This window comes from Pyrus communis, chromosome 7 (genome assembly GCF_041283825.1).
Source record: "Pyrus communis isolate YQ-2024b chromosome 7, ASM4128382v1, whole genome shotgun sequence".
NCBI lineage: Eukaryota > Viridiplantae > Streptophyta > Magnoliopsida > Rosales > Rosaceae > Pyrus > Pyrus communis.
In genome coordinates, this window is record NC_142571.1 from 24,368,977 (window position 1) to 24,511,710 (window position 142,734).

Sequence of the window (142,734 nt, forward strand, 5' to 3'; positions counted from 1 at the left end):
GAAACTATTATAATAACTTAAGAAAGAAGAGAGGGCATTTCGAACTGAAGACGCATAAGTAGAAACCTAACATCCTATTCTATACATCTTTTTACGTAATTCTTTTGGTTATTTTTCCATCAATTTTACTTCAACCTTTTGATGGATATGAAATATTGCATAATACTACTAGCAATAATACTTAAATCTCTTTTCACACTTCTGGCAAGACACTGTTTCTGTGTACATAGGCATACGCTTGTAGCATATATTTTATCTTAAAGATTTTACTTTGGACGAGCAATTGGTAAGACAAATTCCAAAACACTAATTGATAATAACAATTATGCAATTAAAAAAGTTTATACAGAAGGATACATTGGTTCTTTCTCTTAGAATAATCTACGTACGTAAAGATGCTCGAAAAAAAAAATTGAAAAAAATTGAAATTATATAGTAGTAGTATACATTTCCATGCAAAAATGAAAACTATGCACGGAACACATAGGAGAAACAAAGGCACATTTGATGGTGACACTTCCACCCATGACACCCCCACAATTACTTCCCTTTTCATTTTCAAATCCATGTAAAATATTATTTAATTGTGTAACTTATATTATATTATTAAAGTTCTACTAGTTAGGGCTTCCATCTCTTTCTCTCTCTGCATGGCCATTGGTCACTGATGTCTTTGGGTTAAGCAGCGTCAAAAAGAAGCTTAAAGACTAAGAAAAATGGTTCCTCACCTTCAAACCCTAAAATTAATAAAACAAAAAGCAAAAGAGAGTAGTGGGGGAATCGATGGGATGAGAGAAACAAAGAACAAAATAAATAAACACCCACCTCTTTATCTTTCCGTCTCCTTCTGATCTTTTCTCTCTTTCTCTCTGAAGCAGCAACTATCTCTTGTGGATGTGATTCTCCAACAAAATTACATCCTCTAAAAACCCACATCAAACTTTTACAAAGGAGAAAGCTAGCCATGGTTTTCTCATCCGTTCCCGTCTATCTGGATCCACCCAACTGGCAACAACAGGTAAGGGTTTAATTTCTGCAACCTTATATTTTGTTCTTTCCATAGCTAGCTTCTTCACCAAAAAAGTTGATTTTAAAGATAAAATATATTCCTACCCTTTTTCAATCTATGTCTCTTCTCTTGAATATACCAATTATTGATTTTATTTATTTGAATTTTTTTCCTTTTTGATTTCATAGCAAACAAATCATCATCAACAAGGAGGTGGAAGTGATCAGAATAATCCTCAGCTTCCATTGGTGCCTTCTTCAGAAGCTAGATGCACTTCTGTAGATGGCGGCGGTGGTTTGGGCTCGATTAAACCTGGATCGATGTGTGATCGAGCGCGGATGGCCAAGATGCCGCAGCCAGAGACAGCACTGAAATGCCCTCGATGTGAATCCACAAACACAAAGTTTTGCTACTTCAACAATTACAACCTTTCCCAGCCTCGCCACTTTTGCAAGACGTGCAGGCGCTACTGGACAAGAGGAGGAGCCTTGAGAAGCGTGCCGGTGGGAGGAGGCTGCCGGAGAAATAAAAGAAGCAAAGGAGGCAACAGCAGCAGGTCAAAATCACCAGGCGCAGCTGGTAATTCTAGCTCAAGTACGGTTAATTCTTCCAACAGCTGCAGCGCTAGTGATAATATCATAGGCCATTTGACACATCCACCACCACCACATCAATTGCCGTTTTTGCCCTCCTTACACCATCTTCCTGATTATGGTTCCGGGGACATGCTAGGGCTAAATAATTTTGGGATTAATCAACCTGGTGATGTTGAATTCCAACACCATCAGTACGGTTCGGACCGGTTCAGTGCAAGGCCAAATATTTTAGGCATGAATAATATGAGTAATACTGAGCATTGGAGATCATCACTACTTCAACAGCAATTTCCTAATTTCTTGGTTAATTTGGGACAACCAACTAGTACTACTCATGGGTTGTACCAATTTGACGGTGGAGATCATCAAAATGTTGGCCAGCTCCCGATATCTAAGCCGTTGGATCATTCTGCGGGTAACGGAGTTACTAGTACTCAGATGGCTAATGTGAAAATGGAACAGAATCAAGCACTGAATTTGTCAAGGAATTTTTTGGGAAGCCTTGGAAATGATCACCAATACTGGGGTAGTTGTACTACTGGTACTGGTGGGAATGCTTGGACTGATCTTTCTGGTTTCACAACTTCTTCTTCTACCAGCCATCTCTTGTGATATTTGATCATGGTCACTTGGTTTCATTGAATTACTACAGGTTCCTGAGAGAAATGATCAGGTACTCTCGAAGATATTGGAGTTTCAACCAATCGATCGATCAACCATAACTTTTCATGGGTTTTGAAGGTTCAAGTCCAAAAGTACGTGTGAGATGAAATGGGAAGGTGGAACAGTCTCATCATATTTTGTCAAAAAATCTTAATTAGATGAAATGGTAGGATTTTTAGTTTGAAATAGTTCGTTGTTTTTTATTGCTTTAGTTTTTTGGGAGGGTTTGTGTAGCTTAGCTATATATATATACATATATATATATACATATATATATATATATATATGGTTAATCATGTTTTATGGAGCCTTGGAGTAGTTTGTATCTGATATTTTGAAGGCCAAATTGTTATCATTCCTCGAATGAAAGCTATATATGTGTACCAAGTTTCCTTCACTAATTTTATGAAATTGTGTCCACTTAAGTTTTGTTGAATCTTTACTCCTACTCATTAATTAATTTCAGTGAAAGGGTGGACAATTATATCAGAAAATTACATATCAGCTCCCACACTCTCTGTATGCAACCAAGATTTAGTTCCAACGGTTGTCTTATAAATATGTCACATGTGTTAAAAAAAGTGCACTATCAATCTAATAGAAGATTGTCAAGTGATGAATTGGCGATGCGAAAAAATCTCTCATGTAAGTACACACACTTCCAATGGGAGAAGCAATATTATCATTTTGATTTTAGCCAATATTGCAAGCAGACTTCTTGAGTATGTAGTACGTATTATCTGAATTATTGGGTCGTTGTTGTTTGATATTTGAGGACATGAAAGAGTGTTCACCATATCTCCCCACTATCGACCTTGATCAGGTTTCTATTAATCATAGCGTTAACTGCAGATATTTCGACCACATACTTTTGGGGATCTTTAACTCTTGATAGTCATTGCCCTAAAGTTCATGGCCTAGTTTTCAATTTAGACCAAGATACACACACACATATATATATATATATATATATAATATAGAGAGAGAGAGAGAGAGAGGGGACAAAATAGGGTTTAGTGTGATCAGAAATCGACTTACGTTTGTAGTGTGCTATGACTAAAATGATTGTGCAATTATAAAAAATTGTCGAAAACGAGTCTTCTGTTGGATGTGATTACAAAGAAACTAAGAGAAACGCCAAAATCGCACTCAAAACCATGCAAAAGAGCAAGCAATGAGTCCTTGGAATTTTGTCGGAAAATACTAACGTAAAGAGGCTCTTGGACCATACTAGCTATCTACTCATATCAGTCAAAAGCTTAAGAAAGAACCAAAAGGAAGGAAAAATTCGAGAGCCTCTTTAACATGTATGGTTTTAGTTTTTAGTTCCTCCTTTGTAATTAAGCGAAAACAAGGCAAAAAAAAAAAAAAAAAAAAAAAAAAAAAAAAAAAAACTAGTGATTGCTATTTCTAAGAGAATGGAACCTGGGTTTGGATTTGCTTTTCCACTAACCAAGGTGTAGCAAATAAACCCGTCAACAAAGCAACTCCATGTCTCTGCCTTTCTCACTAGAGTGCAACGGTCAAGATTGTTAATTTGGTCGGTCGTAGACTGCGGTAGGACTGTGATGTTTGAATTTTAAATAATTACTCACGTAACTTAATTTTCAAGCTTTAGTTCTGAACTTTTATTGTTCTATTTTCATTCAATTGGTTACTTGTTGTCCATTAATTGATAATTATTAGGCTATGCACTCATTCTGGACATTATATATGAAATTGAGAGATTTGAACTCAAGATTTCGGGTGCAAGAAAGAAAACTCTTAAACAACTGATGAAACTTATTAGTTATTAGTTATTAATGGAAAGAGTATATTGTAACAACTAAAATGGAAAGTATTATCCTCATCGTTTATAATCGACGGGAGTAAGAAGGAAATGAGAGCAGAAGAAAAAGAAAGAAGGGAAAAAGACGGGTGCGTGGCTCGTAAATCCATGCTGTTACTAAGTAAAAATGTTGACGGCCACATCACATGTGACAGGCGTGAAGACGTTCTCTCTGTTTCCATGGCAGCCTTCCCTTTTGTGACGTCCTTGTCCTTTCTCTCTCTCTCTCTCAGTATGCTTTCTCAGTATGCTTTTTCATCAAATAAGTATTAGTGTTAATATGTTAGATCATCCTTTCAGTATTCTTTTTCATCAAATTTCTGTGTTATATTAGATTTTGATTTAATTTGGTTTGTTTGTAGGTATATTTTTTTTTGTAACATTTAATGTAACTACATGTATAAAACATACAAAAATGCTACTTTTACTACATTTTTCATGCCATATTTGTCCCACTCTTTAATACAGGTATGATCCATTTGTACTGGTGAGTTCTACGTTTATTAGAGAAGTGATACAAATGTGGTATGAAAATATCATAAAAGCTATATTTATAATACATAACACACCTATCAAAAGCTCTAAACTTCGTGACACATCTCTCAGCGGAGAAGATAGTATATTACTTTAGGTGTGTTATTATTATAGATGTGAAAAGAAGAAAGAAAGAATGAGGAAAAGAAGTGGTTTAAATCTAATTACCAACTAGCTTTTAAATAATGAAGGAAGTTTGAATCTCCCGTCATCTTTAATAAAAAGAAAAATAAAAATTTAATCTCAAACCTACACTTAGTGAAAATCCAGCTATTCAAATCATGTTTGATAAATAAGTCATTTAGTATAACGGTTCAATGATATTCCTCTTCACTTGTAAATAAGAGGTCTTAAGTTTGATTATTGCCAAAAGCAATTTTGAACCGCATTATTCTTAGCCCATTGTGAGGCTTAATCCACTCCCAACTCCTTAGTATAAATAGTATCGTTTATTAAAAAAAATAATGATGTTTGATAATAGACAAAAGAAAAAAAAAAGGATTTTATAGAAGACACGTAAATAACCTTGTTGATGAGGGAATCCTAAGAGAAGTTTGAGAGCACTTTCTTTTACCAATTATCACGAGTCAATAGGAAAACCATGAACCAATAAACTCTTATTTGAAGGATGACGCAGAGCATAATTATTGTATTAATAAAATTGGTGATTGATTGATTGATATATTATACTCCCTGCAATTTATCTTGATCATTACATCATCTATAGCATAAAAATTAATAAAGTCATATATGGAAGCTTGCGTTACCAAGCACTAAATTTCATTCAAAATTTTATTTTTGTTGTTGTTTATTGAATTTTATTGAGCGAGGGACAGAAAGAGAGTCACTTGGGGGAGGAATGTTTGACTAATATCAGGGAGAGTGGCCGAGGGTAACTCAGCCTTTATAAAAGTAAGAGATATGATGTGTGTTTTGGAGAGTCGAAAAAGAGAGAGAGAGAGAGAGAGAGAGTGTGTGTGTGTGTAGGGTAATACTGCTTGTTATGGATCAAGAGGTATGTGTCGAAATCTCTCTAAGCTTGTAACTCACTGCTAACTTACCTCAAATTTAGTTCTAGTACCATCCCGTCACAACCCACCCAACCCACGGGTCCCAAATTTCCAATTCAAGCCGTGAGATCCCCCTTCCCTTCTCCCTGCAAACCCACTTTCTCGCATGCAGCTCACCTACCGCCACACCAATAGCTCCTTGTTGCCCTCTCTCTGTTTTCAAAGCCCACGCTCACAACCTACAATGGCAGGTCCCAGATGCTAATTCAAAAAGGCAGAAAATGATTGGTTCAAACTGACGATTTTACCCTCCAAACTAATGGAACCATGGATGACTGTGTGAGATTTAACGGAGGATGGTAATTTAGCCATAAATAAAAGTTTATGGAGGTAGGCCTATAATTGGCTGAAATTAAAGTTCTTAGGAAAATTGGCAGTAGGTTATAAATTCAGGGGGATTTCAACAAATAGGCCTTGGATCAATCCCAGATTAGGGTCCTACTGTCCTACTTTTGATTTTTTAATTAATTGCATTTTTCAGTTTAATTAATCATAAATTTGATGATTTAGCCATTGCCCATTGGTTTGTAAGGGGAGCATATTTGTTCACTATCATAAACTATGATATATGCTTACCATACACCTAATCATCTACTACATATCATTTCACTTAACATTGGTTAATTTTTTATAAAATTAAAAAAGGAACATTTAATAAGTTAACTAGAATTAGATGAAATGACACTTGACAAATGATTAGGTGTATAATGAGCATACACCATAGTTATGATGATGAGCGAAAATGCTCCCGTTTCTAAGAGATCGACCACTTAAACTAGAAGAACCAGGAAACGTTGATCAATAATACTTCATTTCAATACAAGTTTTAATTTACTTACGTTGTTAATTATTTTGTTTTATGCAATTTACCTCCGTACTTGCCTTTCAATTTTTTATTTTAAACATTTACTTTTGGTTTTCAATTTTATTTACTGTTAAAACACCTTTATTTAATGCAATCACTTCTAAATTTATTTATTTTCTCGTAGCTAGAATAACTTAAGGGATAGTTTAGTTGTGGTCCCTCGTTCCTAATTCTTATAGACTCAAACCTTATGCATTTTAGGTTTTTAATTGAAGTCTCTCTCCTAGTCTCCTGCCACTTAAATGACATAATAATTAAAAAGATACAATAATACCAAGATTCAACAGTTTTTTTGCTTTCATTTACACTACCAATTCAATTATTCAAAATTGCTTATGGATTTTGATATAAAAAAATAAAAAATTGCTTTGGGGTGCATTCTAGATTATGAAAAAAAGGGATTTTATTTTATTTTTATAAAATATGAGTACATTTATATAAAAAATTTGGCTACATTTTACATATGAAAAATTGGTACACTATAAAAATGTGGGTACGTACATTTTACATACAAAAAATTGATAGATTTTCTACAAAAAAGAGGCACGTTTTATATAACAAAAAATGGGTGCATTTTATATAAAAGACAATGGGTACATTTTATAAAAAAACAATGGTACATTTAGATTTAAAAAATACATAGATTTTACATTAAAAATGAGTACATTTTAAATAAAAAAGGGTACTTACAAAAAAAAAAAAAAAGGATATAGTTTGCATAGAATAAAATGTACATTTGTAAAGAAAAATGGGTACATTATAAATAATTTATGGGTACAAATAAAAGGTTAAAAAAATTATAAGTACTAATAACATTTAAAAAAAAGAGACAAAAAGAAATTAATATACGTGTACAAATAAAATTTAAAAGAAAATTGGTACAATTTAAAAAAAGGGTTGCAAATTAAAAAAAGGGCACAAAAGTAAAAATATATGATAATGTTGTAGGCATAATTTACTGAACAATTATGGAGGCCCTATGGAGAGAGATGGTGTGGCATATAGAGAGAGAAGAGAGAGATGTGTAATTGTGGGTGTATTTTATTCCACCCCATTGTGCCTTTATTTATAGTAGTAGGGAAGGTTAATTCCTTACCCTTTAGGATTACAACATTTAATAGGTAATCAACTCCTAATAGGAATATAAGAGATATCCCTAGTTATACTAGGATTTACACAATCACATTCCTAATCTAATAGGACTGCAACACTCCCCCTTGAGTATGTAAATACTCAAGTAAATGGCGCATCAGGTCTTCAACGATGAAGTAAATACAGTTGATGAAGTCGTTGGCACAATGAGCAAATGCGAGTCTTATATCAACGGAAGAATGCATAAAAAATAAAACTCACAAAACCTTGCTATGGTAAAACCCAAGGTGGGAGAAAAACCTATAGACTAAGGAGAAAAGTGAGAAGTTGCATTAAGTCAAAACTATACATCTTTTGGACGCAAGTAGAAAAGCTCATAAGGGTATGATCAGCCCAGGATGGGTGCCTCGTTAAAACCTAGTTAGGTAGCAAAAACTCAGTGCAAAAATGCTCCTAATCATAGGGAAAAATAGTACATTAAGATCAAGTGAGTATACTTCTAGATACTCCCCTTGAGACAGAACTTACAAATGAGAATTACAAGCATTGCATATGATAGTTAGGCATACCAATTCCTCGGACAAGCTTCTGGAAGGTTGACTTCGGCAGTGACGTCGTGTAGAGGTCGGCAAGGTTGTCTGGGATCGGCTTGCATGACTTCAATCTCCTGATGCTTTGCTGATGTAGATGTAGACGTAATATGTCTTGGTATTGACTTCATTGATGTGTCATGGCTTGATCGGGTTGATACATGTGGCATAGTATTCATGGATCGTTGTTAGGACTTAACGATGGATGAAAATAGCAAGTATTTCGAATATGCGCAACAAGAACGCCTAACCATGTCTCACTTGTGGTGTAGTGAAGTGAGGTGAGTCTTGGAACTTTTCGACAATTTCGCAACTAAGGTCATATCGTGGACCTCCAAGATATTGCAATGTCCCTAATGGTAAAGACATAACCATTTGGGGATTTTGCCTTGTGCGGGTTTGATAAGTAACCTGCGTCAGCATAACAAACAAGGCAAACATCATTTTGAGGATTAAGGGGGTTGGATCCGCTCGAGATGCGTTGGGATTGCCCCTGTAGTACCTGCATGGTACGTCTTTAATATCAATTCAGTGGTTGCGTGTAGCCGCAATGCTGCATCTTTACCAAGATCAACAGCGAAGAAGATGTCATGTCTAAATATAATGAGCTAAGTACAACGAAGCACAAAGTTGAACTTAGATATGAAATTTCGGATTCCATAACCTCTTCAAGGGTCTCATTTGCATATAATGTATGGACGATCAAAGATATACTCAAAAGTGACATATTTAGGGTGTAGTTCGACTGGTAGACCAAAATACCGTCAGAACAATGCTTCAACTTCAGGTCAAGGCATAAATGAGTTTTCCTAAGATCCTTCATCTCAAATTCCATTTTTAGGTGCGAGGCAGTTTTCTGAAGCTCTTCCGGAGTCTTAGTGAGATTCGTGTCAACGACACAAACTGTAACTCTAGCAATTTGGAATAAGACTTCATAGTTTTACACGTAAGGGCATAATTCATATCCCTGATTGATCAAATAATCACGTAGACGGTTATACCACACCCGTCGGATTGTAAGTGAACGCCTCAAACAAGTTAAGAGGATGTTCCGTGGTTTTGTAACTATTTGAACCAGTCTATGTAATTCTTCGGGAACTTACATGTAAATCTCCGTATCTATATCCCCATGGAGAAAACACTAACCACATTTCATAATGCTGCTATTAATCACAGGACGTTTGAGAGAAACCTTATGCCGTAAGGCGTGCATCAGATCGTACTTATTTCATTCATCTCATAACGCTTCATTTCCCACTTGTGACATAATAAGGTTACCTTAGGCAGTGTAGGAACGACAGGTCCAAACACACTTTGGTAAGGAATTTGACCTGGATTGTAATTTTTGTTGTCCAATCAGTTCTACGTTGTCACTTAATCAACTGAACACGGTTCGATATCGTGGCTTTTCATTTATATCGGTAGCTACAATATAAGTGAAAACATCATCGATGATAATCTTATTTCAATTCCATTTAGCTCATCCAAACTAGTATACTGGACTAAGAACTTTAAGTCTCGGGAGAAATCTAGATTAATCTCATGAGATGGAAATGATTTGAGACAGCGATCAAGTTTAGATTCATTGTTGTACCACGTCTTCCTTTTCTAGGGAAGTGAATCCTACGAACTAAGTGATCTGTCGTGCTCCAGGCCAAGACAGATTGATTGGTTATCCGCCAATGTACCAGTTCGTCTAACAAGGGTGTCCAAACTATCTAACAGGGGTGGCACACCCTCCAAGGATGTTGACTCGACGTCCGTTAAGTACGTCTATCCTTGCAGGCATGTTTGCAGCTGGTATATGATCTTGTCACTTTAGCTAGATCAGAGGAATGTGTCTGGATCAACATTCTGAAATCTAGAATTCATCGCACTTACTTATCACGCTTGTGCGGTATGGGGATCGAGATGAGACATAGTGGGTAACGTCCACGTAAATTCATGCCGTTCTCCAGGAACATTGACGTTCTTATCTCCCCCTGACGGCGGGAAGACTATCTTATTAAAGTGACAACCCGCAAATGAGTGGTAAAGAGATCGCGTGCAAGGGCTCGAAGAGAGCTAATGTGAAAGAGAGTCATGATCGACAAAAGATACACATCTTTCTTTGAGGACCCATAGTGGTACGTTGCGGTGGCACAACTTGGCACATGGAATGCTCATCCAAATGCGTAAATACGAAAATCATCAGGTTGGTACCCAGTAACCAACTGTAACGTCATATAGGTTGGGTGGCAATGAGCCTCAAGGTGGACCAACATAACTGCGTACAAGGATTGCATAGCCCTAGGAAGAAATCGAAAACTTGGTACGTTTACCAAAATTTGGGCGATCATTTAAATTGCGCTTTATGATCATTAAATGAGGCTCTTTGGGGTGAACATGGGAATTCAATGTCCAATTATAAACCCAAAATACATGCAATACTTTATCGAAAACCGTTGATGTAAACTCTCCGACATTATCCAGTTTCCTGGACCTTAAGGGATAAGTAAGGTGGTGAACCCTTAATCGGCCATGAGGTTTAGCAGCAATGTGTGTGGACAAACATGTGACCAGTTTGTCGATTCATCAACCAAAACCATAAGTATTTATATGGTCCGCATTTTGGTTGGATTAGTCCACATATATTCCCTTGAATCCACTGTGAAAAGATGGTCGTTTCGTATCTTTGCGAGGGATAATTTAAAAATCAATTTCCCTAATGAGCATGCTTGGCAAAGTGTGCTTGTAGGCACAATATCCTTACTTCAGATAAGGAGATGCGTTGTAGCATCATTGTTCGACCTAAGTATCCCAAAAGGTCATGCTAAAGCAAGTAAACTGCTCAATCACCAGACTTCAGTGAAAAGATATTTCACTCTATTTTCTTCAGTGGTTTCATTTATGATCATTGTCATCTCGAATATCCTTAAAAACTCAACGACAGGGAGAATTTAAGGTCCTTTAAATGGTGATTTAGTACCATTCATACAACGAGGAGCGTGCATATGCTCTTAATCAGGTTGGATAGACCTGAAGTCATTGTTAGAGATGTGATTTAGGTGTAAAGCTAGTGTGCGTAGTACGCATTCATCCAGACAACTAACTTCCCCATATTCCTACCTAATCATGTGTTTAATTGAATTAGTCACATGTCTTAAGAAGCATGATTCAATTAACTCATATTCGATGACAACATTAATAAGATTATCCATAAGTAAAACATACACCAAATTTGAATCCAAAAACATAGAAAAATGTTCACAAGGTAAATGGTTTACTAAGGGGATTTGGCCAACAAGGCCATCCATGTCAAAATTTTGCTTTTCCAACGACGTTTGGTGGAGCAGAATTAGTCTCACATATTGACTACTAGAATGGTACTCCTTAACAACATTGGTAGGGGTACGAACAGGTGCATAACCAATGATCTATTCCATTAAGATGGAAGTAGATTATGCAGGGTTAAGGTTTAGGAATACTATCCCTTATTCTTGAAGTTTTAGGTCTTAGGTACCAAGGATCACACTTCGAGCATGATACCACACCTTAGCAGGCCCTAATTATATTTTTGTGGTAGTAATCAGATCCAAGAATTTGGTAAACTTCAGCTTTCTATATTATTGCTTCAGAAGCGAGTTAGAAACAAGGAAGGACGAGAAAAGTATTCTCTAGTCAAAATTCGATTGGATTTATAAACTTCAGAATTGTACTCATTCATAAACGTAATCATGGTATGCTTCATGCAATGTCTTTCATGATTAGACAGTCTGTAGGAGCGAGCCATAGAACCATGGAATCCTTGATTAAGAGGTATTTCCATTTGTAATGCTTCGGGCATAAGTCTTCGAATGAAGATCATGGCGGAGGCTTATTCAGCTCTTCCTTGCCATTGTTGGCGTCAATGGTTTCTCAGCTTCTTGATAGTCAAGTGGAGATTCACGTCTTGTATCCCACATAAAAATCAGGAAAATCGAACTTGTTACGATACGACAATCCACTGAATGGAAGGAATTAGATTGTGATTGGTGCTATGGGAAGGAATCATCCATAAGCATCAAAGTTAGAACATTCGAGTTCTAAGACATGATTTTCATGAAAAACGTCGGGTTTTCATGGGTGTATTGTTTTATGAAAACTTCAAAGGCACTAAATTTGAAACTATAAGTTCAATTTAGTTTATGAACGTTTAGTTCATAAAATAGAGGTTCCTGCAAGAAACACAGAACCCAATATACAACTAAGTGTAGTGGATTTGAGGTTCTTCGGGAACTCAAGTGTGAGAGCTTCTTTACTATGAAAGTATGTGACGGTTCAAAGTATAAAAATAAATTATTGAATCGTTAATGTCCAAAAGTGATATTCATGTCAATAATTTTGGATTCATTATTAGATTAATAGACTGTAGGTTACTTTTAATTAATTCAATAAATCGAGTCATATATGGTCGATTGTAGAAGCTAAATAATATTAGAATAATATTATCGGGTCGAAAATATAGCCCCAAAAAATATTTGGCCTCGGGTTGGGTGCCTTGAGTGAAAGGCAGAGCCCAAAAGGAGCCTCGGATGTGGGCTGCAAGCCACAGGTCAGGGGGTATAGGCCTATCCATTAAGGCTGGCGTTTTGGACCAAGGAGGTAGGCATGGGAGCAAGGTCTAGCAAATTTTCTGGCTTGATAATGCAGGGGAAGCCCAACCGAATGACTGGCATCAAATTGGGTCGTAAGGATGACCCAGCAAGCAGCACGGGTTTGCTGTTGGCAGTCCAGTGGCACGCGGGACAAGGGCCTAACAAGCATGATAACTTGCTGGCATGGGTCGATAGCATATAAAGGTCCAAAAAGGAAAGCTGCAGGCTTCCTTGATGAATGTGGGCTACGGGCTCGAGTTATCCCAACTAGGCCGAAGGCCTGGGGTGACCATCTGCTCGCAGTAAGGCTGTTGTTAAGGTCCATGTGAATGTAGCAAAGCCCAGAGGGCTGCTGCCCAGTTTATGCCGCAAGGGGTGGTGCCATACCAAATCCAAATTTCCAAAATTTTTCAACATAGGTAGGGTTTAAGAAACCCTAGAATTGCTTCTAATTTAATTTGATACTTTGACTCACATATTCCACATAACAATTTAATTGTGCGATGCATGAAACAAATATATAAACATCTACAATATATATATCGGAAGGAAAATATAAACATATGGGGTTCATGCATAATGAGGAATGTTTTCATGCTTCATGGTTGTTTCAAATATCTTACTTTATTTTAAGCGTACTTGATTGGCAGAAAACAACAAAAGTCTTTGAATTTGTAGAAGATCCTTCTCGGAAAGCCGAAATGGCATCTCCAATGCGTTGTATCACGTTCAACACAAAAAAAAAAATTTAAATTGAATCAATAGCATGTAGATCAATTCAATAAAATAATAAATTAATCATAAAAGGAATGATTAAAACGTAATACTCCCATGATTGAAGAATAAACTCTCTTTAGCGCATCGTCAAGAGCGTGCTGATAACGTGTTGTATGCATAATTTACTGAACAATTATGGAGGCCATATGGAGAGAGAGGGTGCGGCATATAGAGTGAGAAGAGAGAGATGTGTAATTATGGATGTGTTCTATTCCACCCCATTGTGCCTTTATTTATAGTAGTAGGGAATGTTAATTTCATACCATTTAGGATTACAACATTTAATAGGTAATCAACTCCTACTAGGAATATAAGAGATTTCCGTAGATATACTAGGATTTACACAATCACATTCCTAATCTAATAGGATTGCAACAGATAACAAGTTTAGCCATAAATATAAATATACCAAATGTAACATTTTTAATTCGAACACTAAATGAATATATTAAGAAATAAAATTTAATTTTCTTGACATGTAAATATTCTATTTTTGAAATAATTAATTACATTTATTAAAACCCAAAGGATCTTGATCAAAAATTGAAAAGGAATAAGGTTTAAATCAATAAAGTAGAAAAAATAGGTATGGGAACCTAATTGCTCCTTAATTTAATCTCATTTACGATTTCTTTTACTTTCACGTCTACTCATCTTCACATTGACCTATACATTCTATCACTTGGTTGTTCGCTCATAGTCTTGAATCCGAGGTCCCTTGCTCGGCCGCACATGGTTTGATTAATATTAAATTTAATGCGCAAACAGAATCACACTCACATGTTTTCTACGTCAACCAATCTAGGCCACATGGTGGCACGTCCATGCATTCAAACCAAATGACAAAAAAATCCTTCCAGGACGCTTGGTCCAGCCCAAAAGAGAGAAACATGGTGTAATTCATGGTTACAAACATGTGTGCAATCATAATGTCATTTATACAGTTACTAGGGCAATATAATTATGTTTCCCTCTTTTCAGCCGGGTCGGATTAAGAGAGGGATTTATTTTGTCCTTTTTCTTTGGAGCGTAGGCGTGCCACCCCAAAACGAAATATGTATTTGAAGTGCATCGTGAAGCTTCTAACAAAACGATTGAATGATCAAGCAAGGAACCTCTTCTTGGCCTAGATTTTTCACTCCCTTAGGATCAAGAGTGGTTAGAATGGATTTGTATATTTTTTGATTTTTGAATAAATGCAAAGAAATTTAAGGGTGGGAGGAATTAAAATGCGTTAATATAAAGAACGATAACGTAAAGAACAAGAATGTAAGTGTGTAAAGTAAATCGACGTGAAGTAAAGTGCAATCGAAATAAACAAACTCAGCTAAAATGAAATTCAAATAACAAGATAATTAAAAGTGCTTAAAACAATAAAGCTTAAAGCAAAAAACTTATATGAACTAAGAACTTGAAAAGTAAACGGCCCGCGGCTAGAAATAAAAACCTAGATAAAAAAATGGCTATTGTTTGTCATTTTAGGTCCTTTTTTTTAATCACTTTCGGATAAAAAATATTACACTACTAGAAATTTGGCTATAAGCCACTCTTTTCATTCGGTGGCTATTGTCAAGTGTTGCCACTCATATTGGTGGCAAACCTGTATGGCCACCAAGCACCCACTAAACTAGAGAGTGTGGCCTATGTAGAGGACTCTATTGTTACAATGGCTACCAATATTACATTGGTGGGTATGTGAATAGTACAACATTTTTATATTTTATAATTATTTCTAAATTTCAAAGCATGTCATTGTCTCTCTTATTAGTGGCTAGGTTTGAGACTAACATTGGTGGCTTTTATACTCATACACCCACCAATCCTATGTGTCTCTATTAGGATCAGTGGCTTTTAAAGTTAGGCACCAACACTGGTGTGAATCTATAGCATTCCAAATGTCCGGTAGGTTGGAATTGTATTACATGCATTTTAGTAATAGCTATGTACTCTATTAAAACTCAGCTTCTTAATATAGAATTGGCAAGAAATTTAAATTTTCAAAAGGATTCACATTGACAACCAACCACACTTTATATCCCCATACATTTATCAATAACAAGGTTTGTCTCTATTAAAGACACCATATTACATTCAAGTCTGTTGTCCAACACATCCAAGTACCCAAGGATGATGACATTACATTTTGTTTCACCTATGTACCTATGCACATCCACCAACAACAAACTGAACAAACAACTCCACCCACTTGGATCTATGCCTTCCCTATGGCATTTGTATATATACATGAAGCAAAATTCACAAAAACGTATCACAGTTAGCTTATCACTTACTTAAGCCAGTGACATTCACCATGCATGGACGATACCCAAGCTCATCATCTGTGCCATTATTCTGTACCACAACAAAACCCTCATCTTCAACTTCTCCACTTGCTTGGATCTCTGTACCATTCCCTTGTTCAATTCTATTGACACAAACTTGAGGCACATCAATGTGATTTGGTTCCACCATGCCTCTATCAGCAGCCCTCTTCAGCGCGAACATAATTTCAGCCCTCATTTCACGCTTCATATTCTCCACTTCCAATTCCACCTGTCTATTGTGTGCCACCATTGACTCGGCATATTCTTTCCTCAATTGTGCAACCACATTTGCTGCCTCAATCCTTTGCCTTTATTCTCTCTCACTTGCCTCCATCTTAAGTTTCTCAATTTCAAAGTTAGCAGTTTTTCTTTGCTCCTCATACGATGCTTTAATTGCTTCAACCTCTCTACAAATTCCCCTTTTCTCAGTTATAATACCTGGCACATCAGACCACACAACCCCTGTCCCAAACCCTCTTACACGGTTGTCTCTCTCAGGCCCCAATACATTAGCGTACACAATATGCCGAACCTCATCAGTTATGATCTCATTCCTATCCTCGTACAACTTCAGGTTTGTATTGAATTCATCCTGCAAGTTGTTTCCAAAATTAATTACCAATGTATTTGCACTGTATATACATTTGAAAGCCTTCTAAATCAAAGATATTCCAACCATGTTTCTCAAAAAAACTAGTACTATTAGTTATTGTTCTGTTATTCAGACTACAGTGCCTACCAATAAACTCATATGCATCAGAATCTTTCATTACTTCACTGTATTCACTAATGCAAGCTGCTGTTGCCTTATGCTCTTTGTTTCACTGACATTAAATAGCACATAATCTAATACACCTGATTGTTCACAATCCACAAACCTTTTATATATCTCACCTACAGATAAATTGTAGCAGCCGGTAATTGATGGCATACTTACAATTATTGCAGCTGATCGAGCATCCACTGGTTCCCCATTCTTCCGAGTATGTGTTAGCGTAAAGAATGTAATGCGGTCTGGTTTGCTTCCATTCGCTTGTTCCTGTTAACAGAAATTGTCAAACAACTAATTGACGAGTAATTTCATAACATTGTTTTCGACCGGCACCTTCATTCCATGTGCACTAACATGTAGTTAAGTTACCATAACACAGAACTCACGGCAGAGCCTTACATGTTCGTGTCTGAATTGCGCAAAAGACTTGGTTCCAGTCGTGTAATTTATTTGTAGCGCTTTCCTGTTCTTTCTACATGATGTAGCACGCTTCTACAGATGTCTCTCCATGCCATACCCACGAGCCTTCCAAGTATGAACGGTCCATACCTTCAACAATTAGATGTGCTTCAACTTCATTCTTACTCAACCAGAACCTATTCAAGCATTTAGCACATGGACATTTGATGTTGCCATCAAGAGAAGAAACTTGCAATGAGTTTGAGATAAATTTTGCTAGCCCTGTTCTGTAATCCTCTGTAAACGGATTCAAACTGGCCCAACTTTTGTCCATCATTACTGAATATAATCAATAGTTTGCAGAATTGGAACAATAAGGTGCCTAAAAATGAATGCACCCACCCTCTCTCTCTCTGTCTCTTTCCTTGTAATTGCGCACCCAAACCCTATGGAAAATCCAACAGTCAGAAAAGGAATTGAATGGGAAATCCAACAGTGAGATAAGGAATTCTAACCTATATTCATATTAGAGATAAGCACAAATGTAGGAAAAGATTTATAACATATTCGAAAAGTGTAGAGAAATGGGTACCTATGCATGTATAGCACATTTTATCAAAATGGTTGAAGAACCATTTTAATGAAAACAGAAAGGAATATGCAATTTTTAACACCCCAACCACCATTATCACTTTTACACCCTGTTGTGGTTTCATAAGCTTCTCATTTTCTTAGTATGAAGCTCTCTTTGTGGGCCAAAATTATAATAATAATAACAATACTAATTCAAACAGTAATGGAGATTACCAAGGAAATGAGTTTTAGGTTCTGAATGGTTTACTAATTCGCATCCATTTGGTGTGAAGACTTTCTTTGTTTCATGTTAGGTGACGCACAAAATCTCACAAATGGTGGTTCGACAACTGACCTTGCTCCTAACAAACTGCAAGAACAGAAATTAAATCATATGAAAATAGTAAAAAATTATTCTTTCATCGTAAGTCATAAGGCTCGAAATTTTCTATCAAACTAATTCAGAACCTCAAACAGAAAACAAAACTTCAACATTCACAGTAACAACCCTGAACAATGAACGAAACATTAAACTGAAATCAAATCATGTCATACCTTTTCAGGTGATGCCCCTATCAGGACATCAGATAATGTACCTCAAAATGGACTGAAAAGTGGCAATGAGAAGAAAACCAAGCAATAAATAGAAGCAAATACTTCATGATAAAAACTGGGTTCCAATGTACGACAAAAAATTGTAGTGCTTAGACAACTGGCTCAGGTGAGAGCACCAAAAGGGAGACCCCAACAGTCATTGATAAAGAGAATGTGTTTGTGCCAATAAAAGCCTCCTTGAAGTTAGAGAGAGATATGAAGTACTACTCTACCGCTCTTTGATTATAACTTCTAGATTTTATTAGATCATCTATGTCATCTATGGAGGAATAGACCATATGGGTTTGCTCACCCCCCGCAAGTGGTTAAAAAAAACAATGCAGGCTCAAGCTAAAGATGTCTGCATCTGCTAAACAAAGAAGTCAATGCCTACAAGCAGTTAGTAGGCAAACCTGGAATATGAAGACTCAGACTGTCAAACAGAACCATTACAGATGCTTACTTTGACCTTAAGCTGGTTCTTTACATATAAGATGGTAGTAATACCTTTTCATGGAACACGAACACACTGAAAAAAATATATCCAAAATTAGAGTGTGTTGTTTTTAGCAGGTGCTTCTAAAATTTTACAGTATGATTGTCGGACGGCCATGTGATATTATGTTTATATTTCATATAAATAATACATATCTAATTAATGTATATCAACTGTTATTCACTCATAATTTAGCTAATGAATATGCGTAACTATGTGACTGAAGAAAGACACAACTCTTTAGTAAAGCTGTGTCCAGCAACCCATGGGATTATGGAATGTTAATCCATCACTCTTGGAGAGCGGTGGAAAAGCTCTAATAAGGGAAAATCGCATAGTTATATCTATTGACGAGACAAAATGAATGCACGTAGGTAAACAGCAGGGAGTTGTCCAACAGAGGTAATGTCGCTTCCTCGTCCACTAATAATAACATCGTTTTGAAGGTGTAGACCACATAACGAAGCATGGAATGTAGCTTAACTATTAGTTCTCATGCAGTGGTAGTAGGTATCAGCTAAAAAGCATACCAAAACTTAAAAACAGACAAATTATCATATGCAAGTTCGTTCATAGCCATGTTTCAATAAGCCACTTTCTCTACCAAAGTCTTTTTTTGTGTTTATGATGTTTACAGAACATACACAGAAAATGCGATATCCGTATAGCATAAGCTTAACCAACAGTGGAACTTTACATTGACATTTCTACTTATATCCCTTTTCTTTTAGTTTGTACAAGCTGTAAGGATAGTAGTTTGTAAAAAAAACGTAGTTGCGATTGCCTAACTCGTCCTTTCGTTGAAACAGTAAACGAATTCATATATTTATATAACAAGAAATGAACACCTAGCTTATATCTCCAAGAACAATAATAAGCTTAAACCCTATATGGTTTGCAGTTTGATCCAACTTGAACAGATAGAAGAAGCACTTCAAACCCAACCTTTAAAAACTCCAAAGATTCGAAGACTTAATAAACAAATTGAAAAGTTAGATCTTAAAAATGCTGAAATTAAATATAAGAAACACAAAATTACCTGTTTTTACTCCCTAAAAGCAATTCAAGGTGATGCAGCCCCAAATTAATTGTAAGAAACCCAAGCGAACATAAATAATGAACCGAGCAGCTTAATCTGATGAGAAATTGAAAGGGCGATGTATGAGAAGCAGATAACCAGCATCGCAGGAGTGGAGCTTCCGCTGCCCACGCCCGTCGCCAACTAAACGAGGCTGCTCACAGTCTTGACAGCTACGCCTTGTCCGCATCGTGGGAGTGCAACTGGTTCACGGAACTACCCGACTTCATCATCGATGCAATAATGGCCGAGAGATGCGATTAGGGTCCAACGCTCTGTCCTTCTATGGGTTTTGGCCTCTCTATCTCCCTTTAGTAAGTCATCATAGGTTTTGAGAACCAATCAATATATATCCCTGCTTTGAAAACCAAAAAATTAACCAGCACCAGGTCCGAACAAAATAATAATGAAATAAAAAAGTAGAAGAAAAGTAAATTTAAGAAATAAAGTTAGCTAACTGACACCAATATTGGTGGCTGATTTTTAAGGCCACTGATATCAGTGGAATCCCACTGTTTAGCCACCAAAAAATAGTAAGAGTAGCAACTTTATATCCATGGCCACCAATTGCAAAGGGTGGGCAAAAAATGGTGTGTAATGAGCATATTTCTAGTAGTGTTAGTTCATCCTCTTGAAGTTGAAACTCTTTGAATGTGATTAACAATCAGTCAAACTAATTTGGGCAGGTTATATCACATATATTAGCTACTGAAGCTGTTGCAGGATTTGTTATGACCGCACAAATACATAACGAATTGGGAGATAAAGATTACTACGTAAACAAATATATCAAGAGGTCACACATGCAGCAGATAGACTTGTCTTCATTGCCTTCATCTGCACTTTCATATTATCCGTCCTCTCTTCTTATGCACTCCCCAAGAAGGTTTATTATAATTGGGAGGGATATGAGGATTGGTAATCTATATATATCTTCATTTTGTTGTACTATTCTATATATTAATGTGTAAGTTGCCACTTAATTTAATTCAAAAGACAAAGGTGGAAGAAAACCGACTAAACTGAAATTTTATTGGCACTTGATCTAAAAAGTTATCATGCACTTGTGTTATAAAGTGGAACTGATTTTCAACTAGTTCTATTTTTCTCCTCGTATACTCTTAAATCAAATGAGGATTTTTTTTGAAGAAAAATCAAATGAAAATTAAAAGGCAAAAATAAGTGGATATAAGTTCAGAATAGAAAAGAATAGTGAAAATCAGTACCCTTATAAAAACAAAAGGGAGAAATTAATTCCCACTCGGATGAATACAATATATTTTTCTTGGTGGGCTGATAACAGCTCCCACTTGAATTTCATCCTCCAGATCTCACAATTGAAGACAAGAGACCAATCAAGTTATACTAATGTTTGAATGCTGAAATTAAAATTACTTGCTTCATCGAGCAAGACCCCATATAATTGCTAGCCTTTCAAGAAGCAGATCAAATAGCAAGGTCTCAAGTTGCAGTTCCAAAAATGTTCCCTTTACTGATGTGCTTTGGTGGGGAAAAATGAAGCAACAATATTTCCTTTTTTGTTCTTTTCTAAAAAAGAAACAAAAAGGTGAAAGTCTTGGGTCCGTTAATATGGCCGATGAAGTTGCAGTTCCAAATTCTTTATACTATTTTTGGGAACAAATTAAACCTGTGCTTTCTCTAAAAACAGAAACGATGGCAATGCAGATACAGGGTCCTAATTAATCTCCCTTGTTTCTAAATATTAAAAAGGCTATATCATCTATGGCCAAGAAATCGGAACAAACTTTTGTTCCACAGGCTAGGACCCTGGACGCAGACACAGAGACCTTGATGGTGCTGAGGAAGCAAAGATGAGAACATTAATTCTATCCTCCAAAACTGCCCGGATTACAACTCTTGTATTGAGGGTCCTGACCGCCGTAATTGATTACATCTTTCGTGCTCCTGAGTAACAGTGGCGAACTATAGATGAGCCCCACAATTGAGAGAACTCAGCAAACTATAGCGATAGTGTTATAGGAATCATACTCAAAAAGTGTTTGATTCCAAAATGTAGGAATCAAACTCAACTATTGTGGAAGACCTTCATATGTAACCGTGTGGGTCAATATTTGCATCGGATTTGCATTTTTGTTTTATGGTTAATACACTGTTTTGATTATGATTCTGGGTAGTATTTTTTGTTGGATTATAAACCTGTTTATTGATTCTACATTACTAACTTAAGATAGACACCATTCTGAACTCTCTCTTCCCCCACTGCACAGCAATTGTTGTTCCCTGCCAACGTCACTCTCCCTATTACTCTCTCTGCAACAGTTTGTCTTCCTTTATTCTTCTCTGTCGTGTTTTCAAGATGAGAATGGCGGGAGAAGAAGGTCACGCAATTGGGATTGATCTGGGGACAACGTACTCGTGTGTCATAGTGTGGGAGCATAATCATGTAGAAATTATAGTGAATGATCAGGGCAACAGGACCACTCCATCTTATTTATATGCTGTTTGTGTAACATAGAGCTGGGTAGCATAATAACATTTTTCATTAAACCAAGTCAGTCAGTGTGTTGTTTTGGATATACGACCTATTGTATCTGCTTATTTTTTATTTTTTGAAAAATAGCTGTTTCTTTTAATTAGTAATTAATTTGCAGATGCAAAGCGGTTAATTGGTAGGAGATTCAGTGATACCACCGCACAAAGTAATATGAAACTCTGGCCCTTTAAAGTCACTGAAGGTCGTGGTGGCAAGCCCTTGATTGTGGTTACCCACGAGGGACAAGAAAAACAGTTTGCTGCCAAAGAAATCTCATCAATGGTTCTAACAAAGATGCGGGAGATTGCTGAGGCCTACCTCCACTCAACTGTGAAGATTGCGGTTATCACTGCCCCTGCTTACTACAATAATTCACAACGTCAGGCTACAAAAAATGCTGGCTTCATTTCTGGCCTAAAGGTGATGCGTCTCATCAACGAACCAACTGCTGCAGCAATTGCTTATTGATAGTGTTTTATAAAGTTGATGTTTTGTATGATCGTTTTGGAAGGATTTTAGGTTTTGAGAATGATCATGATTGCAAAGAAATTGAGAAGGGAATGTCGGCTATAATGTCTGCTATTGCAGCAGCTCATAGCACTCATAGGGTTTTAGGTGTGCACAGTCAGCCCTTATCTCCATTGGAGCTAGCTGACAAAAGCTTATCAACCCTGATGGTACAAAGCTAATCTTAGCCCTTCATTGGAGCTTTTAATCTAAGCCTTACACTTGTCAAAAACTATCACTAAAAACTAACTAGCCGTTACATGTTTAAAGAAACTAGCCGTTGGCTTTCTTAGTGTAGTTGCTGCATTCCTTCGCGATCAACCCAGAAATGGTTTAGCATCCAACACTCCCCTCTAAACTATTTCTGGTGTTGACTCCAAGCAAGCTTCTGAGGTACGTGAACCTTTCTTTTGGTAGTGCTTTTGTAAAGATATCTGCAATTTGGTCTTGAGTTCTGTAGTACAGTAATTTGATGACATTATCTTATAGTGCATCTCTGATAAAATGAAACTTCCTTTTGATGTGTGTAGTTTTCTGATGAAATACCGGATTCCTTGTCATTGTTATGGCTAATTATCACACATTAGCTTAGTTGGTTCAACCTGTAATTCCCCAAAATCTTTGAGAACAAATCTCAGCCAAATTGCTTGAGATGTTGCTTCTGCAACACTCACATACTCAACTTCGGCTGTTGATAGTGCAACACTTGTTGCTTGACTGAGGCCCACGAGAATACACCAAAGCCAAAGGTAAATACATACCCCGATGTGCTCCTCATGTCATCTTCATTGCCTCCCCAGTCACTATCACAGAAACCAACTAATATAGTTAACTGTCCTTTCTCATATTTGATCCCAAAATCAATTGTTCCTTACACATACCTGAGAACTTTTTTAGCAATTCTTAAATGTATTTTGGGAGAATTGTGCATGAATCTTGATAGTAGACTTGCAACATACTTGATGTCTCGTGTTGTTGCTGTGAGATATAGCAAGCTCCCAACAATTTTTCTGTAGAGACTTGCATCCACTGGTTCACTTCCATCTTCACTCTTGAGTTTTCCATTTGCAATGAAGATAGTGCTTATTGGGTTGCATGCCTTGAGACCAAACTTATCTAGCAGTGTCTGTGCATACTTCATCCAATGAATGAAAATGTAGTCTGATTTTTGGATCACCCTCATTCCAAGAAAGTGATGAAGTAACCCCAAGTCTGTCATCTCATATTTTCCCATCATTTCATTTCTAAATTCATCCACTATTCTCTTACTGTTTCCTGTAAAGATCACATCATCCACATAGATAGATACTATGAGTATATCAGACTTTTTTTCAACTTTGGTGTAGAATGTTGCTTCACTAAGGCTTTTCTTGAACCCACACTTAGTGAAATGTGAATCAATCTCACTATACCAGGCTCTTGGAGTCTGTTTGGAACCACAAAGTGTCTTCTTTAGTTGATACACCTTGCTCTTAGACCCTTTTACTTCAAAACCTTGTGGCTGGTCCACATAGACCTTTTCCTCTAACACACCGTTCAAGAAAGCAGACTTAACATTTAACTGTTGTAGTTACCAACCCTTCTGTGTAGCTAATGCAATTAGAGTTCTAATTGTATCCAGTCTTGCCATAGGTGCAAATGTCTCATTAAAGTCAATTCCAGGCTTTTGGCAGTAGGCTTTAGCCACCAATCTAGCCTTGTTCTTTTGCACAGATCTATCTAAGTTTAACTTGGTTTTATAGACCCATTTCACACCAATCACAGGTTTATCACTTGGCCTAGTAACTAGGGTTCAAGTTCCATTTTTCTCTATCATTGAGATTTCATCTTTCATTGCTATCTGCCATGCTTTGTCATTCTCAGCTTCTTCGAAGGTTTCTGGTTCAATGACATAGAAATTGCAAGTAAAATAGATTTCATCCAAGCTTCTCATCCTAATTTGTGTTAACCCTGAGCTTGAGTTTGAGCTTTGTTGCTCTCTCTGTTGGGATATTGAACCTACAATTGAGCTCTGTGAACTCTGAAAGGTTTGAAATGATGAGTTCTAAGAAAACTGCAAGTTTCCTTCTTCATATTCATGGTTTCCACCAACTCCATTTTGTACAGTTCTTTGCTCAGTGACACCAATTTGCAGTGATACTTTGTCTTGTTCCACTGCATTTGTTTCCCAATTCCACAATGTTTCTTCATAAAAAAATCACATCTCTTGAGAGATTGATCTTCTGAGTTATCAAGTTGTATAATCTATAGCCTTTTTCACTAGTTCCATATCCAACAAAGATGCACTTGTTGTTGGATTCTTGTAACTTATGTCTGAGTTGTGATGGCACAAGTACATAACACACAAAGCCAAAAACTCTCAAATGCTTGACTGCATGTTTTCTTCCACTTAACACTTCAAATGGAGTTTGTTTCTCTAAAGCCTTGGTGGGACATCTGTTCAAGAGATACATAGTAGCATTCACAGCTTCTCTCCAAAATGAATAAGGCATTTTCTTTTCATGTAACATGGACTTTGCCATCTCCATTATAGTTCTTTTCTTTCTCTCTACAATACCATTTTGTTGAGGAGTGTATGCCACTGTGAGTTGCCCTTCTAGACCCATTTCTTCACAGAAAGCATTGAATTCCACTAAGGTATACTCACCTCCCCTATTACTCCTTATTTTCTTGATTTGATGCCCACTTTGTAACTCCACCATTGCTTTAAACTTCTTGAAGATGTTAAAGACTTATGATTTGAATCTCATAAAATATACCCAACACATCCTTGAGTAGTCATAAATGAAAGTCAAAAAATACTAGTTCCTATTGATGGATGCATTTTTCATTGGACCAAACACATCAGTGTGAATTAGTTCTAGTGGTTTTGTAACTCTCCAGGCCTTCCCAATTTCAAAATTGTCCCTGTGTTGTTTCCCAAGTGCACAACCTTCACAAACTTCATTCATATCATCTAGTTGAGGCAAGCCTTGCACCATTTCATGTTTCTGCAGGTTTTTCAAACTTTGCACATTCAGGTGCCCAAACCTCTTGTGCCATAGTCTTCCTGAATCAATTGTGCTTGCTTCCTTACCACTTCTTCCAATCATTTCAGCAATAATGGAAAGGTTATGTTTTTCATCTCAACTTTCACAACTAGATTTGACAGAGTCATATCATCATATATCTCAACAACAGTATCTCCAAACAGAAAAAAGTAACCATGTTCCATCATCTGTCCAACACTGAGAAGGTTTTCATTTAGACCTGGTACCAACATGACTTCCTTAATGTGTCTTCTTCCCCTCTTGGTTTCTATGATGAGAGTGCCCTTGCCAATTGCTTCCATAATGTTGCCATTTCCCATCTTTACTTTTCCAATAAATGTAGTGTCAATGTCTGTCAACAGAGACTCATAGGCAGTCATGTGATTGCTGCACACACTGTCTATATACCAGACTTCATTGTCTTTTACAACACTGGCACTAAAAGCACAGAAGACATTTGTTTCCTCCTCCACTTGGTTTGCAATGTTCACTTGCTGAGTAGTATTTGATCTGCAATCCTTTTGCAAGTGACCAAATATGTTGCATTTGTGACATTTTGGTTTCCCCTTGAACCAACATTCACCAAAGTGTACCTTACCACAGTATTTGCATAATGGTTTGGACTTACCACCACCACTATTGTTTCCACTGTTGTATTTATGCTCCCTATTTGATTTTCCTTCCCACTTCTTGTTTTTTCCTTTCCAATCTTTCTTTGGTCTGTTTTGATGTTGATTAGAGTGACTAGAAGACCCTATTTAGTGACTGGAAAAAATTTTCAGTTACACCATCAGCATGTCTCTCGAGCCTTTGGTCAAAAGCTCTTAAAGAAGCCAACACATCTTGTACACTGAGGGTATCATTATCTATGGTTTCTTCTATCACACTCGCAATAGAGTCATAAGGCTTAGTTAAACTAATTAAGAGCTTTTGCACAATTCTTTCATTTGGCAGATCTCCAAAGTTTTCATTTGAGTCACAACATCAAACAGCCTAGAAAAATAGTCTTTAAGTGGTTCATCTTCTCTCATGCTTGTATATTCAAAATCACGTCTAAGAGACTGAAGTTTTACTTTCCTTACCTTCACATCTCCTCTGTATTCTTGTTGCAAAGCATCCCAAGCAACCTTGGCAGTTTCTTCATTTGCTATCCTGGGAAATATGAAGTCTGAGATAGCCCCTTGAATGATTCACAACGCTCTAGCATCATTCATCATATTCTCCCTCAGCGTAGCTATCTGTTTCTCTGTGATATCCTCTTCTAGAGCATCAATCTCCATCTCTGGTAGTTCATATCCATTTTGAACCATTTCCCAAAGATCATACGACTTGAAGATGGTTGTCATTCGAATCCTCCAGTGGTCGTAGTTTTCTCCATCAAAGATCAGAGCTTTGAGGTCACCACCCCCAAATCCTTTCATCTTCGACTCGTATTGACACTTAGGGTTTCAGCCTTTACCTGAGCAACCCCAAAAACAGATTCCACAAGCACCCAGATTTCAGTGATCAAGAACTAAGCTCTGAGGCCATGATAGTATTTTATAATGATGATGATTGCACAGAAATTGAGAAGGGAATGTTTTGTATGTTTGTTTTGGAAAGATTTTAGGTTTTGAGAATGATGATGATTGCACAGAAATTGAGAAGGGAATGTCGGCTATAATGTATGCTATTGCAGCAGCTCATAGCACTCATATTTATGACATCACTAGGTTTTTAGGTGTGCACAGTCAGCCCTTATCTCCATTGGAGCTAGCTGACAAAAGCTTACCAACCCTGATAGTATAGGCCCTTCATTGGAGCTTTTAAATCTAAGCATTACACTTGTAAAAAACTATCACTAAAAACTAACTAGCCGTTACATTTTTAAAGAAACTAGCCGTTGGCTTTCGTAGTGTAGTTGCTGCATTCCTTCTCAATCAACCCAGAAATGGTTTAGCATCCAGCACTTATGGCATTGACAAGAAGGACGGTTGGTACAGCAAGAGAAGTGTGATGATATTTGATTTGGGCGCTGGGACTTTAGATGTTTCGTTACTTACCATAGGGGATGATGAGCTTGAAGTGAAGGCCACTGCTGGAGACACTCGCCTTGGAGGTGAAGACATCAATAACAGAATGGTGAATTACCATGTTGAGGAGTTCAAGAGGAAACATGATATGGATGTTAGCGGAAACTCGAGAGCACTTAGGAGGTTAAGAAATGCTTGTGAGAAGGCAAAGAGGAGACGGTCATTTACTTCTACCACTGACATTGAAATTGATTGCTTAGATAACGGTACTGATTTCTCTACTACTATTACTCGTGCCAAGTTTGAAGAACTAAATAGGGATTTCTTCAACAAGTGTATGGAGCCTGTTGAGAAATGTTTGAAGGATGCTAGGCAGCGTCCATGATGTTGTTCTCGCTGGTGGCTCCTCTAGAATTCCAAAAATGCAGCAACTATTGTAGGAAATATTCAAGGGGAAGGAGCTGTGCAAGAGCATTATTCCAGATAAGGGTATAGCATATGGAGCAGCAGTTCAAGCTGCCGTCTTGAGTGGGAATGGGAATGGTAAGCTTAAAGACTTCACGCTCTTGGATGTTACCCCACTATCACTTGGAATTGAGAGTGAAAGACCCGGTACATCTGAATTATTCATGAATGTTGCAATTTCAAGAAACTCTATAGTTCCAGTCATGAAGAAAATTAAAGTAACTACCGCTTATGAGCAGTTTTCCCTGTATACAAGGGTGAAAGTAGCATAGCAAAAAACAATAACTTTTTGGGTAAGTTTACTCTCAATGAAATTCCTCCAGCTCCAAAACATATTCCTTCATTTGAAGTTTGTTTCAACATTTATGCCAATAGTGTGTGTAAATTGTGATCTGATGTGGCAGTTGCATTTCCAGCTCATATTGCTAGGATGTTTAGCTAAATTGGTTGTATGCTTATTTGTTTAAGTCTCATAGGTCTTAAGTAAGTAAGTAGACATGTATCTTCATCTTATAGGGTGTAAGATGGAAGGCTGGGATTATTGTAATTTGAATACTGTCAAAAGTGTGCAACGGTTAGAAGAGTGTGGATTTTCCATTCCTCTCTCAGATGAATGAAATGGTGAATGTGCGAAGAATATTCAGAGTCATATTATTTGTTCTCTCTCTCTCTCTCTCTCTCTACCATCATCTCTTCCATTTTCATACTGTAATTTCTTCTATTCTCTGAGGAAATCTGTGTAGTCATAGTTCACAGTTGCATAGCTAATTCGAACACTAACAAATAGTACCCTGACTGTCTCGGCCAAAGACAAGGCCACCGGCCAGAAGAAAGGGATTACAATTATGAGTGAGTTTTGAAGGAATTGAGAAGGTGAACTAAAGCCCTATATGGTCGGCTGGATCGGATTGGAGCATTAGTATTTGCTTAATAATTAATTAGAATTTAGTTGAATAATGGTGCGTTGGGTTTTTCTCTTTTGTTGAGTCTCTGCATTCCATTTTCAATACATTTGTTCATGCAAAGCTAGTTGAGCATTGGATTGAAGTTTTTTTTATTTTATGTTAAGTTGTTTCCAAAATTCAAAAGTTACATGTGTCTGCAATTGATAACAAAATGGTTTCAAGAATGGGGTGTGATATCCACACACACCTTTTTATTTCTCTCACATCGCTTATTAATTTCTAGTCTTTGATATTCTTCGATTCATTCGACCTGACAGCCGGAAGTTAAAAGAGTGAGAAATAAAAAAAGATATATAGATAGCACACTTCTTCAAGAATAAGGAAGAAAAAACAAATGGGCTCCCTTGTTCAAAAAGGCTCATTCTTTATGTCTCTTCAATCCAAAACCCAGACCATTACAGGGTGCAAAAACTGAGTTTGACAATTTTATAACCAAATTGGAGTTCGACTCCCATGGCGGGAGTACCCGATTTTGTGACTTATCATACCAGTCGCAACGCACAGAACCTAGCTACTCCATCTGAATAGCTCATTTCCACTTCCGAATCTTGGTATGTGTCACTAATAGAAAATAAACATATTAATTAATAATAAAAAACCACATCATATAATTTATTAAATGTGATCTAAAAAGTTAATATTTTAGCATTACCACAAGATAAAAATAAAAGACAGACAAATATTAAGTTTTAGGGTATTACCTTTGATGTTTGTAGAAGAGAAATGTTAAGGAGGGCTCTCTCAAATGTGAAACTCTCCATGAATTTTTTGCCACTTAATGTTTTTGCACAATGTTTTATAATGTTGACATAAAAATTAACGTTAAACTATGATGTAATAGAAAGTTCATATAGAATCTCACTTTGTAAGAGTTTTCCTTAGCATTTCTAGCTTGTAGAATTCATAAAGCTCTACGGCAGCCAGGTAGCTTGTAGAATTCATAAAGCTCTACGGCAGCCAGCCAGCCAGGTATATTTGTTGGTATTGAAAAAAAAATTTCTAACTCAATACCAAAATATGTGGGTGATAAGTTTACAAACTCTATCACACCTCTCACTTTCACTCTCAATAAAATTGGACTAACAAATGGAGAAGGGATAGGAAATAACAAGCTTCCACTAAAACACACTTTCTTGATATATGAAATAAAAGTCAGTTTACAAACTGATGAAAAAGACAGAAGCTTACAAGCTTATGAAGCTGAGAGAATACAATCAGAAAATGGGATTGGGATTTATTATCTAAAGCCTTACGAGAGGCTTCCTTAAATACTACACAACCTACACCTTTACACCATCAATTGACAGCACACAGACAGCAGCATATCTGCTGTCTTTAACACATGGGAACGTGAAAAATGAAGAGACCAAATGTATTCCAGGTTGTCTACATTCGGCTAGCACATGGCAGCACCATTCCAGGTTGTAATCACAACCTTTCAGCTAGCACATGGAGGAGACTTTGTTCTTTGTAGCTGGAAAGAAACAAACAGCTAGCAGCAACATTTTACAACCTGTTTTGATTTGAATTTCCAACACACCTCCTCAAATCAAAACGCCTTCATTCCTAGCATTTCACGCAGTAGCCGGAATGATTCAATTGGCAATGGCTTTGTGAAGATGTCTGCCACTTGTTCCTTGGTGTGACAGTAGACAAGTTCAATTGTCTTTTGCTTCACATGGTCCCTCAGAAAATGGAACCTGGTATCGATGTGCTTGCTCCTTCCATGTTGGACTGGATTCTTAGCAAGCTTGATGGCTGAAATGTTATCCACATGAATCAAGGTCGATTCTTCTTGTGAATGACACACTGATTTCAACAGATTCCTTAACCAAATTGCCTCACACACGGTTGAGGCTACAGCTACATACTCGGCTTCACATGATGACAAGGCAACGATTGGCTGCTTCTTTGAAGTCCACGAGAAAGCTGTTGAACCTAGAAAAAAGGCATAGCCAGTTGTGCTTTTCCCTTCATCTTGGTCAACTCCCCAATCACTATCCGAATAGCCATATAATTTTGTATCTTCACCAAAATTATAAAATAGACCAAAGTTTAGAGTACCTTTTATGTACCTTAGAATTCTCTTGACAGCAAGCCAATGAGACTCCCTTGGTGTTTCCATGTATCGACTTACAAGTCCAACACCATAAACTATGTCTGGTCTTGTGATTGTGAGGTACCTTAGGCTTCCAACGAGGCTTTTGTACACTGTTGAGTTTACAAACTCACCCTCTCCTCCTTTGGACAGCTTCAATCCAGTTGCGACTGGGGTATTGACAGTGTTGCACTTGTCCATATTGAACTTCTTCAATATGTCTCTCATGTACCTTTGTTGAGAGATGTAGATACCATCACTTTCTTGCTTCACTTTTATGCCAAGAAAGTATGACATTAATCCATTGTCAGTCATCTCGAACTCACTGAACATTGATTGCTTGAACTCATGGAACATTGCCTCATTGTTTCCTGTAAACAATAAATCATCTACATAGAGACAAATAATTAAGAACTCCCCTTTTTCACCATTCTTCATGTAAACTGAATGCTCGTATGGACATTTCTGAAATCCATTTTGGTGAAGGTAGTTGTCGATCCTTGAGTTCCAAGCTCGTGGTGCTTGCTTGAGGCCGTACAAAGCCTTCTTCAAACGATACACCTTATCTTCTTCTCCTTGTACTTGGAAGCCTTCCGGTTGTTCCACGTACACTTCTTCCTCAAGAACTCCATTAAGGAAGGCTGACTTGACATCTAGTTGATAAATTTTCCATTTATGATGAGCGGCAAGAGAGATTAGTAATCTTACCGTGTCAAGTCTTGCAACTGGAGCATAGACTTCATCATAGTCCACTCCATACTTCTGTTTGTAGCCCTTTGCTACAAGCCTTGATTTGTATCGATCCACACTCCCATCTGCAGTGCGTTTGATCTTGTAAACCCACTTGACACCAATAGCCTTCTGATTTGGTGGGAGTTTTGTCAGCTCCCAAGTGTCATTCTTCTCGATGGCATGGATCTCTTCTTCCATGGCTTTCTTCCAACAATTTTCTTCCACAGCTTCATTGAATGAGAGAGGCTCGTGGTCTGCATACAAGCAGAAAAAGTTGGTTTCTTCTTCTTCTTCTTGTCCATAAATCTCTGTGAGACTCCTTAACCTCACTGGAGTTGAGGAGCTGCTTTCCTCACTAAATGTAGGACCACTCCTTGCAATTCTGTGCACTGGAGTTGTTGTGATTGTTTGAGCAGGTTGTTGCTCAATCGGTGGTACAACTTCTGGTTCTTCAAAATCAATGGAGACGATCTTCTCTTTACTGACTTCTTTGTTGTTCCACTTCCATGTCTCTTCCTCACTGAAGATGACATCTCTACTAACCACTAGTTTGCCAGTTAGTGGGTTGTAGAGCTTGTATGCCTTGGACTCTTCACTATAGCCCACAAACACACACTTCTCACCTCTATCATCAAGTTTCCTCCTCTTAGCTTCTGGAACTTGAGCATATGCAACACACCCAAAAATTCTTAGGTGTGTAACATTCGGCTTGTATCCACTCCAAGCCTCTTGTGGTGTCATCCTCTTGACACTCTTTGTTGGACATCGATTCAACAAATAAATCGAACAAGCTACAGCTTCTGCCCATAACTCTTTTGGCAAATTCTTCTCCTTAAGCATGGACCTTGTCATGTCAAGGATGGTTCGATTCTTTCTTTCGGCTATCCCATTTTGCTGTGGGGTATAGGCAGCAGTAAGTTGATGCCTAATTCCTTGCTCCTTGCAGTATGCTTGGAAAGCATTGGAGGTGTACTCTCCACCTCTATCTGATCTCACAGCCACAAGCTTGTGGTTACTTTCAGCCTCTGTGAGTGCCTTGAACTCCTTGAAAATTTTTAGGGCTGCTGACTTCTCCTTGAGAAAATAGACCCAAGTCTTTCTACTGAAATCATCAATGAAGGTAATAAAATACCTATTACCTCCATAAGACATGGGATCCAATGGACCACATATATCTGTGTGCACCAACTGCAGTGGTGCCTTTGCTCTCCATATGTCACCAACAAGGAACGATAGTCGTGCTTGCTTGCCAAGCACACAACCTTCACATACTTGGCGTGTGGCTTCAATTTGGGGTAGACCACGAACCATTCCTCCACTTGACAGCAACTTTAGGCCATTGAAATGAAGATGGCCAAATCGAAGATGCCATTTCCATGACTCATCTTCCATTACACCGATGTTGCAGCTTCCAATCTTTGTGTTCAAATTCAACGGAAACATCCGGTTCTTTGACATTTGAACACATGCAATAAGCTTTCTCCTTGCATTCCTGAGAGTGAGAAGCATGTTCTCCATATGTATAATGTACCCTTTATGGAGCAGTTGACCAATGCTCAGAATGTTGCTCTTCATACCTGGTATGTAGTAGGTATCGGAGATGTATTCTTCTTTACCATCCTTCTGGATGATTTTGATCTTTCCTTTGCCTTCAACTGGCAACTTTGAGGAGTCACCAAGACTCACAGATCCATAAGGCCTATCTTTGAGTTCGGCAAAAAACTCCTTCTTTCCACACATGTGATTGCTTGCACCAGAGTCCAAATACCAAATATCTTGTTGGCTACTGGAATCATGGTGTGCTAGCAAGACTGTAAGTTCTTCATCAGTATTTCCACTTGATTCTGCCATGTTGACATGCTCACCTTTTTTATGTGAACATTCATTGGCATAATGTCCATATTGCTTGCAATTGTGACATTGGATATGCGCCTTTCCTCGAGTAGATCTCCACTCTTGAGACTGACCTCGATTTTGTGCATAGCCTCGACCTCTTCCTCGAGCTCGTCCTCGGCTACGGTTAGATGAACTCCCACGACGTGAGTTCCACTGCCCACGACCTCCATTTGGTTTGTCAATATTCAACTTTGACTCCAAAGCTTGCTCTAGCGTTGTGGGGTTTGCATTCTTCTGAATGCGTTGCTCGTGAACTAGGAGGGATCCTAGTAACTCCTCTGCGCTCATCACCTCCAAATCCTTGGATTCCTCAATGGCAGTCACCACATGCTCAAACTTAGATGTGAGTGACCGGAGTATCTTCTCCACAACTCGTACTTCATCGAGTCTCTCGCCATTTCTCCTCATCTGATTTACTATCACAATGAGCCTTGAGTGATAGTCGGAGATGCTCTCTCCTTCATTCATGTGAGCAGTTTCAAAATCTGCTCGAAGTGACTGTAATCTCACTTTCTTGACCCGATCTACTCCTTTGTAGATTGTACTGAGTGTGTCCCATACTTGCTTGCTCGTTGTTGCTTCTGCAACCTTTTCGAACGTTGAATCTTCTAATCCTTGATATAGAAGATACAACGCCTTTTGGTCCTTCTTTCGTAAGTCCCTGAGAGTGCTACTTTGTTCTGCAGTATATGCAGCTTCTTGCGTGGCAGTGGGTACAACATACCCACCACTGACAACTTCCCACAACTCTTGTGATCCAAACAAAGCTTTGAATTGGATACACCATCTTTCATAATTTTCTTTCTTCAATACGGGAACTTGGAGTTGCACTAGATTTGACGCCATAGCCGCTGCACTTGCCAGAAAGGTATTCTGGCTCTGATACCAATTGTTGGTATTGAAAAAAAATTTTCTAACTCAATACCAAAATATGTGGGTGATAAGTTTACAAACTCTATCACACCTCTCACTTTCACTCTCAATAAAATTGGACTAACAAATGGAGAAGGGATAGGAAATAACAAGCTTCCACTAAAACACACTTTCTTGATATATGAAATAAAAGTCAGTTTACAAACTGATGAAAAAGACAGAAGCTTACAAGCTTATGAAGCTGAGAGAATACAATCAGAAAATGGGATTGGGATTTATTATCTAAAGCCTTACGAGAGGCTTCCTTAAATACTACACAACCTACACCTTTACACCATCAATTGACAGCACACAGACAGCAGCATATCTGCTGTCTTTAACACATGGGAACGTGAAAAATGAAGAGACCAAATGTATTCCAGGTTGTCTACATTCGGCTAGCACATGGCAGCACCATTCCAGGTTGTAATCACAACCTTTCAGCTAGCACATGGAGGAGACTTTGTTCTTTGTAGCTGGAAAGAAACAAACAGCTAGCAGCAACATTTTACAACCTGTTTTGATTTGAATTTCCAACAATATTAACATTTCAAATGTGTGCGTTGTCATTAATGAATCTTAGGCATAGAAAAAAAACCTAACATAAATTCTGGAGACTCATTGCATTCCAAGGTGGTTTTAAAAAGTGATCATTGCATCCCCCAGCACTGCCCCTGGTTATAACGCCGACCTAACTAGTTATCTCTGTGACCATTCGTCTTCCTCTTCTTCTTCGAGTTTTTGGGCTGACAATGGCAGGAGAAGGCGGCCACGTAATTGGTATTGATCTCGGCACAACGTACTCGTGTGTGGCTGTTTGGCAGCACGATCATGTTGAAATCATAGTGAATGACCAGGGCAATAGAACCACTCCATTTCATGTTGCTTTCAATGATACTGAGACATTAGTAGGTGATGCAGCATTTAACCAGGTCATTCGAAACCCTGTCAATTCCATCTTTGGTAAGTTTAACTTTGCCTTATGCACATCAAGACAATATTTTTCCTTTTCCTCATGTTTATAATCAAATGCATATCTCCTGTAATTCGGTGGATGTTGTAATTGTTCAGTTTATATCCTGTTTCTTTTTTCCCACTACTTCCGTCGTCCGATCGCTATATATACTTACACACACACATTGTGTTCATTTATTCTAATTAATGGGATGGTTGTAATATGAATAATTGTAATGATGAAAAAGCCAGTGAAGTTTTAGTATATGCCATCACGAGTTTTCTTGTTTTATTCAGAAATTTGCAGTTTCTCTTCAAAGTTTCTTTGCTTTATTGTGTTTCTAATTGTGGCACCAATTTCAGATGCAAAGCGGTTAATTGGTAGGAGGTTCAGCGACCCTTCTGTTCAAAATGATTTGAAGCTCTGGCCCTTCAAGGTCACTGAAGGCGCTGATGATAAGCCAATCATTGTAGTTACTTATAAGGGAGAAGAGAAGCAGTTTTCTGCTGAAGAAATATCATCCATGGTTGTGGCAAAGATGCGAGAGACAGCTGAGGCCTTCCTTGGCTCAATAGTTAAGAGTGCAGTGATCACAGTCCCTGCTTACTTCAGTGACTCGCAGCGCCAATCTACCAAAAATGCAGCTATCACTGCTGGCCTACGGGTGATGCATATCATCAACGAACCAACTGCTGCAGCTATTGGTTATGGCATCGACAAGAAGGCCGGTTGGTACAGCAAGAGAAATGTGATGATGTTTGACTTTTGGTGGCGGTACTTTAGATGCGTCACTAGTTACCATTAGTTGTGGTGTGTTTGATGTGAAAGCTACTGCTGGAGATACTCACCTTGGAGGCGAAGACATAGATAACAAACTGGTGAATTATTGTGTTGAGCAATTCAAGAGGAAGAATAATTTAGACGTGACTGGAAACTCCAAAGCTCTTAGGAGGTTAAAAAATAGTTGTGAGAAGGCGAAGAGGAGACTTTCCTTTGCGTCTTCGATTGACATTGAAATTGACTGTTTGCATGAGGGTATTGATTTTTATACAACTATTACTCGCGCCAAATTTGAAGAACTCAATAGAGATTATTTTATCAAGTGTATGGAGCCGGTGAACAAGTGTTTGGAGGATGCTAAAATGGACGTTAGCAGCGTCCACGATGTTGTTCTTGTTGGTGGCTCTTCAAGAATTCCTAAGGTGCAAGAACTCTTACAAAATGTCTTCAAGGGCAAGGAATTGTGCAAAGGCATTAACCCGGATGAGGCTGTAGCTTACGGTGCTGCTGTTCAGGCTGCAGTTTTAAGTGGGAAGGGAAATGAGAAGCTTCAAGACCTCACTTTGTTGGATGTCACACCTCTATCACTCGGGGTGGAGACTGGGCGCGAACGCGACATGACTGTTGTGATTCCAAGAAACACTAAAATGCCCGTCAAGAAGAATTAGACTGTTACTACTCGCCATGACAACCAAGCAGTTGTTAGATTCGCCGTTTATGAGGGTGAGAATACAACGACTGTGAATAACTACTTTCTGGGTGATTTTAGGCTCAAAGATATTCCTTCAGCTCCAAGGGGTGTTCCTAAATTCAATATCATCTTTGATATTGATTCCAATGGGATTTTGAATGTATCTGCTGAAGACATGTTGACTGGGCAGACGAAGGGGATTACTCTCACCAATGACACAGCCTGTGAGGGAATTGAGAAGATAATGTAACATAGATCACGCCATGCTAAAGACTGAAACGGTAATTTTCTTTTACTTATGCCGGTCCTACTTTGTAATTCTTGTTGATAATTTGGTTATAATGTTTCAACTATTATGTTAGTTTTGAATTCGTGTTTCCACATGTTTCTCTTTGTTTAGAGAAATGAGTGCATGATGACATTTTTGGAGTGTCAAGAAAGAGCCGGTTGGTGATTTGAGATGTGAGTCAAAATCTTGTATATATTTCTATCTTGAACTAGGCACAAATTAGTCCTTTGTTGCTATGTGCCAGCAGGGTCATTCTGAACTTGTCGAGGAATTGTCAGAGTCATGTATGGAAATTGAATCAATGAGGGTTCTTCATCGTAATCTTTTCGTTTTAGTGCATTCAACTAATCATGTCATCAAATTCCAAAGACATGCTAGTTTTGGATGAAATGTGTAAAAGTAATGTCAGTATGTAAGTAGTTTTATATTTCATACAAACGATAGTGGGAGAAGGATGAATAGAACCTAGAACCTTAGGTGCAAGGATAAATGCTCTCAGTTGCTTGACCAACAATTAATCATTTTATAGTTCCGTTGATGCTACAATATTCATAATTTGAGACGATAAGCTTAATTTGTGTTGAGTTGTATTTAAGAGTAGAAATATTTTCTATTTGCTTTCTTGGTTGAGTAATGTCAAGAAGACCAATTTTTTAGACCAAATTTTCAAATTATATGATGTGTCACAAATAGAAAATAAGCACGTTAATAAACAAGTATCCAATCCTCAACTACTACATCATATAATTTATAAAATATAATTTTAATAGTTGATATCCTTAACATTATCATTCACTATTTGGTCCGTTGACATTACACAGTACCAAAAAAAATATCTAGAGACTGCATTTCCAATGAAAATTTATATCCAACTGCAAAAATTGTGTGAATGAATGCAAACACATTAATTCCTGGGAACAATAAATCTTCAAACTCCTGATACCATTTAGACTGTTTCCTCTTCCCCCACTTCTCTGATCAAGAACAAAAAAATGTGTTCTTTAACCTTTACAATCACTCAAGCAAGAAATTTTGATGAGCTTATAAGATCACTTGCTTACAACATAAAACCTTTGTGAGCTTATAACTAAACCGCTTCCACACAATTTTAGAAATTTACGTATGTAACAAAATTGGTGTTTGATGAGGCCGAGGATGAGGTGAATGAGAGGAAGGTTAAGAAGGCGAAAAATGGAAGTGGCGGTGATGCAAGGAGCTGGTCGTTGGAGGAGTTGATGAGGAAGGAGGAGAATAAGAAGGAAAGGATTAATAAGAAGGATTATTGGTTACGTGAGGGGATCGTTGTTAAAGTCATGACTCATGAGTAAAGCCTTGGCTGAGAAGGGTTACTATAAGCAAAAAAGGGTTGTGAGGAAAGTGATTGATAGGTTTGTTGGGGAGATTGAATGCTCGAAAGCAAGCATGTTTTGAGAGTTGACCAGGCAGAGCTTGAGACTGTGATTCCGACTGTTGGGTGCCTTGTGAAGATAGTCAATGGGGCTTACATAGGATCAAATGCAAAGTTGCTGGCAGTCGACAAAGATAACTTTTGCGCTAAGGTGCAGATAGAGAAGGGCGTGTACGATGGTAGAGTGCTTAAAGCTGTCCAGTATGAAGATATTTGTAAACTTGGCTAGTGAATTTGATAGAATACTTGGTTTTGTGAAGATTGAACCATATTGTCTATGATGATCATCTGCATTTTAGATTGTTGGAAAATATTAGTATTTAGGTTTAGTATACTGTTTGGTTTTTTTAGCTTAGCTCGTTAGAATAAGGGGTTTTTTTTTTGTTTTTTTTTGTGCCTATTATGTTAGTTTTTATATATATGATACTTTTCAACTCCATAGAATAATTATAGAATAACAAGTTCATCATAATGTAATCTCTTTATGTTATATAGTCGTTTCGGCTAATATGTAGTGTTTCTTTGTCTTTTAATGATATTTTTAGTTTTGTAATTTGTTTGTTCGTGTTATGCGTCTAATTTTCAAATTGATATTAGAGCAGGTTTGATCCCGCTATTTGATCATGAAAATTGTCCGTCGTTCATTGTAGTCCAAAAAAAAAAAGGAAAAAATAATTGTTGTTCAGTGTTATTTGTTTGTTCTTGTCCCGTACTCCAGCGTTTTCCCTGCACCCATGCAACCTGTTTGACGAACCTGCACCTGACCCGCATCCTGCACCGTTTCCTCATCTGGATCCATTTCTACCGTTGTGACCACCTACCTGCAGTTGAACCCACCGCATTGCACCTGCCCTGTCCCTCACGATATGACTTGATGAATCACCACAGACCCACCGCCATCCCTCTGAATCGGAACTCGTTGAAACCACCACTGCTTCTTGTTGGATAAAGACGAGATGACCCGTTTGAATCTGCACGACCTATTTGAAACCACAGCTGCACCCTCTTATCTTACTCGCCCCCATTTGACAACCCAACGCCTGCAATTTGGAACCGCAACTGCGATCTAGAGAAGACCACTGCGATCTGGAGAAGACCACAGGTAAAAGCCAAGGAAAAAGGAAGAAGAAAAAAACGAAGAAGGACGCAGAGAAAATGAAAAGTAATTGTACAAATACGTGGTAGTAGTATTTTTGTAAAATGAAGGAGAGAAAAATGAAAAAAAAAAAAAAAAAAAATTGGCCTTTTGTTTTATAGCTCACACGGTCAGGGCCCTCAGGGGAAACACAATTGGTTAAGCATTTTTGAGGCCCACACGGGTTGGTGGCCTATTTGGAAGTTTCCTGAAAATATCATTTGAGTGGTCAATGTTACTTGAGTGTTTAGATTGACCACTCAAGTGACGTTAACCTAATAATAGATTGGAATTGTTTATTGTTTGTTGATGTGCAGTTGAGATATAGGAATCTTGTCTGTTTCGTGATAGGGTCCATACTCCCATCTGTCTTCTGGAAACAGAATATGTCTTCCTAAATCTATTTGTCACCCGCCATTTGAGTCTATATCTATCTACCATATGTCTGAACTTGCCTGCTTGTTCGCTTGTAGCGGAGCCTGCCTATTTGTCTATCTATTCACGCAACAGAGCCTGAATGTATGTCTCACTAATGGAGTCTGCATCCACATTTACTTGTTGACAAACTTATGTTGTTTACCATCATGAGTTTGATGAGGAGTGTTGGAAAGTATTAGTATTTAGGTTTATGTTAATGTTTGCTTTTTTGGGCCTAACATGTTATAATTAGGGTTTCGTTTCCTTGTCTATAAGAGTTAGGTTAGTTTTCTATATATAATAATACTTTGTAACACTACAGAATAACAAGTATGTTACAATGTAGTGTCTTTGTGTTATATAACCATCTTGGTGAATTTGTAGTGTTTCTTTGTTTTCAATAATAATTCATGTTTTGTAATCCATTTGCTCATTCGCCTGTGTTACACGTACTTTGATTTTCAACTCAGATATGCTACCCTGTTTTATGGTATTGCTTCTCTCTCGTTGTATGTTTCCTGTTCATGTTGAGTACTAGGAAGCATTCCTTGAGAGTTTGGAGATCGTTTTTGCAATTTTAATCACTAACAGTTCTGGTTTATATAAGTTTGTCAATTTTAATCACTAACAGTTCTGGTTTATATAAGTTTGTCTACACACATAATAGCTTGATTGCGACAATCCTCTTGTCAATTGTCTATTCTTACTGCTTATATACATAACTAGTGTAATTACTCGTCGATATTATACGGAAATTTACACTGCATATAGCATTCGCATATGAAATTTTTTTACAGTACCTAGAAGAGACGAAGAAAAGTAGGAATTTCAATGCGATGTCTGTGATGATGTGCCTACTTTATAGTGACCAATCCATCGGACCAGACATTACTCCTTCTAAGCACACTGTTACATTACTCCTAATATAGACAAGCTGTGGATTGTCAAAGTACCAGTGTCAATGTCAATCCCCCGCTTGTCTATCCACAAACCCTAAGGAGTTCTTGTCTAGTATGCGGCACCCGTATAGGGCTGCAAAATTCGAAGAAGTGAGACCAGTGTGGGGTTGGGTGAGACTAAATACAGGCGATCTCATTCTTTTGTGAGGAGGATCAGATTGATGACGTCGTCCGTCAGTCGTACGTAATAGAGTGCATTTATGCTCACCCGGAATTATTTCATACCTAAATAACCATATAACAAATTATCATGAATTGAGTACTTTACTCAATAACTAAACAAATATACTTAACAATATGATATTATTCTGATTCATGATTTCTTTCATTTTAAGTAAGTAAACATGTTTAGATATTGATCATAAACAATAAAACAACACGGGTCAAAATTGGATAGGTTATTAAAAACATGGCCCACCATATAAAAACATGGGCCCATCATGGAAAATCCCTTCCAAACTTTTTCACATAGACTAGTCACTAGTGTACATATTTAGTAGGAGTTTGGGGTTTAGTGTTGTTCATCAGCCTTGGTAGTTTAGCTATCATAATTTCCTACCCCAACTACACGCCATTAATATTATACCATCCATCCGTTATCCCCCAAGCTAACTCTAACTCCCATACTCAAACAACATTTCACGTCGGTATTAAAGAGAAAGAGCCCATTTCCGGGTCTCACTCTCATTTCTCTTTCTTTCTTCCGAGTTCTGATTGATTCCCAACTCTCTGAAATTCGAATGGAAATTGCGTGAATTTGCTGAAAGAATTAAAAGGGTTTGCTGCTTGATCGATTTGCTCAAGTGGGTCGCTCTCACTTGCTCTCGACGATGAAGGTGACCGTAGTTTCGCGGAGTGGCCGAGAAGTTGTCAAGGGCGGCCTTGAGCTCCGTGATTCTGTATGCTTCTCTTTTTCCCGGAATTTTTCTTCTTTTTGATCTTATTTGTGATTCATCAAAATATCTGTTGCATTTCTGAGAAAACAAAGCAAATTATTTTCGAATAAGAAATTACTTGATTGCACTAGATGGGAAATTTTGAATTTGGGTTCTGTTCAGTTTAGTTAAAGATTCAAGTTTTGGATGAGAATTTTGAATTTGGGTTAGGTTCAGTTTAGTTAATTGTTAGCTTTTCTGAGTTTGTTGGTGTCACTGTTTGTGTTGCAGGCCACAGTAGCTGATCTGCAGGATGCAATCCATAAGCGAAGTAAGTGCTCTGATATACTTCTTTTTCTCTTGAACTTGTATAGCTGAATAAGTACAGTCTGTTGAGAATTGATAGTGTTTTTTCTGGTTGATTATCGTCTTTTAACGAAAACGATAAAATTGTTTGAGGGCTATATCTATAGCTTACAAATTGTGATTTGAAGGCTAGTTGCTCTGCATCATATTTGCTTAAGTTTAGGAATAGGGTTTTGCATATGCATCTTTAACTAGTTTTATTATTTTTTGTAGACGCAATCATGTAGTATTGTCTTTTCATGAGATAAATAAGTATTCCTCTTCTTATGAAAATATTACATTATCACGTAAAACAAACTATACGGTAACATCCTTTAATCTATTTGAGTTATAATGTATAGATGCTAATGTAAGAATTTAAAGTATGAAAGCTTGTGGAAAACTGAATTGAGGATCAATGAAAAGCTTGTGGAAAACTGAATTGTGGACCAATAAGATAGCTGCTTCACCTCAATATCCACACTTTAAATGCCTAAAAGAGAATGTACTAAACAAGAGTTATTTGTTTTGCAGTTATTTGAATATGTAGACTATCTGATATACGTCAAGATTAATATCATTGGAATTTGAAAGAAAATGAAGAATAAATTATGAAACTTTGGTGTGCAGTTCACTTTCTTTGTTTTAGAAATAGAACTATTTAAACCCGTAGGATCTTTTAGATTCGTTAGCAAGATCAGAACTTTGGTACCTGGCCTTAATTATTTGTTGTTTACATGTGTATTTTTCTTTGGTTATAGGCGGTTGGTTTATGTCATTGCTGATGCTTGGTCATCCTTAATCCTTATGTTCCTTGACCCATTACAAACTTCAAAAAGAAATTTGTGTTTCTATAGGTGGCTCTATTTATTGTAAGATTATTGTTTTTTAAGTGATTTCATGTCTTATGTCAACAGCCAAAAAGTTCTATCCTGCAAGACAGCGGCTTACTCTCCCCGTCCAACCAGGATCAAAGGAGAGGCCGGTTGTCCTTAGCTACAAGAAGAGTCTCCAAGATTACATCAGCGGAAACTCAGACAACCTAACTGTGGTGTTCAAGGACCTAGGTCCACAAGTGTCATACAGAACACTCTTCTTCTTTGAGTATTTGGGCCCCTTGATCCTTTACCCCATCTTTTACTACTTCCCTGTTTATGATTATTTGGGCTTCAAAGGAGACCGTGTCATCCATCCTGTCCAGACATATGCCCTATTCTACTGGTGCTTCCACTACTTCAAACGTATTATGGAAACATTTTTTGTACATCGCTTCAGCCATGCAACCTCGCCACTCTCTAATGTATTCCGGAATTGTGCTTACTATTAGAGCTTTGGTGCTTTCATAGCTTACTACCTGAATCACCCGCTTTACACCCCTGTTAGTGACCTCCAAATGAAGATTGGGTTTGGTATTGGGATAATATGTCAAATCTCAAACTTCTATTGCCATATCCTTTTGAGGAACCTGCGAAGCCCTGATGGGAATGGAGGATATCAGATCCCACGTGGTTTTCTGTTCAATATTGTGACATGTGCAAATTACACTACAGAGATCTATCAGTGGTTGGGCTTCAATATAGCAACACAGACAGTTGCTGGCTATATCTTTCTCATAGTTGCTGCTTCTATCATGACCAATTGGGCCCTTGCCAAGCACCGCCGTCTTAAGAAGGTAATCATATAAACTTTTGTGCTCTACAAATCAAAGTCTTTATTCTTACATGCATCCTTATTCTCTAATAAGGTTCTTGACGAAATATTTGTATCTCAGTGTGCGGATAATTGAGTTCTTAACTAAGGACTTCGTCTGAAGTCCTTGTTAGAGAACAACTCTATATATAGTTACATTACATACTTCTATGTGATAGTTTCATGTTTAGATTGTGTATCACTGCACGGATGGGTTAGTTTGCGTGCACGATTAATAAATGCTTCAGAAGCTGAACTTCGATGGGATGTGATATCAAGATTATCGGTTCTTATTATGTTAAATGAGTGCTTTACTTCGATTGGTTCAAAATTAGCTTTCGTGACAAACATACAATTGCCTGCCGCTTTTGTTCTATTTCTATTTTATAGGAATGTGGAAAAACCATATCCGATGGATGAGCATATTTAACATTTATAGGTTTTATTCATGGTGTCGGAATGTTGTGATACAAGTTTGTATCGAATATGAGTGCATTTAACACGATTTGTGCCATTGCAGATATTTGATGGGAAAGACGGAAGACCCAAGTACCCACGCCGATGGGTGATCCTACCTCCATTCCTGTAGAAGCCAATGACTCCTGGATTGCACCCACGCCGGATTGGTGATGGAACTTGAAGAAGTTAAAATCAGAGTCAATTTCAGACGATCTTAGCATTTCATTTGAAACGAAGGATTTGCTTGTCGATCTATGAAACATAGGTCATCTTGTTCTTCCCGTTTGAACTGTTTTGTAATTTGAACTTCTAGACCATCTATGACATTTCTCTATTTTTTTTTTTCTTAAATTCTTATTATATTAATCGTAATCAATAATTTCAGAAACAACTTGCACGAAAGCTCAAATCTTTTTCTCTGTAGATTATAGTAGCTTAGAATCTTGCTTCGGTCCACACTATAAGAACACATTTAAGAAGAACATGGCCTAGCTGGTGACAGTGAGGATTTGTATTCTGCCAACAACATTTGTGTGACTTTTAAGTGGATCGTCCTTGACATCTAAAATGTTGTTCATAGCCTTACCTTTTTACTCAATAATGTTTTTTATTGTTGCCCAACGTTACAGCTTTCTGAAATATTGTTCAAGTTGGCAAGCAAACCACATCGGTATGAAAAGCGTGAAGAGCATGAATGCAAGGAGAGTGATGATGAGTTACTTGTGCGCATTCCAAATCTATTCATTTGCCAGTATGGCATCACCAATGACGAATAGATTCCTTATTGCACATTCAATAGGATCATTTGCTTATACCACGTTGATGGTTAAACGTTTTCAATTTACATGTGTTAATCATATTGAGTTTAAGCTTATACGTAAATGAATACTGAAATGACTTTGAATTGAAAAGACGATATTCATGAAACTACGTAGCTAATTTCACAGAAGTAGACTCATTTGCTCATATACTATGTGTTTATAGTTAAACGTTTCGATGTGAGGCTTATAAGTAAAATGAAAGTCTAAGCTAACGAGTCAAACATTTAAGGCAAATCACTAAGCTGTTGTCACGTCGTCATAAACAGAGTCGAATTAACTGTAATGCGAGATAAAGAAACTGAGAAAGGGACCCACTTTCCCTACTGAAATCAGACAACTACTTTTTTCATTTTTTTTTCATTATTTTAAAGAAAAGGGTAGAGGTTAATGGAGTAGTGGAATAATGAAAATAGGTATAATAGGGGCAGAAGGGTCAAACCAGATGAGAAAAATGACTGGAACAACGGAAGGCGAGGGAGCCCAACACAACCCATTGGACGCGGTCTGAAGTCTTCTGCATTTCCACCAAAATCCAACGGCCCAAATTTGAAGTCGGCCTCCTCCTCGTCCTTCGCCACTCTCAAACGCCACTCTGTCCGTCCCTAACACGTTGTCTCCTCTCTCTCTCTCTCTCTCTCTCTCTCTCTCTCTCTCGCCTTCGATCTCCCTCGTCGCATTCCCAGAAAAAGGTCAATTTTCTCACCCCCTCTCGGTTTACTTCTCTGATTCATGGTGCTTTAGATAATGGTTTTTGGGTTCCTCTTTTTTTTTTTTTTTTGGTTGCATCTTGCATGTGTGTAATTTCTTTATGATTACATTGCTGCATTGTTTGTTGTGGTAGTTTTTGAATACTGGTTTTGAATGTTGTGGGGTTTGATCGCGTTTCAGACTGAAAAACTGTTCTTTTTCTTCAATTGTTCGTATGCTGAAATGGTGACTTGGGATTTGCCCATTTGCCTTTATTGCTGAAAAAAAATGGGTGTTAACATTTGATGGGTTGTGTATGCTTTGAATCATGTTTGGATATATGATGTAATATTCTTGCCACCATGTCATTACAACAACATTGCTTCATTTCATAACTGGTATTGCAGAAAACGTAAATGACTGAAGATTCTGGAAACATGAACACAGAATTAAAAATCAGGAACGCCCACAAAAAGAGATAACTTAGCAATGTTGTTGTTGTCCCTTTGTTTCGCATTTTTGAATAACTTTTAGTCCATATAGATTTTTTGTCAGTATTGTTGATTACAAGTTCAATGGGTGATTCTAGACCCCGTGAAGTCCGGTCTCTTGCCTCTTGTTTTGTTGTTGCATTGAGATTTATTGGTACATGTTTCACCTTCGGCCATTTGATCCTGTTCAGTATCTTGGATCATTTCATTATTGTTTTGGATGTGATTGGTTTTTTACTAGTCTTGGATGCTTGTTGATTGCCTCGGGCTTCTTACATCTTGCAAACATTCTTTCAAGAACCATATTATTTTCGGTTTATGTTTTTCTGGTCTACTTTTATGCTACATCGTGGGTGTGTGTTTGTGTTCCACTTGTAACCTTGACTCCCTGAATTCCTTTCCATTGCTTTCAAGCAGTCTTTCATTTGGATTGGATGGAACTCTTTGTTAAGTTTTCTATATTTAGCTGCAAGAGAACTTTTGGTAAAGCACTTGGGAAAATTTTGGTGTTGTGATGTGTTGTCTGTTTCTTTTCTTTTCATATGAGGAAATTGTTTCTTGGCCTTAAACATAGAGGGAGCTGATGTAATTGATTCTTGTGTGCCTAGCAGGTAGAAGAAGATGGCAGAAGCTGAGGACATTCAGCCACTCGTGTGTGATAATGGAACGGGAATGGTCAAGGTATTAAAATATGCTTACTTCTGTTTGACTAGAATTTAAATTTGATGTGCAGATGGTTTGGATGATTGTGCCTTTTTTTTTTTCTTTCTTTTCTGGACATTGTATTTTAACGCTTGTTTTTAATGTTACTGTTTAGGCTGGATTTGCTGGAGATGATGCTCCACGAGCTGTGTTCCCTAGCATTGTAGGCCGCCCTCGTCACACTGGTGTCATGGTTGGCATGGGCCAGAAAGATGCTTATGTTGGTGATGAGGCTCAGTCCAAGCGTGGTATTTTAACTTTGAAATACCCTATTGAGCATGGTATTGTGAGCAACTGGGATGACATGGAGAAGATTTGGCATCACACCTTCTATAATGAGCTTCGTGTTGCCCCGGAAGAGCACCCAGTTCTTCTAACTGAGGCACCTCTGAATCCTAAGGCCAATCGTGAGAAGATGACCCAAATAATGTTTGAGACCTTTAACACTCCTGCTATGTATGTAGCCATTCAAGCTGTTCTGTCCCTGTATGCAAGTGGTCGTACAACCGGTAAGTATATAGATTGGTCTTCCCTGCAGAAAGGGTGTTAATTTGAAATTGTCTCCAATAACCGAACAATGGCATGCTTGATTGTTTGTCTTTACATGTTGACCTGGGTTTAAAATATGTTATCTAAATCATCTTCTTCTCGTCTCTACTTACGTGTGTGTTTTGGCTTTGCTGTGAAGGTATTGTACTTGACTCTGGTGATGGTGTCAGCCATACAGTCCCCATTTACGAGGGGTATGCCCTCCCCCATGCCATCCTTCGTCTTGACCTTGCTGGTCGTGACCTCACTGATCACTTGATGAAAATTCTTACGGAGCGTGGATATTCCTTCACTACCACTGCTGAGCGTGAAATTGTTAGAGACATGAAGGAAAAACTCTCTTACATTGCCCTTGACTATGAGCAGGAGATGGAGACTTCCAAAACCAGCTCTGCAGTTGAGAAGAGTTACGAATTGCCAGATGGGCAGGTCATTACCATTGGTGCAGAGCGGTTCCGATGCCCAGAAGTCCTTTTCCAACCATCAATGATTGGAATGGAAGCAGCAGGCATTCACGAAACCACTTATAACTCCATCATGAAGTGCGATGTCGATATCAGGAAAGACCTGTACGGAAACATTGTACTCTCTGGTGGTTCAACCATGTTTCCAGGCATTGCTGATAGAATGAGCAGGGAAATTACTGCCCTTGCCCCAAGCAGTATGAAGATCAAGGTGGTGGCACCACCCGAGAGGAAATACAGTGTCTGGATCGGAGGCTCAATCTTGGCTTCCCTTAGTACCTTCCAGCAGGTTTGTATTCATTTCTACATTTCTGCGTTTCTGCATCCTGTTCCAAGTTGATCTTGGATGATTACTAATTCGAGCTTTCCGTTTATTTTCTTGATTGCAGATGTGGATTGCAAAAGCAGAGTACGATGAGTCTGGGCCATCTATTGTTCATAGGAAATGCTTTTAAACTTTACGACAATAGAATCATGGAGAGAATTATGTCTAACTTTGTTATCCTTCTATGCTGTTCCACTTATCACTGCTATAACTTTGAGAATCTTAGGAGTCAGATTTGAAATGGGTCATTTCTTTCGCTTTTATTCCAGGTTTTGAGATGTCGTGATCATCATTTTGCTGCGGTTTCTCCATCGCTTGTTTCGTTACGAACTCTTGTTTGAGCCGAAGAATTTACTTTTCATGACCTTGATGATCGTTGTAGTGAGAATTACGCCTCTCATACGTTTCAGAAGACAAGTGATTCAAGCTTTAATGTACGAAAGAACGTTGCAGGCTCGCTAAATAAGGACAACCACCGTATAAAATGGATATAAAACAAATACAGGGACAAAATAATCTCCAATGGATCGGAAAGTGAGTTTCTAAACTATAGGGACTCACCGGATACATAGTGTATGTCCTCACATATAGGGACTGTATAGGGACAACTTTGAGTGGAAAACATGACCCACATTCTTGATTGAAGCCTTTAAAAATTTTAATGCTTTTAATTAATTAAAAATAATTAACATAAACAAAAAAAATTTGCACCTTGAGTGGAAACGGGACCCATAATCTTGTTTGAAGATCTTAATGATTTTAATTTTAATGTTTTTAATTAATTAAAAAAAAAAGTTTTTGGGTATATTATCAATTTCCCCCCTGAACTTGTGACCATTGGCCAATTTCCCCCCTGAACTTTAATTTTAGCCAATTTCCCCCCTCAACTCTCATAATTAGTCAATTCCCCCCCTGAACTTTAATTTGGCCAATTCCCCCCCTCAACTCTCAAAATTAGTCAATTTGCACCATACTGTTAATTTTTTTTTTTTTAAATTTTCCATCTATTCTTTTCTTAATTTTCAATCTTTCTAATAGCTTCCAACAAAGTACTAAAATTAACATAAACTCACCCGCATAATATAGGGTAAAATGTACAAAAACATAATACAGTTAGTATGTGACATGGGTTGATTATAAGAAAAAGTTATGAATCGGGTTTAAAGCATGTAGAAGAAGAAATAATAATCCTAAACTCATGGATCAAACCTATTTCAATAAAATGGGTTATTCTTAATAAGGAGTCGAAAATTATGAATAGACTAGCCATTTTTTTACTAAAGCTCGATTCTCCGCAATTTACTTGAACTTAGCTTTCACTTTTATAAAGAAAATTGTATTCACATACAAAAATTTACACATCAATCCTTTTTGTTATCAATTTTGTATAGTCAAAAATCAAATAAAATTACTCCATACTGATTTATTATGACTAATAATACTATCTATGATAAATTGTAAAATTCTAAATTTTAATCTATTTGTAATAGGATAAAGATATAGGAACATGATTAACATACATCTTATTTAGTTTCTTACACACACTTGTTTAATTATGATCAAATTAAAAATTTAACAGTAGGGTGCAAATTGACTAATTATAAGAGTTGAGGGGGGAAATTGGCTAAATTAAAGTTGAGGGGGGAAATTGACTAATCATGAGAGTTCAGGGGGGAAATTGGCCAAAATTAAAGTTGAGGGGGGAAATTGGCTAATGGTCACAAGTTCAGGGGGGAAATTGATAATATACCCAACAAAAAATGTGCACGTAATCAAATTATCACATAAAATCATAAAAACTTCAAATTTAGGGACTTTACTATAAGAACTCTACCATTGGAGGCAATATTCTTTTTGAGACACAAGGATTCCCCTTAAGTCCTTAAATGAGTACTTAAAAATGGTGGTGAGAGTCTTTAAATAGGGACTTCCATTGAAAATGCTCTTAGATTCCTAGCTCTAGTCCTCTCTTCCTTGAAAAACACCTCACCTTCGACAAGTTTTAGTACTCTTTTCGATACTTCCTCAGGCTCGACCCCCAGTTAAACCTAGGTTAATGCTAGAGATTTGAAAATTAAATTTGCAAACTAAATGATATGCCACCAAGCACGAGCTCATGAAACGATGAATGCGAGTAATAATGAAGGATTAATACAGTAAACATGATAAATAATTTCATTTCTAATACCAAGACATCTTAGAATAAAACTTCACAACTGCTAGTTAAATTGAGAACCGTATCAATTTAGACCATTCACCCGTCTCTTTGAAATTGGACAAATCTCTTATGTAGAATGTCCACAATCCTGCAATAATCATCAATTTCGAAGGCAGCCCTTGATATTACTCCAACCGTACTGTGTCTGGTGGCCATGGATTCTCATTTGTGGCTTCTGTCATTCTATAAACTCCATCCGCATGAACTCTCATTAAAAATTCAAGTCTTAAGATCCCACATAAGGAAGGAAGACTATGAACAAAGAAGAGACTTACAGTTCTGCAGGCGTTACATCAGTCAGCGCCAAACGAGCGGTTTTTATCTTCTCCTTCAAGAAGGAAGAGGCTTACTTCTTCAGTTCATAGAACAAAGCATGCATGTCGATCGTAAGACACCAGAGAGTCACAGTGCTTGACCCTGGGTCAAGCCGGCTTGAAGGTGCTCAATCTCCCCACTTTGGAACCTTGAGCTTCCTCGGGCTATTAAACCTCCAAAACAATAGCCTTAGACACACCATCCCTCGAGAAATTGGTCGCTTGTTCCGCCTGCAACAACTACGCATTTACAACTCCTTCCGTGGTGATATGATGAATGGAACATCACCATATAAGTAAAAGTATATATTCGAGTTAATTGCACCAATTTAGAAGGATTATATATTGATAACGATAATTTTGGAGGAGTGCTGCCGGAATCAAACAGCAATCTCTCAACAAAGCTCAGGCGAATGACATTTGAAAGGAATCGGATACGCGGAAGCATTCCTCGTAAGGATCAGAAATCTCATCGACTCGGATGCGTTGGGCTTTGAGGCAAACCTATTGACAGGCACTAGAGCAAGTTCAATAGGTAAACTATATAAGCTGCAACACCTGCTTTGTTTGGATGACATTTAAATTTGATGTTCTTGTTGAATTTTGTATTTTTCTTCTTCGAAAGGTTTACGCCTCACCTTACGGGTACATGAAATGCCTCTACACAAGCTTTCGTGTTTTAACTGGACAATTCTAACCAGATGCAGGCTACTTGTATCGTAGCAAAGTAAGACATTCCTCCTTACCTGTAAATCACAACCTTTCAAAAAGCGATCGCTTGTAAATTATGACCGTTTGAGCCACCGGTAGACTCCAGTTAAGCAGAAATGGCTAAGCCAAATTATGTTTCAGAAAGTTTTGCAGTCATGACCGAATAGTCGTACAAGTACTATACTGTTAACATAATCCAATCGTTCTTAAACGTACAAGTTTATAACTTTCAAGCTCATTGAAAAAGGGACACTATTGTGAAGTCGAATACGTAAAATGTATGATTAGAAGAAACTGGAGTTGCCCCCCAAATGATTTTACTTGCTAAAATCGTGGTGGTTAGATCACGACTTTGCCCAAAGAGGCCTTGAAATAAAAACCTTCTATAAATCTCTTCAAAGGCTTTGGAGGGAAAAGAACCAGGTGCCTTGTAGTTGTCTAATGAGTATTTGCTTTCCGCTGGCGTTTGATAAGTACAATACTCAGCTACGAATTTTCCACATGCCGGTTCTATATCCAACAGACATGAGCACAAGCTCCCAAAGCATATTTGGGATGCTCAACGGGTTCACCTTCGATCCAGGAATTTCAGACCAGCTTACAGATATCTCAAGCATTGGGATTTTGAACCATTTGCACAGGTAAACCACCTCAACATCAAAGCACCATCTGCAGAAAATCCGCAACCGATCAGTAAAAAAAATCTCTAATATCATAGAAGCACAGAAAATCAGAATATAGTAATCCTACAAGCCACTTTGACAACATTAAACACATCAAAACATTGAACTGTTGCACCTATCAGGTTTCAAAATTGCGCACCACTACAAAATATGTGGCATTCTGCATGCATTTCATACTAAATTTTACCAAATCCTCGAGAAGGTATTCATCAATTCAATCACCCACAATCCTCGAGAAGGTATACGTGATACCCTATGAATGCATTTATTATTCTCACACTGAATGCTTCACCATCTTCTAAGCTCAGTTTTCCTCTTTTTTCCCCTTCCCTTTAAAAAAATAAATAAAGAAACTCTATCAAACGGCCACCTGGAAAACTTAAAGTTTTGAAAAAATGTCTACTCACAGCCAGCCTTCAACTTCCAAACCTCTAAGCAGCATAAGCTACACGACACTCAATGAAAAATAACATGGACCAGTAAAATAATGCTTGTAATTTAATTGGGAAGCAACAGAAGTGAGCATAAACTATGGCACTTTTCCATATTTAGTGCAGTTCCCTATTCAAACAAATTGCCATATATACAATCTAATGCGGATTTACCTGTTCAAACGGATGTTAGTGAAAAGCTTCCTAGCAGCAGCCCTAGTGAACATCTTAAAACCACACTGTCATGCATGAAGAATACCATGTCAGCATTGACAGCTACATGCCTTATTTAAAACCTAGTAGGCTATATATGAAAAAAAGCAAAAAATAGTAACCATGTGCGCTGTTCTCAAACCGGAAGAAGAAATAATACAAGAAAGCACAAAATGTATGTAAAAACAGGAGAAAAAGTCATACCTGTGTATCCCGAATCCCGGGACCAGCAGCCAAAAGTACCACAAGATGAAAACCTTTCATCAAAAAATTGCGGTACCACTTCCTCTGAAACATTAACCAACTGGATCAGTTAAAATATTTAAAAAATTAAGCATGACGAGAATTGAAATATACAGATAGCTGCAAGCAGAATAGGCAAGACTCAACTGTAGCCAGGGCTTTCCCCTCAAGATGAGCACGAGAACCAAATGCAGCAATGGGGATATCAGATATTCTAAAACTTGAATTACCAGCAGAAGAGTCCCTAAACTTATCCTGTTCGGCAACTGCATGAATCTGGAATGAAACAAAATATCGTCACACTTAAGAGTCCCCAAGGTGGTATGTAAGAGCTTTGTTAGAATTTCATCAAGACTTGGAAGCAAATGTCGGATGGAAAAATTTATCTAGGATGGTTTCGTACAAACCTGTTTTTCAAGTTTTTCTACGTCATTAACCTTGGTTGCTCCATCAGCATCCAGCATTAGAAGTAGCTCACCACGTGAATGTAGCATTCCCTGTTTTACAATGCTTTCACATACGTAAAAAGCTTCAATCAATTATCGTCACGCGTAAGGGGAAAAAGATGGGCCCTTTAATAACATCCGACATAATTACAAGGGCATGGTTCAGATTAGACTCACTTTTCTAATAGCTTCTCCCTTTCCATGATTTCTACCGAGAAGGATAATCCTCACATTATCCACACCGTATTTCTTTACAAATTCAAATGCTACTCTTTTTGTCCCATCAACACTTCCATCATCAACAATCACCACCTGTCCACAAGAATATATCTCAAGCAAAGCAAAGGAGCTGAATAAAGAACCAGGCATGTAATGTAACTGTGTTGTGAAGTTTTTACTAATCAGTAACTATTACTACTAAATTTTAGTAATACTGCAGTAGTTCACCAATAAAGTTTCGAATATCTAGGTACTAGATGGGGGTAAAATTATGAGTTCATCATATCACTACGCCATCAATTAGGGTGCTAAGGAAACAGCTGTCAAAACGGATTCAAATGAACCAAGAGAGTACCTCATAAGTAAAAGACTTATCCTTAGCAGCACGTTGTTGAAGATAACTACAGAGTAAGGTTTAAACGTCATTACAATATAATATGATCACTCTATCAAACACCCATCAATATGATCATCAAATGGGAATGGTGCAGGGAAACAAAGAAAACCGAATCGTGATAGATTTATGAAGTGGAAGTGAAATGCAATTAGCTAAACTTCAACTTACTTCATGGTTTCGTCAAGTGCTCCGGGAAGCCTAAGCTCCTCATTGAATGCAGGGACAATCAAAGATAAATACTTCTCTGCCGGATCAAAAATCGAAGGGCAAGGAACCTAACACAGACACGCCTCTAGAAGATTCAGTAACACATCAAAAGACCATTTTACAATTGAAATCGAAAGGGTTGACTTGCATAACCTTGGGAACAAAACCCAAATCCAAAAGTTTGCATCAACATCCACAAACCCTAATTGAAGCAAAAAACATGAATTTTCAACCATGAACCAATTGAATTACCGCAATCTAAATGTACCTGTTTCAACGAATTGGGGTCCTCGAAGATCGCGGGAGCATCAACATGCCTAACAAAATATAAATTAAATACATCATATTTAAGTCAAAGAAGTAATCTTTTTGCAAGGATTAAGAGGGAGGGAATTAAAAGGGGGATTGCAGAACGTACGCGTTGTTGTTTTTTCTGCGATAAGCTTCGAAGAAGACGGCAGAAATGAAGGCTGTGGCGACGACGAGAATGAGGGCGAGGAGGAGCTCCACCATCGCCCATACAATTACAAACTCCATTGTTGTTGTTGGTTTGAATTTTGCAGGTCCAAAAGTGGGCGAACGTGGCGGCTCTGCTCCTTCGTTCCGAGTTTAAAAATGAAGTCAGTCCTGCACCAGCAGCCTCTCGGACAATTTGATGTTTGACCAAAAAAACTTGCAATGAAAACCAATATAGAAAAAATGGGCTTAGCTTTAACAAGCCCGTCTAGCTCAGTTGGTAGAGCGCAAGGCTCTTAACCTTGTGGTCGTGGGTTCGAGCCCCACGGTGGGCGTTTCCCGTTTTTTATGTTTCATTTTCCTTGACGTTCTTATTAAAAGTGAGCGACACATTTTTTGGTTTTTAAAAAAGTAAGAGTACGTTTAGTCTAATTGTGTTCGACGAGTTCACTTATTCTTTTTGTTTTTTGGCGGTCAGATTAAACTGATCTAACTCGCATGTGTTTTTACAAGTACTTTTAACTTCTTGTGTTTTTGTGACCTCTATATCTTGGTCAACTAACTTTTATTTTATCTGGGTGGTCTAAATGTCGCATTTTGACTGTAACCTACTCATTGCTCTGGCTCTTTAACTGATTCCTGAGTCTTGACTATAGAAGCCTGTGGACTATCTTTACAAACCAGTTAAGGACTTCTTCGGCCTTTGTATATGAGCTGCTTTCTTCCGTTCCAACTGAAATTAGCATACAAACAGGTAATTACCATATCTTCTGGGGTTTTCTCCGCATTTCTGTGTTTGTATAGCTACTGTAACTTGTACACGACACAAACAAAACAATTCAGGCTACTAGGTGTATCAACACGAAAAGTCCACACGTTTGTCAAGTTTAGATGTTAAAACCACAAACAATGCACCGGCAATCATTTTACCAACCTTTTATAACTTGGTATTCTCTTTTCTTTTCCATACCAGCGATATGGGGATGGTGGTATTGAAGATATGACATCAACATTCATGCAACAAAGATGTTGTTATCACGGTAAAACGTATTTTGATATGAGAAAGTTAAAATATATGACCGTGATTTACAATTCGGTCCAATGATATCTCTAAAATATATAAATAAGTGTTTTTGTTTTCAATTGAAGATATGTTTACATTCTTAACTAAGCTACAAGTCTCTTCGCGTAAGAACTTTTATGTAGATGAAGTATTGCATGTGACACCATATGATATCTTATGCCCTAATTATGAGTCCAACATAGAGGTGGTGTAGAACACTTATTACCCCCACGCATATGTGATACATGTACATGTGGCCGTATACATAAAGCAGCTCAATGCAGTAAAGTTGGCAAGAATGGAGGGGACAGAGATGTCCACGATTCCTTCGAAAATAAAGGTAGTTGAGAAGATGGGCCTTCTCTCGAGGAATGCTCATGATTAAAGCCACAAGAATAGAAATTAATTAATTTTAGGGAAAAAAAAAGGAGCACATAGGTGGAGAAATTGGCCCTTCAACCTTCAAACCCTACCCCATTTTTCTTGCTTTTTCCATCGTGCCAAACAGACCTTTTACGAACCATCCTCATCACTCATCAGATCATTAACATCACATTCACATCCATGATCATTCATACACCATACATTGGAACTTATTAATAACTAAATTATTGATTTTTATTTATTTAGAGGAACATTTTAAGTTTTAACCTCTCAAGAAATTTTTGCCGTAAATATAATAAGATAAAAACAGAACGTTGTTTTAAACCAATGGGCAGGATGTGTGGCTTTGTAGCTTCGATGTTTAGTTCACGGAGGTTAAAATCTGGGGACAATTTACTAAATAGCTGTGTCAAGTTTCAGAATCAGAAATATTTATATAATTCAGGTACTAATTATCATGCAAACTCTTCAACTAATCCTCCACAATTTGAGTAAAACTTACCTGCAATCTCTCGTCACATTCTCACTATACGGGATCACAGATGCAAGGATATAAAATCGTTGCATGCAAAGTTTTCTCATGTAATTTGAGCTAAAATATGAAATTATAGGACTTGAACTACAAAGATGGACTTGAATTTTTAAATTTTAATATCAATAAAAAAACAGTCGCAAAATCTGTCACTTACCTCTGCTGAATTCAGAATTCTGCAGCAGCATGTGCCGTATACAGTGAACACCGATATATGAACATATAGGGAAGCTCAATTCACTATAAATAACAGAATTCTTTATTCATACTAAAATACACAATTTGCTTCCAACAAAATTAACGATTTAATATCCTCAACAAATAAACCAATTCCCCCCTCATAATAACAAAACCCAAGAAAAAAGGTCAACAACCCAATTAAGCAAATTAACACCCTAATAGAAGATAATAATGTTCATGAAAAAAGAAGTTAAAAATATGGAAATTTTCCTAGTGAGCCATGGCCACAGGATGAGCATTTGCATAGCTAATGGTTCTCTGGTTAGGCATGGCAAGCATAGCAGTGTGATCCAAGAAATCTTGAAGCGCCACCACAGACTGCAAAATTGTTCTGAGATCATCAGCACTTGAGAAACCCAAGTTTCCAACTTGCCTGACTGCATACACATAAAAAGTAATGCACCCTTTTCTGAATTTAAACCTAGCCATCTCACAGCCACTCAGCCCTCTGATGAGCCGCTTGTTCACTTTCCCAAGTGGGATTTCCGGCGGCCAAAGGCGGTCCACGGCGGCCTTCATGGCCTCGGTTTCGAAAACGAACAGAACCACCTTGGACTTCTTGGTGCCAAGGCCTAATGTGAGGGTATGCCAAGCTTGGTGCGCCAAGATAGTGAAGTTTGTGGGGAGAAAAGCTGTGGTGGAAGGAAAAGGAAGCTTATCGTTTCTGGGTTTGCTGGGTGGGAATGAGAGGAGTTGGAAAAGCTCCAATGGCCTTGCTCGACGGATTGTGAAGGATTTGACGACGAACTGGCCTCCAAAGCGTAGGCCTTTGACTTCAGAGCTTGGCTTGAAGGAAAATTCTGACGCTGTTTTTGTTGTTTGGTCATTTGGATGTTGGTGTTTTTGCTTCTTGTTTTTGTTGTTGATCTTCTTCTCTTTCTCTCCCATGATTTGTTTGTAGAGGAGGAATATCTTGGGGTTTTGGTGGGTGCTGCTTGGTGGGTTTTGCTTGGTGGGTTTTTGTTAATGTATGATAAATATAGCTTCGGATGGTATATTGTATTGGAGTTTTAGTGTTTCTTTTTAGTTTTACTAATCCAATATTATATAAATGTGATTAGTTTATTTTATTCAATCAACGGAAAAGAATAATAAATGGGTGATGATGCTGCCACTGCATCTTTAGATTGAGACTCAAGATTTTCTCATGCAACTAAGTTTACTTTTAGAAATATTATTATTTAATAAATGTTTGTCATGTATTCAAAAAGTGCATCGTTCATTCAATACATAGTAAGTTTGTGAAATGAGGGAATCTTCCCTTCATTAGGGGATCGATTCTTAGGTGATACAGGATAACCAAACTCTGTTTATCACCAGTCGTATATAATTACATGTCTACTCTTATTACTTAAACTTCATATTTTCTCCTATTTGTATCTTTGATTCTTTACATGGAGACCCCTTCTAGAGGGGAGGTTCATGGATGATGCGGAATAACCATTAGTCAGAAAAAATCTATCATATCACCGATTGGATATAATTATGTGTATATTTTTCACATTACTAAATTACATAAAATTGTCATATGGTAATTAGGACATTTTTCTCTAATAATGTACATGATGAGAGAAATGAACATTAAGATATAAAAATTGGTGATATATACGACACATTTTCTCCGAAGAAAACTTATCCATTGCTTTCTATATATGTTTGATGATGCCACAAGACATTGTACATGTATTATGTAAACGTAAGATGTATAATTTATGTACACATTCTTTACAGTGTTATGTTCATGTAAAGTTGGAATAGGTTATAGGTCAGGTTGGTCCTTGAATTATATAGGGTTTGGCTCACCAAAATAGATGGCATGGATTTTGGCAAGACACCAAACTGATCTACTTAAGATTCAGCTGACTTCTCTCTGATGAACCAAAAGGCAGTTATTCTTTTTCTCATTTTACTACAATTCAGAAACATAACATGTGCAACTAAATAGAAGATTTTGGGTTTGTAAATGATGATTTACCTTCCTATGTTTGACAAGTGAGAAGAATAGGACCACATTTTAAAGACCCCTCCAATCATAATTGCACCCATTTGCTCAAATTCATTTATCGTCAATCCCTAATTTCAACTGCAATGCAATATGAGATTCACATACATGAATTAACATTTCTTTTTTAATAGGATGTTCGGTTTTTTAATTAAGAACAAATTATTGATGTTGTGTTGATAAGACGTCAATAGTGAATATATCAGTGTGTTATCGATACAAAAATTCATTCTTTAACAAAAAAAGACGATCGCCGTACATATAATTTCTATACATATGAGTTAACAAATACGACAATTTGCTTAAAAACTTCTGTTAGTATGAGAGGAAAGATTTATATTCAATGAAGAATATTTAACATTATGTAGTAGAGAGATAAGGTATGGTTGCCTCATATGTGATTCATACGATGACAACCCAAAAGTCTTCCCATTATATTAAAGTGGTTTCCTTCCAAAGTCACCGTTGCCTTCAATCAATTCATGGGAAAGATATGCTAGACTAGAGCTTGTGAGAGGACCAACTAAAACAATCAACTCTTACAAGATATTCCGACAGGCAATAAGGGCCTAGCAAAATTTATTTTGATAGCTTTGTCATTTTGAAGCACTACAAAGAGTACAACACGTGTATAAAATATTTATTAAAATGAAACTCAGAAGTTAAATGGGAGTCCATCTGTCAATGGTGCATCCACCTTTTTCAAACAGAGGAAAAGATAAAGAGATATCTATAAGAATGAACGTCGAGGTAGTGATTTCCACTCTGGTTTTTCTTTTTCACTTCTTCTTAAGGCTAAACTATGGAATGGGATGATAGTGATATGATTTGGTAAGTGAATATTGAGATTTCACGGATTGAAGATGATTCTTCAATGCATGTAACCGAAGTGTAGATATACACGATTCGCCTTATTTGTCACTCTACTAATATAAGTTCAATGATAGAGCACTTACTCACAACATGAGAAAAACTCAACTCTTGTCGTTTCTCGGAGTGACATATAAAGGAACATTATAACCGGAAAAAAAAATGTACAAGGAATATAACAAAAATAGAAATACTACGTCCAAATATGCACATAAGTACATGATACTTCCTACCGTGATCAAATTACTTTGCATAGATCGAAACCTAACGATTTGATATATGCAGTATTTATATTCTCTTTTTCCAAATTAATGTATGTGAAGAAACATTACATTTTTTTTTTTTTTTTTGAGTAAAGAAACATTACATGCTATATACATAAGATTGTGTACTGGATATCCTCATAATTTTGTTTTATTCATTGAGTTGTTAAATTGATTGCAAGAGTACCAACTATGAATATATATCATGTGGAAGATAAATGATGAGAGGCATGCAGTTTACAATCCTAACAAAGTCATCTCAGATTAATTGAGATCGACTTACCAAAGAAGCATTTTATGTCTATACTTGCTTAAAACACAAGAAACCAACATATAATAATAACAATCAATCCAGAAAACAACTGGCCACTTACATAGAAACTATTCCTGATGATGCCAAGTACAATACAGCATGAAAATGAGTCTGCAACTGTTAATCCAGTTTAGGATTAGATTTCCATCCTTCGATGGCACTCTTCGACGTTGACAACATGGAGAAGAAGCTTGAAAGCAATGATTCATTCAAGGGAAATTAGTGAATGAATTTGTATGATCCATATAAATACATTATACAGAGACAGAACTGTAGGCTGCAGGTTGGATGTTGTTATCACGGGGCCCTTGGTTTGTAAGCAATATATTATGCTTTCACGCACCATTTACTTCATTTATCGTATGATGATTCAAACTTGAGATCTTTTTCGGACATCCTGCTTCATATCATTCACAAGTAAGTGATATTTTTTTTAGTGTCCTTTGGTCTAAATGTTGTCAAAGCCCAAAGATAACTCTTGTACCAATAGTCTTGGGCGGGCAAGACCTGCTTAATTCTCAAGAAAGCAATTTGAGAACTGTTGGCACAGCCCAAAATGTGTAGTGTTGCTTTTAAGATTTTTTTTTTTTTTTTTCCTTTTCTTTTAGCGATGTTGCTTTTAAGTTTAAGTTGTTACTTTTTTTAGGCAGATTTGTAAGAAGTAATTCTTGATTGCTTTATGTTCATTCTTTTCCAATCATAAGTACGGAAAGAAAGACCAAAACTTGAGTGTAGAGATGAAACATTCTATTTAGCCAATTTGACTACGTTAGGGTTTGAAATTTGAAACAAATTCAAATAATTTCCGATTTTTTCACTCTTTTTTTTGGTCCAAAAATTTTGTTTCCGACAATTACAATAAGAAAGATCTCAAATTAATGGAGCCTCTCAAATTGTTTTGTAATATAAAATTAAAGAGTAAATTATGTTTTATCATCTTAACTTAGAGTCGCATAACAAATTAATAATTTATCTATAAACATTACAATATCATACATCAATTTACAAATTCGTTGTAATATCGATCTTCGCTAAATTTCTATCAATTTGATTGTTAAATAATGATGTAGGACATGAAGGCCCCCCTCTCGCTCTATTTGATTGAGAAATTAATTAAGTATTAATAAATTAAGATTATTTCATCTGAACAAAAATAAAATTAATTAAAAATAAACTCTTTCCCTCTTCTCTCTCTCTCTCTCCCCGCTTCTCTTCTCCCCATATCACACCAGTAAAAATAGAAGCAGTGTCAGTGACTAATTTGGTTGGTAGGGGTGGGAGCCCGCTGTTTTTAAATTAAGTTGTATATTATTTTATCAATATTTAATTACGCTGTTTTTAAATTAAGTTGTATGTTATTTTATTAATATTTAATTAATTTTTCAATCCAACTAGTCGAGGGAGTAGGCTTTGCGTATGTCACATCAGCAGTTAACAGTCAATTCAAAGCATTGATTAATGATGGAATAGATATTGCAACGAATCCTTAAGTTGATATATGATATTGTAATGTTAAGAAGATGAGGTATAAATTTGTAATGTGACTCAAAATCAAGATGGTAAAGTATAATTAACTAAAAATTAAATCATATACTAATTAATTTCCAAAGGCATCATAGTCACCAACATTCCCAAAAATTAAAAATTAAAAAATTTGAAAAAAAAAAATTATGGTCAACACCATTTCTTCCGTTCCTCAAATCATCTCCTCAAGCTCAAGCGTTGTATTTACGGCTTTTTACCTCCCGCTGCGGGTGTTGCCGGCGTTGCTGGTGTTGTTGATTTTGCTGGTCCAGCAGGCTTTCCCTTTTTCCCGCGTTTAGGTGCAGCTGGTGTAGTTGGTCCAGCTGGTGTAGAAGGTCGTGTTGGAATTTGCATTGTTGGTCCAGGAGTTGCACCACCCTAAATCATACAACAATTTAGTATACATAAGACAATATCATTCTAGCAATAACAATAATACAATATGCGAGTTAGGTCAGTGTGTTAAGACAATATATTTGTCATATTGCACTCAAAAGTTCGAAATTCTTTTTTGTAATTGAGTGTAAATTGAAATATCGATTAAAATACATCTTAAATTGATACGATGAGAATTCTATTTGGTTAATTTTTACCCTAACAAAGAACATGAAGTGACTACTAAAATTATACGCTTGCATCAAATGCCAATTCACTTTCTAACATTTTTGTGTGATTACTTGGATATCCACAAATATTGTTCAACAAATAATGTTTAGTACCGATGCGTTTTATTTGTTTCTTATTTTGACTCATCATGAAACATAATTATTTGAGAAATGTTAAGGAGAATTTCTCAAAAATGAGACTCTACATTTACTCTTTACCATCTCATGTTTTTTGCACGATATTTTATAATGTTAACAAGAAGTTAAACTATGGAGTAATGCTAGGGAGACTAAATTTTATAAACTAAATGACATGGAAGTTGGTGATTGGATTATTACTTAATCGTTGCTAAACGTGCTCATTTTCTATTGGTGATACCTCATTTGGTTTACTAATTTAGTCTACAAATTAAGTCTCTCTAACATTACTCTAAACTATGAGGTGTTAAAAAGTCTCACAATTAAGAGAGTCCCCGTAATATTCCTCTAATTATTTATATTAAATTAGAAATTGGAGTGTTAATAACAATTCTATTTTCCTAAAAAATAAAAATCAAAACCAAAAACCGATGTCATCGGTTCACTTTAGACATTTATTTTTTTGTTAATTATATTATTTTCCACATTTTTTAGTCGGATGTAGAAATGTCCCATGCAACATTATTTAATTTAAAACAATAAACAAAGGAAATTATTATTAGCACTCCAAACATTTTATAATTAGAAAGAAAAATACAATTATTAGAAGTGCCAAATAAAATTTTTAAAGTGCTAATAATAATTCCCTAAACAAAACACCGAATCTAGAAAATTTGCTTAATCTAAGGTACAGGTGACGGATCAAAAAAGGTATAAATTAAAAATTAAATATTTAATCAAGAACCAACCTGTTGATTGCGCACAACCCCAGCATTGTAAACCGGAGTCATGTCTGGTTTGAACAGCCCAAAGTTCTTCTCCGCGGCTGGACCAGGTTTCTGGTTTTCATTAAACAGAGCAAAGATGTAAGTTTCGAACTTCCGGTTTGGCATCAAGGGCGTACCCCTCCCTGACTCAATATGCTTGATCAAGTGACCATTGTAGTCCACAGCGTTCTGAACCGAGCAGACTGGGAACTCGCAAGCCGAAGGCCAACCGGTCTCGGCCGCGATCAAGTTCACATCACCAAACCCAATTGCCTTGGCAGCTGAGTAAACCGCGTCCATCAACCCATCGAACATGTTAGTGTAAAACTTGCCAGTGAATTTATCGTGCGCACCATTGTTGGGTCTAAAGAGAGCGTAGCTCTCCTTTTCGGGTGACCACCCGAAATATGGGTACGGGTTAACCATGAAAGGCGACTTGGTCTGGCGACAGAATCGGAGCATTTGGGTCAGGATTGGAATCACCTCCGGTCTAAACCGGCCCATGCTGGGCGGGTCGGAAGACAACATGATTCCGAGCGAGTGAGGGGTCGAGACCTTGACGTCTTTGATCCCCTCGCGGACCAAAGCGTTGTGTAAGGTCTTCATGGCAGGGACGAGATTCGACTTGAGAGCATCGTCCCCCCAGTGAAGCACCTCGTTGCCCATGGCAATGTATTTGATTTTGCTTGCCGGGTAAAACGGCTTGACATGATCAACGACCCAACGGCGAGCGGTGCGCAGCTTTATGAGTTTCGGGATGTCTCCGTTAGGGATGGTAATCGTCAAGGAGATGTTGGTGTTGGCGAAGGCCTTGATGATGTCAGGGTTGGTGTCAAAGATTTTGACAGCGTCGATGTTGGTTTGGGTTTTGATGAAGTCGGCGACTTTGGCTGGTGGCGGGAGGTTGTCGCCGAGAGTACCGTAGTTTACACCGATGGAGTAGGCTGTGGCGGCGAGCTGGACGAGGAGGAGAAGGGAGAGGAGGAACTTGGTGGTAGCCATGGTTTTTTTTCCCTTTTTGTGGTGGTGTTTTGGGAGATGGTGGATCCTCTCCTTTTCCTTTGGAGGATTGGGGAGTTGGTGGTCAAAGTATTTATAGTGGGGAAAGAGGAAATAAATGGAGGAGGAATTAAGAAGATAAGTGATCGTGACATGTAGTTGGTCAAATATCAATTTTATTTGTGATTTCTATTTACTGCTAAATTCTGTTGGATTTTCTTGATGTATGCTAGTTATTAGGAGGAATTTGATCTTTTTATTACACATCAAAACCTAAAAATAACTACCCTAAAACGAATTATCTATTTGGTCTTGTATCACATACAAATAATTTATCAGATAGTTAAAATGAATGTATATTTAAGTTTTTTAGCTCTCATCTGTTAGTATCACGTAAAGACGTCATAAACTTGTCTTATGATAATTTTGCTTGACTTTGTTGCTTGATTACCCTGAACCCTAATACAGCTAGGCTACCTGTAATTTGTTTACAAAATTGTTCGGGGGCTCATAACATTTTAAAAGGCTTAAGGTAGAATGAAGTTCAGTGCAGAGAGAAGCATCTCTAGCAGATGAGAAATTGAAATGATGCATGCCAACTCATCTTTGGCACTTGGCTAGGGACAAAACGAGCCGTCGTTGTAGGACTGAAAACATCTTTGAGTCATAATAAAATAAGAGGACGGCCCGGTCTTATGTTAAGGGGCGTTGGAAGAGCGTTAGGGGATATAGGTAGTGGGGAATGGATTGATGGATACATAACGGAGATTGGTATGGGGATGAATGTGTTTGTTGCTACCTCTTCAGTTGATATGTATACCAAGTGCGGAAATACGGAGAAAACTCATCGCGTCTTTGATGTGATGCCCGAGAAGGATATAGTTTCTTGGAGCAGCATGATTCAGGGATATGCATCAAAAGGGCTTCCTAAAGAAGCCATAGACCTCTTCTTTCAAATGCAGGAGGAGAATTTGAAACCCAATTGCTATGCCATGGTCGGCGTACTTTCTACTTGTGCAAGATTATGAGCGCTCAAATTAAGGGACTGGGCTAGCAATTTGATGGATAAAGATGAATTTTTCACTAACCCAGTTCTTGGTACAGCTCTAATTGACATGTATGCGAAATGTGGGAATATGGTCCTTGCTTGGGCAGTCTTTAAGGGTAGCGTTCTCCGGCAGCACGGTCATGAGTCGGTGAATTTCTTCCTCGAACTGGAGGGACTCGACCTTGAGTCCTGGTAAAGGGGATACTAATGGTGGAGATCAAAGACGGGGAGAAGAATATTTTATATATATATTATCATTGTCTATGTGTGCGTCACGTCACCAGTTAATGGCTGACTTAACAGCAACCTTAAATGATGTATGAAACTGTTCTAAAATTTTGACTTTAGGTACCACTCTGGAATGAAAAAAACTTGATGTACTAAATGTTGAAAATCAAGAAACTTGAGTGTAGTAAACTGAGATTAATCCTAATGTTAATATGATATATATTTAAAATTCCTTTTATTTATTTATTTTTTGTGTTTTTCAACTAATAGATTTTTGTTAAATTAGATGTTAGCTTAGCTAACGATGGGGTTTGAACTCATGACATCTTGCAAAAGCTCAACATTTTTTCACCACTATGGTAAGGGGCTACTTGCAAAATTGCTTTTATTAGCCCCATAAAATTTCATTGTGCACTCTTTATAAATGTGATTTTTTTTTCTGAATATAAAAGTTTAAAGTGCAAAATGAAATGTTTAGATTGTCAATAATAACACCCTAAAAACGATTTCTTTTTCAAATTTTGTTGTCTAATAATGCTATATATTTAAATGAAACTTTAAAATTAGAGTTTTTGAAGCATTTTTTCTTGTTTGATCATTTAAGATTGAACTGCTTTTTTATTATTTAGTAAAGGTTATATTTATAGCTCTTTTTACTTATTATTTAATAAGATTTGTATACATAGATTAGTGAGTCCTAAAGTTTGTTTTTTATTTAAATTATTGTTTTCTAGCATCAATACATTGTCCTAATTTTTTTGGAAAACTATCTTAAGAAGGGGCTCATTTATAAATTTCGCACAGGGTTCTGAAATCCCATAGAGGACCCTACTTAAGTTGTGCCAATTGGAGAAAAACTAATATATCGTGACCCAAGTTCGCTTGGCAAAGACGGAATGCGACATGATTATGTATTGACACAAATCACAAACTGGTATATGTTAATGATACTGTTACATAGTGTTGTGAGTTTTCTTTTTGAATATTTACTTTATAGTTGACGTAGGTGGTGGCTATATACGGGTACACTTTTATCAACACTAAGTTTAAACTTGAAAAACAAGATAATTCTATACGAATACACTCTAAGGGTGCGTTTGTTTCACAGAACTGTGTAAGATTGGACTAGCTTCAGGGACTAAACTGGACTGACTTAGTGAAACGTTTGATGCAGTGTTAGACTAAGAAGCAGGACTATAATATTATATTATTTAATCTATATTTATTAATATTTTATTTTTAATTTAATATATCAATTAATATTTTGTATTACTTTATCTTTTTCCCTATTTTTTTAGAACCATCTTCCTCTCCGATCTCTTCATTCATCTTTTTCTCCGCCACTCCCTCCCCATTCCCCTTTTCTTCCATTTTTGTCCCTCCTTTTCTTTGTACCAATCTCATTCCCCTCAATTTTTTCTCCGGTTTTACTTCTGTACCAGTGTCCCATTTCCCCTCCCTCCCTTTGTATTTATTTTGCTATTTTTTTCATATTCAGTACCTGTATTTTCTGGACAAATCATAGTTGTGCAAGAAAAATCACTCAAAATCTCTTCACCCGATGCTAAAGTTTTCAATCTTGCACCAGTCCTTTGCACAAAATTTCCCTAACTATGTTTCCAACCCAACCCTTTGCACCCAAAACTTTTTAATTTCAAAATCCTAGGTCACAATCTCTAAGCAATGATGCTGTCGACAGAAGAATATGGGTCACCATGAGCAACGAGGCTGTTGTTGTCCAGCCACCATGGCTGATGTCGGTGATGGAAGAATCTGGGTCATCACCTCTGATCAATGATGCCAAGCAGCCTAGCCACCATGAACGTCTGAAGCTTCAAGCAGAGAGAGAGGAAATACATAAAGAAACAGAGAATCGGGGACTGGGTAAGGGCGAAGCAAAAAGGAAAGGGTCTTAGCAGTCCGCTCCTTTTGAGGGGTCTCGCTAAGACCACCTAACGAGTGCTTTAGTCAAAGCGAATCTCACCTAGTCTCATTAAACTTAGTCCCTCTTGCAAACAAACACTGGACTACACTAGCTTTTAATCTAATCCAATTCAGTGAGGCCTAGTGAAACTAAACAAACATGCCCTAATTGTTCGTATTCATTCTTTTTGAAGAACATGACAAATGACTGACATGCAAACTATTCAACTTGTTTTTGGATCGTGACTGTAAATTTGATGTGCATGAGACCACATTAATTACATTCACACATTTCACGTCTTAGAAGGAGTTTATACCTTGTGCATACTTGAATGACAAGGCATTTGCCTCTTTTCAAAATGGAACATTAGTGTAAAACTCTAGCTTTGGTGTTTTCTTTGTTTTTGGAAGGCAATGCATTACAGATAGTTTTGATTGTTTGTGAGTATTTTCTGTTTTGTCTAGCTAGCTCCGTGATAATATTTCAAGCAATGTGTCTTTTAAAGATGAGTTTTTATTTTGGGATATTTTGGATGCGATTTCTGGTTATTAATGTTCTTTTACTGATATTTTGTTGGTTTTTAGATTTTTATCGAATTCCTGGACATTACTGTAATAATGTATTTCTATGTAGGTTACTAATTTTTTTTAAATTAAAATTTAAAATTTCTAGTTGTTTATATTAATGAGATTTTAAATAGAACTCATAATTTGTGGGATTAAAAATATTAAATTATAAATAATTATACTCTCTAATATATTTTGTGTGTGTGTGTGTGTGTATATAAACATTGGTACATTCTTCAAAACCACAAAAACATAGATATTAGGCTTAATAACATTAATAAATTTCTTAGATTAAACTTGACATGGATATTTTATACAGTCAAAATGAATGTACCCATAGATTAAAAATGGGTTAAAAATTGAATGGATTTTATATATAAAAAAAATGGATACAATTTATATTAAAAATGGTACATTTTACATATAACAAATTGGCATATTTAAGATGGGTGTATTTAAAATTTAAAAAAAAAAATTGTAAAATTATATGTATGGGTATATTAAGATTGAAAAATTGAAAAACTTTTTTATTAAAAACTAATGGGTAGAAACTTATCCCTTTTTCTTTATTATTTTGGAAACGTTTTGAATTGAAATTAATTAGGAGTTTAATAAAGGTCTGAGTATAAAAACGCTAAATCAATTACTAATTTTTATTTAAAAAAATTATGTAACTGACATGTAAATTTATTATTACATTAATGCTATGGACTTTTATCAAAATCTGAAAACTAATAAACTCTTAGTCAATGAACATTAGTAACTAAAGACGGGATATTAATTTTTTCTTTATTATTTTTTACAAATGATAAGATAATTTATATTGAATTCATCTAAGAGAGATCCAAACACGGGACCTCGAGTGCATGAGCGAATGCTCTTAACAAAAAAACCATAGTCATCAAGATTTCACAAAAAAATTAATTTCCAAAGAAACCATAGTCATCAACGTTCCACAAAAAAAATTAAAAACTCAGAAAGGAAAAAAAAAACAATGGTCAACACCATATCTTCCGTTCATCAAATCATCTCCTCATGCTCAAGCGTTGTATTTACAAAGGCCGCGGCTTGGGTCGGTGGTGGTGATTTGTCCGGACCCAGAGAAATCACAGTTAAAGTCGTGACGGCCATTAGCCTGGTAATAAGCATTCATGAGGTAAGAAGCGCGAGCTCTAATGTCGTTATCGAAGCAAGCGCTGCCTGGCTGGATGGACTTGCAGTCAACGCCGGTGCCGCAGACGTAGTCAATGTTTGATTGCAATGCTTGGTTGCTGGCTGCTGGTTTTGCCACGCACCACTTCTTGCCGCCGTTGTTGTTGCCTCCAGCTGTCGGTGTTGCCGGCGTTGCTGGTTTTGATGGCTTTGGTTGTTTGGCAGGCTTTCCCTTTTTCCCCTTTTTGGGAGCAGCTGGTGTAGTTGGTCCCGCTGGTGTAGTTGGTCCAGCTGGTGTAGAAGGTTGTGTTGGAATTTGCATTGTTGGTCCAGGGGTCGCACCACCCTAAATCATGCAACAAGTTAGTAACTTTGTATACATAAGACTAACATTATTCTAGCAATAAGAATATAATTTATGTGAGTTAGATTTACGACAGTATGCCCATCATTTGGTGAGCAATTTAATATAACAAATTGGATGAATTTACGATTATTTTTTTTGTGAATTATATTATTTTTCACATTTTTTTAGTGGGTGCAGAAATGTTTCATGCAACATTACTTAATATAACACAAGAAACAAAACACCGAATCTAGAAAATTTGCTTAATCTATGGTGCATGTGCCCGACATTTTAAATTGAACAAATATTTTTTGAACAACCGAAGTCTCCACACTAAAGGAGTTGGGGATGAAATTGAGTCTCACAATCGACTAGTCTTAATAATGTGGTTTAAATTCGCTTTTGACGAGAATCAACCCTAAGACCTTTTACTTACAAGTGAAGAAAAAAAATATCACTAGATAGTAGTACTAAGTAACCCTCCCCACCTGATTAGATTTTATGCATGCAACCAATCATTTTAATACCCTACTTAGTTATAAATCCACCCTACTGGGCTCAACATTTAACAATTAAGTATTTAAGACAACAATGATGAGATGAGCTAAATAAAGAAACAAAAGCAAAATGGAAAATCAAAAGACGATTAATCAATAACCAACCTGTTGATTGCGCATAACCCCAGCATTGTACACCGGAGTCATGTCCGGTTTGAATAGCCCCCAGTTCTTCTCAGCAGACGGACCGGGTTTCTGATTCTCATTAAACAAAGCAAAGATGTAAGTCTCGAACTTCCGGTTCGGCATCAAAGGCGTACCCTTCCCGGACTGAACATGCTTGATCAAGTTACCGTTGTAGTCTACAGCGTTCTGAACCGAGCACACTGGGAACTCGCAAGCCGAAGGCCAACCGGTCTCGGCTGCAATCAAGTCCACGTCACCGAACCCGATTGCCTTGGCAGCTGAGTAAACCGCGTCCATCAACCCATCGAACATGTTAGTGTAAAACTTGCCAGTGACTGTATCGTGCACATCCTGATTGGGTCTGAAGAGAGCGTAGTTCTCTTTCTCGGGTGACCACCCGAAATACGGGTACGGGTTAACCATGAAAGGCGACTTGGTCTGTGTACAGAACTTAAGCATTTGAGTCAGAATTGGAATCACCTCCGGTCTGAATCGGCCCGTGCTGGGCGGCTCAGAAGACAACATGATTCCCAGCGAGTGAGGGGTCGAGACCTTGATGTCTTTGATCCCCTCTTGGGCCAAAGCGCTGTGGAAGGTCTCCATGGCAGGAACTAGGCTCGACTTGAGAGCGTCGTCCCCCCAGTGGAGGACCTCGTTGCCCAAGGCAATGTATTTGATTTTGCTTGCCGGGTAAAACGGCTTGACATGATCAGTGATCCAACGGCGAGCGGTTTGTAGGTTTTTGAGGCTCGGAATTTCTCCGTTTGGGACGGTAATCGTCAAGGAGATGTTGGTGTTGGCGAAGGCCTTGATGATGTCTGGGTTGGCGTCGAAGAGTTTGACGGCATCGATGTTGGTTTGGGTTTTGATGAAGTCGGCGACTTTGGCCGGTGGCGGGAGGTTGTCGGCGAGAGTACCATAGTTTACGCCGATGGAGTAGGCTGTGGCGGCGAGCTGGACGAGGAGGAGAAGGGATAGGAGGAGCTTGGCGGTAGCCATGGTTGTTTTTTTCTTTTACTGGTGGTGTATCGGGAGGTGGTGGACGCTCTCCTTTTTCTTTGGAGGACTTGGGAGTTTGTGGCCGAAGTATTTATAGTGGAGAAAGGTGAAAGAAATTGAGGACAGGAAATAAGAAGATAAGGGACGAATGAGATCGTGACGTGTGTTGGTCAATATCTATTTTATTTGTGATTTCTATTTACTGCTAAATTCTGTTGGATTTTCTTGATGTATGCTAATTATTTGGAGGAATTTTATCTTTTTATTACACATCAAAACCTAAAAATAACTCCACGTCCAGAGTCCGAAGGTTGATATACTTTTATCACTCTTCTTTGTATATGAAATGTGTATTGTCGTGGCGAAACCACTAACTGATCTTCTCTATTATCTATTTAGTCATGTATTAGCATTAAAATAACGTATCAGATAGTTGGAATGAATGTATATATAATTTTTTTTATCTCTCGTCTATCATTATCACGTAAAGGACAAAATACGTAACAAACTTGGCTTACGATAATTTCGTTTGCTTGTTGCTTGATTACCTTGAATCCTAATGTAGCTAGGTTACGTGTAATTTGTTGTCAAAATTGTTTGGGGCTCATAACATCTGAAAAATGTCAATTGTTTGGGGCTCATAACATCTGAAAAAGCTTAAGGTAGAACGAAGTGCAATGCATAGAGAAGCATCTCTAGCAGACGTTGAGATATTGAAATGTTAACTTTTGGCTTTGGGTTGATGACACATGCCAACTCATCTTTGGCACTTGGCTAGGGACAAAACTAGCTGACATCCAGAACATTTGTCGCACATGGTGTTGCAATTTTTTTTTTTTTTTTTATATTTACAATTTGGTTGATGTCAGTGATAGTTTTTAGAAAATGTGTATGTTTATTAACACTATATCTTAAATTTATAAAGCATCATTCACATCGTCTATTTACATTATGCTGCATGAATTAATGGCATCACATAACTGTATTAATCTCACTCATCAAAATCCTATTACATAGTCCCCCAACCATGTATAGTTAATTAAATGAACATTTGAGTGGCATGAGTATCCATATCTCAACAGAAGTCATACTTCGCCGGTACCATAAGCTTTTTTGTACTAAACCCTAAACCCATCTATGTTTTTTTGTACACCTTCCCATCTCTGTTTATTAACTTAATTTGTGGTTGAAGGCACATGAAGAATGTGGACATCAATTTTTACCAAATTGAAATTAAAATGGGACACTTTGGCAGATAAACAGGGAGATCCACGGAGCAGGATAAGAGAGGAAGGAAAAGAGATGGAGAGTGCGGCGTCCAGAGGCAGCGGAGGGTAGGAGGGATGGTTGACGGAGTTTTGGTGGACGGCGTTTTTCTTTACTTTATTTTCCAATTTTTTATTTTATTTTCTGAAAGGGATAAAATGAATTTCAAATCCAGCTGTTAAAATAACATACACACGTTGGATTTTGAATGAAAATATCACCGTTCAATTGGTGATACGGTTACCATCTAATAATTTCTCGTGAAGGTGAGGGCCAGTGTCCAAGAACACACAGGTCGGGTCCCATTTATGAAATAAAAAACAAAGAAAATAGAGATTGGGCCCTTAGTATGGCCTGACTCACTGATTTTTGTTGCTAGACGTGACCTAATTTTTACTACCCAAGTAAAAAAATTGCAAAATTATGTGACAGATGTAGTCTTATTTTTCTGCTCATTTTATAATACTTCAAATATAAAAGCTCTAAGAAGGATAAAGCACCCATTGAGAATGCTCTAGCACACCAAGACTACAAGGCACCTACTCTTATTGTTTGTGTATTTTCTATTTGTCTACCTCCGTCATAATATTTTGAGCAGTGTATCTTTTAAAGATTTAGTTTTTGTTTTTATTTATCAATAATCATGTTTGGAGTGAGTTCAATAATAATTTATGGTCACTTAGTACTACGGTCTAGTTGTATTCTTCTTTATCTGTAAATAAGAGGTCTTAGGTTTTATTCTCGCTAAAGGCGAATTTGAACCACATTATTGCAAACCCATTATAAGACTAAGTCCACTCTCCCTCCTCATTAGTATAGATGATATCATTTGTTAAAAAAAAATAAAAAAATAATTAGTGGCCCCTGTGACTTGTGGATGAGATAACCACCTCTTCTTTATGTGTATTTGTAAATCTCCAAGTGAAAAAAAGGGCCAAAACATTCCATAGGTAAGCAATTTGGAATCATTTTATTGTGATGGTTAAACTATAGTCCTTTTTCTCTGTGTTATATATAAAATGGTTTTTTGAACAAAAAAAAAAAAAGATAAAATGGTTTACACCAAACCTTGTCCATTAAACTAGTCTTTTTTTTTTTCAACAAAAAAAAAACTATAGTCCTTTTTTAATGTTAATATTTTATATGGTTACATGAGTGAATTAATAACACAAAATGATTGTTTGGTTAGTCGAATAAAAGAATTACTGTCTTAAGCTTGATTCAGAAAGAAAAAAAAAATCTATAATGAGTTAAAAAGAATTCGTTATCCTTCACTAACAATAGACTCATTACATGAATAACACGTGACAAATAGACATGAGAAAAATGATATATAAGGACCGCATCATAACCCTTCCGACCACTCTAACTCTCTCACCTGATTATTAAGGCCTGGTTTGGTACTGAGGTGATTCTAAAAAAAGCTGGTATCAAAAAAAGCTGGAAGTTGTTTTTGTGTTTAGTAAACATTCAACTTCAGCTTTTTTTCACAGTTTTGGATGAAAAAAAAGCCAAAAACAAGAAACTGCAAAACCCAGCTTTGAAAAATCGGCTTTTTTTTCACATCTGTTTTACATAAAAGTTTACCAAACAATATAATACTGCTTTTTTTTTTCTTTTTCAAAAGCACTTTTACAAAAAAATTTACCAAACACTCTGCTACTTTATTTCACAGCTGCTTATTCTCATAGCATAGCAGAAATAGTTTTTTTTCAAAGCACAGCAATACCAAACCAGCTCTAAAATTGTTGCGGTGGTGTGGTCCTATGCACTACAAGCACATACTAATGTTTGATTCGAAGACAGAATTTGATGATTTACGCAAACACCTTAACGCTAAAAACTCATTGGTGAAACGATTGGGAAAACAAATTGAGGGGAAAAGTTGTAGAAGCAAGAGGAAAAGTAATGAAAAAAAAAACAATGGACGAATATGTGGATCCACAAAAGCATTCAAGGAAAATCCAGGTTCGGAATTGTTAATTATCATTTGATATCTAATACCTTTCCCAACTCTTTGATGTACATATATACAATATCATTAAAAGTAATTATTTTTGCACACTTTTTCTTCTTCTGTAAATTTTTATTTATTTGAGTCTCCTAATTTTTATTTATTTAATTTAAATTATAAAAAATAAACAGGGGTAAAAATTATTTCCTTATCTCGAATTTGTACTCAGTTTTGGATTTTAACTCATGATCTATGGCATTTTAATTGTAAACTCAAGTATTTAGTTATACCAAGAAAACATTATTATAAAATAAAAAAAATAGGGCAATAATTTCCATCTTTAATTTTATCAAGATAATCAACTTTAGAGGTACCATTTTTGTCCTCAAGCTAATTCCCATGACAATATATTCTATTTAGTTCTCCCAAATTTTTATATTTGATTTTGTAAAGAAATATAAGAACCTTTTTTTTTTTTTTTTTGCCAAAAAACTATTTACAACAAAATGTATTGATGTGAGCCTATCACTTATAGGAAAAATGCAAATGGAAAGTCCAATTTGATAAACCAAAATATTATTGTGAAGATTTAACCAAATCAATTTGGTAAACCAAAATATTATTGTAAAGATTTAACAAAGTCATCAAATGATTAAATATCAAAACACAAGCAATTACATGCATGTTGCACTCACTTGTTACACAGTTTATTTAATCTTCTTAAAATAAAAAATAAAAAAATAAAAGATTTCAGCCCTATTTTAGCTAATTAGGGTCCAGAACAAAAATTTTCCTTTATTTTTTTGACAAATAATAAGATAATTATATTGAATTCATTTAAACTACGAGAACTAAGATTTAAACACAGAATCTCATGCGCATGAACCAATACTCTTAACCATCATATGCTAATTAAATTCCAAATACACCATAATCATCAACATTCCACAAAAAAATTAAAAAAATTAGAAAGAAAAAAAGTCACGGTCAACAACATATCTTCCGTTCCTCATATCATCTACTCAAGCTCAAGCGTTGTATTTACAAGAGCCGTGGCTTGGGTCGGTGGTGGTGATTTGTCCGGACCCAGAGAAATCACAGTTGAAGTCGTGACGGCCGTTAGCCTGGTAGTAAGAATTCATGAGGTAAGACGCGCGGGCTCTAACGTCGTTATCAAAGCAAGCGCCGCCTGGCTGGATGGACTTGCAATCAACGCCGGTGCTGCAGACGTAGTCAATGTTTGATTGCAATGCTTGGTTGCTGGCTGCTGATTTTGCCACGCACCACTTCTTGCCTCCTGCCACCGGTGTTGTCGGCGTCGCTGGTGTTGATGGTTTCGCTGGTCCGGCAGGCTTTCCCGGAGTTGCACCATCCTAAATCACACAACGATTTAGCATACATAAGACTAACGTAATTCTAGCATAACAATATAGCATATGTGAGTTAAGTCAGAATGTTAAGACGGTATGTCCGCCACTTTGAAATATCGATAAAAATACATCTTTGGTACAAATTCAAAATTTGTACGAAGACAATTCAATTTGGTTAATATGTAGCCTCACAAAGAACATGAAGTAACTACTAAAATTATGTGTTTGCATCAAATGGCGATTCACATTCTAACATTTTTGTGTGATTACTTGTACATCCACAAATTTTGTTCAACAAATAAGGTTGAGTAGTACCGATGACACTACTCTTTACTATATTTAGCTAATATGACAATGTTTTATTTGTTTCTTGACACATAGTTATTACATTTAAATTAGAAATTTACACATAATTAATAACCGAAAACTGATTATGTCTCTCTAACTAGGTGTAATTTTTTATTTTGTGATTCAAAAAAGTTCACCTCGTTCGGCTTAAGATTTTCCTAAAAATCATAACTAAAAACCAGGAACATTTTTGCTCACCACTTCAGACTTTTGAGTATACTTATCATACACTATCTATCCCGTGTCATTTTACTTAACTAAGATTAATATTTTTAAAATAAAAAAATAACATTTAATATAAAAATTAACTAAAATTAAATGAAAGAATATTGATAAATGGTTAGGCGCATGATAAACATGCACCATAATAATAATGGCCAGCAAAAATATCCGCCTGAAAACTGATATCATTTGATCACTTTACACGTTATTTGGTGAGACCGGATGAATTATATTATTTTTCAGGCGTGCAGAAACAGAACCCGACTTCTCTGTCAATCCATGTTAATATTTTATATTAATGTTTTTATAAAATCAATAATGATATAAAAAATTAACATAATAAAAAAAAGATGAGAATGTATGGGACCCGCAGGGCAGAGAAGTCAGGACCGCAGAAACGTTCCCTGCAACATTATTTAATTTAACACAAGAACCAAGACACCGAATCTAGAAAATTTGCTTAATCAACGGTGCATGTGACCGACATTTTAAAGTAAAAAGCGTACGAATTAACAAATAAATATTTAATACAAAAACCAAAAATCAAATAAATATTTAATCAAGAACCAACCTGTTGATTGCGCATAACCCCAGCATTGTAAACCGGAGTCATGTCCGGTTTGAACAGCCCAAAGTTCTTCTCAGCGGCCGAACCGGGTTTCTGGTTCTCATTAAACAAAGCAAAGATGTAAGTCTCGATCTTCCGGTTTGGCATCAATGGCGTACCCTTACCGGACTCAATATGCTTGATCAAGTTACCGTTGTAGTCCACAGCGTTCTGAACCGAGCAGACTGGGAGCTCGCAAGCAGAAGGCCAACCGGTCTCGCCAGCAATCAAGTCCACGTCACCGAACCCGATTGCCTTGGCAGCTGAGTAAACCGCGTCCATCAACCCATCGAACATGTTAGTGTAAAACTTGCCGGTGAATTTATCGCGCACACCACTGTTGGGTCTGAAGAGAGCGTAGTTCTCCTTTTCGGGTGACCACCCGAAAAACGGGTACGGGTTAACCATGAAAGGCGACTTGGTCTGGCGACAGAACAGGAGCAATTGGGCCAGAATTGGAAGCACCTCCGGTCTGAACCGGCCTGTGCTGGGCGGGTCAGAAGACAACATCATTCCGAGCGAGTGAGGGGTCGAGACCTTGACATCCTTGATCCCCTCGCGGATCAAAGCGTTGTGGAAGGTCCTCATGGCAGGGACGAGGCTCGACTTGAGAGCGTCGTCCCCCCAGTGGAGGACCTCGCTGCCCATAGCAATGTATTTGATTTTGGTTGCCGGGTAAAACGGCTTGACATGATCAATGATCCAATGGCGAGCGGTGCGTAGATTTGTGAGGCTCTGGATGTCTCCGTTGGGGATGGTAATCGTCAAGGAGATGTTGGTGTTGGCGAAGGCCTTGATGATGTCGGGGTTGGCGTCGAAGAGTTTGACGGCGTCGATGGTGGTTTGGGTTTTGATGAAGTTGGCGACTTGGGCCGGTGGCGGAAGGTTGTCGGCGAGAGTACCGTAGTTTACGCCGATGGAGTAGGCTGTGGCGGCGAGCTGGACGAGGAGGAGAAGGTAGAGAAGGAGCTTGGTGGTGGCCATGGTTGCTTTTTTCTTTTTGTGGTGGTGTTTTGGGAGGCGGTGGATCCTCTCCTTTTACTTTGTAGGATTGGGGAGTTGGTAACTTGGAAGTCGTATTTATAGTGGGGAAAGAGATAGGACGTAAGAAGATAAGGGACGAATGGGATTGCGACATGTAGTTGGGCAATATCAGTTTTGTTTGTGATATGGGTAATGAATCTAACGATAGGGATATATTTGTAGGTAAAATTTGAAAATTAAAAGATATAGAAGTTGATATTTTGTTTATTACTTAAACGTTAATAAATGTACGACATATCATTTAATTTATAAATTTTATTTTTAAATTTAATATCACTTGCATTATCCTTATGATTTTTATTTACTGCTAAATTATGTTGAATTTTCTTGATGTAAGCTAACTGTTAAGATGAATTTGATCTTTTTATTACACTTTCAAAACCTGAAAATAACAAACCCTAAAACGAATTATCTATTTGGTCATATTATCACATAGATGATAGAAAAAATTTATCAGACAGTTAGAATGGATGTAATATCACCCTTGTTCTTTTTATCTCTCGTCTCTTATTATCACGTAAAGAAAAAATATGCCATAAACAAGTTCTCATAAAATTTCATTTGCTTTTGTTGCTTGACATGAATCCTAAGCTAGGTTACATATATTGTTTGGGACTCATAACATCTCAAAAGGCTCAAGGTAGAATCAAGTGCAATGCATAGAGAAGCATCTCTAGCTGTCGAGAAATTGAAATGTTAACTTTTGGCTTTGGGTTGATGATACATGCCAACTCATCTTTGGCACTTGACCAGGGACAAAACTAGCCGTTGTTGTAAGATTCAAACATCCTTGTATCATACCCCATGTTCTTTTGGCAAAGATGGAATATGATATGATTTTTATATTGATGATATTGCCGCATTGTTACATTGTAGTGTTGTGTTGTGATTTTTTTTTTTGAAATATTTATTTATAACATCATTCAGATCGTCCACTTACAGTACAATGCGTATAAAATAGTAACACCATATATAACGATGTTAATCTCACACTCACCAATTTCTGTTACATAATCTCTAATCATATATCTCTACTAATTAATAAAACATTCATTGTCAATCAAAATTTTAAAAAATTACCAGTTTAATCTTCTAATTAAAACAGAACATGAATAAGAAATACAGGGTAAATATGTAATTTCATACAATCAAATTTTACTATTTTTTTTTTCTTCAAAGCCTCACATACTTATAATCCTAACATATCTCTAATTAAAATTAAAAAATTAAAAAAAAAAAACTTCATACTTCTACATTCTCTATCACTCTCTTCCTCTCTCCTTCTATTTTAAAAACAAAATAAAAAAATTTCTCATATACTTTATATATACTCATATACTAATGGTTAATTATATAAAGATTTGAGTGGCGTGTTTGATGATGGGTGGTCAAAAACAGATGTCATACTTGACCAGGACCAGAAGCTTTGGCATCCGATACCTCATCGTCATCCATCGACCATCTTTGATTCCACGCGTTTCAATCTCAGAGTGAGCAAAGCATCTCCAAAACTTCGATGTTCCAACTGGAAAAGGATCTTCTCCGGAATACTTTTACTAAATTCATTCATCTGAGTTATTAAAATTTGATTTAACGATTAAAATTATTATAATTTATAAAATAATTTTATTTTTATAACTCTTGATCAAATTTTAATAATTCGAAAGATGGGTTTGAAGAAAAGTATCCTTCATTCCAACTGGGAACACGATAGAAACCTTTTGACCTACACTTGCCCGTGTAGATACCGTGTTGGATTTCCATTGGCTGCCCAGAAAAGTAATTGTCTAAAAGATGGGGCCGCGACAAAAATAAATTACTGGAATTGCGCACATTGATTTTGTTGTCATTTTACTTTTCTTCTTTTGTTGTCAGGAAAGCAATAAAGTGTTGTGTGTTCCGAGTATGTTCACGCGGTTTCTAGTTTGTAACGTTGTAGACTAACGAGAGGCTGATGGTGAGGGCTAAAATGTCCAAGAACACACAGGTCGGCACGCATTTAACACACGAGGCACTTACTCTTACTATTTTTCTGCAAGGTACCAAGAAACAGAGTTCCAATAATTTTTTTGTCAAGTTAGATATTTTTTACTACATTGAAAACTAGTACATGTATTAAAAATTAAAAAAAAAAAAAAAAAAAAAAAAACTAGTACAAGGCCCCAAATAAAAAAAACCATGTAAACAATTCCAAATAAAGTAAAAGGTCAAAGCAAAAAGCTTAGGCTGCAAAAACAAGAGACTAACACAAGCTTAGGCTCAAAGGCTGCAAAAACAAATAACAAAAAAACCTAATCTCCACCAGCATAAATCACACTGTCGCCGCCGTCACATTCTCAGAGGAAGCCAAACTCCGAACCTGAGAGAGTAGACACCATATTCAAGTCTCAATCACGAACTCCTACAAATATATACAAACAAAATATCTTATGTGTAGAGAGTGGGGCTAAAGGGGTATTTTACATACCAAACACTTGGCCTCGATGGGGATCCGGCATGCCAATTGGGGGAAGGAAAATGGATATGATATCCAACTTCTTATCGAAGCACACTGATTCAAGCACATGGTGGGACAGGGATGAAGTATCACAGCTAGGGAGAAGGGAGCAAGGAAAATTAAAAGACATAAGGTAGTGAAAGCAGGCAAAAAAGGGCAGATAAGGGGCATGAAGCCTGAATATGAGACAAGTTCAGGGATAGTTGAGATCCAGCTTACGAAAAACTGAGATAAAATTCAAGAGACAACCGAGAATGGAAACGAAGGAAGGAAACTAGAAAGGGGGAAGGAATAGGAGGTGGATGCAAGGAGGGGGGAAGGGGCAGAGGAGATGAGAAGAGAGGAAAAGGAGGAAAGGCCAAAGAAGAGACGAGGGAAGGAGAAGGAAAGGGAGGAGTAGCGGGCTGCCATCTAACCCGAGCAAGAGCAAGAGGCAGCGGCTGAAACTTCAAACTAGGGGGGTGCTTATGAATTTAGAATTTGGAGTTCACATAGAGAGAAACCGCGTAACTGCAGCCCACTTCGCCTTGTTTTCTTGTTTAAGAGAGTTTATATTTAGGGTTTCATAATTTTGTAGCCCGATTTGGATCGTCAGCCCAGCTGCTTAATATAATAGCTAACGGGATTGATTGGGTTTAGTCCAATGCTGCCTTTGACAAATAAGAGCGACATGGATTTTGCTTAAACGAATAGAATTACAATAATGCTCAAGAAATACTAAACTTTGATTAACCTTAAGTTTAAGCTTATAATACAAGGTAGTTACATACTTATACACTCTAATTAGTCGTCTTCATTCTTTTTAAAGAGCATGAACAAATGGCTGACATGCAAACTATTCAGCTTGTTTTGGGGTAGCGCGTGATTATAGTAAACTTGGTGTGTATGACACCACATAAATTACATGCACACAATTTATGTCTTAGAAGGAGTTTAAACCTTGTACATATTTGAATGACAAGGCATTTGCCTCTTTTCAAATGGAACATTAGTGTAAAACTCTAGCTTGGTTTTTTCTTTGTTTTTGGAAGTCACTGCTTTACATATAGTTTTGATTGTTTGTGTGTATCTTCTATTTTGTCTAGCTCTGTAATAATTTTTTAAGCAGTGTCTTTTTTTTAATGTAGTTTTTGTTTCTGACAATCACATTTGGAGTGAGTTCTATAATAATTTGTGATCCCCTGTGACTTGTTATGGATGAGTTAACGACTTCTTCTTGATGTATATTTGTAAATCTCCAAATAATAAAAAATGCCAAAACATTCCCTAGATAAAGTAATTTTTTTTTTTTTTTTTGAAGAACTAGATAAAGTAATTTGGTATATTTTTATTCTAATGGTTAAATTATAGTCCTTTTTCTATGTGTTATATATAAAATAGGTTATACTAAATCATGTCCATTAATTATTAATATTTTATAGGCTTACATGAGTGAATTAATAACAAAGTCATAGTGCGGTCAGTCAAATAAAAAAATTATACTCTTAGTCTTGATTTGGAGAAAAATCTATAACGAGTCACAAAGAATTCGCTATCTTCTATTGGCAATAGTCTCATCACATGAGTAATACTTGATAAATACACATGACAAAATAGATATGGATTGCATCATAATCCTTCTGACTACTCAGACTCTCTCACCTGATTATTAAGATGTTGCGCCGGCGCAGTCCTCTATGCTACCAGCACATACTAATGTCTGACTCGGAGACAATCAGATAATTTAAGCGAACACTTTAACGCTCAAACCTCATTGGGGAAACGATTGGGAAAACAAATTGGAAGGAAAGGTTGTAGAAGTAAGAGGAAAAGTAATGAAAAAGAGCAAAGGACGAATGGTGCTACAAAAGCATTGAAGGAAGATCCAGGTTCGGAAATGTTAATTATAATTTGATATCTAATATATGTGCACACTTCCTTGATGTATACACAATATTGAAGGTAATAATTTTTGCACTTTTTTTTTTCTTTGGTACATTTTTTTTTATTTTTATCTCTACATCCTTCTTTGATTTATTTAATTTAAATATAAAAAATTAACATCAGGTGGAGAGGAGAAAGAGACGGTAAAATTCACTTCCTTATCATGAATTTTCGTACTCTTAGCTTTGGATTTTAACTCGTGATTTATGGATTTTTAATTGTAAACTCAAACACTAGGTATACCAAGAAAACAATATTATTAAAAATAAAATAAAAAACAATGATTTTCATCTCTAATCTATCAAAATAGTCAACTTTAGAGATACCTTTGTCTTGAAGCTAATCCCCTTGACAATATATTCTCTTTAGTTCTCCCAATTTTTTATATTTGATTTAGTAAATAAATATATAAGAGCTATTTTTTTCTTTAACTCTACAACAAAATGTATTGATCTGAGGCTATCACTTATAGGAAAAATGCAAAAGGGAAATCCAATTTGATAAACCAAAATATTTTGATATTAAATATCAAAACACAAGCATTACATGCATGTTGCTTGTGCAACAGTTTTTTTATTTTTTATTTTAAAATGTTCTCCATTTACATGAAACAAGAAGAAAGATTTTGTGATACAGAAGTTGTAGTGAAGATGGCAAGAGATTATCAAGAACTGATAAAGAAGATTCCAGTCCCCATGACTCGCCAGAAAGACGCCATCTTCGTCAGTTGGCTTGCGCTAGCAAATTCTATGAAGCAATTTTACGGGCAACCGTTGCACTACCTCACTCATGTTCTTGTAAAGATCAGTCGAGAATTGGCACCGTGGATGAAGAGAAGCCAATGGGCAGCATTATTCATCCTAGGAGAGCTGAATCTACCATTTGGGATGTTGAAAAAGTCCACAGGCGTTGCACTTCTCACACAAATTTGGCTAACCTCTGGCTTTCTGACCCGGGGTACCATGCTTTTGTTCATGAAGTTGTCCCCTCGTCTAAATCGGTTGCATGAAATTTGATTGCCTTTTGAAATAATGCTCAGTATTGCTCAAGGTTCTAAAAAACGTTAGGCGCTAGTCGGGCGGCGAGCTAGCGCCTATCGCCTAGGCGGACGCCTAGGCAGATTTAGGTAAATTTCTTGTATATCTTGTAAATAAGTGCATATTGACACTTACAAAAAATTATACTCGTATGATATCCATGGATAAGATAATAAAATAATGATAAAATGCAAAAAAAAGTATCCAACAAGTCTAAAATTTAAAAACACATTAAGCATATATTTCATATAACCATAGTAAGTAGTATTGTAGGATGACACGCGAGAAAAATATACTTGGGAAAAAGAATGAAAAGAAACACAAAACAGCCACCTTGAAGAATCGAACTCGCGATCTGAAAACTGATGAAGACAAGCTGACCAACACGTACAAGGCCACACTTGTGCAAATCAACAGCTACAATATAAGTTATTGTAGTAGCTTCATTTGACATTTGAAAAACCCTAGCTGTTACACCCACTCTCATTTCAGCTTTGATGACCTCGAGCCCAAAGCCCAAACGGCTCTCCCTCTCTCTAATTCAGATCATTGCTCCTCGGGTAGCATGGAGGCTTAGGATGCACACACGTGTCATGCATCCCTCATTTTCTGATTAAATTGAGAAACCCTAGGTCTCTATCTCATTTCTAATTAAATTCAAAGGCTATTTTTGTGTTGATAAGTGAATGTTTTTATTGTGAACTACAGATATTAGATCTAAAGAAAAAACAAGAAAACCAGGTCCAACTTTTAAAGGAGAAACAAAAAAGTGATGAAGCGGCTGCAAGCTGAAATTCAATATATCAAATCGTAGAAGGTTGGTTCTATTTTTCATACATCAGGCAGTTACAAGCCTTGCTTCTAACTTGGTCTGAGGCTTATTGGGAGACATCTCCCAAGAAAATCAGAAGCTTCTTGCTTTCTAGAAACCGAAATAAGTCTCTCATTTATCTCCACCCTCTCTCACATCAACACAAACCTCATATCTGAGCCCAGCTCACCTATTTCAGCCATCACGGTTTGTTGATGTAGAAAGGTAAAACGCATCGATCTCTTCTTTGCTCATTAATTTCTTGTTTCCAACGTACTCCAAGTTCACAACTTAGACTTATATAGGATTTTTTTTTAATTTCAAAAAAAAAAAAAAAAAAAAAAACAGCCTAGCACCGCCTAGCCCGCCTAGAGCCCAGCCGATTTATCCAACTGATTTGCAAGAAAACGCCTCGAGTCACCACTGCCTAGCACCTAGGCGGCCGCCTAAGCCCTTTTTTAGAACACTGGTATTGCTATGTTCATTTTTTTAGGGTTCTTTAGATATAGATCCTTACAACTCTTATTTCCTAAATAAAAACCCACATAGTTACAAACATCAAAATAAAACCCAAATTTGATGCCAAGTAGAGAAGTTATTAACCTATTATTACAAAATATTTACAACTTGTACCACAATATTCAAAATAAATCAATAAATGTAATTACTCACCTTAATTACAATGAACAAATAGTTATTGCACATATTATTACCCCTAATATATATATATATATATATATATATATATATATATATATAGTACTACTATATGTTCAAACATATTAACTAATTAATCTACCTATATGTAAATTTATGATGAGTAATAACGCATATTTTGTAGGTAATATATTTTCCATGTATTATTACACATATTTGGCACATTTTATTATTATAAGATATATGTACAAATAATAGGTAAACTAATTTTGAATCAAAATAAAAGTGCTTTATTTGTAAGTAAATTAATTTTGATTTACATTTATTGGGTAAATTATTTTTCTTTTTTTTTTAAGCAATCTAACATTTTAAATTTTGAAATCTAACATCTTTTTCGACTAAAGAAAAAACATTTTAAAAGTTGAATAGTAGGTGCACTAAATCAAATATGACTTTAGCCCTTAAAACTTAATTTTCTCCACATAAAACCCGACATAAGTTTTTTACTTGAATAAAACCCATTGCTAAGATTCCACATCAGTAAATTCATTAATTATGTTTGACTTTATACATTTAAAAAAATTATGCCTAAAATACCCCTATTTGAATGCTTGATGTACACAACTTGTAAAGGAGAGTGAATGAATTTACAAAAATAAAAAAATAATAAATTCATTGCCTAATATATAATAAAAATAAAACTTGCCTAATATATGTAATAACACATGCTTAGTTTAGTCAATTAAATTATATATTACATATAAATGTAGGTAAATTATTTCACACACACATATATAACAAAAAAAAAAAAACATGCATGCTATATGTAAAAATTTAAGCAAAATAATTTACCTATAACAAAAATGTTATTTGATTCAGTGCACCTACTATTCAACTTTTAAAATGTTTTTCCTTAGTCGAAAAAGATGTTAGATTTCAAAATTTAAAATGTTAGATTGCTTAAAAAAAAAAACCAAAATAATTTACCCAATAAATGTAAATCAAAATTAATTTACTTACAAATAAAGCAATTTTATTTTGATTCAAAATTAGTTACCTATTATTTGTACATATATCTTATAATAAAAAATGTGCCAAATATGTGTAATAATACATGGCACATTTTATTATTATAAGATATAAGTACAAATAATAGGTAAACTAATTTTGACTCAAAATAAAATTGCTTTATTTGTAAGTAAATTAATTTTGATTTACATTTATTTGGTAAATTATTTTTCTTTTTTTTAAACAATCTAACATTTTAAATTTTGAAATCTAACATCTTTTTCGACTAAAGAAAAAACATTTTAAAAGTTGAACATGGCACATTTTATTATTATAAGATATATGTACAAATAATAGGTAACTAATTTTGAATCAAAATAAAATTGCTTTATTTGTAAGTAAATTAATTTTGATTTACATTTATTGGGTAAATTATTTTGGTTTTTTTTTTAAGCAATCTAACATTTTAAATTTTGAAATCTAACATCTTTTTTCAACTAAAGAAAAAACATTTTAAAAGTTGAATAGTAGGTGCACTGAATCAAATAACATTTTTTATAGGTAAATTATTTTGCTTGAATTTTTACATAAAGCATGCATGTTTTTTTTTTTTTGTTATATATGTGTGTGTGAAATAATTTACCTACATTTATATGTAAAATATAATTTAATTGACTAAACTAAGCATGTGTTATTACATATATTAGGCAAGTTTTATTTTTATTATATATTAGGCAATGAATTTTTTATTTTTTTTATTTTTGTAAAATCATTCACTCTCCTTTTCAATTCGTATGGAATTAATTGTGTACATCAAACATTCAAATAGGGGTATTTTAGGCATCAAAAATTTTTAAATGTATAAAGTCAAACATAATTAATGAATTTACTGATGTGGAATCTTGTCAATGAGTTTTATTCAAGTAAAAAACTTATGTCGGATTTTATGTAGAGAAAATTAAGTTTTAAGGGTTAAGGTCATATTTTCAATTTTTTTTTTAACAACTAAAAACATTACAAAAACGATCCTCTTCTGATCTTATTAGTTTTAGTTATATATGTTCGAAACTGATTTCCATAAGAACTTGTTGGTTGTGCAATATATGCATGATTTTTCCTAATAATTACATGAACTTGTTGGTTGTGCAATATATGCATGATATGCATGATTTTTCCTAATAATTACATGAACTTGTTGGTTGTGCAATATATGCATGATTTTTCCTAATAATTACATGTTGGGGCAATGCCATTTTGTGTTTCTTTGCCAATGCGTATCGTAGATAACATGTAACTAATTATTCCTTCAAATATGTGGGTAACTAAAATAGTTGTGTAGTCTCGATGTGCCACTTAATACGGTGTAGTAGTGGTATTTTCATTCACTTCGAGAAATCTTAAATTTAACTTTTATAAATGACAAGTCTGTTACCAAATTATTCTGACAAGTGCATTGTATGAATTAGTTTAATCTCACACTTCTAAAGATGAATAAATCGTTGTATTAAAAAGAAAAAAAGTCTTGATGTGATAAACAGCAGGCACAACTAGAGGCTTATCCAAATTATTTTGTTAAAAAAATATTTTGTTAAGGGAAAAAGAAATTTGTATTCATCCCCTTTTTCCTTTTTCTTTTTAGGAAAAAAATATGTATTTGTTTGATTTATTACGGTGTCATTTAGTTGTATCATCTCTCTATAAAGATAGATAAGAATGACATATGTTTGTTACATTATTGGAAAAAAAAATTTAGATTTTCATATTTACTTGTCTTATATGGGAAGGGAAGTGTTATTGGCACTCCAAAAATCTCATTCTACACTCCTCACAAGTGTATTTTTCTTTCCAAATATAGAAAATTTGAAATGCAGAATGAGATTTTTGAAGTGCCAATAACAATTCCATATGAAAAACTCATTAAATGACCATTCTATTGCATGCGTTTTGGGGTGTCTTTGGCGTGAAAGGAAACAGGTGAAAAGTGAGGTGCGCTGCTAGAGTAACGTTTATGTCGACTGCTATTGTAACGGACATGCATGGTCTACATCAATTTATTTATTAAATATTTACAACCGATTTTGTCCATATATGGAAATGGTGTTATCTAAATTTTGGATTCGTAATTATCTCTAATTTTGCACAACTGCCCGTTAAGTATAAACATATTACCAATTTGCCCTTAATTTTCTCTATTTTCAAATAAAAACCGATATTGATCCTAGCTTCCAAAAAACACCCCTATGTTGGTTAAAGTGCCTTCTCAAATATTTGTTCAAGTATATTCCTAATTACTTGGTAGAACCTGTATCATGAAATTTTGGTTAAGTATATTCCTAATTTTTTTGGTAGATCAGAATAGTAAACTAAGATTAACCCTAAAATAAAATTATAAATCAAACATAAAAAGAGAGTGACAACAAGTATAGATTTAAAGCGTTTCTAAAATCTATTATTTTTTTCATTTGCCTATAACCGTACAAGTACTGTTTTGGAAGTTGTAAAACGGTACAAGTGGTTAGCCGTCAAAGCCGAGTGCTTTTATAATAAAATCTTATCCAGAAGTTCCAAAACTCTAACACATGAGCGTGCTAATATTGCAGTGTGCCAAATGTATGAATTCTTTTATTTCATGTACTAACGTACGCTTGCATTACTTATACTTCTGTAGGTATGCCAATATAAAAAAGTTTGGATCTACTATTCACTCATCGCATGCCACTAAGTTAAAGCTCAAAAACACTAATGTATGCTTAATTAAAAGCTAACATGCAAAGAACACTAAGTGATTGAATAAACATATGTGGTATGGAGTGAATATTAATTTTTTTTGCCAATATATTTTCCAACCCCATATGTAATTTTCATATGCATTATTCGTGGTAAATAAACACAAGCACCCATATTATGTAGGTTAAATAGAACAATATACCAAGGGCATGAACGAAATCAAACTTTTTTAAGGTACTTAGTGGCAAAGTTGACAACGAATGCATTTACACATTTGGATATAAATAGGGGATGGGGGTTGAGTAACTCAGAAGCGCACCATAAAATCTAAAAGAAGATGTGCACCAGAGAAGTTGAAGTAGAAGATGCACCATATAAGCTGATCTGATCTTCAGCTTCAACTTCTACAGGTACGCATCTTTTATTAGACCTTACAAGAAAGATGCAGCGACTTCTATTAGACACAGACGGGATATAAATAGGGGAGGGGGTTGAGTTACTCAGTGAAGAACCACAACCTCTAAAAGAAGATGCACCAGAGAAGTTGAAGTTGAAGATGCACCATAAGCTTTGATCTTCAGCTTCCACTTCTTTTGGTGCATCTTTTATTAGACCTATAAGAAAGGTGCAGCGACTTCTATTAGATGCAACATCTAGATGCAGCAACCACTTATAAGAAAAAGGAAGATATAGTATTTAGGAAGTGGAAGATGAATCATTAGAGGAGGGACAATTGAAAGAAAAAACGGTGATGGTAAAAGTAAAGATGGAGACAGCAAAAAAATGGGGGAGCTAGAAAACAGTTCGATGAAGATGATGATTTACAGAGGCCGCTGTGCTGTGAATGCTCTGGACATCTTCATCTTCATTGAACTGTTCTAGCGCACCCATATTTGTTGTCTCCCTCTGTACGTCTACCATCACAATGTCCTCTCTTAATTCTCCCTCCTCTAATGATTCATCTTCCACTTCCATTCTAACTACTATATCTTTCTCTTTCTTATAGGGGAGGCGAGGAGGAGTGGCAGAAGCTAATGTTCTTTTCCTTATTATTTCATCAGGACATCAGAAAGTAAAGCACATGTTTTTCAGGTGATGGTTTTCATCACTTTCCTTCATTTCTTTGTTCTCTTTAGTCTTTACTCTACAGCTGCATCAATTTTTTTATTTCTTGGATATGCAGGTGCATCTGTGCACATAAAATTTGACAAACTCATTTTTCTTCTTTTTTATTTCTCTCTCTCTCTTTCTCTCTCTCTCTCTCTCTCGTCTTCTTCTTTTGTGAGTTTTTCCTCCTGTACTGCCGCAGCTTTGAGATTTCCTGGTTCTTCTGGTTGCCCTCGCCCTGGATTCTTTTTGAAAAACCAGCGATCATGGACAAGCTTGCGGCGTCAGTTTGGATGCCTCAGACTTGAGCTTATTCAATCCGTAAGGATTGTAATTCTTACGGATTTAAAAATTATATTTAATGTCATTATTTTGATGTACATTCATTGTTCTAAACAAGTACTCATGATATAAGAGTAATGCTAGAGAAACTAAATTTGTAGATTAAATTTTGTAAACTAAATGACTTAAAAGTTGGTGATTGAGTTATTATTTAATCGTTAATAAATGTGCTTATTTTTTATTAATGACATATCATTTGGTATGCTAATTTAATCTTCTTAGCATTATTTATGATATAAATATCACAAATTATAAAATTTTACACACATATGAAAGTAATTTATCGTTTAACAAAAAAAAATATGGTTGAGTTGGTGAGTTGTCATTCTATTGCTTGTGATGTCATGGATTCAAATTTTTCGATAGACATTATTTCTATTTTTAATTGAAATATTAATATATAAGCCGCCACCAATCAAGGCAACCAAAAAAGTTTCAGGTGAAAATTTATGCGGCCAAAAATTTCCTGACAAATTCCGGTGACTGTGCTAGGTAGGTTGTGGTTTATGGGCAATGAGGGCAAAAATATTAATGTATTATTTTATAATTGTCTTAGCTCACAAAGTGTGGCTTTATCCAAATAAAATGAGTTGGAGCTGTAATCCTAATTCCCTTAAAAGAAGTGACACAGAAAGTTAAGGTTTTACTTCCTAAAGATATTTTACTATGTTTACAAATGGTATGTTAATTATAATTAAGTAAAATTGAATTCTTTCCTTCTTTTTTTTTATTTCTTCATACATTGAATTTCTTCAAAGAAAATGGTTGTAACATTCGTTTCAATGAATCCGTAAGATTCATTTCAACAGCAAGTAATTAATGTAAAGATAAGGAAGAGCCCCTGTGAAATAAATGCGGAAAAACAAAATTAGATATGTGTATCAATATTTAATACCGCACACAGATTTTGACAAAAAACAAATAAAAATTCCGCACATATTTATGCCCACAATATTGTCAGAACTGTCATTCTAGATTGTTTCTCTTCATATATTTACCTTCTAAAGCATGTCAATTCACATCATCGCCTTTCTTCTCCATCATATAAATTCACAAATATTATGTGATCTTCTCTTGACAAAGGTTTTAGTTTACTCTCTCAAGGGAGTCGCCAAATGGCAAATAATGGTGGTCAAGAAGTTCATTTTGAATTTGAAAGTCATTGTTTGTTGCCAGTATCATTGGTGGCTGCACACAAAGTGGAACCAAAGGTACGCTAGGGAAAAAGGAAGCAAGGGGGCGAAGCCCTTTACATCCACCCTTTATAACGACATCTCAATATAGTTGTCTGCTTCTCGGCTGGAATGTAGAGAATAGGATAATGATGCGAGCCGGCAGGCTCTACAGGTAATATGGACAGTGAATGTAAAGTGTTTCACATCATTAACCTATAATCCAGCCGGAAAGTAGCCAGTCGTATTTATGAATGGTGTGGCCATAGAGAATGGATGTAAAGGACATTGCCCTGTGCCTCCTCCCCCTTCCGCCTACCTTTGGTTCAACTTTTCCTGCAATTTCCAATGACATTGGCAAGAAGCAGTGATTCTCATGTTCAAAATGAACTTCTTCACCACCATTAACCGCAATTTGGTGACTTCAAGTTCTTCTTTCTTCTCTGTGTTTTCCGCTTGAAGAGTTCCAAGTTCCATAAGACCTTATGGTCGCTCGAACGAATCATAGTAGGCCTTTCATCACAAATTCAATAGTAGATCAATATGTTGAATTTTCTTTTCTTTTTTTTCCTAGCAGCTAGGGAGTAGTGCATGATCAAGGAGCTGATTTGGTTCAAGGAACCCCTCAATTTTATTAGTGATGTGTTGGCTAAGGATTGTAACAATTGTTGCTTATTCCCTACTGCCCATGCTAGCCTATTATCTTGTATTCATCTTCAATCAATGAAATTTCCAATTCTTCCTCAAAAAAGAATGAGTGAATGATGAATTTTATAGAATGCTAATAACAATTTTTTTTCATGGTTTACATTTCATTTGATAAGATATATATATTTTTTTAATACATATGAAATTATTTATATCAAGGGGTGGAGGAATGAGCTAAACCTCACAATGAGCTATAATAATTTTGTTCGAACTGGCTTGGTGAGAATCGAATCTAAAACCTCTTACTTACTTTTTAATTTTGTTCGAATTCAATTTTCTTAATTTTTATCACCACTATAAAAAAACAAAAAACAAAACAAAACAAAAAAACAAAACAAAACAAAACAAAAAATGATCTATAGTTCTCATATATATATATATATTCATGGATATTCTAAGCCTCCTTTTTATTGTGAGTTTGTTCAATTATTATGTCATTGAGAAAAGGAACCAGGTTTTTTTTATGCATGTGTGCGTTTTATTTTGCAAAGTGCCTATTGACCAACTTCTTCAGGCATACAAATTCGTTAATCACTACTTGATGCCCGGCGATTTGTAACTAAGAATTGTTTGAAAAAATATTCAATTCAATCCCTTCACATAAAATACGTGTAACAATTAATTCGTAAAGACAAGGATGGGTCATTAACAAATAAGTCTGAAGGAACAAAACATGATTAGATGTATCGAAACTCAATACCACACAAATTTATGCCTATTGTGTTTTGAAAAACGTTGGTCTAGATCTTTCCTATTCATCTATAAAAAAGGGCCTAAGATTGAGTTGTTTTGTACATGATTAAGAATAAGACATATCCTATATACTAAAGCTCAGTTTTTGGTTATTGTTGATGACCAGTGGCTGGACGATTTTTCCCCTTGGTTTTTCCTCTCCTTCCTTGCTGTTTCCTCTTTTGCTGCAGTGAAAAGTCTGTTTTGCCCATTCGATCCACGCGTCGATCATCGTTGTGCGTCAACTGCTTCAACTTTTCTTCTCGACTTTTTCCTTCCGTTTCTGCCTTTCTTTCTCACAATTCTCTGCTTCTTTTTCTCTCTTTTTCTCTCACTCTCGAACGCCGCCTTCTCTCGCTCTCCGACCTTGCAATCTCAGTCACGAAAATTTGCTTCTATCGCTCTTTTTCGCTTTTAAATCTCGGTTGAAGCAATTCTACTGGTCTCAAATTAAACCATATTTGAAGGCGAAAATCTAATTCTCCAGTAGGGGAGAGCTCCCCTGTGATTCTTTAAAATCAGAGAGCTCCCCTATTACCATTGCTGCTGGTTCTTCAAATTCTCTCCATTTCTCATCCTAAACCCTAATTTCCAAACAATTATTTCTTAATTTGAATGACAAGGCATTTTGCCTCTTAAAAATGGAACATTAGTTCCGTTAAGTATAAACATATTAACAATTTGACCTTAATTTTCTCTATTTTCTAATAAAAACCGATATTGATCCTAGCTTCCAAAAAATACCCCTATGCTGGTTAAAGTGCCTTCTCAAATATTTGATCAAGTATATTCCTAATTACAAGGTAGAACCTATATCATGAAATTTTTGTTTAAGTATATACCTAATTTCTCAGGTAGAATACTATTCAGAGTAGTAAATTAAGATTAATCCTAAAATAAAATTATAAATCAAACATAGACAGAGAGTGACAGCAAGTATATATTTAAAACGTTTTTGAAATCTGTTATTTTTTTCATGTGCCTATAATCGTACAAGTACTGTTTTGGAAGTTCTAAAACCGTACAAGTGGTTAGCTGTCAAAGCAGAGTGCTTTTATAATAAAATCTTACCTAGAAGTTCCAAACTGTTACATGTGAGCGTGCTAATATTGTGGCATGCCATATGTATGAGCTCTTTTATTTCATGTACTACCATACGCTTACATTACTTATACTTTTGTAAGTACGTCAATATAAAAAAGTTTGGATATGCTATTCACTCATCTCATGCCACTAAGTTAAAGCTCAAAAACACTAATGTATGCTTAATTAAAAGCTAACATGCAAAGAGCACTAAGTGATTGAATAAACATATTTGGTATGTAGTGAATATTAATTTGTTTTGCCAATATATTTTCCAACCCCATATGTAATTTTCATATGTATTATTCGTGGTAAATAAACACAAGCACCCATGTTATGTAGGCTAATATTTTTCTGGCCATGCTTGGATATTTAGCAAATAGAACAATATACCAAGGGCATGAACGAAATCAAACTTTTATAAGGTACTTAGTGGCAAAGTTGACAACGAATGCCTTTACACATTTGGATATAAATAGGGGATCGGGGTTGGGTAACTCAGAAACGCACCATAAGCTCTAAAAGAAGATGTGCACCAGAGAAGTTGAAGTAGAAGATGCACCATATAAGCTGATCTGATCTTCAGCTTCAACTTCTACAGGTACGCATCTTTTATTAGACCTTACAAGAAAGATGCAACGACTTCTATTAGATACAGATGGAATATAAATAGGGGAGGGGGTTGAGTTACTCAGCTAAGAACCAAAACCTCTAAAAGAAGATGCACTAGAGAAGTTGAAGTTGAAGATGCACCATAAGCTCTGATCTTCAGCTTCCACTTCTTTTGGTGCATCTTTTATTAGACCTATAAGAAAGGTGCAGCGACTTCTATTAGATTCAACATCTAGATGCATCAACCACTTATAAGAAAAAGAAAGATCTAGTAGTTAGGAAGTGGAAGATGAATCATTAGAGGAGGGACAATTGAAAGAAAAAATGGTGATGGTAAAAGTAAAGATGGAGACAGCAAAAAAGGGGGAGCTAGAAAACAGTTCAATCAAGATGATGATTTACAGAGGCTGCTGTGCGGTGAATGCTCTGGATATCTTCATCTTCATTGAACTGTTCTAGCGCACCCATATTTGTTGTCTCCCTCTGTACTTCTACCATCACAGTGTCCTCTCTTAATTCTCCCTCCTCTAGTGATTCATCTTCCCCTTTTTCCTACTCTAGTGATTCATCTTCCACTTCCATTTTAACTATTATATCTTTCTCTTTCTTATAGGGGAGGCGAGGAGGAGTGGCACAAAGCCCTGTACGTACATCCACCCTCTACGTACGTATCTTATGAGTTATGAGGACTCTAATGGCCTTTTGAATTAGGGCAAGATTAGTTAATTGTTAATGTGTTTTTCTCGGACGACAGGTGATACTGAGTTTTATGTACTTTTGTACCCTCTGTAACCAAAAAAAAGAAAGAAAAAAGACTATAGTTGTAGGCAGAAGTAAATCTTCTTTTCCTTGTTATTTCATCATCACATCAGTAGGTGAAGCACATGTTTTTCAGGTGATGGTCTTCGTCACTTTCCTTCATTTCTTTGTTCTCTTTACTCTACACAGCAGCATCATTTTTTTAATAAATTTCTTGGATATGCAGTGCATGTATGCACCTAAACTCATTTTTCTTCTTTTTTGTTTTATTTTTTTCTCTCTCTTTCTCGTAAGTTTGGAAGAAAGTTGAGGTTCCACCATAAAATCAGTTGACAATACAAGAAGTAGCCCAACCTCTTATAAGCCCTTACAAAGGCTTATCCTTTCACCAGCGTGTGACTCGTTTTGCTTCACATCCTCACAAGTTTTTCCTCCTATACTGCCGCAGCTTTGAGATATTTTGGTTCTTGTCGTTTCCCTCGCTCTGGATTAATCTTTGTAAAAAACCAGTGATCACGGTAAAGCTTGCGGCTTCAATAGGAGCTCCTTTAATTCTCCAAAAGAAAATCAGATAATGCGTATAAAACTCAATAACACAGACAAATTTATGCTCATTGTGTTTTCAAAAAACATTATTCTAGATCTTTCCTCTTCATTTATAAAAGGGATCCAAAGCCAATTTGTTTTGTACATGATTAAAAACAAGACATATCCTAGATCTATAATTGTTTTATATTTTGATTTACGTAGACAAAATGATGCAAGGTTGTGAGATATCTGATGACAAAGATAATGCAAAATGTGGTGATATTTCTATAGAGTGCGCAGTTCTCAAAAATCGTTTTTCCGGAGTAGATACTAATTGTAGTCACTCTTCTACGTGTTTATTTTTATCTATTTCTATTTATTTATAAAATTGATACCCTTTCTAATATAAGTGAGTCTCACATCACGAAGTTAGGAAGTTCTTCTAATGGGGACAACCCGAAAAACAACTAACAAAACCTTATTATAGTATGCCTTATATACAATATGATAATGAGGATGATTTCAAATGATATCACAATTTCAATGTTGTAAAATTTTCAATGTAGTAAATAGAAAGTGGCAAAGTGAAGAGAAAAATATTAATACATGAGAGGCGAGAGAGGCGAGAGAGGGATTTTTTTGTTTAAATGATGAAACAAGAATAGTTTTGCGAATATAATATTTGATGTGAGGTATATTTGATAGTAGATATATATACTTTCTTCAAATATAACAAGTTTATGTATAGAATTGCAATCTGAAACTGAACAACAAATTGCTTGAATGGGGCAGTGGGCTTTCATTAGTTCCGTTCATGTCTCGCACAAAATGGCATTGGAAGCACTCACTTATATACGGGGCGTGCCTTAATACCATTTTGTGAACATTTCATCGACCCTAACAAGCATAAGACAAATCCTGTCCTCGCCACTGATGCCATTTGATTCGGGAGGATGTTGTCCCCAACCATATTTGTCCAACAAACCAGAGAGCTAAGTTGAAAGAAACTTTTGTAGTGCGAAATCTTCACTAGCAAGGGCAAAAAGATTATCAATCAAGCTGTTATCCAAACCAGCATCGTTCGACATGAAACACAGAAGAGTTCAAAACTTGTCCTCTTGGATTTAGATTTTCCTTTGAAACCATAGTGTTGGAATTCGTTGGAGCCGATCAGGCCATTGTTTTGTGATCCAAATCAATGAAAGCAGCTGAGACGCTACCAGATAATTGTGCTGGGAGTTACGATTATTTTATTGGGAGCTTCAAATGGTGTTCTCAAACTTTTTCTTAACTCAAAATGGTCTAATAACTTTCTTTAAAGAAAATAGTTTGAATTTGAATGAAAATGACAAAAAATATATGCAAACAAGCCTAAGTCTTAAAACCCATGGGTTGAAAGCAAAGTTCAACATGCAATATATTGTCACATGTTGAAAGCAAAATTCAACACGGAATATATTGTCGCTTACGTAATCTTTCATTCATCATCACTTCTTTCTGGGTAATGTTAGAAAGATCAAATCTTTTAAGCCAAATGATGTAGTTGTAGATGATTGGTCTATTAATTAAGTGTCGATTAACGTATTTGTTTCTTATCACCGACACATTTTAATTTGTAATTTTGTTTAAAAAATTTGGTCTCTCTAATATTATTCCCTCTTTCTTGCTTCTTTCTTTGTCTTTTTTCCTCCTCTCACTCTAACTCGTCTACACCATCATTTTCACCTACAAGTACTTGTCAAACACTCACTCCATTACGGAAAGATATCCTTTCCAGATCTCTTCCACCAAAACTCATGAATCAAGTGATCCAGACCTTTGAAATTTGATCTAACGGCTAAAAACAGAGGACCCTTTTAAAAGTTATAATAATTTTAGCCGTTAGATCAAATTTCAAAGGTCCAAGTCACTTGATCCGTGAAATTTGGTGAAAGAGGCCCAGGAGGGGATCTCTTTCCCTCCATTTCTTCCCAGGCACAAACCTCCATAGAGCCATAATTTGTCTAAATAAGGAAAAAGGAAAATATAAACCTTATCATTTTGGACTCATCTTTTTATTATTAGTTTTTTTTTTCTTTTTTCTTTTTTCAACTTATTAGTTTTTCATTATACTAAGTATTTCATTTGGTGTATTACCACATTTTTCTTCAACACATAATAAAAGGAGTGACATATAAAAATTTACATTTTTCTCTATAAAGATATTTTACTATATTTACGAATGGTATGTTAATTATAAATTACGCTAAGTTTTATTCTTTCCTATTTCTTATTTCTTCGTACAATGAATTTCTCTATAAAAAATGCATGTAACATTGTTTCAATGAATTCGTAAAGATTCCTTTCAACGTCAGGTAATCAATGTAAAGATAAGGATGAGCCATTGTCAAACAAGTGTGGAAAACAAAACTAGATACGGTGTATCAAAACTTAATACCGAACACAGTTTTGACAAAAAAAATATTACACACAGATTTATGCCCACAATACTTTCAAAATTGTCATTCTCGATTTTTTCTCTCATATATTTACCTCGTAAAGCATGCCGATTCACATCATTCGCCTTTCTTCTTCATCATATAAATTCACAGATATTATGTGGTCTTCTCTTGACAAAGTTTAGTTTCCGCTCTCAAGGGAGTCACCAATGGCAAATAATGGTGGTCAAAAAGTTCATTTTGAATTTGAAAGTCATTGTTTGTAGCTAGTATCATTGGCGGCTGCAGGCAAAGTGGAACCAAAGGTACGCTAGGAAAAAAGGCAGCATGAGCGAAGCCCTTCACATCCACCCTTTATGACCACACCTCTCGTAAATATACTTGTCTGCTTTCTAGCTGGATTGTAGGGAAGAGGATAATAATGCAAGCCGGCAGGCTCTACAGGTAATATGGACGATGAATGTAAAGAGCTTCACATCATTACCCTTTCCTCTATAATCCAGCCGAAAAATAGGCAGTTGTGTTTATGAATGGTGTGGTCATAGAGGATGAATGTAACGGGCATTGCCATGTGCCTCCTCGCCCTCCGGCGTACCTTTGGTTTAACTTTTTGTGCAGTTGCCAATGACATTGGCGACAAGCAATGATTCTCATATTCAAAGTGAACTTCTTCACCGCCATTATCCTCCATTTGGTTGAAGACTTCAAATTGAATAAGAGCATGGTCACTCAGACAAATCATAATAGGCCCTTCATCGCAAGTTCAATAGTAGATCAATACGTTATTATTATTATTTTTTTTTGGAGCTAGGGAGGATTGCATGATCACGGATGAGATTTGGTTCGGGGAACCCCTCGATTTTATTAGTGATGTTTTGATTGAGAATTGTAATTGTTGTTGCTTATTTTGGGTTGGGTTTTAGGTTGTTATTGTTATAGTCTAATTCCCTATTGCCCATGCTGTCTAGTATCTTGTACTCATCTTTTTTTTTTTTGGTAAACAAAAATTTAGGGGAGATTGACTACTCTCAACATCAGTACAACCTCAAGCCATAAAGACTTACGCGTAGCACTTAACTTCCAGCTGCTACCGGCATAGATTTACGTAAGAATTTACCGATCACGCACTTACAAGAACTGCTGCCAGAGGGGAATCTTGTACTCATCTTCAATTAATGTAATTCGACCAATTCTCCCTCAAATGGATGAGCACATGGTGAATTTTATAGAATGCTAATAACAAATTTTTTTTCATGGTTCACATTTTAGTTGATAAAGATAATTTTTTCAAAACATATGATATTATCTACATAAAGGGGTGAGGGAGTATGTTAACCCTCACAATTAGCTAGTCATAATAATTTTGTTCAAATTCGCATTTTGGTGAGAATCGAACCTATAACATCTTACTGCTAAATTTTGTATTGATTCAACTTTTTGAATTTTTATCACCTATGTAAACAAAAAAAGAAGAAGAAGAAAAAAATATAAGCAGATAGCACTCGTATATATTCATTGGTATTATAAGCCTTTTTTCTTTGTTATGAGATTGCTGAATTTATTATGTGGTTGTTTCTTAAGTAACCAGGTTCTTCATGCATGTGTGTGTTTTATTTTGCCAAGTGGCTATTGATCAACTTCTTCACGTGTACAAATTCGTTGATCATTACTGGATGGGCGACGAGGTGTATTTAAGAATTGTTCGAGAAATATTCAAGAAAAAAAGTAGATAAAACAAGGACCCATAAAAATTTAGGTGTATTTACATTTAGTTATGATGGTTGGATGTTATAAGATTCGAAGGCTACAATAAGGGGGAAAATATTTGTCTCTTAATCTTATCTCATTTAGGTATAGTTTGTTAATTATAATTACGTCACATTTCATTTGTTTACAAGAAAGATGCAGCGACTTCTATTAGACACAGATGGGATATAAATAGGGGAGGGGGTTGAGTTACTCAGCGAAGAACCAAAACCTCTAAAAGAAGATGCACCAGAGAAGTTGAAGTTGATGCACCATAAGCTCGGATCTTCAGCTTCCACTTCTTTTGGTGCATCTTTTATTAGACATATAAGAAAGGTGCAGCGACTTCAACATCTAGATGCAGCAACCACTTATAAGAAAAAGGAAGATATAGTAGTTAGGAAAAGGAAGATACAGTAGTTAGGAAGTGGAAGATGAATCATTAGAGGAGGGACAATTGAAAGAAAAAACGTCGATGGTAAAAGTAAAGATGGAGACAGCAAAAATGGGAGAGCTAGAAAACAGTTCGATGAAGATGATGATTTACAGAGGCTGCTGTGTGGTGAATGCTCTGTGGATATCTTCATCTTCATTGAACTGTTCTAGCGCACCCATATTTGTTGTCTCCTTCTGTACTTCTACCATCAGTGTTCTCTCTTAATTCTCCCTCCTCTAGTGATTCATCTTCCACATTTTCCTACTCTAGTAATTCATCTTCCACTTCATTTTTAACTACTATATCTTTCTCTTTCTTATAGGGGAGGCGAGGAGGAGTGGCACGAAGCCCTTTACGTACATCCACCCTCTACGTACATATCTTATGAGTTACGAGGACTCTAATGGCCTTCTGAATTAGGGCAAGATTAGTTAATTGTTAAGTGTGTTTTTCTGGGACGACAGGTGATACTGAGTTTTATGTACTTTTGTAAAAAGACTATAGTTGTAGGCAGAAGCAAATGTTCTTTTCCATATTATTTCATTAGCACATCAGAAAGTGAAGCTCATGTTTTTCAGGTGATGGTCGTCACTTTCCTATATTTCTTTGTTCTCTTTACTCTACACAGCCGCATCATTTTTTTAATAAATTTCTTGGATATGCAGTGCATGTGTGCACCTAAACTCATTTTTCTTCTTTTTTGTTTTACTTTTTTTTCTCTTTCTCGTAAGTTTGGAAGAAAGTTGAGGTTCCACCATAAAATCAATTGGTAATACATGGAGTAGCTTAACCTCTTATAAGCCCTTGCAAGACTTATCCTTTCACCAACGTGTAACTCTTTTACCTTCACATCCTCACAAGTTTTTCCTCCTGTACTGCCGCAGCTTTGAGATATTTTGGTTCTTGTCGTTTTCCTTGCTCTGGATTAATCTTTGTGAAAAACCAGTGATCACAGTAAAGCTTGTGGCTTTAATAGGAGCTCCCTTAATTCTCCAAAAAGAAAATCGGATAATGCGTATCAAACTCAATAACGCAGACAAATTTATGCCCATTGTGTTTTCAGAAAATGTTATTCTAGATCTTTCCTGTTCATTTATAAAAGGGACCCAAAGCCAGTTTGTTTTGTACATGATTAAAAACAAGACAAATCCTAGATCTATAATTGTTTTAGATTTTGATTTACGTAGACAAAATGATGCAAAGTTTTAAGATATCTGATGACAAAGATAATGCAAAATGTGGTGATATTTCTATAGAGCACGCAGTTCTCAAAAAAAAAAATTCCGGGGTAGATACTAACTGTAGTCACTCTTCTACATGTTTATTTTTATCTATTTCTATTTATTTATAAACTTGATACCCTTTCTAATAAGAGTGAGTCCCACATCACGAAGCTAGAAAGTTCCTCTAATGGGGACAACCCGAAAAACAACTAACAAAACCTTATTATAGTATGGTTTATACACAGTATGATAATGAGGATGATTTCAAATGATATCACAAAAAAAATTCAGTATAGTAAATAGAAAGTGGCAAAGTGAAGAGAAAAATATTAATACATGAGAGGCGAGAGAGGGGTTTTTTTGTTTAAATGATGAAACAAGAATAGTTTTGTGAATATAATATTTGATGTGAGGTATATTTGATGGTAGATATATATACTTTCTTCAAATATAACAAGTTTATGTATATAATTGCAATTTGAAACTTAACAACAAATTGCTTGAATGAATTTGTAATTTGGTTTAAAAATTTGGTCTCCTTAACATTATCCCCTCTTTCTTGCTTCTTTCTTCGTCTTTTTATCTCCTCTCACTCTAACTCGTCCACACCATCATTTTCACCTACAAGTACTTTTCAGTTTTCAGACACTCACTCCATTACAGAAAGAAATCCTCTCCAGATCTCTTCCACCAAAGCTTACAGATCAAGTGATCCAGACCCTTGAAATTTTATCCAACGGCTAAAAACAGAGACTCCGTTTAAAAATTATAATAATTTTAGCCGTTGGATCAAATTTCAAAGGTCCGGATCACTTGATCCGTGAAATTTGATAGAAGAGATCCGAAGATGATCTCTTTCCCTCCATTACTTCCCAGGCACAAACCTCCATAGAGCCATAATATGTTTAAATAAGGAAAAAGGAAAATATAAATCTTATCATTTTGGACTCATCTTTTTATTATTAGTTTTTCTTTTCTTTTCTTTTTTTTCTTTTTTTCAACTTATTAGTTTTTCATTATACTAAGTATTTCATTTGGTGTATTACCACATTTTTCTTCAACACATAATAAAAGGAGTGACATATAAAAATTTACATTTTTCTCTTTAAAGATATTTTACTATATTTACGAATGGTATGTTAATTATAAATTAAGCTAAGTTTTATTCTTTCCTATTTCTTATTTCTTCGTACAATGAATTTCTCTATAAAAACAAAAAAACAAAAAAAAGTAACATTGTTTCAATGAATTCGTAAAGATTTCTTTCAACGTCAAGTAATCAATGTAAAGATAAGGATGAGCCATTGTAAAATAAGTGTGAAGAAACAATAAAGATTTCTTTCAACGTCAAGTAATCAATGTAAAGATAAGAATGAGCCATTGTCAAATAAGTATGAAGAAACAAAACTAGATAAGGCGTATCAAAACTTAATACCAAACATAATTTTGACAAAAAAAAATACGTCACACAGATTTATGCCCACAATACTTTCAAAATTATCATTCTAGATTTTTCCTCTCATATATTTACCATGTAAAGCATGCCGATTCACATCATTCGCCTTTCTTCTTCATCATATAAATGCACAGATATTATGTGGTCTTCTCTTGACAAAGTTTAGTTTCCTCTCTCAAGGGAGTCACCAATGGCAAATAATGGTGGTCAAAAAGTTCAATTTTGAATTTGAAAGTCATTGTTTGTAGCTAGTATCATTGGCGGCTGCAGGCAAAGTGGAACCAAAGGTCATCTAGGAAAAAAGGAAGAAAGAGGCGAAGCCCTTTACATCCACCCTTTAAGACCACACCTCTCATAAATATAGTTGTCTGCTTTTCAGCTAGATTGTAGAGAAGAGGATAATGATGCAAGCCGGCAGGCTCTACAGGTAATATGGACGATGAATGTAAAGGACTTCACATCATTACCCTGTCCTCTATAATCCAGCTGGAAAATAATCAGTTGTGTTTAGGAATGATGTGGTCATAGAGGATGGATGTAAAGGGCATTGCCCTGTCGCCCTACGGCGTACTTTGGTTCAACTTTTCGTGCAGTTGTCAACATTGGCGACAAGCAATGATTCTCATATTCAAAGTGAACTTCTTCACCGCCATTATCCTTCATTTGGTTGAAAGACTTCAAATTTAATAAGAGCATAGTCACTCAGACAAATCATAATAGGCACTTCATCACAAGTTCAATAGTAGATCAATACGTTGAATTTTCTTTCTTTTTTTTTTCTTTTTTTTTTTTTTTTTTTTTTTTTTTGGAGCTAGGGAGGATTGCATGATCACGGAGGAGATTTGGTTTGAGGAACCCTTAAGCCAAAAAGACTTAGGGAAGATTGACTACTCTCAGCATCAGCACCAAGTTATATCCACAACCTCAAGCCAGGAAGACTTACGCGTAGCACCTAACTTCCAGCCGCTACCGCCATAGATTTACGTAGGAATTTACAGATTACGCACTTCCAAGAACTGCTGCCAGTGCGAAATCTTGTACTCATCTTCAATTAATGTAATTCGACCAATTCTTCCTCAAAGGGATGAGCACATGATGAATTTTATAGAATGCTAATAACAAATTTTTTTTCATTGTTCACATTTCAGTTGATAAAGATAATTTTTTCAAAACATACGATATTATCTACATAAAGGAGTGAGGGAGCATGTTAACCCTCACAATTAGCTAGCCATAATAATTTTGTTCAAATTCGTATTTTGGTGAGAATCGAACCTATAACATCTTACTACTAAATTTTGTTTGGATTCAACTTTCTGAAATTTTATCACCTCTGTAAACAAAAAAAAGAGCAAGAAGAAAAAATATAAGCAGATAGTACTCGTATATATTCATTGGTATTATAAGCCTTTTTTCTTTGTTATGAGATTGTTGAATTTATTATGTCGTTGTCTTTTAACTCAATGGATTATTGAGAAAAGTAACCAGGTTCTTCATGCCTGTGTGTGTTTTATTTTGCCAAGTGGCTATTGATCAACTTCTTCACGTATACAAATTCGTTGATCATTACTGGATGGCCGATGAGGTGTATTTAAGAATTGTTCGAGAAATATTCAAGAAAAAAAAGTAGATAAAACAAGGACCCATACAAATTTAGGTGTGTATTTACATTTAGTTATGATCGTTGGATGTTATAAGATTCACATGCTACAATAAAGTGTAAAAATATTTGTCTCTTAATCTTATCTCATTTAGGTATATTATGTTAATTATAATTACATCACATTTCATTTGTTTATATTTGTCTTATTTTTTCGTACATGGAATCTATTACATAAAATATACAATAATTAATATAAACATAAGGATGTGTCATTACAAATAGGTCTGAAGGAATAAAATCTGATAAGATGTAACTTAATACGCACACAGAATTATGCCCATTGTATTTTTAAAACATTATTCTAGATCTTTCCTTTTCATCCAAGACTGAGTTGTTTTATACGTGATTACAAATAAGATGTATCTTGATCAATAATTGCTCCATATTTTAAATTACATAGAGAAAATGATACAAAGTCTTGATAAAAGTAATAACCAAGACAAAGCGGAATATGATGATAGATCTCAAGAGCTTAAACCATGTGGAATTCTCAAAAATTGTATACATAATTGACCACAAGCACATTAACTTTTATAGCTCTTTTATTCAGTTTTCATTTTTTATCTATTTACGTTTATTTTTCAGGTTTCATCGATTTATGAACCTTATCCACTTGTTCACACGCCTGCTTACACACCCTCTAATGCAAGTAGGCCCTGTAGAGAGCAAAACATGCCATTGGAACCCAGGATCTGCTCCAGTACCTAAAGGATATGGACGCTGAGACATTCGAGGACTTTTACTCGCTTTCAGAGCTGGATCTTGCAAATGTGATGAGCCTGAAATGCTAGGAGGTGGAGACATAGAACATCCACTGCCACTTACAGGCAAAGTACTGTCGGCAGTTCCTCTAATGGGTCACGCTGATGTCCACGAACTTCACTAACCCCACAATGTATATACTTCACCATGTTCGTTTAAACCAGATTCCAGCTATAACCTTTGTACAAGCACCCCATTACGTTTTTTATTATTTATAAGTTTTCTGTATTTTTTTTCTAATTGATTATTTATATCGAGAACCTATTCTGTATCAAATAAACATACTAGAGGGGTCGCTTGCTTGCTTTCAAATGCAAGTTGGCGTTCTTAGCTTGTTCAAGTTCTCGGCACGAGCACGGCTGAACCCCGTTTGTTATCACGACTATCGTGACGTTCGAATATCTTTGCTTGATCAGTCTTATTTGCCATTCGCAGAACCTTCGCATTTGAGAATATTGTGGACGAGACTAAGATTTTCATTCCTCATGAGTGTTTTTTTTTTGGGATGTGATATCCATACTTTTTTTTACTTATCACACATTCTTCTAATTTTCGACTGTCGGATTGGAAGAATTGAAAAAGATCAACCGATAAAAATTAATAAAGGATATGTGAGAAGTAAAATAAGATGTGCAGATAACACACCTTTTTTTTTTTTTTTTTTTTATCCAAACTATAAATTCATTACCAGGCAAAAGCCAATAAATACAAGGAAAGTAAAGTGGTGAAGATAGAGACTTCTAGATGCTGCACCAAGTGCCAAACGTCAATCCACCACTTCCCCGTGGACTTCGCTAGGCGGATACCAGATCCCCAAATGACATTGTTAGGTCCCCATCCATCGAGAAAGCACCGGATGCGCTCGTCCTTTCGATAGTTCAACAATAAATTACCCCGATATCATTCATCTAACCAAAGAAAGTAAACAAATCCCGCCCACTCGCTCAATTTTCTTCTCTTAAAATAGTTTAGAACGTAGAATAATGAGAAACGATAAGGGGTTCTGTTAAACGCGAGGCTCTCCGTGGACTCTTTGCCACTTTAAAGTTTAACATCAATTTTCGTGCAAAAAGAATAAGGAAGCAGATAGTCTATAGAAAGTCCTACTTTTAAAAGATGCCTTTAGCATTTCTACAGAATAATAAGAACTTCAAGATCCAATACAATTACAAGAAACAAAATCTGCATGCTTGTGCTAAATAGCTGATTCTCTCACATGGTAAGGCCAGAAATAATAGCATAAAACAACACATCATCATAATTATTGGGGTAAAAACAAATTTCATAATTTTAAGTAAATATTCTAATTGTCCTGCTGGGGAAGTTATGCAACTCTACATTGCAGAAAAGGAAAACAAAAATAAGAAAGATACAGTGACAAAACTTCCTTGGCCCAGAAAAATTAGGGAAAAGGGATACATTCAAGAGGATATCAAAGAACAAAAAACAGATACAACTGAATTTTGATGCACCGTAGTAAAGCAAGAACTGTTACCACCTTGATCGGCCATTGATGCTCTCGGACTTAACCTGCAGAAGTTCCAAAAACCCGATGGTGCTGCTTGACGCGAGTGCAAAGTAAAAGAAAATGAAAGGGCTCCCCAGCAAGAACGAACAGTGAAAAGTTATCAACTATAGTATGCCTTATTGCTATTCATGTTGGCCTTATGAACCTGGCCATCTTTCTGAATCTCCGATTCACGTTTATTTAAGGTCTGGGAAAACAAAATTCTGAAAAGCCGCAATACAATCAAGTGTCTTCAAGATCTCTCGCTTCAAGAGCCGAAAAATGTACATTCTTAGTGAATCCTGAAACAAAGCGTGCCTCCGCCTATCGGGCTTGTGCATCCTAACATGATCGTTATTTATGGGCCTTAACAGTCTTTCTGCCTCAATTTCAGACTGAAGCAGAGACTGCAGCATCTTCAAATGTGCACTGCATTTCTTGTGGTCAAAATTGTAGGAGCCATTAACATTCTGTTCTTCTAGATTAAACTGTCTCTGGTACGGTGACTGCCATTTCGCTTGCAGATATGCAAGCGATCTCCACAGAGGAAGAGGCATCGAGTTCTGCTTTAGGGAAGATCTAGCAGCTTCAGCCATAACTTTAAGGTACTGTTTCAGCCTAGTCAAGGATCCCACATAAACAACCGGTAGTGAATTCAATATTCTATCATACGATTGGACAGCTCTAGCTATTTCAAAGTGGCTCCGGAAATCAAGATCAATGATGAGACGCTCAGAGCTCCCCAAATTGTTGTAGTTCACCACATCAATATATTCATGATCCCCTGCACAAAGATGATACGAAAACAAACTCTCAAAATGATTGAACTCCAAAATTCCTACACCTCAATTGCAATCAGAAACCTATCGGACCCAATTAAATTGAGCAGACAGGATCTCACAAGCCTATGAGATATTTTGTGATAAATTTTCTACTGATTGCTGAACAAAGTTCGTGGGATCATAGAATCGGTATATGGGCAAGCTCAGGGTTCAGTTTACAAATATTACAGATATAAACAGAAAGTGTTTAACGCACCCAACAAAAGAACAACTCGGGAAAGAACCACCTAAAAATTCCACAAAATAAGGTTTTTGCAGAATTGAGATAAATGGCATACCTCCGTGGACCTTGCCACTGCCCTGCCACCGAGCCGCGCACACGGCAGCGTCATAACCTGAAAGCCTCAGAAGCTTAACCAGAGCAAACTTGAGGCAGCTGGAATTGCATTGACCTGACTTATCAAAATTAAGATCGTTTTCGCTGATGGACAGTATCAAAGAATGAACCGCTGAAGTCAAATCGCTTTCGTACCGAGCCACCGAACGCTTGAAAAACTGTAATACAACCCAAAATCACCATTCAAAGTTCTGCATAAATTAGAAGCAAAATATGAAGCTGAACAACTCAGCACATGGAGTAAAAATTATTGCCTTCGCATTCGAAAAGCTGAATTAACTTCGAACTTTATGGAAAGTTCAAAAGTTTTGTTTATAATTTTACAAAACAAAATAAACGACCAAACAATCGAATTCTTACCGGAATTTTATCGGCAAGGTGACCGAGATCGGAGAGAGCAGAATCGCTGTCGCTGCTACACCACGACTCAGCTCCAACGCTACCGTTTTCCAAAAAATCAGTGACCATGAGAGCGAGGTCGTGCTCGCTCTCGTGGCTGAAACCCCCTCCGATATTACCCCTCATCCACACGTCGCCGCCTGCCATGCACACTACCCGGCAGTCCATTCCAACCCCCAAAACGCCTTCGTTTCTTCTCTAACAACGATCACCACGACCCTTCCTCTTCCTCGCGGGTAGCAATCATCTCCTAAATCCAATGTTAGAGCTCGCCGCACCCGATCATATTCCTCCTCCCAAAAGCCCTACCTAGCTCAACCCCCAGCTGGAATTTTAACAGCAAAGGCTCCTAATTTGGTTTAAAAAAAAATTTGGTTTCCTTACCATTATCCCCTCTTTCTTGCTTCTTTCTTCGTCTTTTTATCTCCTCTCACTCTAACTTGTCCACACCATCATTTTCACCTGCATGTACTTTTCAGACACTCATTCCAGTACGGAAAGAGATCATCTTTGGATCTCTTCCACCAAAGGTAGGTTACGGATCAATTGATTCGGATCTTTAAAATTTTATCCAACGGCTAAAAACAGAAACTCTCTTTAAAAATTATAATAATTTTAACCGTTGAATCAAATTTTAAAAGTCCGGATCACTTGATCCGTGAAATTTGGTGAAAGAGATCTGGCCCAGGCACAAACCTCCATAGAGCCATAATATGTTTAAATAAGGAAAAAGGAAAATATGAACCTTATCATTTTGGACTCATCTTTTTATTATTAGTTTTTCTTTTCTTTTTTCTTTTTTGTTTTCAACTTATTAGTTTTTCATTATACTAAGTATTTCATTTGGTGTATTACCACATTTTTCTTCAACACATAATAAAAGGAGTGACATATAAAAATTTACATTTTTCTCTTTAAAGATATTTTACTATATTTACGAATGGTATGTTAATTATAAATTAAGCTAAGTTTTATTCTTTCCTATTTCTTATTTCTTCGTACAATGAATTTCTCTATAAAAAAACGCATGTAACATTGTTTCAATGAATTCGTAAAGATTTCTTTCAACGTCAAGTAATCAATGTAAAGATAAGGATGAGCCATTGTCAAACAAGTGTGAAAAAACAAAACTAGATAAGGTGTATCAAAACTTAATACCAAACACAGTTTTGACAAAAAAAAATACCGCACATAGATTTATGCCCACAATACTTTCAAAATTATCATTCTAGGTTTTTCCTCTCATATATTTACCTTGTAAAGCATGCCGATTCACATCGTTCACCTTTCTTCTTCATCATATAAACACTCAGATATTATGTGGTCTTCTCTTGACAAAGTTTAGTTTCCTCTGTCAAGGGAGTCACCAATGGCGGTCAAAAAGTTCAATTTTGAATTTGAAAGTCATTGTTTGTAGCTAGTATCATTGACGGCTGCAGGCAAAGTGGAACCAAAGGTACTCTAGGAAAAAAGGAAGCATGAGGCGAAGCCCTTTACATCCACCCTTTATGACCACACCTCTCGTAAATGTAGTTGTCTGCTTTTCAGCTAGATTGTAGATAAGAGGATAATGATGCAAGCCGGCAGGCTCTACAGGTAATATGGACGATGAATGTAAGGGGCTTCACATCATTACCCATTCCTCTATAATCCAGCGAAAGTAGCTAGTTGTGTTTATGAATGATGCGGTCATAAAGGTTGGATGTAAAGGGCATTGCCCTGTGCCTCCTCGCCCTACGCCTTACCTTTGGTTCAACTTTTCGTGCAGTTGCCAACATTGGCGACAAGCAATGATTCTCGTATTCAAAGTGAACTTCTTCACCGCCATTATCCTCCATTTGGTTGAAGACTTCAAATTTAGTAAGAGCATGGTCACTCAGACAAATCATAATAGGCCCTTCATCACAAGTTCAATAGTAGATCAATATGTTGAATTTTTTTTTTTTTTTTTTTGGAGCTAGGGAGGATTGATCATGAAGGAGATTTAGTTCGAGGAACCCCTCAAGCCAGAAAGACTTAGGGGAGATTGACTACTCTCAACATCAGCACCAAGTCATATCCACTACCTCAAGCCAAAAGAATTTACGCGTAGCACCTAACCTCCAGCTGCTACCGGCATATATTTAAGTAGGAATTTATAGATCACGCACTTACGAGAATTGCTGCCAGCGGGGAATCTTGTACTCATCTTCAATTAATGTAATTCGACCAATTCTTCCTCAAAGTGATGAGCACATGATGAATTTTTATAGAATGCTAATAACAAAATTTTTTCATGGTTCACATTTCAGTTGATAAAGATAATTTTTTCAAAACATACGATATTATCTATATAAATGGGTGCCTCACAATTAGTTAGCCATAATAATTTTATTCAGATTCATATTTTGGTGAGAATCGAACCTATAACATCTTACTACTAAATTTTGTTTGGATTCAACTTTCTGAATTTTTATCACCTCTGTAAACAAAAAAAGAACAAGAAGAAAAAATATAAGCAGACGGTACTCGTAAATATTCATTGGTATTATAAGCCTTTTTTCTTTGTTATGAGATTGTTGAATTTATTATGTCGTTGTTTTTTAACTCAATGGATTATTGAGAAAAAGTAACCAGGTTCTTCATGCATGTGTGTGTTTTATTTTGCCAAGTGGCTATTGATCAACTTCTTCACGTATACAAATTCGTTGATCATTACTGGATGGCCGATGAGGTGTATTTAAGAATTGTTCGAGAAATATTCAAGAAAAAAAAGTAGATAAAACAAGGACCCATAAAAATTTAGGTGTATTTACATTTAGTTATGATCGTTGTGTTATAAGATTCAAATGCTACAATAAAGTGTAAAAATATTTGTCTCTTAATCTTATTCCATTTAGGTATAGTATGTTAATTATAATTATGTCACATTTCATTTGTTTATATTTGTCTTATTTTTTTCGTACATAGAATCTATTACATAAAACGCGTGTGATTGTTTAATTTGTAAAGATTTCTTTCAACATACAATAATTAATATAAAGATAAGGATGTGTCATTACAAATAGGTCTAAAGGAATAAAATCTGATAAGATGTAATTTAAACGGCACACATAATTATGCCCATTATGTTTGTAAAACTTTATTCTAGATCTTTCCTCTTCATCCAAGATTGGGTTGTTTTATACATGATTACAAATAAGACGTATCTTGATCAATAATTGCTTCATATTTTAAATTACATAGAGAAAATGATACAAAGTCTTGATACATGTAATAACCAAGACAAAGCGGAATACGATGATAGATCTCAAGAGCTTAAACCATGTGGAATTCTCAAAAATTGTATAAATAATTGACCACAAGCACATTAACTTTTATAGCTCTTTTATTCAGTTTTCATTTTTTATCTATTTACGTTTATTTTTCAGGTTTCATCGATTTATGAACCTGTTTGGGCCCGAAATATTATTGCTGGGCCGAGCAGCAGGATGTGCTCGGCCCAAGGAGATGATAAATACTATGGGCCGAATAATAAGGCCCGGGCTAGCTGGCACAGTCGGCCAAATCCCGTCAGAAGTAGTCCAGATAAATAGAAAGGTCGAGGAAGTCCTGGTGCAACTAGGATTCTCGACCAGCAAGGAATGAAGTCCCGAAAAGAAGGAAAATTCAGAATCCCAGTAGGAGTAGGTTTGTTCGAAGAAGAAGCGAAATGGGACAAGGACTCCCAATCCAAATCGGAGTCGGTTTCAAGGAATGGGGCACTATAAATACAAGAAATCATGCAAGCAGAAAGGACCTTCGAATCAGCATACAATTGCCCTGCGCAAAACCTCTCAACATCTTGAGATTTTTTCCTTTTCTTTTCTTGCCAACACACCTTCAGTTTGGATAAACAACACTGTGGAAGCGCCCGGCGAGCACCTTCAGTTTGGATAAACAGCACTGCTGCCGCAGAATCAGCCGACCGAGAAGCATCTTCAGTTTGGATAAACAGCACTGCGTCGAGGTCGACCGATTATCTATCCAAGTCTCGGTCGAGAAAGGTTTTCGAACCTTTGTTGGCAGAGGTCACCTTGCTAGCCTTCTCGGCATAGTTAGGTGTTACGAATTACATTGCTCGGCGTACTGGTCGCCGAGTGGTTTTATGATTGGATACTCACAAGTGAGTTTCAGGGTTCGGCACTCCGACGGCCGAACTACGTTTACCATCAAGACATACATCACGTTCGAGTACCTGTGCCCCTACACCTTGATCTCGATTCGACGTGCTTATACTCTCACGAATATAATCACAGTGACCAAATCGGGCTCGGACGATTTGTGAACTCCGCAGAATTAGCAGCCTTGTCTTCAGGCTGTAGAACCCAGAGACCGAGAGCGTTCCTTCCTCGGTCGCAATCGCAAGTTAAAGAAGTCAGCAACGCGCTCAAAGCTACATCAACAAATTTTACTCCTCGGCCAGGCTCGGCCGACGAGTTGGCACGCCCCGCATTCGACCGAAGGACGTAGTTAGCTTCTTAGTTACTCGGCCTGCGCGCCACGTAGGTTTTGTAATTTTTAGGATCAACATTTTGGCACGCCCAGTGGGACCATTGTGCTAAACCTTCGGAGTTCATGACCATTGAGACACGGTCTACGAAGCAGAAAACAACCATGGGAAAGTCAACAACTGACTTACCAGTGCAGGGCCTTGGGCAGGATTTGCACTCTACAAAAAATCCGATCATAATTGCGCCGCCCGAGGCCACAAGTGTAACACGCCGAGAGAATGAAGTCTGTCTCGGCGGGCAACCTTACAACCCCGCAGTCCCGAATCAAACAGCTGGAATGTTCATGGAAGGGATTGTGGAAGATTGTGATGACGATGGTGGGGAAGGTTCCGATCCACCAACTAGGACATTCCTTCGAAGACGACTGGATGAACAATATCGTCAGGTCGAGCAGTCGATTGGTCAGAAGATGAATGATTTGCTAGACGCAATACGTAGTAACAGCGATACACAGACCAGAATGCTTGAACTACTAGTCAGTAAAGCTTTCGAAGATGGCCAGGTCGACCAACCGCGGCAGCTCCCGACGAATGTGCCCATACCAGCCGAGAGAGGGTCCGCTCGGCCGCAACCAGTCCCCTTAGAAAGAAGAGGACCAGGAAATAGATCCGAGGGACCAAGCCAGGGAGAAGAAGTCGCTTCCATAAACGTGACCGAAGTCCAGAGAATGATTGATTCGGCCCTAAAGAAAGGGCCGAAGTTTCCAAAATTCATTCACCCATACCCGGCTTATGTGGAAAGGTTTGAATACCCACGAGGATTTAAGATCCCCGATTTCAGCCTCTTCGCCGGGGAATCATCATTATCCTCACTAGAACATGTGGCTCGGTTCACAGTGCAGTGTGGGGACGGCAATAGTGATTTTTACAAACTACGACTATTTAACTTTTCACTGACAGGCTCAGCTTTCGCCTGGTACATTAATCTTCCACCCAACTCCGTGCAGAGTTGGGAAGAGTTGGTCGAAAAGTTCCACGAACAATTTTATCGGCCAGGGATGGAGATGTCCGTATCATCCTTGGCCAGGATGGCTCAAGCATCTGATGAATCTCCAATGGAATACCTAACAAGGTTTAAATCGGCCAGGAATTGGTGCCGAGTGCCACTCCCCGAAGTGGAATTCGTCAGGATCGCCCTCAACGGATTAGACGTGGAATACAAAAAGAAGTTTCTGGGGGCAAATATTCGAGATATGTACGAACTTGCTCAACACGTCGAACAATATGAGTATCTGCTCCGAGAAGAGAAGATATCAAAGTCACCATCCCGGGGGACGTTGTATAAGAACCCCACGGTGAGCTATGCATCGGCCGAAAGTGAAGACCCTTAGTATGCTAGTGTGGATGCGGCCGAGATCATAATAGACAAACCTTATGTTTGCAAAGCTTTGGCGCAAGTAAATACCAAAGACGCCAAAACACGTTTGACCGCCGAGGAAACGGCTAAGTCATCAAAAGTATACACTTTTGATATCACCAAGCTGACGCAATTTTCGATCAGTTATTGGCAGCAAAAATCATCAAGCTTCGGCCGGGGCATACTATCCCTAGGGCCGATGAATTAAAAGGAAAGATATACTGCAAATATCATAATTCTAATAAGCATGCAACCAATAATTGTGTTGTGTTCCGGGACACAATTCAAAGCTGGATTGAAAAAGGAAAGTTGAAATTTCCGGAAAAAATGGCGGTCGACGTTAATCCTTTCCCTTCAACAACGATTGGTATGGTGGATGCTCACCTTCCCAAAAACAAAGGGAAGGCCGAATATGTCCCGGTGCAGCATATCCGTCGACAAAATGGTCAAACAAGACTAAAGCTTGATATCTTTTCAAATGCACCACCAACGGAACAATCGGTTCGACCCGCCGATGAGCCGATGACAAGGTCAAAATCCGACGGAACTTGTGGATCGAAGGTTTTATGTGACCATTGTAAAACACCAGTCGAACCTGGGAAGAAATCTTCAACACCACCCACGGCCCCTACAACATCATCAAAGGGATTAGGTCCACGACATCAAGTGTTTGATCGACTCGGCCCACAAGTACAGCCGAAAGACCAGACCTCGGTCAGGCGGCGTCTTGATTTCGACGCACCTTTCTATAATGAGGATTATTACTCGCTCAATGCCAACAGTTCGGGATTACCAGCCGATCGCAAAACTTTCAAACCACCAAGGACATCGGATCAACGCTGGTACAGTTACAATTCTCCGACTGGTTTGTATACGGCGTTGTCCAAATCCCAAAAACGTCGTCGTCAACGGATAGATTGCATGGCTCGGCGACGAGAAGCGCAGGCCAGCCCGGCCAACCAATGGCAACCAAAAAAGGCCGTGGAAGATAGTAGCGAACGGCCAACCCCGACTATCATGACCGAGTTAGCCGAAGGGAAGAAAGTAGCGGATGCTGATTTCGAAACCACCATTGAGGAGGCTGAGAAACGTATTAAGATCCTTCTCCGGCCTGGGGAAACGAGAGCTCGTCTAGAGTACTTTACACAAGAGGCCGAAAGGAAACTTTCTCCGTTACCACCGCGCGAGCCGTTTATCAAAATACGGCGCAACTTACACCCTCCATTCCTCGGTGCATCCATGGAATACATGCGAGAATTTCATAAGAAATACTCCGCAAATGACTTATACGGACTCCCCAAGGCATGTCAGGAAGCCCTCGACTTAGCGCTAACTTGCCCTGATGCCGAGCAAATTATCCAGAAAACTTCTGATCCGGCCATTAAGGCTAGGTTTCAACATATACGGGAGGCTCGGGTCCTTGGTTTTGAGGTCGATCCTTATACAGATATCGACGCCGCCGAATTACCCTTTTCGCTCGAAGACCTTCAGCATTTACGCTATCATTTCGAAGTCTTCTCGGCTGTGTCGCTCTTCGGCCTCACGGCCGACGAGGAAAAACGGATAGCACGATTGGATACCTATTTGGACACGAGGAACGCCCGTATTGCATATGAAGAACGAGCCCGTGTAACAAAGGACCAGCATAAATCTTCGGCAGTCCACATCGTCGAAGGAAATGGCTCACCCGCACTCAATTTGGTTCCCACGTCTCAGATACCGGCTTTTACTGAGGAACTCAAAAGTTTGATCGAGGATTTTCCGACGACTGCTACAGAAGATAGTTCTCCGGAAGACGACGACCATGACCCAATGGGCCCTTCGGTCCTCGAACAGATGGAGATTAGTATGGTACACGTTTTACCAGCTGAATTCCAACCGAGTACCCACCAGTCAAGTTTCTTGGACGGGGACGTAGTTGCCGAAGAAGCCACGCAGGTAGACTTCGTCGCAAACGATGACGACCGAGAAAACCAAAGCGGAGATAACCTCAAGGCAGCTTTGGCCGAGCTATTTCCCCGCTCCTCCTCGGTTAATCTCCAACACCTGAAGCCGTTGTACGTCACGGCTCACATCGAAGGATTTCCCATTTCTAAAGTATTTGTCGACTGTGGAGCCACAGTCAACATTATGCCAATATCCGTCATGAAGGCTTTACGCCGTTCTGATAATGAACTCATTCCGTCAGGGATCACTATGAGCAGCTTTGTTGGTGACAAATCTCAGACCAAAGGGGTGCTCCCGTTGGAAGTTAGCATTGCCGGTCGTCAACACATGACGGCATTCTTTGTCATTGATTCCAAGACGGATTATAACGCATTACTTGGCCGCGACTGGATCCACCAAACCAGTTGCATTCCTTCATCATTATACCAAGTCCTCATCTTTTGGGATGGCAAATCGGTCGTAGTTCACCCGGCCGATAACCAACCATTTGAAACCAACATGATTCAGGCTAGCTATTATGATGATCACGTCGGCTACATCACCCTCCAAGGCCTTAACGAGGACGGACGGCCGACGAGAATTTCAGTACAAAAAGTAATTGAGGTCGGCGCCGAGACTGTCCAACAGGATTCGGCGAGACTTGGCTTGGCGAACTTGGTTATCAATGCCGATGATTGAGCACACCACACAAGAACGGCGTCAGGCCGCGGTTTCATCTACAATGGAACGTCTGCTGGCCCATTGGTACGCCATTACCAAGCAACCACATTCTGGCGTCAATTTAATCGAATTTCTGGCCGAAGCAGATAACGGCCCCGTTCTATCTTTCGATAAAGTTCAGGCTGCGCCGGCCGAACTCGAAGACCATCGACCTCAAGTCAAGGACCCGTTAGAGGAAGTGAACGTCGGAATGGCCGAGGATCCTCGAACATTATTTATTAGTGCGTTACTCCCCTCGTCCATGAAGGTCGAACTCCGTAAACTACTCCACGAATTTAAAGATTGCTTTGCGTGGAGTTATCATGAAATGCCAGGCCTCGACCGAAACCTTGTAGAGCATGAGCTACGAATCAAGGAGGGGTGTAAGCCTTTTCGACAGCCTCCTCGCCGCTTTTCAAACGAAGTACAACTCGGCATTAAGGAAGAATTAGTTCGGCTTCTAAAGGCCGGGTTTATTAGGACCGCTCGGTATGTCGAATGGTTGGCCAATATCGTCCCCGTATTAAAGAAAAACGGTGCCCTTCGCATTTGCATCGATTTCCGTAATCTAAATCTGGCTACTCCCAAGGATGAATATACGATGCCGATCTCAGATTTATTAATTGATGCCGCAGCTAATCATGAACTGCTATCTTTTATGGACGGTCATGCGGGTTATAACCAGATTTTCATCGCCGAAGCTGACGTCCACAAAACGGCTTTCCGTTGCCCAGGGGCACTTGGTACTTACGAATGGGTAGTCATGCCTTTCGGCCTCAAGAATGCCGGCGCCACATACCAACGAGCCATGAATATGATCTTCCACGACTTAATCGGTACAATCGTCGAAGTTTATATCGATGATGTGGTCGTAAAATCCAAACGTCGTCAAACACACCTTGACGACCTGAGGCAAGCGTTCCTTCGCATGCGCAAAAACAACCTCAAGATGAACCCGGCCAAGTGTGCTTTCGGTGTGTCGGCCGGTAATTTCTTAGGATTTTTGGTGCACCATCGCGGCATCGAGGTCGACAAAAATAAAGCCCGCGCCATCATTAGCGCCCCACCGCCGACGACAAAGAAACAGCTTCAGTCGTTACTCGGGCAGATCAATTTCCTCCGTCGTTTCATCGCCAATTCGGCCGGTAAAATGAAAGCATTCTCTACACTCCTTAAACTGAAGGAGACCGACCGATTTGAATGGCGCGAAGAGCATCAAGCTGCGTTTACGCAAATCAAGGTGGCCCTTTCCACCCCACCTGTGCTCGTTCCACCTTGTCGCAACAAACCCCTTAAATTGTACATTTCGGCAGCTGCTGAATCCATTGGGTGCATACTCGCACAAGATAACGACGTCGGCCGCGAACAAGCTATCTTTTACCTTGGCCGAAATCTGAATTCACCAGAACTTAATTATTCCCCTGTCGAAAAACTTTGCTTAGCGTTGTTTTTCGCCGCATCCAAGCTTCGACATTACATGCTCCCCACAGTTACGCAGGTCATCGCCCAAACCGACGTAATTCGTTAGATGCTGACTCGGCCTATGGTTAAAGGCCGGATTGGGAAATGGACACTCGCCTTATCCAAGTTCAGCCTTCAGTATGTACCACAAAAGGCCGTCAAGGGGCAAGCCCTCGCCGACTTCCTGGCACAACACCCATCCCCTTACGGCCTTGAGGGGGGCGAGGTCGACATCGGTCTCGTCACCACACGCGATAATCATTGGACTATGCATTTTGATGGTTCCAGTACTTCGACCTCGGCAGGTGTCGGTATCGCAATTCAGTCGCCTGATCACTGCCGATGGTATCTTTCTCTCAAGTTAGATTTCAGCTGCACCAATAATCAGGCCGAGTATGAAGCCCTCATTATCGGCCTCCATGTTTTACACGACCTGCGGGCCCCCCGCGTTCTTGTCCTTGGTGATTCCGAACTTGTGATTAACCAACTGAACGGCGTATTTCGTTGCATGAGTTGTACTTTAGCTCCCTATCACATGGTCGCCACCTACCTGGCCGAGTCGTTCGAACGAATCACATTTGAACACATTTCACGTATCCACAATACTGATGCCGACGAACTCACCCAGATTGCCTCCGGAGCACAACTCATGGGGGGCAAACTAGGTCGAATTATGGGAATTGCGAACACGGGTCAATGCTCGTACCCCGTTTTGATTAATCAGCAAACTCTCCAGCGCACGCACGTAATACGTACACGGGTAATGTCGCTCCCATCCCTATTAGAACGAGGAGATCCCATAGAAGTATTTGTCGTCGAAGTAGAACCAGATGATTGGAGAAAGACGATGTTACGGTACCTCGATAACCCCAATGGGAAACACGACCGAAGAACGAAGGTGCTCGCGACAAATTACGTGTCGTATCAAAATGAATTATATCGCAAAGGCGAGGATGGGTTACTACTGTTGTGCCTCGGCCCAAACGAGGCTACTCAAGCAATGGCCGAGGTACATGAAGGAATTTGCGGGGCACACCAATCTGGACGAAAGATGCGCTGGTTGCTCCGACGACACGGTTATTTTTGGCCCAATATATTAAAGGATTGCATCGAATATGCACGGAGATGCGTATCATGCCAGATCCATGGACCCGTGCAGAGAGCCCCGGCCGAATTACTACACTCGGTTACTAAACCATGGCCGTTCAGGGGTTGGGCAATGGATGTAATTGGCAAAATCACGCCATCATCGGGGGCAGCGAAACACGCGTGGATAATTGTAGCAACTGACTATTTCACTAAGTGGGTCGAGGCCAGGTCATACGCCGAATTAACAGCTAAAGAGGTATGCAACTTCGTAGAGGAGAATATTGTGACCAGATTCGGCGTGCCAGAAACAATCATAACTGATAATGGCACTATATTCACGGCCGATAGGTTTAGGGAATACGCGGCAAGTTTGAAGATCCGACTCGAGCAATCTACGCCGTACTACCCACAGGCAAACGGACAGGCCGAGGCAAGCAACAAAGTGTTGATCGGCATCCTTGAAAAAATGGTAAAAGAGAAACCTGGTTTGTGGCATTTGAAGTTAAATGAAGCATTATGGGCATACCGAACTTCACCCCGGTCAGCCACTGGAACCACTCCTTACGCGTTGACCTATGGACACGATGCTATGTTACCGGTCGAGTTGAGTATAAGCTCGCTGCGAGTAATCGAGCAGAGTGATTTGTGCAGTATTGAATACATTCAAGCGATGCGACAAGAGTTAGAAGACTTAGAAGAAAGTCGAATCGACGCGGGTAACTTATTGGTTGCACAAAAGAAAATTGCCGAGCGAGCATATAACCAGCGTGTGAGACAAAAAACGTTCGGCGAAGGAGAGTTGGTTTGGCAAACTGTGTTGCCTGTTGGGATTAAAGACCCCAGATTTGGTAAGTGGTCGCCAAATTGGGAAGGACCATTCATCGCTCACAAAGTCCTCGGCAAGGGGGCATATCATTTAAGAGATCGGACGGGTTCAGTTCATAAGTTGCCGATTAATGGAAAGTTTTTAAAGAAGTACTATCCAATTACATGGGAAATGCAAGAGTAAGGCCATTGTATTAATAACAAAACAACCATTGTATTAAGAGCAAAACGACCATTGTATTGATAGCAAAAAATCATTACAAGAACAAATACAAATACAATGGTGAAGTCCTAAGGGGTCGAGGGGAGGAAAGTCTCAAGGGCAGCCTTTAGCTCCAGCCACTTCGCTTCGCTCAAAATTATCTCAGCCTGCCGTGTCTTCTTGTTACACTACAGTTGCTGGATACGCCGTGCACCGGCAGCGAAGGCCGTCAGCCGACCCTTGTTGGCCTCAAAGTCTTTCTCCAGCTCAGAAGCAGCAGCCGACCTTTGCCGTCGAAGGTCAGAGATTTGACGTTGAAGGTCAGAGATCTGACGATCAAACTCGGTCAGCTTTGCTTTCTTCGCCTTGATCGCCTCCATCTCTACTCGACCAGCCTCATGCGCGACCTTGGCCACCTTCAAATCGTCATCGGCTTGTAAGGCTCGCTCGAAGATGAGAAAGTGTTGTCGAGTCCGCTCCAGGAGATCGGTAAGGAATGAGATACCCTCCGGGCTCAGGTGACCGCCACTGGCGAGGTCATTGAGACACTCTCCAATAGAGTCAAGGCCCTTGCACCGGAGAGCTTGGGAGGCAGTCAGAGACAAGACTTCGTGCAACTTCACGAAGACTTCGGCTGGCGTGGCTCCCGCCGATTCGGCCGGAGCTGCAGAGGAGCCGGCCTCACCGGTCGTGCTCTGAAGAAGAGCGTCAAGCTCCACTTCCCACGACGGCTGCACGTAAAAGGAAAACTTTGTGAAGGAAAGAAGACGTCGTGATATAATGCATAAAAAAAAGGGGAAGTGTTTTTAGACCTGCCGAGAGGAGACTTCGGCCATGCCCTCTGGGTCATTGCTCGAACCCAGGGAACTTAATGGCCGAGCCCAGTGCCTTAGACCGCTACGCAATTCACGCGGCCGATGGAGGTCATCTACATTAGATGGCCACGATGGCGGCCATGAAATATAGACAACGCCCCTCGGCGCATAGAATTGCCGGTGATATGAATGTTCGGGCACCTGACATTTAATAATCTTTTAAAAACATGTGCCACACACAAATAAAAATCAACACAATAAAAAGCGAGACTTACGAAGGCCGAAGAGACTTCCTGGGGAGGAATGGGAGGATCTTCATCCTGCGGATGGATCGGCGATTCGGCCGTAGCCTCAGGATCGGCCATCGGTCTCTTGCCACGATCCGCCGCAGGAGAACGCGGTCGAACAGTCACCTCGACTACTGGAGGAGGATGGACGGGAGGAGAGCTAACTGGTCGACGACGGCGCTGCAGCGGGACCTCGTCGCTCTCGCTCTCGACATCCTGAACAAAAGAGAATATTTAGCGTTACAACCAGAAACCTAAAGAAACAAATAAGAGCAGAATTATACCTCCAAAACGACCGTTGGAGTCGAGGGTGCCTCGGCAGACGCAGCTGACGTCCCCATTTCAGGGGCCACGACCGGCTCCGAAGCTAGAGCGGGTGCAGCGATTGGATCGGCCGGGGAGACGACTGGAGGATTCGCGGTTGGAGATGCCGCGGCAGCCGGCACAGATGGAGAGCCGGCAGGAGCAGGCGTCCCAGTAGTGTCACTGGGGACGACATGAATTTCCCGTTCGCCCTTCTTCGCCAATTTCTTGACGCGTTTAGAAGGGCGAGGGGCCTCCTCCGCAGGCTCGGCCTCTCGTTGACGGCGCTTGGAGGGGACCGTCCGCTCGGTGACCAGGGTCTTCTTTTTGGACACCAGCTTCGTCGCCTTTGCCACCGCAGCGACCACTTCGACCGTCCTCGGCCCACGACCCCCTGAAAAGCAAAGCAATTAATAACAGAGTAGATAAAACAGAGAGGAAAGAAGCGGAAATACTACCGTGGGCCGACTCCTTGGGTTGTGTCGAGGATGCTGATCCGGGATGATCGCCGAAGATCTTCCTCACCAGATCTTCGGCCGGGGCGCTGAAGAAATCTCCGGTATATTCCTCCCACCAGTCCCCGAAAGTGTCGGTTCCCAAAGATTCAGGAACCGTCGGCCGAAGCCGAAATTTCCTGCACTTCTCTTGGAACTCCTGGTCCGACGTCTTGCATTCCCTTTCAGAGGAACCAGTAAGACGTCCCCGACTTAGGAGAGACCGAGAGGCGAGCAGGGGGACTGGGCAGCCTTGAAGATAGCCGAGCTGCCGGGCGAGAAAATGGGGGTGATAAACCTCCCAGCTGGCTCGGCGGGCATCACAACCAAGAGGAAGGTCGCGAGCCAGGACAAACGACCCCCAGCGCTGGCGGATGCCCGCATCCTCAGACTCGGCCCATGCTGCCGTAGGGAGCCTAAGCAAGGATGGGTACTCCTGGCGCCGGCACACCAGGAACTCGTCATCCGAGAGGACGTCGAGGCTGAGAAAGTGTTTGAAAACCTCGTCGGCTCGGTGAGGTGGCGCTGGTCGAGAGGCCAGTTGAAGGCCGAGGGCGGCCTTTCGCTGGAAGGCAGGAACCTCTGGTCGAAGGGTGGAGAAGTAGACCTGCAACCAGAGTTGGAACACCCAGAGGGGTCCGTTCTGGTGCGGGTCAATCTTGCCAGTGGTCGCCTCGGCCAGGCAGCGGTAGAGGTTGGCGAGTATGGCTGGACTGAGCGCCAGCGAGCGACCATTAGCCAGTGCCTGGGCCACCGGCATGTTCTCCACCAGGCATTTATTTGACCTGGTACAACAAATGAATTTGTTGTACCAGTAGAAGAGGAAGGCCTCGTGCTCTCCCTTCCTAAGACCTTCTTCGCCTCGGCCGGCGAAGTGAAGGATAAGAGTGTTGTAGTTGAAGAAGTTCTTGTGGAGCTTCTGAACTTCTTCCCTTGAGGGCTCCCGGTCGCCCCGGCTTAGCGTCTCGACGGCCCTTTCGTCGAATAGTGCCTTCAGGTCGAGAGGAGAAGGGTATCCGGAAAGGGCGGCGTCAATAGGAAGGCCGGTCGGGGAAGTCCAAGGGATGGCCGAGACGTCGAGGATTGTGGGGCCGAGAGGGCCGAAAGGCAGGACCATGGTGTTTGTGGCCGAACACCATAGACTCAGGGCTGCCATAAGCAGCTCCTTATCCATGGCGACCTCCATGGTCGACAGGATGATGGCATCGTAGATGCCTAGAGCCTTCCACTCCTTGGAAAAGAATGTGTTCATCCGGTCGACCCACGCAGCCCAAGCCGTGGTGGTCGAGGGCCAGGCTCCCTGAGGCCGCGCCAGAGTCCACTTTGACCAGTCGAACCCTTGCAGCAGGGGTTTCAAGCGCTGCTCCTTGAGCAGGTTGGTGACAGACGACGGCACTGCGTCTCTGAAGAGGGGACCCAGAATTTGGTGGGTCGTGGCCATGTCTTCTTCAAATCGTAACGTCTTGACGGCGCTCCGATCGATAAAATCCTTGCACTTGTTGATCTCATCAGAAAGCTTTGAAATGAAGGAGGCCATTTGTGGAGAAGAGATGTTTCTGGAAAAAGAAGGTATTGCAGAAGGAAGAACTGGAAGGTTTGATTGGAACGAACAAGGATGAGGAAATTGAGATTTTAGAATTTCTGAAAGCGTAAAAAGCGAATGGCAGAAATATGGGTATTTATAGGCCTTTCAGGATGAATATCAAACGTCTGGGATTCAAAAAGCACTGGCTCAAATTGGGGGGAAATTTAACCGGGAAGGGCTCAATCATTTCGGATATTTTGGGAACCTGCGAAGAGGGGATCGAGGAGTCAAAAATCCAGGACGCATGATTGCGTGCGACGTCAGTTTTAAGGCATTAATGAGGATGAGACGTTCCAGTTAGCGCACGGTTTCGAGGCCCACGATTGAAAGTTTTAAGAGCGGCGGAGAGTCGACACGTGGCCACGATTTGGGAGCAACGAGGAAAGTGCAATCATGCCTCATAAATGTGCAGGAATAACGGTCATTAAGTAAAGTTCAAAAAAGCAATAAACGTTTTCGCTTCTTCAAGGTCGAGGCCCGACCAAGGGTTAACAGTCGGCGACCTCAGAAGCGAGGGGGCAATGTTTGGGCCCGAAATATTATTGCTGGGCCGAGCAGCAGGATGTGCTCGGCCCAAGGAGATGATAAATACTATGGGCCGAATAATAAGGCCCGGGCTAGCTGGCACAGTCGGCCAAATCCCGTCAGAAGTAGTCCAGATAAATAGAAAGGTCGAGGAAGTCCTGGTGCAACTAGGATTCTCGACCAGCAAGGAATGAAGTCCCGAAAAGAAGGAAAATTCAAAATCCCAGTAGGAGTAGGTTTGTTCGAAGAAGAAGCGAAATGGGACAAGGACTCCCAATCCAAATCGGAGTCGGTTTCAAGGAATGGGGCACTATAAATACAAGAAATCATGCAAGCAGAAAGGACCTTCGAATCAGCATACAATTGCCCTGCGCAAAACCTCTCAACATCTTGAGATTTTTTCCTTTTCTTTTCTTGCCAACACACCTTCAGTTTGGATAAACAGCACTGTGGAAGCGCCCGGCGAGCACCTTCAGTTTGGATAAACAGCACTGCTGCCGCAGAATCAGCCGACCGAGAAGCATCTTCAGTTTGGATAAACAGCACTGCGTCGAGGTCGACCGATTATCTATCCAAGTCTCGGTCGAGAAAGGTTTTCGAACCTTTGTTGGCAGAGGTCACCTTGCTAGCCTTCTCGGCATAGTTAGGTGTTACGAATTACATTGCTCGGCGTACTGGTCGCCGAGTGGTTTTATGATTGGATACTCACAAGTGAGTTTCAGGGTTCGGCACTCCGACGGCCGAACTACGTTTACCATCAAGACATACATCACGTTCGAGTACCTGTGCCCCTACACCTTGATCTCGATTCGACGTGCTTATACTCTCACGAATATAATCACAGTGACCGAATCGGGCTCGGACGATTTGTGAACTCCGCAGAATTAGCAGCCTTGTCTTCAGGCTGTAGAACCCAGAGACCGAGAGCGTTCCTTCCTCGGTCGCAATCGCAAGTTAAAGAAGTCAGCAACGCGCTCAAAGCTACATCAACAAATTTTACTCCTCGGCCAGGCTCAGCCGACGAGTTGGCATGCCCCGCATTCGACCGAAGGACGTAGTTAGCTTCTTAGTTACTCGGCCTGCGCGCCACGTAGGTTTTGTAATTTTTAGGATCAACAGAACCTTATCCACTTGTTCACACGCCTGCTTACACACCCTCTAATGCAAGTAGGCCCTGTACAGAGCAAAACATGCCATTGGAACCCAGGATCTGCTCCAGTACCTAAAGGATATGGACGCTGAGACATTCGAGGACTTTTACTCGCTTTCAGAGCTGGATCTTGCAAATGTGATGAGCCTGAAATGCTAGGAGGTGGAGACATAGAACATCCACTGCCACTTACTGGCAAAGTACTGTCGGCAGTTTCTCTAATGGTGGTCAGGCTGCTGTCCACGAACTTCACTAACCCCACAACGTATATACATAACTCTACCATGTTCGTTTAAACCAGATTCCAACTATAACCTTTGTACAAGCACCCCATTACGTTTTTTATTATTTATAAATTTTCTCTATTTTTTTCTAATTGATTATTTACATCGAGAACCTATTCTTTATCAAATAAACATGCAAGAGGGGTCGCTCGCTTGCCTTCAAATGCAAGTTGGTGTTCTTAGCTTGTTCAAGTTCGGCACGAGCACGGCTGAACCCGGTTTGTTATCACGACTATCGTGACGTTCGAATATCTTTGCTTGATCAGTCTTATTTGCCATTCGCAGAACCTTCGCGTTTAAGAATATTGTGGACGAGACTAGGATTTTCATTCCTCATGGTTTTTTTTTTTTTTTTTTTTCTTTTTTTTGTCGAAACTGAAAATTCATTACCAGAGCAAAAGTCAATAAATACAAGGAAAGTAGAGTGGTGAAGATAGAGACTTCTAGATGCTGCACCAAGTGCCAAACGTTGCTCCACGACTTCCCCGTGGACTTCGCTAGGCGGAGTGCATGCCTGCCGTGATGGTTTGAACAAGAAGCTAAGGTCGCGTACCAGATCCCCAAATGACATTGTTATGTCCTCATCCATCGAGAAAACACTGGATGCGCTCTTCCCCTTCGATAGTTCAACAATAAATTACCCCGATATCATTCATCTAACCAAAGAAAGTAAACAAAACCCGCCTACTCGCTCAATTCCCTTCTCTTAAAATAGTTTAGAACGTAGAATGATGAGAAACGATAAGGGAGTTCTGTCAAACGCGAGGCTCTCCATGGACTCTCTGCCACCTTAAAGTTTAACATCAATTTCCATGCAAAAAGAATGAGGAAGTAGAGAGTCTATGGAGAGTTCCACTTTTAAGAGGTGCCCTTAGCATTTCTACAGAATAATAAGAACTTCAAGATCCAATACAATTACAAGAAACAAAATCTGCATGCTTGTGCTAAATAGCTGATTCTCTCACATGGTAAGGCCAGAAATAATAGCATAAAATAACACATCATCATATTATTGGGTAAAAACAAATTTCATAATTTAAGTAAATATTCTAATTGTCCTGCTGGGGAAGTTATGCAACTCTACATTGCAGAAAAGGAAAACAAAAATAAGAAAGATAACAGTGACAAAACTTCCTTGGCCCAGAAAAATTAGGGAAAAGGGATACATTCAAGAGGATATCAAAGAACAAAAAACAGATACAACTGAAATTTGATGCACCGTAGTCAAGCAAGAACTGTTACCACCTTGATCGGCCATTGATGCTCTCGGACTTAACCTGCAGAAGTTCCAAAAACCCGATTGTGCTGCTTGACGCGAGTGCAAAGTAAACGAAAATGAAAGGGCTCCCCAGCAAGAACGAACAGTGAAAAGTTATCAACTATAGTATGCCTTATTGCTATTCATGTTGGCCTTATGAACCTGGCCATCTTTCTGAATCTCCGATTCACGTTTATTTAAGGTCTGGGAAAACAAAATTCTGAAAAGCCGCAATACAATTAAGTCTCTTCAAGATCTCTCGCTTCAAGAGCCGAAAATTTTACATTCTTAGTGAATCCTGAACAAAGAGTGCCTCCGCCTATCGGGCTTGTGCCTCCTAACATGATCGTTATTTATGGGCCTCAACAGTCTTTCTGCTTCAATTTCAGACTGAAGCAGAGACTGCAGCACCTTCAAATGTGCACTGCATTTCTTGTGGTCAAAATTGTAGGAACCATTAACATTCTGTTCTTCTAGATTAAACTGTCTCTGGTATGGTGACTGCCATTTCGCTTGCAGATATGCAAGCGATCTCCATGGAGGAAGAGGCATCGAGTTCTGCTTTAGGGAAGATCTAGCAGCTTCAGCCATAACTTTAAGGTACTGTTTCAGCCTAGTCAAGGATCCCACATAAACAACTGGTAGTGAATTCAATATTCTATCATACGATTGGACAGCTCTAGCTATTTCAAAGTGGCTCCGGAAATCAAGATCAATGATGAGACGCTCAGAGCTCCCCAAATTGTTGTAGTTCACCACATCAATATATTCATGATCCCCTGCACAAAGTTGATACGAAAACAAACTCTCAAAATGATTGAACTCCAAAATTCCTACACCTCAATTGCAATCAGAAACCTATCGGACCCAGTTAAATAGGCAAGCCTATGAGACATTTTGTGATACATTTTCTACTGATTGCTGGACAAAGTTCGTGGGATCATAGAATCGGTATATGGGTAAGCTCAGGGTTCAGTTTACAAATATTACAGATATAAACAGAATGTGTTTAACGCACCCAACAAAAGAACAACTCAGGAAAGAACCACCTAAAAATTCCACAAAATAAGGTTTTTGCAGAATTGAGATAAATGGCATACCTCCGGGGACCTTGCTACTGCCCTGCCACCGAGCCGCGCACACGGCAGCGTCATAACCTGAAAGCCTCAGAAGCTTAACCAGAGCAAACTTGAGGCAGCTGGAACTGCATTGACCTGACTTATCAAAATTAAGATCGTTTTCGCTGATGGACAGTATCAAAGAATGAACCACTGAAGTCAAATCGCTTTCGTACCGAGCCATCGAACGCTTGAAAAACTGCAAAACCACCATTCAAAATTCTGCATAAATTAGAGGCAAAATATGAGGCTGAACAACTCAGCACATTGGGAGTAAAAATTATTGCTTTCGCATTTGAAAAGCTGAATTCAACGCTCTGAAATTACCAAGTACTTTTAAAGTTTATAATTTTACAAAACAAAATAAACGACCAAACAATCGAATTCTTACCGGAATTTTATCGGCGAGGTGACCGAGATCGGAGAGAGCAGAATCGCTGTCGCTGCTACACCACGACTCAGCTCCAACGCTACCGTTTTCCAAAAAATCAGTGACCATGAGAGCGAGGTCGTGCTCGCTCTCGTGGCTGAAACCCCCTCCGATATTACCCCTCATCCACACGTCGCCGCCTGCCATGCACACTACCCGGCAGTCCATTCCAACCCCCAAAACGCCTTCGTTTCTTCTCTAACAACGATCACCACGACCCTTCCTCTTCCTCGCGGGTAGCAATCATCTCCTAAATCCAATGTTAGAGCTCACCTCACCCGATTATATTCCTCCCCCCAAAAGCCCTACCTAGCTCAATCCCCAGCTGGAATTTTAACAACAAAGCCTCCTAATTTCTCAAAAAAAGCCGAATAAAATTCCACAAATTCATAAAATTAAAATTAAACTGTTCCGAATTGTTGGTTTGTTTCCGAATTTTGGTTTGGTTTTCAGAAACGTGATTTTTTGGTAAAATTTGATTTGATTTTTTTCAGAGGGAGAGAGAAAGAAGCTGGAACGAAAGCTATGGGATAGGAAGCAAAAGCTCACATATAAAGCGGGGGAGGAGGGATGTGGGAAATGACGGAAGTGCCCTGGGGAGTTGCTTTGGGACCAAGAAATCCTCGGGCGCTCCCACCGAAATAATCGAGGCAAAATGGATAAGGCGGAAACTGTACTTGGACTGTAACTAGGTGTGAGTTCTTAACTCGTTTATGATGTTTGGTTGGCTGCTGGATTTTGTTACTTAATTAACGTAAAAATTTTTCATTAGTAACAATTTGGTTCCTAATTGGTGTATTTGTTTTGTTTTTTGTCTAAATTGTGTATTTGTGTCATTTAGTACTACGATGTAGTGATATTATTCTTCGCTTGCAAGTGAAAGGTCTTAGGTTCGATTTTCTCGTCAAAGAAAAATTTAAACTACATTATTGTTAGCCTATTGTAAGACTAATCTCACTCCATCCCCTTAGTGTAGATATTATCATTTGTTCAAAAAAAAATGATGTATTTGTTGGGTGCTAAGAATATTCTAACATCTCCAATTCAAATGCTAATGGAACTCTAAAAATAAAGAATTATAGTTTTATAACACATGCGTTTGTAGTTAAGTTAGGATTATGCTAAATTCAAAATTCATATCAAATAATATGTGGTGCTAAACGGATAGAATTATTAACAGTTCTCACTGGTTCGCGATCTTTTAATTCTTATGTTAGCTGTTACACGTAAGTCCTTCCAACTTGATATTATGGGTATTTCATGATGCTATTGAATCTCCTTCTAAACATAAAAAAATGCTTGATTTTGGCCTAACCTTTTCATCGACCAATCGCTCTTGCTAAAATTGAAATATAAAACATATACACTTTTTATTGTGGCAATTATATTGATAAGGACATGGGCAAAATGGGAATTTGGTAATACATTATATCCCCTTGGGCACGGGGACCAAACAAGGGGAGAAAACGAAAGATGAAAAACGTAGGGCACGGTCGCCGCCTGAATGTGAAGATGACGTGAGCCGCAAGTTACACGGAGATCCCTGCTTTTGTTGACAGCTATTAATTAATAAAATTGAACAGGTGTCTTGTATTTTTTTTTACACCTTTTTACAGGTTCAGCTTCAAGTATTTGGAAACGAATTATCTTCATATCTCTTCCTTCTAATTCATTAAGTTTGAAGATTCGGGTTATTGAAAATTGATCTAACGGTTAAAATTATTATAACTTTTAAAGTGGGCTCTTGTTTATAGTCATTTGATCAAATTTGAACTATTCGAATTCTCAAACTTGATGGATTAAGAGGAAATTATCCAGAGATGATCCCTTTCTCAAATTGCACTTGTATTTATTTATTTCTTTTTTTAAGATATCTATTCATATTATTAGGGGAATATCCTTTTCGGGACAGCGATGCATTTATTATTTGAAAAATATGTAATTATTAGAAGAAGAAAAAAAACTTGTGGCAAAAACGATGGCGATTCAGAAACAATGGATGATGCGTTTGTTATCGACGTAGTGCTAGCTACAAACCGGCAGCACTTGGTTAGGTTAGTATGCTTAATTTGTCGAGTGAGAAATAACTTATATAACACGAATGTATTATTATCATTATGATTTCTTGTATCGATCATATGTTGCTATGTGTAAGAATCTTGGGAATTTTATTGTGTCATTAGCACAAAGTGCATATATTGTTGCAGAGTATATGTACCATGTGAGTAATTCCGTATGCAGTCACTTTTTTTTATGTGTGAGGTGGCTCTTGATCTTGTTAAGGTTCAGGACGTTCCTTTAGAGTTTGGAGGAATAAGACTTAGCTGCTGAACATTTCAGCAAAAGGTCTTGTTTACACCCAATTTCGGATGAACACGTGTTCAAATTTTGATTTTTTAAGATTCAGAACGTTCCTTTAGAGTATGTTGGAGGAATAAGACTTGGCCGTTGAATATTTCAACAAGAGCTGCTTACACTCAATCTCGAGTGGACACGTGTCCAAGTTTTGATTTTTGAAGATTCAAGACGTTCCTTTAGAGTATGTTGGAAGAATAAGACTTGGCTACTGAACATTTCGGCAAGAGGTCCTGCTTACACCCAATCTCAGGTGGACACGTGTCCAAGTTTTGGGCATAAATCCTAATAAATTTCACCACAAGGATATAAATCTATATTTTTTTACCACAAGGGTTATCTTCCGAATATCATATGACCACAAGGATCATTTATCTAATTTGGCCTTATGTTTATCTATTGCACAGATATCAAAATTTAAACTCATCCAACGATAATAAATAAATGACAAGAATAGCCATCACTGTATAAGTAGTGAGCAAAACTATTTCTGTTTAAAATAACGATTTGTAAAAGAGAAACACAAAAACAAATGAATTTTGACGCTGATAAGAGCAGACGCGCCAGTGTGGGACCACACGCGGCTGCGAGACAGTATCTTTCACTTTCTCGCCTTATCTAGGTTTGAAAGAAGATGATGAGTACAATTGCGACCAAGGCAAGTGTGCAAATACTCATGACTTACGTATTGAATGGTCGGTCAGTTTTGGACCACCAAGAAGGATCCCCTAGCTTTCCTTCCCTCTGCCCAGATCCAGCCCCACTTTCAGCTACGCTCACGTGGCTCACGCGCTAGCAGCTATACCCTCAACTTTTTCATTGTCCATAGCCGTTCTTATGACAATAAATGAGATAATTTATACAAAGCGTTGGTTTGAAATGATAGTGCTTTGAAAAAAAAAAAATTAACTTATTAAAAAACATGAAGCATCAAAGAATATCAAACTAGTCTTAAACTTATCTACGTTGGAAAGAGAGATTTGATTTTGAATACAAAGAGAGGAGCATATCATCGGCCAACTCGATTAAACCCAAATCTAACATAAGTGTCCATGACTGTTTGGTTAGTAGCATCCAACTTTAACATTGATGACAAGTTGCAAGTTCAAACTTGATGAATGGCATTTGTTAATTGAGAAATTCTAAGAAGACTCTCTTAAGTGGAACTCTTTATGAATTCTTTGAAATCTCATGCTTTTGGCACGACGTTTTATAATATTGTCACGAAAATTGTATCAAAAACATGAGATGATGGAAAATCTATAAAAAAAAAATCCTACTTTTGAGAGTCTCCGCAATCTGAAAAACATGGGAAAATAGAAACTATTGAGACACACGGTGCATTATATGATCAACCAAATTATTGTAAACATGATATATTTCAACACATGTTTTCTCTCATTAAATTGGCACACCTTGATCCGAAGATCGAAATGGATACCAAAATGAAAGCATGTTGGCTAACACTCGAGAGTGACAAAAGTCATAACTGCATAACATGCTAATGATGTGTAAAAAAGCATGCCACAAATAAGTTAGAAAAATCAAAGCAAAATGAATAAAAGCAGTAAATCACAAATATCTCAACAATAACACTATGCTCATCAAAATTAGAGAGACACTCGAGTCTATACAGAAAGCAATTATATGAACAAATTAGGTGTATTAATCTACACTCAAGTACTACATGCACATAAAACTGACACTCGAGTCTATACAGAAAGCAATTATATGAACAAATTAGGTGTATTAATCTACACTCAAGTACTACATGCACATAAAACTGACGCTAACCGTGTCATAAACGAGTCCTAATGTAAAAACAACTAGAACAGGCTAGCATCTATAATAAATCCAATGAACAAAATTGTGCAATGTGAATATACACGTTAAAAAACAACTAAGAACCAAATATGAATAAAGAAAACGTCATCATCACTGTACATAGTTATTTATTCCCCCCCTTTGTTTGGTTAAAGAATCAACTCTGAAATAAATAAAGGTCAAACGCATGCCAAACTTGTATTTTTCCTTTCCAATTCAAATACTTAATTCTTGGTCAGTTCAACTAAAAGAAAAGGTCAGCATCTAACAAAAAATAAAAAATAAAAAAACCAACAAAGCATACCACACATTTTCTTCAGGATCAATTATTCAAAAAAATTCAAATTTTCAATAAATAAAGGCTAACAGCTTCGTGATCATGTTGGATGAATTGAGGAATTCGTCGTCTCCATTTCAATGTGCCCCTCTCCATTTCTCTCCTCTCCTCACGTGAGAGGAGATATCGTGAGAGGGACACCAAAGCAGAAATTAAAAAGTATTTTCCGTCGAATAGGAATGCAGAAGGTAGATTTTGACCAAATCTCTCTAAACAAATCACCACGCAACATCCTTAATACACAGCACGCTAGGAAAGACCATGTTGCAATTTACAAACCAACAAATTAACCCAGTGGCCATTTGCCAGGCTGGAAGCCTTGGTAGCTAAGCATATGCAACGGCTCACTGGAACTAAACATAATTTAAATACTCACCTATCAATCTGAAAATCTCAAAGTTTTTCCCCTTCGGATAAGCTTATGAGCAATATAATAACATTCTTCTGTCAAAGAGAAAGATAATGATTGCAAAATTGGGACCTCAAAAGGGGGAATACAATAATTACCAATAAAATAAGACCTTGAAATTATTTATGAAAAACAACTAGGCGTATATCCTAATCATACGTTAATCTATGAAGATTCTTTAAAGTTTTTTCTCGTAAGCACCTTTGCTAGAGGCACTTTTATTAAAGACTTCAAATTTTCAATAAAAATTTAAGTACTTCCTAGAGAAGCACTAATACGAAGCACTTCTAAACGCATTTACAATATACACACTATCAACATTTTCTTGATTATCTAAAAGCGTTTTTTAGCTATCGAAAAAGCACTTTCTAAGTCCCAATATGTCATTCAATTTAATTTTCTTTTCCTAGAACTTGAGAACCAAAATGCATGTGGGTTGTATTTTGGCCTAACATTGAACACAAAACTGGACAACCAAAATGCATGTGGCAAACAGACACTCTTATCAATTACACCTATAATATAGAGTGGGGGCTGAGGGAACAGGAGGCATGTTATGACCCAATCAACTTGGACCACTGAGGAATATCCAAATGTCAATCCAGTCATTTAGATTCCCTTTTTATGATTCTGGAAATAAAGATAAACATGAAGCAAATAATTCATTTAAAATAAAATATAAAATAAAAAGTAGCAGACACAATTATTTACAGTTTTCTATGTTTAATTCTTGTTGATTTGAGGCCACCACAATTATTACAGCTAATTATTCTCAAAACTACTTTTTAGAAAAATATTGATGCAACAAATTGTTCTGTCCTAAAGAAATTTCAAAATTATAGATTTGGAGTAGTGATTCTCTCCAAAGTGCATGAGAAAGCAACCTATAATGCTATATAAAACTTATTCCCACCTATCTAGGTACACAAGAAAAGCATCAACAATAGAAACAGGCAGAGAGTCCTGATCCAATAGTTTATGCATCAAGCTAATATCTGTTCTTATATGTTTCTGAATACATGAGTACCATGAGAGAGAGAGAGAGAGAGAGAGAGAGAGAAGTATAATTTCAACAAAATAAGCTTGCATCATGAGTTACAATCACCCAGTTATGGTTTTTGCAATGTTAAAATTTTGATTAGGATAGACTGGTTAAAAGCTTCCAAAGTGCTGTTTAGTTATCAAACACCAATGAACTAGAAAAGGAGGAGGGCCCTAAAGGGATTAGTGGTCTATGGATCGAACACCAAGCAATCAACCTATCACAGGCCAATATTACATAAACAAAGCGATCCAAAAAGCTAGACCCTAGGTAACAGGATGAAATAGGCAAAAGAAGACCAGGAAACATGCACCTATGTGTACAATCTCAGGGTTATTACTAAAAATGGCTTTCGGTGAAAGAAGTACTTTCCTTGCGAGCATACTGAAATTAGTGGTTCGCTGAATTGAAAGGTACTTGTTGCCTCTACGAAAGCTTTTACCGTCTCCGCAGAGGGCGCTGAAAAAAAGAAAATAGAGTTAACCTTTTAGAAACAATATGTGTCTTGGATACAAAAATCAAATACAACCAGTCACAGTTGTTAGTGAGACAAATTGTCTCTCCCAACAAATAACACAAATAATCGCTTCACCTTCGCAATTCTACTAAACAAAGAAAAGAGAAGTATGGATCACATAGCCACATACTCTTGGTATATTGTCAGTTGCTTGTGGCCGTCTGGTGGACATTCCATCTGGATTTGGAACCAGCTCTGGACTGCCATGCTTATAAAATGCCTGTAAGGCTCTTCCAACAAATGGGCGAACTAAATTCACTTCCATGGCAGATAGATCCTTCACCTGCAAGTACAAATCAAATTTGCTCAAGAGCACCACTCAAAAGGGATGTGCAGATGGATATATTACCAACATACATGAATTCCATATTATATAACAATTCATTCGAAGTAGTTCCGAATCAGCTCATCCAATTGCACCATAAAATAAATGCACATACCATCACTGCAGAAGAGTGAGCTTCCTCGAATGATTCTAAGCTACTCTCAACCTTATGAAACCTTACATCCTTTATGTCGTTAATAAGAGACCTCACCTATTAGAAATAACTACAGTGAGATCATTGCTAATAGGGTTGATGGTTAAATACAGGTTGCAAGAGTCCTGAACTCACCATATACATGTCAGGAATGTCACCAGGTGCACTATCATCAAAAAAGTTAGAGATGCCATCAACATATTTTACAATGAAATATAAAATATGTACAATGTTTCACAACTTACTATTCAAAAAGAAGGCTAGAGATTTCAACATAATGGAAAGGTAGAACTTGAAATGCTGCCTGCGAATCACGCTCTGCTTCCAAAATCCGAGTCAAGTTTTCTATTCCCAGGACATAAGTTAAATGAATGGAACGCACTAGATTACTTGTAGCATATGGCTAGAGAGTTCAACACCATGAAAATTCGTTTGAGTTCCAATCCCATGTTAAGTAATAAGTACCACAAAATTTAACAAATGAACAGGTTCCAATTAATACGATTTTTTTTTTTTGGTAAAGACCGAAGACAATTAAATACGTATTATTTCACTATTGCATTAACACATTGAAAAAAAACACACGTTAACCTAAAAACTCTCACATATTAACTGCTGATGTGCAAGCATTTCCAACAAAATACCCCACAACGGCAGCCAAAAGAAGCAAGACAAATTTTGAACTATTTGCAATGAAAAAGGCAGCATGGTAACCACCCAAATCCATCCATCATCAAAGCATAAAAATCTACTAGACATTAAAACAAATCAATCCATTTCAGCACATTTCTTTGACATTCTTAGATAAACATGTCACAAACACAGAACCATTAATCAAACTAACACCAAAGCAGGACTCACCAATAGACATCCACTCTGGGGGCCGAATTGTACATTTCCCTCTCTTCTTCATAGCAATCGCCAGCCACAATGGTACTTGGGCCGCCATTTGCGGGTAGAATGGACCGAAATCTCCCTGTAAATCCATGATACAAGTTACCCACCTGCAATAAACCAGCTCAATCTACCATAAATAACATGAACAGAGCGAAGAACGTACACAAAGCATGTTGAGAGGGTCCATTCGCATATTGGGGACAATCTTCACCATTTCATCTTCGGCCATAAACTCGACCTGCGATTTCGAAATTTTAAATTAAATTCACAAAAATGATCGAAATTAAAAACAAAACAACCACATTAAGCTAATAAAACAGATGAACACGCAGTGGGAGAGAGCTGAACCTCTTCGCCGGAAAAGACAGACAGGCTGGGATCGGTTTGGCCGGCCATCCCTTGAAGTATCGACACCGGTGAAGAATTGAGAGTGATAGCGTTGCAATTTGAACTCGAGTTAAGTCAATTGGGGTCAAATATTTGGGGATGCGGAATGGACTGACGTGGACGTGTGTATCATAATTGGCGCTGCACAATTGGGGATTTGTAAACCCTAACTTTGGTGGCGGGAAAATTGGATTTCATTGCTTAGGCCAACTCGAACCCGTCGCCTATCTATTCTCCCTTAATCCATTCCAACTCAATTCTAATTTGGACCTATAACTTTAAAAAAAATAAAAATTAAAAAAAGCCAGAAACCGGCCCAGATTTAGCCTAGAAAATGGTGTAGACCCAACCAACACAAGTTTTGAGTGCCAAACCCCCCAGGAGACGTGGGCAACGCATCAAGGTTGAGACAGGCATGGCCCCACCCACGTGGACATATCGGCCACTTGCGCCAAAGATCTAACAGCTCTTTTTAATCCAACAGCTGAGATAAACAAGTTGTTGATTGATCCAACTGCCTACATTCAAATTTATTTTTTTATTTTTATATTTATATATTTATTGAATCAAACGGCTGAAATCGAGCATAATTAAATCTAAAGGTAAAAAAAAAAAGATCTAACGACTCAAATTTAAATCCAGCGGCTAAAATAATTAAAAATATATATTTAACTCAAAATTCACCCAAAAACTCTAAATACCTATATATTTGTTCAAACATCCACACAAAACTCACTTTTCTCCTACAATTCTTCCAATTTTTATTTCTACCATTTCTTCCCATTTCCAAATTTTTCAATATGGCAAAATAGCATATTAAAGGTCGTAATTGGATCTTTGAGGAAGATGTTGCTTTATGTTTGGCATGGGTTTCTATTAGCGAAGATGGTGTCGTTGGCACGAATCAAAATAAAAAGGTTTTGTGGGGTAAAATCGTTGATAAGTTCAATGAAAACTCCAACGCCGGCCGAAGGGAAAGTGGTGGTGTTTACAACAAAGCATGCACTTTATGGAAGGGAAGCTTGGAGAGAGTCATTGTTGACATGGCTAATAGAAGGAGCACCGCAAAAGTTGTGAGTTTCTTTGTTGATATTTTATTTGTCATGTACACAATATTATTTTGCAACTAATTATTTTTTTGTATTTCTTGCATAGGGTGACAAAGCAATGACAATTTACAAGACAAGCACTACACCAAAAAAATCAATCTTTTAAGTTGCATCATGCTTGGAACGTCCTCAAGAATTGTCCAAGGTGGGGAACCGATGCAGACCAACAATGGGGAAGATTATTTCTTAGTGAAGCCCCACAGACAAATGATGTCAATGAAGGTGTCAATGAATTGACCCTAACTTCTTCTTTTGCAAGCCTCCCGGGAAGAGATAAGCAAAAGGAAGCAAAGAGAAAAGGGAAGTCCCAAGATCTGATTAGTGCACAAATTGCTACCGAATTTGCAAGATTGACCAAAAGTCGTAGCTCTCGGGAGGAAGAAGCGGTCCGAATGCGTTTGGCCATTATGCACGAAAGGGATAGGGAGCAAGTAAGGTTCAAAAGTAATTTCATGATGAATGACCTCAACAAATACACTCCAAAGAGGAATAAGTTCATACATGATAAGCAAAAGGAAATTTTGTGAAGGCATGCCACAACGAGTATATTTCAAGATGATGATTCATCTCAAGGCTATATCCCAAGTCCATCACCAAGTCAAGATAGTGGATATCATTATTAAGTTTATGTAGTTTATGAATTATCAATTGTATTAAGTTTATGTTGTTTATTAATTGTCATTTGTATTAAGTTTATGACTTATTAATTATTGTGTGTATTGAATTTATGGCTTATTAATTATTGTTTCTATTAATCTAGATGTCTTCAATAATTATTGTACTTATTGTTGCACACTTTGATGTACAATAGATGCCTTCAATAATTTTGACAACGGACTAGACAAAAGACTTGTCACAATAAGGCACTTCAATTTATTACTAGAAAACACCAAAATAGTACACTTAAAATTATTACATAAAATAACAACATTGATGAGATATTGATGATTTTGAGGAAACAAAAACACTTTGAAAGTTAAGAAGATTGGTGAATATTGTGTGATGGTTAGATATTCAACATATGCTTATATAGAGGATGATTGAAGGTTTGCATTTCATGCATGTAGGTTTGCGTTTCATGCGTTTCATGTGTTTTGTATGTATTTGGTATTGTTTCATATGTGTCATGTGTTTCACATGTTTAGTGTGTTATACATCTCTATCATGTGTTTTGTATGTGTTTCATATGTTTTATGTGTGCCTTGTGTGTTTCATGTATTTTGTGCTTATACATCTCTATTATGATTTTTATATTCTTCCATAGTGTTTCATGAGTTTCATGTATCGATTTAGTGATTTTTCAATATTTATCGGAATTTAAATATGTTTAGGTTAAAATGTTCATAAACTTAATTTAGGATAGTCAGCATAATTTTTTTTTAAAGTTAATTTAAAATTTAAAAAAAAAAAAAAAAAAGCCTAAATTGTGACAGCCCGTCCCAGATTATTCATCCTGTAGGTGTGAAATGACAATTTTGCCCCTAGTGGTTATGTTTTGTTGTGTGGTTGTTTTGGGGTTTTGGTTGTCTGCATTTGGACCACACACACACCCACACTCTCATCCTCATCTCATTCCCTGTCCCATGTCTCTCTCTCTCATTCTCTTTTACGTTTTTCATACGGACAAGAACCAAGGCACTCAAAAACGTTACGGATCGACGTAGAGAACTATACCTTTGTGTTCGTGAGGTTCATACAAGTTCAACCATATGCATTTCAGGTAGGAAATTCTTCGATTTCACGTCGAACCAGAGAACCCCGATTTTGGTCACTGTTCATGCATACGTGAAATGTTATTTTTCAGGGAAGTTGAAGCTTATAGGAAGCTTAGTGAGGTCCTTAGGAAGCTTGGGGTGGTTCGTTGGAAGGTTTTGGACGTCGGGATCGTGAGTTGCAGGTTTGGCCGGAATATCGTGGGTTTTTCCAACGAGATTCCGTTGGTTTTAGGGCTCCAAAGTGGTAAGGTTTTGTTCTACTTGTTGTAAGCTTCATTTTGGTACCAATTTCGTGGAATTTGGTTGAGAAATGAAGAAGATATGAAGTTTTGAAATTTTTCCCAGATTCCGGCAACGCAGACGGCGGCGTTGACGACAGCGGCTCCGACGAGACTCACCAGAGAAAACATGGGAATATTCCATTAAGTTAACGAAATATTCTTAACGATGTCAGGTTAGTTTTAACGAAATATGCTTATTGTTGGACAGAATATTCCCTAATGCCGTTAGGGATTCCATCTGCGTGCCAGGCACGTGCTTGCGCGTGGGCGGCACGTGCTTGCGCGTGGGCGGCACGTGGGGGCGCATGAGACGTCGAAAAATTATTTTTAAAATATAGGGATATTCGTGAGGTTAAGTAGATCACGTTGGTGTATTCATACATCCCATTTGAGCATTGTATGATAAGTTATTACCTAGTTTTGGTTATGTGCTTTAAATTAACGTTTTTATAGTTGTTTCGCATATAGGTGAGACCTATCCCGAGGACGAGCGCAGTCACTTGAGGCAAAGGGGTTACGACTCTTCTACATACCAGTGACTAGGCTTTTGGTTTTATGTATATACCTATATACTGTGGTTTTTCCCAGAAAATGAAATGGAATGTTTATATGTTTTAAATGCCATGCATTGCGTTTGCCTATTTATTTATGCATTAGTGGTTGCATATATGTATGTTTGGTGTTGCGGATGCACAGGTAAGTGCCAGGTAAGTTATGGTTTATGTTTGTGATTAGTAATGATGTATGATGCCTAGATAGCTCATAACATGCACCCCCGGTGTTAGTGCTCCCACGCAGGGTAAGACACTGTCCTTCACGTGATGTTCACCTCCCGCACCACACGCTCATCTTAGATCCAAGTTAGGTGCACAGTCCTATCGTATAGACCACTATAGGTGGTTCCGACTCGTAGGTGACCCGCGATTATTTGCCCAGTCTTCACGTGATAGTAGCACTTGAGCGTATTTATTTACATCTAGTCATGTCGTATAGACCATTTTAGGTGGTTCCGACTCATGTGTAGGTATAGTTAGTGAGTTGGAGATTTGAGCTCTAGATTCAGCCGTATAGGTCACGTTAGGTGACTTCGGTTGACATATTACTTGCATTGATTGGCATTACCTGGTTTACTTACATTTTATGTAGAGGCATTTGACATGGCATATTTCTGAGCATGTTTTCTATATATGTGTATATTCTATTTTCTGGGAAACTATACAGGTTTTACGGCGAGGGGTTAAAACTTTTTATAATGAAATGATTTTGAAAAGCTTTGTTTTTGCCCACTCACACTTTCTGTTTTGCGCCCCTCCAGGTTCTAGTTTGGATTGCTCTTTTGGTGGCTCACGAGGAATTCTCGGCATATCTGACAGATTATAATCAGTGTAGGACCCCCCTCTGGGTGTGTTTTAGTTGGTGTTTGTTCCTCTGGACTGCACTAGGTTTTCTGTGTTCTGAATATTGTTT

General features: G+C 37.7%; 11 protein-coding genes, 3 long non-coding RNA genes, 1 other non-coding gene and 3 pseudogenes across 17 annotated transcripts; 7 read left to right on the plus strand and 11 right to left on the minus strand.

Annotated features, from left to right (window-relative positions):
• The first annotated feature begins 821 nt into the window (after positions 1–821).
• Positions 822–2,454, plus strand: LOC137735523 (dof zinc finger protein DOF3.6). The gene is made up of 2 exons (XM_068474950.2): positions 822–1,018; positions 1,198–2,454. Exons 1-2 carry the CDS (start codon positions 965–967, stop codon positions 2,215–2,217), a joined length of 1,074 nt encoding a protein of 357 aa, XP_068331051.1. The 5' UTR covers positions 822–964; the 3' UTR covers positions 2,218–2,454.
• A 25,135-nt stretch (positions 2,455–27,589) lies between these two features.
• On the plus strand, positions 27,590–29,041 carry LOC137734432 (heat shock cognate 70 kDa protein-like; annotated as a pseudogene).
• A 6,695-nt stretch (positions 29,042–35,736) lies between these two features.
• On the plus strand, positions 35,737–37,698 carry LOC137734434 (heat shock cognate 70 kDa protein-like; annotated as a pseudogene).
• Positions 37,699–42,322: 4,624 nt separating this feature from the next.
• Positions 42,323–45,354, plus strand: LOC137734858 (very-long-chain enoyl-CoA reductase-like). 2 transcript variants are annotated; one of them, XM_088696644.1, is made up of 4 exons: positions 42,323–42,540; positions 42,808–42,847; positions 43,779–44,533; positions 45,071–45,354. In XM_088696644.1, the coding sequence occupies exons 3-4, from the start codon at positions 44,255–44,257 to the stop codon at positions 45,137–45,139; spliced, it is 348 nt and encodes a 115-aa protein (XP_088552770.1). In that variant the 5' UTR covers positions 42,323–42,540; positions 42,808–42,847; positions 43,779–44,254; the 3' UTR covers positions 45,140–45,354. The 2 variants fall into 2 exon arrangements, with proteins under 2 accessions (XP_088552770.1, XP_088552771.1); XM_088696645.1 differs by lacking the exon at positions 45,071–45,354 and having other exon boundaries at positions 43,779–44,259.
• A 922-nt stretch (positions 45,355–46,276) lies between these two features.
• Positions 46,277–49,311, plus strand: LOC137733943 (actin). The gene is made up of 5 exons (XM_068473164.2): positions 46,277–46,519; positions 47,620–47,689; positions 47,826–48,219; positions 48,399–49,012; positions 49,113–49,311. The coding sequence occupies exons 2-5, from the start codon at positions 47,630–47,632 to the stop codon at positions 49,176–49,178; spliced, it is 1,134 nt and encodes a 377-aa protein (XP_068329265.1). The 5' UTR covers positions 46,277–46,519; positions 47,620–47,629; the 3' UTR covers positions 49,179–49,311.
• Positions 49,312–50,964: 1,653 nt separating this feature from the next.
• On the minus strand, positions 50,965–51,755 carry LOC148695934 (uncharacterized; annotated as a pseudogene).
• Positions 51,756–52,397: 642 nt separating this feature from the next.
• Positions 52,398–55,791, minus strand: LOC137735011 (Nucleotide-diphospho-sugar transferases superfamily protein). The gene is made up of 10 exons (XM_068474364.2): positions 55,549–55,791; positions 55,399–55,447; positions 55,092–55,198; positions 54,882–54,927; positions 54,485–54,619; positions 54,269–54,358; positions 54,009–54,137; positions 53,823–53,906; positions 53,580–53,644; positions 52,398–52,960 (listed from the first exon to the last, which is right to left on the minus strand). Exons 1-10 carry the CDS (start codon positions 55,665–55,667, stop codon positions 52,774–52,776), a joined length of 1,011 nt encoding a protein of 336 aa, XP_068330465.1. The 5' UTR covers positions 55,668–55,791; the 3' UTR covers positions 52,398–52,773.
• A 57-nt stretch (positions 55,792–55,848) lies between these two features.
• TRNAK-CUU (transfer RNA lysine (anticodon CUU)) lies at positions 55,849–55,921 on the plus strand. Its single transcript has one exon. It is a non-coding gene; the product is annotated as a tRNA-Lys (tRNA).
• Positions 55,922–57,801: 1,880 nt separating this feature from the next.
• On the minus strand, positions 57,802–58,783 carry LOC137733219 (uncharacterized). Its single transcript, XM_068472373.2, has one exon. The coding sequence runs from the start codon at positions 58,691–58,693 to the stop codon at positions 58,016–58,018; it is 678 nt and encodes a 225-aa protein (XP_068328474.1). The 5' UTR covers positions 58,694–58,783; the 3' UTR covers positions 57,802–58,015.
• A 4,040-nt stretch (positions 58,784–62,823) lies between these two features.
• Positions 62,824–65,336, minus strand: LOC137735416 (glucan endo-1,3-beta-glucosidase-like). Its single transcript, XM_068474838.2, has 2 exons — positions 64,270–65,336; positions 62,824–63,155 (listed from the first exon to the last, which is right to left on the minus strand). The coding sequence occupies exons 1-2, from the start codon at positions 65,287–65,289 to the stop codon at positions 62,982–62,984; spliced, it is 1,194 nt and encodes a 397-aa protein (XP_068330939.1). The 5' UTR covers positions 65,290–65,336; the 3' UTR covers positions 62,824–62,981.
• Positions 65,337–69,959: 4,623 nt separating this feature from the next.
• On the minus strand, positions 69,960–72,298 carry LOC137735210 (glucan endo-1,3-beta-glucosidase-like). Its single transcript, XM_068474614.2, has 2 exons — positions 71,213–72,298; positions 69,960–70,550 (listed from the first exon to the last, which is right to left on the minus strand). The coding sequence occupies exons 1-2, from the start codon at positions 72,230–72,232 to the stop codon at positions 70,092–70,094; spliced, it is 1,479 nt and encodes a 492-aa protein (XP_068330715.1). The 5' UTR covers positions 72,233–72,298; the 3' UTR covers positions 69,960–70,091.
• A 4,029-nt stretch (positions 72,299–76,327) lies between these two features.
• Positions 76,328–79,174, minus strand: LOC137733358 (glucan endo-1,3-beta-glucosidase). The gene is made up of 2 exons (XM_068472510.2): positions 77,964–79,174; positions 76,328–76,825 (listed from the first exon to the last, which is right to left on the minus strand). The coding sequence occupies exons 1-2, from the start codon at positions 78,981–78,983 to the stop codon at positions 76,481–76,483; spliced, it is 1,365 nt and encodes a 454-aa protein (XP_068328611.1). The 5' UTR covers positions 78,984–79,174; the 3' UTR covers positions 76,328–76,480.
• A 2,036-nt stretch (positions 79,175–81,210) lies between these two features.
• LOC148695935 (uncharacterized) lies at positions 81,211–82,168 on the minus strand. Its single transcript, XR_015964797.1, has 2 exons — positions 81,511–82,168; positions 81,211–81,402 (listed from the first exon to the last, which is right to left on the minus strand). It is a non-coding gene; the product is annotated as an uncharacterized LOC148695935 (long non-coding RNA).
• A 7,851-nt stretch (positions 82,169–90,019) lies between these two features.
• LOC148695936 (uncharacterized) lies at positions 90,020–91,337 on the plus strand. The gene is made up of 2 exons (XR_015964169.1): positions 90,020–90,795; positions 90,887–91,337. It is a non-coding gene; the product is annotated as an uncharacterized LOC148695936 (long non-coding RNA).
• Positions 91,338–95,117: 3,780 nt separating this feature from the next.
• LOC148695937 (uncharacterized) lies at positions 95,118–101,414 on the minus strand. Its single transcript, XR_015964883.1, has 2 exons — positions 101,256–101,414; positions 95,118–95,652 (listed from the first exon to the last, which is right to left on the minus strand). It is a non-coding gene; the product is annotated as an uncharacterized LOC148695937 (long non-coding RNA).
• Positions 101,415–107,702: 6,288 nt separating this feature from the next.
• On the minus strand, positions 107,703–109,949 carry LOC137735690 (uncharacterized). The gene is made up of 3 exons (XM_068475134.2): positions 109,517–109,949; positions 109,098–109,314; positions 107,703–108,761 (listed from the first exon to the last, which is right to left on the minus strand). The coding sequence occupies exons 1-3, from the start codon at positions 109,721–109,723 to the stop codon at positions 108,175–108,177; spliced, it is 1,011 nt and encodes a 336-aa protein (XP_068331235.1). The 5' UTR covers positions 109,724–109,949; the 3' UTR covers positions 107,703–108,174.
• An 18,141-nt stretch (positions 109,950–128,090) lies between these two features.
• On the minus strand, positions 128,091–130,442 carry LOC137734988 (uncharacterized). Its single transcript, XM_068474334.2, has 3 exons — positions 129,877–130,442; positions 129,468–129,684; positions 128,091–129,146 (listed from the first exon to the last, which is right to left on the minus strand). The coding sequence occupies exons 1-3, from the start codon at positions 130,081–130,083 to the stop codon at positions 128,656–128,658; spliced, it is 915 nt and encodes a 304-aa protein (XP_068330435.1). The 5' UTR covers positions 130,084–130,442; the 3' UTR covers positions 128,091–128,655.
• Positions 130,443–135,904: 5,462 nt separating this feature from the next.
• Positions 135,905–138,392, minus strand: LOC137735671 (DNA replication complex GINS protein PSF2). 2 transcript variants are annotated; one of them, XM_068475119.2, is made up of 8 exons: positions 138,124–138,392; positions 137,939–138,013; positions 137,740–137,854; positions 137,124–137,223; positions 137,014–137,044; positions 136,840–136,935; positions 136,530–136,682; positions 135,905–136,341 (listed from the first exon to the last, which is right to left on the minus strand). In XM_068475119.2, the coding sequence occupies exons 1-8, from the start codon at positions 138,169–138,171 to the stop codon at positions 136,321–136,323; spliced, it is 639 nt and encodes a 212-aa protein (XP_068331220.1). In that variant the 5' UTR covers positions 138,172–138,392; the 3' UTR covers positions 135,905–136,320. The 2 variants fall into 2 exon arrangements, with proteins under 2 accessions (XP_068331220.1, XP_088552772.1); XM_088696646.1 differs by having other exon boundaries at positions 137,124–137,196; positions 138,124–138,310.
• Between the last annotated feature and the right edge of the window lie 4,342 nt (positions 138,393–142,734).

What these genes read in the sequence shown, in the direction of transcription:
- LOC137735011 (XM_068474364.2), bottom strand. Translation starts at nt 55,667, where the DNA reads ATGGAGTTTGTAATTGTATGGGCGATGGTGGAGCTCCTCCTCGCCCTC. An exon ending in ACCCCAATTCGTTGAAACAG is followed by an intron (nt 55,199 to 55,398) that starts GTACATTTAGAT and finishes TGTCTGTGTTAG; the next exon opens with GTTCCTTGCCCTTCGATTTT. An exon ending in CCGGGATTCGGGATACACAG is followed by an intron (nt 53,645 to 53,822) that starts GTATGACTTTTT and finishes CATGCATGACAG; the next exon opens with TGTGGTTTTAAGATGTTCAC.
- LOC137735671 (XM_068475119.2), bottom strand. Translation starts at nt 138,171, where the DNA reads ATGGCCGGCCAAACCGATCCCAGCCTGTCTGTCTTTTCCGGCGAAGAG. An exon ending in CCCAGAGTGGATGTCTATTG is followed by an intron (nt 137,224 to 137,739) that starts GTGAGTCCTGCT and finishes TCCTGGGAATAG; the next exon opens with AAAACTTGACTCGGATTTTG. An exon ending in ACATTCCTGACATGTATATG is followed by an intron (nt 136,936 to 137,013) that starts GTGAGTTCAGGA and finishes TATTTCTAATAG; the next exon opens with GTGAGGTCTCTTATTAACGA.
- LOC137735523 (XM_068474950.2), top strand. Translation starts at nt 965, where the DNA reads ATGGTTTTCTCATCCGTTCCCGTCTATCTGGATCCACCCAACTGGCAA. An exon ending in CACCCAACTGGCAACAACAG is followed by an intron (nt 1,019 to 1,197) that starts GTAAGGGTTTAA and finishes TTGATTTCATAG; the next exon opens with CAAACAAATCATCATCAACA.
- LOC137734988 (XM_068474334.2), bottom strand. Translation starts at nt 130,083, where the DNA reads ATGGACTGCCGGGTAGTGTGCATGGCAGGCGGCGACGTGTGGATGAGG. An exon ending in ACCTCGCCGATAAAATTCCG is followed by an intron (nt 129,685 to 129,876) that starts GTAAGAATTCGA and finishes GTGGTTTTGCAG; the next exon opens with TTTTTCAAGCGTTCGATGGC. An exon ending in CAGTAGCAAGGTCCCCGGAG is followed by an intron (nt 129,147 to 129,467) that starts GTATGCCATTTA and finishes AACTTTGTGCAG; the next exon opens with GGGATCATGAATATATTGAT.
- LOC137735416 (XM_068474838.2), bottom strand. Translation starts at nt 65,289, where the DNA reads ATGGCTACCACCAAGTTCCTCCTCTCCCTTCTCCTCCTCGTCCAGCTC. An exon ending in GGGTTGTGCGCAATCAACAG is followed by an intron (nt 63,156 to 64,269) that starts GTTGGTTCTTGA and finishes TGTATGATTTAG; the next exon opens with GGTGGTGCAACTCCTGGACC.
- LOC137735690 (XM_068475134.2), bottom strand. Translation starts at nt 109,723, where the DNA reads ATGGACTGCCGGGTAGTGTGCATGGCAGGCGGCGACGTGTGGATGAGG. An exon ending in ACCTTGCCGATAAAATTCCG is followed by an intron (nt 109,315 to 109,516) that starts GTAAGAATTCGA and finishes GTTGTATTACAG; the next exon opens with TTTTTCAAGCGTTCGGTGGC. An exon ending in CAGTGGCAAGGTCCACGGAG is followed by an intron (nt 108,762 to 109,097) that starts GTATGCCATTTA and finishes ATCTTTGTGCAG; the next exon opens with GGGATCATGAATATATTGAT.
- LOC137734858 (XM_088696645.1), top strand. Translation starts at nt 42,472, where the DNA reads ATGAAGGTGACCGTAGTTTCGCGGAGTGGCCGAGAAGTTGTCAAGGGC. An exon ending in GCCTTGAGCTCCGTGATTCT is followed by an intron (nt 42,541 to 42,807) that starts GTATGCTTCTCT and finishes TTTGTGTTGCAG; the next exon opens with GCCACAGTAGCTGATCTGCA. An exon ending in GGATGCAATCCATAAGCGAA is followed by an intron (nt 42,848 to 43,778) that starts GTAAGTGCTCTG and finishes TTATGTCAACAG; the next exon opens with CCAAAAAGTTCTATCCTGCA.
- LOC137735210 (XM_068474614.2), bottom strand. Translation starts at nt 72,232, where the DNA reads ATGGCTACCGCCAAGCTCCTCCTATCCCTTCTCCTCCTCGTCCAGCTC. An exon ending in GGGTTATGCGCAATCAACAG is followed by an intron (nt 70,551 to 71,212) that starts GTTGGTTATTGA and finishes TGCATGATTTAG; the next exon opens with GGTGGTGCGACCCCTGGACC.
- LOC137733943 (XM_068473164.2), top strand. Translation starts at nt 47,630, where the DNA reads ATGGCAGAAGCTGAGGACATTCAGCCACTCGTGTGTGATAATGGAACG. An exon ending in ATGGAACGGGAATGGTCAAG is followed by an intron (nt 47,690 to 47,825) that starts GTATTAAAATAT and finishes GTTACTGTTTAG; the next exon opens with GCTGGATTTGCTGGAGATGA. An exon ending in CCCTTAGTACCTTCCAGCAG is followed by an intron (nt 49,013 to 49,112) that starts GTTTGTATTCAT and finishes TCTTGATTGCAG; the next exon opens with ATGTGGATTGCAAAAGCAGA.
- LOC137733219 (XM_068472373.2), bottom strand. Translation starts at nt 58,693, where the DNA reads ATGGGAGAGAAAGAGAAGAAGATCAACAACAAAAACAAGAAGCAAAAA.
- LOC137733358 (XM_068472510.2), bottom strand. Translation starts at nt 78,983, where the DNA reads ATGGCCACCACCAAGCTCCTTCTCTACCTTCTCCTCCTCGTCCAGCTC. An exon ending in GGGTTATGCGCAATCAACAG is followed by an intron (nt 76,826 to 77,963) that starts GTTGGTTCTTGA and finishes TGTGTGATTTAG; the next exon opens with GATGGTGCAACTCCGGGAAA.